Here is a 123,898-nt window from a genome sequence, read left to right as displayed (position 1 = left end):
CGTTCCGGCCCCCAGAGTCCAGTCTCCGCCCGTTCCGGCCCCCAGAGTCCAGTCTCCGCCCGTTCCGGCCCCCAGAGTCCAGTCTCCGCCCGTTCCGGCCCCCAGAGTCCAGTCTCCGCCCGTTCCGGCCCCCAGAGTCCAGTCTCCGCCCGTTCCGGCCCCCAGAGTCCAGTCTCCGCCCGTTCCGGCCCCCAGAGTCCAGTCTCCGCCCGTTCCGGCCCCCAGAGTCCAGTCTCCGCCCGTTCCGGCCCCCAGAGTCCAGTCTCCGCCCGTTCCGGCCCCCAGAGTCCAGTCTCCGCCCGTTCCGGCCCCCAGAGTCCAGTCTCCGCCCGTTCCGGCCCCCAGAGTCCAGTCTCCGCCCGTTCCGGCCCCCAGAGTCCAGTCTCCGCCCGTTCCGGCCCCCAGAGTCCAGTCTCCGCCCGTTCCGGCCCCCAGAGTCCAGTCTCCGCCCGTTCCGGCCCCCAGAGTCCAGTCTCCGCCCGTTCCGGCCCCCAGAGTCCAGTCTCCGCCCGTTCCGGCCCCCAGAGTCCAGTCTCCGCCCGTTCCGGCCCCCAGAGTCCAGTCTCCGCCCGTTCCGGCCCCCAGAGTCCAGTCTCCGCCCGTTCCGGCCCCCAGAGTCCAGTCTCCGCCCGTTCCGGCCCCCAGAGTCCAGTCTCCGCCCGTTCCGGCCCCCAGAGTCCAGTCTCCGCCCGTTCCGGCCCCCAGAGTCCAGTCTCCGCCCGTTCCGGCCCCCAGAGTCCAGTCTCCGCCCGTTCCGGCCCCCAGAGTCCAGTCTCCGCCCGTTCCGGCCCCCAGAGTCCAGTCTCCGCCCGTTCCGGCCCCCAGAGTCCAGTCTCCGCCCGTTCCGGCCCCCAGAGTCCAGTCTCCGCCCGTTCCGGCCCCCAGAGTCCAGTCTCCGCCCGTTCCGGCCCCCAGAGTCCAGTCTCCGCCCGTTCCGGCCCCCAGAGTCCAGTCTCCGCCCGTTCCGGCCCCCAGAGTCCAGTCTCCGCCCGTTCCGGCCCCCAGAGTCCAGTCTCCGCCCGTTCCGGCCCCCAGAGTCCAGTCTCCGCCCGTTCCGGCCCCCAGAGTCCAGTCTCCGCCCGTTCCGGCCCCCAGAGTCCAGTCTCCGCCCGTTCCGGCCCCCAGAGTCCAGTCTCCGGGCCCGTCCCCACGGCCCCTGATCGTGCCCCCTCCCTCCCATCCCTTGGTCCTCTCCCCCCCACCCCTGGGGGCCGTCTGGGATCCGGCCCTTGAGGGGGGGGTGGGGTCAGGGGTTGGGCCGCCGCACTGCTCGGCGCCCCCCGCCACGACGACGCCGGAGCCGCACTGCTCGGCGCCCCCCTCCACGACGACGCCGCAGCCGCACAGCTCGGCGCCCCCCGCCACGACGACGCCGCAGCCGCACTGCTCGGCGCCCCCCGCCACGACGACGCCGGAGCCGCACTGCTCGGCGCCCCCCGCCACGACGACGCCGGAGCCGCACTGCTCGGCGCCCCCCGCCACGACGACGCCGGAGCCGCACTGCTCGGCGCCCCCCGCCACGACGACGCCGCAGCCGCACAGCTCGGCGCCCCCCGCCACGACGACGCCGGAGCCGCACTGCTCGGCGCCCCCCGCCACGACGACGCCGGAGCCGCACTGCTCGGCGCCCCCCGCCACGACGACGCCGGAGCCGCACAGCTCGGCGCCCCACGCCACGACGACGCCGGAGCCGCACAGCTCGGCGCCCCACGCCACGACGACGCCGGAGCCGCACAGCTCGGCGCCCCACGCCACGACGACGCCGGAGCCGCACAGCTCGGCGCCCCAAGCCACGACGACGCCGGAGCCGCACTGCTCGGCGCCCCCCGCCACGACGCACGGCCGCCGACCCGGCAGACCCCCCGAGACCCCGAGGCCCGGCCGCCGGCCCGGCAGACCCCCCGAGACCCCGAGGCCCGGTCGCCGACCCGGCAGACCCCCTGAGCACCCCACGCCTGGCCGCCGCCCCGGCAGGCCGCCGGACCTTAGCTGTCGGGTCCCCACCCTCCCTCCCCTTGTCTGATTTTTTCCGGTTCTGCTCCCCTTTAGGACCGTCTGGAATTCGGTCCTTGAGGGGGGGGTTCTGTCACGGTTTGGCTTCGCTTCCGGTTTTAGTTTGAAGTTTCATGTCTCTTGTGGTCCTGGGTTAACTTCACTTCCTGCCTTGTCTTGTGATTGCGTGATTGATTCCACCTGTGTCCAATCACCTGCACCTCCCTTGTGTATTTAAGCCCTGTGTGCCAGTTGTCCTTTGTCGCGTCATTGTCCATGTCAGTCCTCGTTGGTGCACGTTCTGCTTGAGTTTTGTTTGAATAAATAGCACTTTGTCGGAAGACCCTGCGTCTGAGTCCTGCCTGCCTGCCTGCCTTCAACCTGCACCAGCCGTTCGTGACAGTTGCCACTGTTTATTTTAACAAAAAAGACGAGATAGCGTGATGCAGATGGATTTGGATTTTGATATGATATGATATAATACATGATATTGGTACATATATTATCCATTACTTATGCAGAGTTCTTATTGTAAGCCCAAACATGACATTTCATGAATGAAACTCTGAGTTTTTGTTTGAATTCACACATTTAACCAACTAAGCTTTAGTAGTTGGGACAAGAACATGGTCGCTTTTACAGCGTGCTACAGGGACAACCCCAAACTGGGGTCCCCACTGTGGTCCATACAATCTCCCAAAGGCAGCCCTGACAGAAAAAGTTTGGGAAAGTAGATTCTAAAAAGGCCAATAAAAAAACAATTTGGTATAAATATCCAACCATATTCTGCTAGATTTTTGGATTATGCCAGAAAGTAATCTCTTTGACGAACAATCGCTGATGAATACGAGAAATCCTCCCCACCAACGAACACCACTTTTGTGCTATTTGAAGCGTTAATACTATTTCCAGGAGTAGAAGGCTAACGTTAGTTTACACATCGTAGAACAAAGTCTTAACATCTTTTTTGCTTAAGTTAAGTGCAGACCTTCAAGCTCCTAAGAATCATCGGAGATGCTAACGTCAGGTATTTGACCAACAGAATGACTCTTAACTCTGCAGCGCTCTGTATCCATGCCGCTGTGTGCCACTGAGAGGGACATCTGTGTGTCTCTCTCTCACTTTGTGTCCCGAAACCAACCCCAACCCTCTTGAGTTGTTTATCAATCATCCCCGCTAATGCAAACCGCCCATCTGGTTTCAACAAAAAACCAGACAGACACACAGTCGTGTCCCACCCAAAAAAGAGGATCGCTGGGGATTCTAGGGGTGGGAAAATACACTCCAGATGTGAAACTAATTGTCTCTCCTACTAATTGCTATTGTTTTCCCTGATTTTGGATCGCTTTTTTGGGGGGGGTTAGGGGGCTTGTTTGAGCTTCAAGGCTCTATTGCGAGTCTGATGGCGTTGAGACGAGAGATGTGATCGGACTACTGTTGATCACTACACATGAACACCAGCAGATGTTTCTGCTAAGCTGCCTGATGAGGACTTCACTTAGAGGAGGCCATGAGAACCTCTGTCTTTCGCTCTTACCCTTGCCTCCAATCAGGGACTGATGAGGTGTGCGGTAGCACAGAGAGACAGGGCAGCGGCCTGCTATGGAGAACGCCACCGCTGATGGAATGGTGAGAGAGAGGGAGGGAGAGAGACTCTGTCAGGATGTATGACAACAAATTACCTGGAAATAACAGGCCGCACTTCCACAATGCCCCTTAAACAAACAAAATACTACCCCGCCCCCCCTCTGGGTTATCGCAAGTCGCTTCACTTACGCAGTCCATCTTTTGTTGTCCAAGTTCTTCTTGCTGTGTCCTTGGCAGAGGACAGTTGCAGAAGGGGTAGAAACAAAGCAAAGGTAGGCAGGATGCACAGATACCGACATCGGTATCAATGGCCCACATTGAGTTCACTTCTAGGTTCACATCTGGTTGGGCCTACATGAGCACATGCTAGGCCAGGCGCTGTGTATGGTAGGTCCTGTCATTAGTGTATGAATGGGTGTGAATGGGTGAGTGATGTCATGTAGTGTTAAAGCATTTAAAGTCAGAAGACTAGAAAAGCGCTGTACAAGTATAGTCCATTTACAATTTCAGGTCACAAATCCCAAAAAGTACTTAAAATCTACAAAGACGATATTTGACTTCATCAAAGACCTTTGAGTGCCTCTAACCAAATTTACCGGTGCACCATTTATTCACATGAAGAAGTCGTAACAAAACCTTCTTTTGGTACATGTTTCACATATTGTTCTGAAAAAAGCAGGTGTCGTAATGAAATACTCTTTGGATGGAACATAGTACATGCTGCTTTATAGTAAAAGTCATCTTATTATCGGGCTCACATAAAGCTTCACAGGCAACGTCTATGGGACCTTCCTTCCTGTACCACATGGCAGTTACTTTAAAGAATGAAAAAAAAACTTCACCAAACTGTCACACATCTGCCATCGTCTTTTTCTTGAAACACAATTTATTACAGGCAAAATAACCAGCTGTAAACAGTTCATTGATTTGCCTTTATAATGCCAAAGTTATGAGTTTACTTGTATAACTTGCCAGAGATGATTGGATTTTAAAAGAGAGCGAATCCCCCAATGATTATCTGCTTATTATTCTACAAAATGCAATGAAACAATAGAAGTCTTATTTTGCCTAAATATTAATGTCCCTTCCATTTATTGTCTTTGTATGATGGGATTTATTTAAATGTGCAATGATAGGATTAATTTTCTGAAATTGACAATTTACCTATTATTTTATATGATCTTATTTCTTTCTTTGCATTTATTTGAATGAATTGAATGAAAACACAAATAAATATATATATATATATATATTAATTTATTTCTATCTTATTTCTTATCTTCTTGTTTTTTCTCTAAGGTTAATTTTACATAAATGAGTCATTACTTATTATTAATTACATGTAACAACAATGTTGTTATTATTAATAGGATTACCTGCGAGCACACAATTACTTTTATGGTGGCTATAACAGCCGCAATTTGCTGTAGTTTTGGTTTCAGTTCAAAACTCAGTTATTGTCGTTTTTACCACTTTCAGAAAATAATGATTTGCCTGAAGATAAAACAGTGAAGTGACATTTTTCAAGCGCAATCGAAAGCCGAACGACATCCTGGTCTCACAGTGATATGTTGTGTTTATTTTCATAAATGCACATAAACATCTGCAGCGCGTAACAAGATCCAATGTGCACCTCTTCAGTTGAACAGAACGGATCACAAGGCCGATTCCGATCTAAAGAACCGCGTACGGACTCGGACAAAACATTAGCACGCTGCGGTGATGTGTATGGACCCCCCTGCCCCCCTCGAAACACTGGCACTTTCCACTCAGCTCCGCTGTTTTCAACACACCAAACGCCTCTCTTTTTGGTGCTTTCACGTTCGGTCGTAAAAGTCACAGCAAAACATTTACACTTATGGGGAAACATGGCAATAAATGAGTTGTCTGTGGTGCGCTGAAATCCAGAAGTAGTCTGACATGATCACATATTTGTTAAAAAGCAAATTAAGAAACAGCCATGACAGGGGCTCTCACCACCAACAGCATACACATAGGCAAGGTGGGCGGGGGGGGGGGTCTATAGGCAGTGAGCAGTAGGGGCAGCACTTGAAAGCAGCATTATTGAAGAGTCTCCCTTTCTCCCCCAGCCCCCCAACGCCCCCTCTCTCCCTGCGCGCAAACACGTCCACCCTGCGGTGCGGCGAATGGGAGCCAACGGACGGGCTGGGAAAGGGTGGTTTGGAGGGGGGGGGGGGTGGAGGAAACGAGTTAATGTGCCCTGGAAGTAATTCGTTAGCCCCCCTCCTAAAAAAAAACAAGCAAAACACACCACCAGTAGCCGCTGGTAGCCTCGAACACCCGGCTGGGTCCCGGTCGGTGTGCACACTGGTCACGGTGCACGGGTCAAAGTACACGGGGAACCGCGTGCTTTTTCAAGGGCGATAATTAAACGATTATGTTTGTCATATTCAATATTTGTATGTTTGTATATATATTTTTCGTTTAAAGGCAATACATATAAGAACACCTCACGGTTCAATTACAGTCATTATTGATATATATATATTTATATAATGGCATTGTATAGGATGGGACTGTTTTTTAACACAATTCTCTGTTCTTCATAATACTTTACTATGTATGTATTTTCTGTTTTTAATAATAGAACATAATTTCGTTCTTTTTGGGCTGTTTGAACTGTTTTATATATATAATATTAGGAAAAAAAGTATTGAGAAAATCAATGAATAATGGGATCATTATCATCAAGGTTTCTGGACGTGTGTGGGGGACGCAATGCAATTTCTTTAAAATCAAAAGATAGAAACATTTTTCAGAACAGTAAAACGCAAAAGTATAGACATTAAAATGAGCATCAAAAGAAACAGGTGTATAGACTGAATGCCGTAATAAGAATAACTGTATAAATAAGACGACAATTAGATTAGAAAATGCCAATATGAAAAGCCCTGGCTCCGCTAAGCGCAATAATTAATTAAAATAGTTTAAAGGTGTATTACATATGTCGATATAAACCGAATCTAAAGAAGGCATGAGTGGGACTGCAGGTGTATCATATGAATGAATCGCTTGTGATCTGGGGACACTAGTCTGAAAAAAAAGAAAAGCAGTGAGCTGTCCCTGGTTGAAAAAAAAAACTTTGTGAAAGTGCCCTGACGTCATACTCCCACAATGCTTACCGCCCCATAACTCCGCTGCAGCCTGAGGGGAGCCAGGCGCACTCGGGCCCCGAATATAACACAAATTATTCCGAGGGGGGTGGGGGGAGAAAAACATCGGGAAAAGAAGAAGTAACCGACGGATCGAAGCGGGCCGAAAGGGATCGGCGGCGTGGGGCTCTCCCGCGGTGAGTGTCTGCTGCGAGATGGAAGTTACCGGGGCTCCATGTGAAATTCACTAATGCGGTGCTGGAAACTTTTCCGGTGGGTACAAACTGCCCCCCCCCTCCCCTCCGTGTGTGTGTGTCTCTGCCGCTCGGTAACAGCTTCTGCTGTTTGCACGTGTCGCCTTAGGAAACAACTTGTTCTGCTTATTATTGAAGAACTTGGTTTTGGGGGATTACGTAGCAGGCTCGCGCTCGACTTGTTGTGACCGCGGTTGTTGGCCAACTATCGCGGTGTCGGACTGCGTGATCCTCGCGTACTTCGGCGGCAGCGTGGAAAAGGAACCTCTGGGTATTTCGCTGTTAAATACGCGATTTTAGGGAGGGGGGGTAATCATGTTGCAAAGCGAGCGGGAGATTGTAGCCGTGCACATTTAGACCCGCCCCCCCCAACTCTTGTCTCGTGTTCTGTGCGTCTTTTTGTTATTTTGTTTCGGAGCGATCTGGTAAGCTTGATGCACCCCCCCCCCCCGCTGAAATATTTATCAAAAGTTGGTGGCACGCTGTTGCAGGGAAGGGGGAGGAGTGTGTGTGTGTGGGGGGGGGGGGGGGTGCTGTATTTCTGCTATCCTACGTTTTACAAATGAGTGTTTTCTTATTAACCTAGATTGTGTCTTTCTGTGAGGCAGAGTGCCTAAATAACAACCAAGACAACGCTGCCCTCCTCCCTCCCGTCAAAGTGCGGGGGTTGGGGTCAGAATGGGGGGGGGGGGGTTCCCTTCATGCACTTGCTATTGATGGCTGACTTGCCTGCTTTTCCTTTTTTTCATTGGCTCAGCAGCGTGGCAATGGGCAAACACTGTCGTTGAAGTAACTTCCAGTGGTTGTTTCTCTCCCTTTGGGGGGGGGGGGGTTGTTATTTGATGTTGTTACATGTTGTTACATCAAATAACAACCCGTTACATCAGCTCCAGCATTGGTGATTGTCGGACCCAAGAAGATGCGGATCATGTTGGGTGGGGGGGGGGTCTTAAGTGAAGAATGTGATGACAATCAACTCTGCCTGGTTTCATGGGTGTTAATTAATACGGGGGCTTTACCATATTATGGTGACAATATATTTAGGAAAAAACTGCAAAATAGTTGGTGCACCCCCGCCCCCCAACCCCCCCTAAATAAAGCAACAATTGTCATATGCTCACAATATTGATTAAATACTTTTAAAAACATATATAACTATATACATCTCTTGAAAAGAGTAGCAGGGTTTCCTCCCTCCACTTGGAGAGTGGCGCCGCTTGTTGCATCAAGGCCCGCGGCTCCATAATAAGGAAATAGAAGTGGTTCTGTCACGAGACAATGGCTTTGTTGCTGCCAGTCGCCGTGCACGCCGAGTGTGTTGTGAGGTTCGCCCTCACCCGTCCTGGTTTTCATCAACACTTTAAAGAACCATAGTGTGGGTATTCTGGTGCACATGTTTATAATGTGTGTAATTGGTATTAACAGTGTTATAGAGATTTGTGTACATTGTTCAACCATAGTATAGTTCAATACACAGATAAATTACTTCTTTGTTTCATAAAAACATTTTTATTGCGTTCTTAAAGTATGAGAAGTCACAGGCCAAACAAAAACGAATAAATGCAGTTTTCCAGAAGATACTCCGCGAGAAAATCTGACTTTTCAATAAAAAATTATTCACCAATCCACAGTTCGTAACATTACAGTAGTTAACTGCTGTGTCCGGGTAGTACAAAAACACTGCTTCCCTATCTAAATTCATTCAATACGTTTAAACTAATACAGGGCATGAACTAAAATGGTAAGAACAAATATTAGGATGTGTGTAAAAACTGTAGAACTTAGTTAAATGAAAAAAAAGACTCAAGATATTAAAAATACAAATTTCCTATTAGGATGTAATGAACAGAACAAGCAGATAAGAGTTAAGTCGGATATCATTTCATTAAATTAATTCGACATCTAGTGTGTAACCTCAGATGTGCACTAACCCTGTGCTGAAGCCATATTCTTGTTAATATTGTTAAAAACATTGCATTGCAGTAAAGCAAGATTTAGCCATTCAGTCACAAATTAACCTAAAAAATTACTTTGAATATTTCGTCCCACCTGTCAGCATCTGTGTGCAGAAAATGAAATCCTGCTACTTGCTTTTGAGCTTCTTCTCATGAGCCGCCGTGCACGGCCATTACTTCCACGCCCCTTTAGTGGGAGGCAGGACCTTTCATGTTTTGCCCCTTTGTGATGGAGTGAATGTTTAGTGAGAGAGTGGGGGGGGGGGGGCAGAAGGAGAGACAGAGCGTTTTTCTAGCTGGACGGGAGGTCTCCTCCTCTAAAGCCCCCCCCCCCCCCCACAGTCCCTTGCGCCCCTGCGGGCAGCGGTTGGTAGTGGCGGCATCGACGGGCCACAGGCTGATTTCCATGAGAAAAGAGCATCGCTTGCATTTAATGGAAGGGACGGCCCCTCTGATGGGACAAGTGGTAGCTAATGACCAGGGAAGAATCGGAAAAGAGCTCTGATCCCTTCCTTTGTACTTCTTCACCTTTTGTGAGGCAGTGATGGGGGGGTCGGGGGGGGGGCACTGGGTTCACGCTGAATGGATGTTGTTCCACCGAGGAGATGCAATAAGATATGGGCTATTTATTTTTCTCTGAGAACATGGCAAAATAAGTGTGTTTATTTTGAGGGATGGTCACATGTATGTGTGTGTCCAGTGTCGTCGGTTTCAGACACTAGCTGCTGGTCGGGGGGGGGGGGGATATGCATGAGCGATTCTCAGCTTGCTTACTTATTGCGGGCTGATTTGAAGCATCACATTTACAGACTATTTAATTCAAGCAAAGCCCTTGGCCAGCTGTTTGTAAGCGTTTGAGAAATGAGGATTTCTTTGTTAAATGGAAAAAGGGGATATGTATGAGTTGTTGTCATATTCATATTTCTCCCTTCATTGGACTTGTAGCCTTCTCATTGTAGTTTAAAAGTATGATACTTAAACTGTATATGAAGTATTAATCGATAAACTAAAAATGTTTTAAATTCAAAGCGTGACTAACTCTTCACAGGGAAAAGTCAAGTTTGACAGCAAAGAAAGATGCCATTTTCCTTTTTGGTTCTTGTAAGACCAGTTGCTTACAGCTATTGGCTAACCCTAGCATGCTTTTCACAGATATAGCTAGTGCTCATTTTGGTGAAGCTAAATGCTGTAAACATAAGTATTGCCGGCGGATACTGCCATGTGGCCTGCTAGCGCGATGTGGTCGCTAATGGTAGCGACTGTCAGCCAACTTTTAATACACATTGCTCCAAGACACACACAATTACTGAGAGTCGTTTTCTAATAGCCTTCTATAGGACTAGAGAAGATGCCCCCTGCTGGTTGGTAGAGAAAGTAAAAGTTAGAGAGCCTTCAGCATTGGCTTTTCAGACCTGGAGGTTGCCTGCGTGCACTCAGTAAAACAAAAACAATCAAACGATCACTTTGCCGATTCGTAAAACACATCTTCACCCTGCTTTTTACATCGCTTAAAGTAAATACAGCACACAATACATTTACTGCATTTAGTTGACAGCCATGACAGAGAGTAGAATGATGCTTTTCTATGTAGGAGACTGATTCAAAGCAGATAGTTGTACAATGCGTACAACACATATGCATGAACACACACGCATGCACACAGCTATTTACTGGGCTAATTAAAGTCAAGAGTAAAAACCTTTTATTATGCAGAGGCACAGAGTTAATAATAGACGCAGCCACATGCTCACGCGCCTTCGGACCGGCGGGTCCTACAGCATGCCGGTCACAAATAGTAAGAGGATGCTAGATGCTTAAACCGCATAATGCCACTTTTACTCACTGATCTTTTTCTAGGAAGCGCAGGGCAGCTGTGGCTATTCAGAACCTAGATGCATCCGTCAACCATCACCCATGGTTTACACACACACACTGTTTTCCACCCTGGGAGCATTTCCTTCTTGTACCTTTCTTCATTTCTTTTTGTGCCCTCTTTCCCGTCCCTCCATTCCTCAGCGTTTGGCCCCTTCTCTCCCGGAGTTTACAGCCCCCGGGCCACTTCCGCCAAGCTGTCTGCAGCAGATTTATTAATAGGCTTTTCTCTCTCTGCAGTAAACACGGCGCTGGTTAAGGGGTCCTCACTCAGACACTGATAGACTTGTACTTAACCTTATGCACTGGATGACTCCAGAATAGAAGGAAGCCTGTTTCACTGATGATCCACTGCAGATGAAGTCACTGAGGGACATAAACAGGAGTAGTTAACAGAAGTAGCGTCCAGTAAGGCGCTTGGTGATATTTGAACAGGTCGAGTTTGTCATCTCAAGTCCTTTTACAACTCGGACACATTTTCGCTCCCGAACCGGAGATTTGCGCAGTTTGGTCGGCTGCCGTGCGCGGCAAACTGTGACGAGAGTCGTGAGGCGCCAGGTCCTCAGGGAGGATGTGTTCAACAAACCTACCAATCCTTGCATAAAAGATCTGAAGATATCTTAGGAACGTGTATTTCTCAATTGTCGTTTTCCGTTCAATCCAGCGACACCTGTCAAATTCAGCTTGTTGTATCTATGCGATATTCACAGGAAGCAATTCACTTAAATTTAAGCAACAAAAATATTTGGTTAGGTTAGAGATTCTTTTTTTAGCTCAAATAACCTCACTATGCCACTACTACATTATGCAAGTTTCTTTATTAAATAAACCAACGTTGACTTCTCAGAAAATACCAGATGATTCCTGAGGGTTAACTTTGAATAACAACTCTGTGTTTTTAGATCTAGCGAATACCAGACTTTCAACCATGAGTCTTTTTGAAATATATATGTCACCTTTTGACCTTTTGAGTATCTATGATTCATCCCACATTCTTCTATATATTGTTTCGTGTTGTATAAAATGCGCTCACCCATGAACTGCAAACCCAGAAGGGCCTGTAATCCGTTGGAAACGATCACTGAAGTATTTTATATAAAACAGCATTTTTCAGCAAATTCTTCTTACTTTTATGATTGTTTTAGTTACAGATTAATCTACAGATTTTCCTCTTGGTTAATTAATCAATGGTATAGTTTGTAAAATGTCAGAAAAATTAAAATGAAACTAATACTCTAATCAAGTTTCCAAAGTGAAAGTATATTCGGCCTACTAATGTAACATGTAGAAAGTCATATTAAAAGCTGCAATAAGGGAGTTTTGTCACTATTCCAATTATTATTTTCAATTTTTGATGGACAAAACCATAAATAAATAATTAATTGGAAAGAGTTTGTTAACAATCTGAGATATTAAATGACTTAGGGATGAAATAAACAATATCAAAACACAATAAACATGCTCATGAAATGAATAAATAAAGATGTAGAATAAAAATATCAGATGATTTAGTTCCCACCCTCTAAAATGTGAGTGTGTACCGTTCCAGACGTCGGCAAATTGAATACTTTTGAAAATGTTTGTCTTTTGAAAACGATTAAATTCGAAATCTGTCTTTTTATATATTGAAAAATCACTGGTGATATCACAAATATAGGTTGCAGTAAAAATAGCATCCTGCCGTGCAGGATAAGGCGATTCCTTTTGTTGAAATAAACCGATGTTCATGGCACTATGCACACTTTAACCCGAGTGGCTCATTCCTTTCCGTTTTATGTTTAATTTTCAGACTTATTTGGTCTGTGTCAATGTTCACATAGTGAGCTTCCATTGGAGCAGAAGTGGAAGTATCATGTGCCGTGACCGAGGAATGCACCAGGACCGGACAGTCTAGAAAGCATGCAGGGATTCAGCGCGCGTGTGTGTGTGTGAACATTAACATATAGTGAGTCAAAAATGCGATGGAACCTGATCCACTCTGAGAGGACGAGAGGAAGTGTGACTCCTGACTCACTACCCGCTGCTCCTCATTCATTCATCCTTAGAGAGCGAGTATGAGTGGGCCGCGGGGGGGGGGGGGTGCATGCACAGCGTCTGATGACACATCCCCTCCCTCCTTCCTTCGAAAGGGATTTATAATAACAGCCTCCGCCGCCCTGCCCTGCCCTGCTCAGCAAGCCCCCCCTTCGACTAAAGAATGGCTTTGAACAAACCGGGATGCATGTGTAAAAGATAGGGGGTGAGGATTTGAGTTACTGAGTTGAAATCAACCACTTGATGAATGTTTACTCTCTTGATTAAAAAGCTTCCGTCTGACACACACACACACACACAGACACACAGACTCTGACTCAGTTTAGAGTGAGACACTCATCGCAGAGAGATTCAAAGTGTTTCTCCAGTATATGCTCAGCGCTCTGGTTGTATCAAACGTTAGTGATGATGGACAGAGCTCGATCATAACAATAGGATAGTAAATTAAAGCCACTCAGCTAATTTTTTAGCTCAAAATATACTTTAAATATTTTGTAAACTTCTTGTGCTGCTGCACAGGAAAGAAACACTTGTTTAGATACATTAACAATATTCTTTTTAACAATGCTCAAACAGAACCAAAACTAGCACTTTAATTGTACTCATAATGGCTCTTATCTATAGCAAGTTTTAAATTGGCTTATTTGATGAAATTTAACTTTTTTGTCTTCAGGGTTTCTATCAATTTGGATTAAAGCGTCAGCTTAATGACATACATGTAATGTAATAAAAACAAAATATCGATAAGGAACCAAAGCAACTTGCAGGATCAAATTTAAGAGTACTAGTATGGAGCCAAATCCAGGTCAAAAGTTTTGTTCATTTGAAAAAAAAGTGAACCTGAAAGTTTAAGTTTTGTTGTTGAACATTAAAAAATACAACACTGTATTCAAAATAAAAATAAGTGAGTTTTGAATATAGTGTTTCCAAAACCAAGTGTATAATAATAATAAAAAATAGTCAAGAGTCAAAACTTTATTCACCCTGAAAATATTTATATTTTAATAATATATATATATATATATATATATATATATATATATATATATATATATTTTTTTTTTTTAATGTTCAACAACAACTTTTCAAATGAACAAAACATTTGACTTGGATTTGGCTCCATATACTAGTATCCGTAAAATAAAAACAATACCCATCCCTATTCATTAATCCAAAAGAATACAATGCAAAATAAAATCTATATTAGTAAAAAATGATAAATAAAAGTCCAAATATAAAGTGTAGAAGAAGTAACATTGTGTGTGATATTAATGTGAGAAAAGGGCCTTTTGGATGTGTAACAGGCAGCAGCCTACAAACCTGTTAAGTGTCTTAAAACTCCCATTCTCTCTCAGAAAGTAGGCTAATTGTATAGAAGTCTGTCAGAAAAGGACTCTAACTCTTATTCATCCCCTCAGTAGACATTGTAAACGTGAGTTTATGGTCTCAACTCTAGTTTTAAGTCGTCTTTGGTACACCATGACGTTCATTTTGTACATTATGGCCCATTTAGAGTCCAACAGAGCATACAGCAGGGTATGATCTAGCAAGGAGCTGGCCCTGACCTCCTATATATATGGTCTTTGGTGGCAGCTCCTGCAGCCTCCACCCCTTTGTGCTCTTTGTCCAATGATGGTCCAGTTCTGTGGTTCTGTAGGACATGGGACCTCGCTCAGCCAACCCGTGTCTGTTGTCCACACCTTGTCTCATGCCTGGCTCAAAGATGATGACGTTTGATGAGGCAATTTCTTTTCCTGTTATTTCCATTCTGGTATATCAGGTTCTTTTATCACTTGAACAGAATGTAAAGAATTTATCATTTTGGGCTGAAAAAAATGAAATTCATTGAATAAAATGAAATTAGTAACAAATTGGCTTTGTTTGTTTGCCTAAACGAGTATCTGCACCAACACAACATTTAAATACCACTAATGCAATAAGAATAAATAGTTCTTCACTTGGGGCAGGACATATTGAAATGGTCATTTGGTATTTCCTGGAGTGATGCTCTCCTCCTTGTTTATCAACCTGCACACCCCCTCACTGTACATTTCTCTATCTTCCGTCTTTCCTTAAGCGTACTTCTCCATCTAATTATTTCTTGCAAGTACACTCCTGTGTACCATTCTCCTGTTAGAGCTTTGATCCCCCCCCCCCCCGCCCCACTTTCTCCTTCTCCCCCCCCCATGCACTTACCAAATTAAAGCCCCCTCACCCCCTCGAACGCATTCCATCAGCTTCAGAAACACACACACACACACACACACACACACTTTGCACCAATCATGTAACGGCACTTCCTTGCATCTCTCTTCCTCTCCGTCCACCTTCATCCCCCTCTGCCTCTCCCTCTCTCCTTTCCCCTCAAAGTTTCAGTGGGGAACGACAACAAGTTGGAAAAAATGAAAGTGGGTTGACAACTGCGAGGTCCCCTCAATGCTTCCCCTCCAGGGCCAGTGTGAGGTTTTCAGTTTGATTGAAGGCCTCCTTTCTGTGGGGTGCAGTGTGAAAGCTGTCCTAATTGAATGATAAAGTGCCCTGAGATGGAGTGCAGTGAATAGCCAACAATGGCCAGCCTGTGTGTGGTAGAGGGATTTTGGTTCACATCCAGCCTCTGCCTCTCTACTCCGGGAGTGGAGCCTATTATAACGCTCTCTGCTGGACTCGGTCATGTGACGCCACCTCGCTCCCCGCTCCCCCCCTCTCTAGTCTCCCCCCACCCCACCTCCAGCGCGGCCTCGGCCAATCCAGACACACTGCCGGCCTCCTCTTTGCTCTGCAGCCTGTGGTTGGATGCTCACATTTTGCCAGCAAGTGACTTTCTGTGGCAACTATCTGTGTGTGTGTGTGTGTGTGTGTTTGTGTGTGTGTGTGTGTGTGTGTGCCTGCCTGTATTAGGTCATAGTGTGCACTGTCCACTGCTCCCTGGACACGGCACAGAAAAACTGACAGGGAACTTTTGACCCCTTTACCTATTATTCTCCAGCGTTTGAGGATTACCGCTTTGGGGCGGGCGGACAGACCCGCCAATGGGGGGTGGGGGGGTCAGGGGTGGATGGGGGAGGTGCAGACGGACACCGACGTTTACATTTTCCTCAGCGCGCTCACCTGTAGGAGCGCACGTGTAAAATAAAACTTTGAGAATTTCTTCGGAGGGCGGTACCGGTTGGGGGTTGAGCCGCTCTGCTATGAAAATGGTGAGGGAAACACTGTTCACCCGTGTACATGAGTGCTGAGTGTTTTTAGGATGGTCTGAAGGCCAAAAGACAAGAAAAAGAGAAAATCAATTCGGTGAAGCGATATTTATCCCGGACCGCCCTTTCATTGGGTTTGTGCTCCAGCTGTGGTTCTCAAGGGACTTCAATTTGAGATTGAGTGATGTTTTGCTTTTTACAAGCCATCCCCTGTGTGATGAATTATGTCTTTTCCCAGTTCTGAATCTCCACTCTTTAATGTAAAATATATACTGGTTCAAACACCTGCTGCTTTGGAATGTTGTGAAAGATCGACCTGTATTCTCAGCTAGATGGCAGCATGGCCACCAAGAACCCGTTTGATTAGTTTCTATCGACGTTTAATCTGAGAACTGGGTACTTTGGTTCCGCTGCATGGGTTTTTCTGCTCCTGGGGGTTGGGGTTGTGTGCAGGGCGGGTGTGGTGCAGGGCGGGTGCACGCTGTGGTATGGGATGCCGGACAATCTGTTAACTATTTTACACTTAGACTGAAACCTAAACCTTTTTCCCAGAGAGAAAAAACACACACACACATACACACTTCTAACAGAGCTCCTTACATTCCCCGTCACCCGCGCACACACACTCTTACACACATACTTACACATATAACGTGTTGGAGCGGTAGTGAGGTGGAAGACCACCTTCTGGCATCCCAGTCATTCAAATGAGTGTGTGTTTATACCTCTGACGGATGGAAGAAAGGAGGAGGAGGAGTGCTGTGTTAAAACTGGAGATTCAACTGATCACAAACCTCACGGAGGGGGTCATTTTTTGGATCAGCAAAGAAAAGGGGAGGAGTCAGATCTATCTTTGCTTTCCATGTATTTAGTAAATAATAAGGACCCTGCCCTGGTCCCGACGTTGTTCCCAGGTATAAAAACTGTGTGGGATGGTTGTGCTTTAGGTGAGACTTTAGGTTAGGTGTGTCTTTGCATTGCCACTGTTTCTAAACCAACTTGACATACCGGCTTGTCCACATGAATTGTGAGTCCTCCGCTCTCAACCCTGGAATACGTCAATATATTGACTATTGCGACTGTGTGTCAACCTTGTGTCCCTGAATTATATTACTAATATATAAATATACTGTATAAATAATAGTATAAAGGCATGCAAGAGTAATAAATAACCAACCCGAAAATACAAAAATGTACTTTTTACGGGTCTTTTATTCTCCCACACTCCTTCACTCCTTCACTGGTTACCAGTGGCTGCCCGCATCCAGTTCAAAATATTGGTTCTCACGTACCATGCTGTGAATGGATCGGGTCCAGCCTACATCCAGGACATGATGAAACCCTACATCCCAACCCGCACAGTCTGCTCTGCATCTGCCAAGCTGCTTGTTCCTCCATCTCTGAGAGAAAAGCAGAAAAGCTCAGCGAGATCACGACTCTTTGCTGTCCTTGTCGAAATGGTGGAATTAGGGAATCAGACTCCACTTCCACTAGGCTATGTAGTTATGATCAGAAAGGTCTTCGTGACGTCAAAAGAAGCGAGAATCTTAGATGCCTTCGTCCATGTGTTGTCACTGAGTCATGAACAACCAGTATCAAAGTATTACTTTATTAACAATGTTGCAATATGAATGAGTTATGCTAACGGTCATAATTGTTTGTTCATCCGCCAACAGGTAATTGGGAAACAGAATTATCTCTTTTCTAGGTAGGTAAGCATTGAAGCTCCTTTACTTTAGCATTAGATCATTCAAACAGCTCTTTTATGGCGGCCACTTACACTAATTCCGGGTCATTTCACTCAGTTAGGAACCTTCCTAAGAAAAAACTATTTGAATCCAGCCTAGATCTGGTCCAGGCTGCCTTTGTTTGCGTTATAGTTCAGACTACGGAACCTCCTCAATAAATAACTCGCCACCTTCTCACAATTTGGTTGGTTTTTGCCGTTATTCGCACTACTTAGAGCACATGTGTCAAACTCAAGGCCCGCAGGCCACATCCGGCCCGTGAATGAATTATCTTTGGCCCGCATGATCAAATCTATTTACTATTAGAGCTGGCCCGCCGGTATATCATACGCATCACCATAATACTACAAATCCCACAATGCACTCTCCATGTGTCCTCGCGGGCCTGCGGAATATAAAAACAGTTTTCAAGACGGGTGGGAGGCAGGTCCGTGTACCTTATCATTGTCCCTTTTACTGTAAAAACCTTACCGACAACTTTTTACTCCGTTAATTCTTTTTGTGGTTTTTCCCCATAAAATGAAAATACGAAGCGTAGCCGCTAAACCGGAAGTACGTCGATTTTCACAGTAAGAATCAACGCAACCGTCTGCAATGACGGCGGTTACCAGGGTAACAAGAGGAGAAAAGTTCACTAACGGATATAAATAAATAATCCTGGTCTGACGGGATGTGTTAGCAGCAGTAGGTGACTACACTCGCTGCTCTTGGCTCTGATATTTATTGTCCACAAATTGTGTTTCTTCAGTGAGCAGAGCAGAGCAGTTCATGGATATCGCAGAGTAAACGTGTTCGCATCATAAACGTGGTCACATATGTCGAACTCGACATATGTGACCTAGACAACTCAAAATTAGTTTGACACCCCTGACTTTGAGGGATCGGTGCTGGGAAATGCACTTCTTTTTTGATACCTAATATTACAGTTATGTGATAAACCAAATAGGATGCGCTTTATTTTTCTTACCGTTGACAAATTCCACACAACAACAAATGTTTTCACAGCCTGATTCCGCTATTCCATAGAGCAGTGATTCTCAACTGGTGGGCGACCCACTAGTGGACCCTTTTTTAGTGGGCCTTTGCATGGGAAAATAAAAATAAAAAAAATTCATCCTGTGATTTTAAAAAGGGAAAAGATAAGACTGGCGGCGCAAAGAAAAACCGCTAGCAGAGTGACGTTTGATGAAAACGACATTGACCATCTGATTCAGGGAACACAAGGTAAATATTCGTCTCTGGGCTGAGGCTGAGACCCAGGCATATTAAGTTTATAGAAGACTTATTGAACTAGATAGCATGTCTATTTTAAAAAAGTTTCACAACTCAACCTTTTGTTGTTAGCAGTTGTTGACAATTCACCACTACTCATAAACTAGGTTCTTCTTTTTGCATAACATAACTGTGAGTAGCTTTCAATACAAATGACTGAGTGTGAAATCTTCTACCCATTCTGGAAATAACAGTTAAACCCAGTGTTTAAATAACAACTTTGACATCAACGAAATGAATAATTGGGCGGCGAGAACCCTACTGAAACTGTAGAGTTTCTTCTTGTTATTATTTATCTGCCTCGCAGATGCATGCATCACCAGCGCCATGGAGGTCACGGATGTGGTACCTCTACCTGTTCTGGCAAACCATTATGCTAGGCCTTGTGAATGCATGGCTGATCTATCGTTGTAACTGCAAACTACTTGGTGTCAAGAAGCCAAATGGAGCAAATTTAAGAAGCTTCCAGGCAGAGGTCGCAACAAGCCTTATTCTCCTCAATTAACCAAGGGGGCGGCCATCACTCAACGCCACATCCCCTCCAGAGTTTGTGTTGGAATTCCAGATGGTGTTTGTGTGGACCTGGTGTTCCTGTGGCCTGTAAACGGTTCTGCACCAAACAGAAAGAGATTGTCAGGTCAAATCAGTTTCCACTTAGGAATACGTTTCCGGCCAATGGGACATATATGTAACATTTCAGTTATGGCGGATATTTTGAATACTATGTCAGAGATATGTTCTAAATAGAGCTGCAACTAACGATTATTTTAATAATCGATTCATCTGTCGATTGTTTGTTCGATTAATCGATGAATCGGATAAAAAAATAAAAAATGTAAAAACATTAATTTCCAACCCTTTATTGAAAAATAGAACTGACTGTGCACTTTCTATATATGTTTTGCACTAACAGATTGCTCCTTGAACATCCCTAAGTAAGCAAATAAAATGGACTAACACAAAAAACATACACACATCGCATGATGTATACTTTACAGCCGCCAAATTAAATATATTAGGCACAAAATCATGAATCATTGCCGTGGTGCTCCCGTGCCAGGCCATGTCGCTTTTGCATATCTTACAATCAGACCTGTCAACCCTCCCGAATTTCAAAGCCCCTCCCGAAAATATCCCGGACCGACCTTTATCCTGATTTCCACCCGGACAACAATATTGCTGCACCATCCGTCACTGGGCGCGCTGCTTCAGACCGAACAATAATAAAGGTTACACCTTGAAGTCGAGTGCGGCGATTAGAACGTAAAACTACTGGCGCTGCAAAGAAAACCGCAGCACCCCCCCCCGTTGCCCGCTAGGACCCGCACCCCCCATTTCAGTGTGAAATACCTGGGAGGATTTAGGTCGCATTGGTTTCTCTGCCTCCGCATGTTTCAGAACAGTATTACGGGTCTCTCCGATGGTCTTTCCTTTACCTCAGCTCTGCTCTTTTTTATTTATTTTTCTTAGCAACGCTCTGCTGGCCGGAGCTTTTTTTCTTCTGTTCTGCTGCGCGAGCGCTCAACTTTTTTTTTCTCAGCTCTGCGCGGCGCGCTCAACTTTCTTTTAATACTCAAACATAATAGTCGCGCGACACAACGAATCGATAATGAAATTCGTTGCCAACGCTTTTAATAATTGATTTTAATCGATTTCATCGATTCGTTGTTGCAGCCCTAGTTCTAAACGTTGAACGTACGTCGGAGTCCCGCCAGTAAGCCCGACTTGCAAGACTACGCAAGGGACCGTTCATTGCTGCTTACAGTCCTCCACCAGGCTCACATACTCCCCTCCCAAGACAAGACTCTGTATTGTAATAGAAGTCAGAAGTGTACAAGGTGAACAGAGCAGGAGAGAGCACAGTTCCTTGTGGTGCTCCGGCGCTGCAGACCACAGTGTCAGACAGGCAGTCCTTCAGTCTGACAAATTGTGGCCGCCCTGTCAGGTAGTTCGTAATCCATGATACGAGGCGATCATCCACGCCCATCTGCACAAGCTTGTCTCCCAGTCTGAGGGGTTAGATGGTGTTAAAAGCACTGGAGAAATCAAAGAACATGATTCTCACAGCACTTTCCCCTTTGTCCAGGTAAGTATGCGTCCTATGCAGCAGGTATGTGATCGCATCGTCCACTCCTATCTTCTCCTGGTATGCGAACTGTAGTGGGTCCAATGCGTGTCGTACCTGAGGTCTGAGTATGTGCAGTAGCAGTCTCTCCATGGTTTTCATTATATGCGACGTGAGGGCTACTGGGCAGAAGTCGTTGAGTTCAGTTGGGTGGGGCTTCTTGGGGACAGGCACAAGGCATGATGTCTTCCACAGTGTAGGAGCCCTTCCAAGACGGAGACTAAGGTCAAAGATGTACTGGAGCGGCTCGGTGCTGCTCTGCTTCCAGCAAAAAGACTCATCTGTGAGTTCTGACACTGGGGAGGAGCGATGCTTCCCCCCCCCCATCCGATAAAGTCTGGCCTCGGTGTGGTTGTATGTTTGCGAGCCGCGTTGCCGCTCCCTACCGGAACACCCCTGCGCCCGCTGCTGATTGGGAACGTTTACGTCCTCTGCCCAGCCCCTCACTGCTGCTTTCTCCGCTCTTTTCATCTCGTTCTGGTTCTGTTGTTAAGCCCCATCCCTCCTGCTCGCTTCTCACGCGGCTGTCATCCGCCTCCAATTCGTAGAACGTGATCGAGTTTCAGAAAGAAAAAAAAGAAAAAAAATTCAAGGAATGCAAGCTGCCCACTGCCCTGTTTATGCAAGAATGTTATTTTTACAAATAACATTCTACCTTTTAACACACCCTTCCTGCACGCCCCCCCCCCCCCCCACACACACACACACACAACTACTTTGCTCCTTCCAATACCCTGAGCATTGTTTAAAAATACACATGGCGGATAGAGAGGGAGACGAACGAGGATGAGGAACGAGGAACAAGTGGGAAAAGACAGTGGGAGCCATTGGAACAAAAGCCAGTGGGACCACGCTTGTTGTTTTAAGCTGAGCTGACGTTGCCAAACTTAGAAATTGTTTGTCGCTGACCCCGTCTGAATCAGAGAGAGCCAGTGGCACCCCGGGGAAACAAAAGTGCGGCTGGACGGGCTGTGCGCGCTGCTATCAGAGCGGCTAAATGATCACTGTGTGTGCTGCTCCTCCACAGGCCCACTGTTGTGAAACGCTAAGCTAATAACCTGTAGCGAAGGTTGTTAGCGTAGATCAAAGGCCTACAGACTCAGCATGAGATGCTGTAAACCTCTCATCACGTGAAACCAAGTCCAAGTTTCTTTATTCAGGTTTTTTTCGTTACTTAACTTAAGTCAAAATTGTTATTTTCAAAATCCTAACTTGTTGCCTAAACCAAACCATGTGAACCTAAAAACTAAGCAGAACCAAGTTTCTAAGTTTATTTTCAGAATCACTATGTCTCTTATGAACAATAAAAGTGAATTTGGACTTGGCATGATCCATTTGGAAAATGAGAAGACTACAACATGAAGATAAGTGCCACTGTCCGCTGAATCTAAAGGAACCATCATCTATGTCACTTGAGAAACTCCTTAAATGTTTAATTTTGATCTTTTGGGATGAACAATAGGTCATATGACAGTGGTGACAGGACCAAACAAAATGATCACCTCAATTTGAGTAGTCAAAGTCTCGGTTTTCTATTCAGTCTCATCGGCGCCATTTGGAGCAACTAGAAAGATGCACTGAGTGAAGCTGTGTGCCAGCTTTGACTTTAATGTTGGATTGCATTTATACAAACCACAGTTTCCCCCTTCTAGCCTGCAAGTATATCACATGTGTCTCCCCCCCCACCCCGCCCTCAGCTCACGCACCAGATACTCAATGTAGCCCCTGCAGGTGTCTCTGCAGCTAAACCGTACTTCTATGTGGAACTGCTTTAACGCTTCCTGTTGCAGTCATTTTGTGTGCCTTCTTCCGTTAACTGTTACCGCTGTATTATCTGCATTAGATATTAGCGTATCAGCGCTGCCAAGACTCACAGATGGACACAGCGATGCACATACGAACAAATACACAATGTCGGGACTGAGATAAACCTAGACTGTATAAACCTAATAAAGTCATGATATTATTATATCATCCAATTTAGTTACTTACACATTCATATAGTATGTACTATTGTATACAGTACTACTCTGGTAAATATATCAAATGTTCCTGAGAACAGCTGTTCACACATTGCCCTTGATATGGCATGTTAGTGTGCGTGTTTGAGAGAGAGAAAACAGAAGGGGGGGGGCTTGGCGTGACGCCCGCTGGCACAGTGCCCACATCTCCAGCTGCTGTGGAGCTTGTGTCACAGGCAGGACTCTCTGCCAGAAGGGCTTTCCCCAGAATGAACTCTGCGCGCGCACACACACACACACACACACACACACACACACAAACACACCTCAGTCATGCTGCCCATGTGTTTGGAGTCAACATTTTGATAAAGCTATGCCAAGCTAACAGTATGTTCTGGCTAACGGAGTTTTCTTTTTCACTGCTTACCAATAAAGTGCTCTTTAACGTGCGTTAATGTAAACCTCATGAATATCATCTGTTGTTTACCTGGAAATGCTGAAGGCCAATTCATTTAGGTACTTTATTTAAGTAGCCGGGACTTTCAATTTTACACTTATATCCCGCCAGGGCTCTACAGTAATGTTAATCCCCACTTTGCGCAAATGTCGTACAAGCAAAGTATTTTGATTGTAGCTTCAATGCTGCGTGTGACAGTGATCACTGATGATGCTCCGTTGTGAGCAACAGTCCTGTCCAAATCGAGTTAGTTCAAAAGATAACATAATAAAGATATCATCAAAGTAGAAGCATATTTAAAGGAAACAAAAGTTAACATGAAACTAGATTGTGATGGTTAAGAAATGAATTGGTAAATGCTGTACTGCTGTACTTTCTAACTCCTAATTGCTCAATCTCAAAAAGTGGGTCACTCTTCTGATTCTATAGAAGTCTATGAGAAAATAACTCTACTTTTCATTTGATTTATTCCCTCAGTAAACATTGTCAAGTTTATGGTCTCACGATCTTGATACAGCTTAATGTTATTAAATGTACTTATTAAGAATGTAATGGAGTTAGATTGACCATAAAGCTGAGTGTTTTATGGAAAGGCTTAAAATGAAAGTAGCTTTTGCGGCAAGATCCATACAAGGCGTCTCTATGGCACTCCTCCACATTCCAAATATGGTAACTCTTCATTGGTTGCAAGAAAAAACAAGATGGCAACGCCTGTAATCCAAGGTGGCAACGGCGATACTGATGCCCCAGAAGGGCAGCCCACAAACTCATGGATGAAGCCACGATGAGGATGCCCACATCCTAAAGAGGGGTTTACGTTTTTTATTGTGATCAAATAACATATTTTCCAGAGAATGCCAATGCTGTGTAGGTGACCGACAACCAGCCATCTGTTTCCTTTATAAATGAATGAATTAGTCTCCACTGAACCGCCAATCATCGGTAAAGGCGGGTGAGATGGGCCTCGCACAATTCGATAAAAGCAGCAGGAGGCCGGAAGAGACGCCGGCAAATGATTACGATACGGCTGAGAACATAGAGCGCCGTGGCTGTGGCGGTGATGATTCAATTTAGCGTCTCTATTGTGACGTGTCTGATGTGGGTTCATGTTGGCCAGCTTTTAAACACACATAAACCAAGTCCAAGCTTTCAAAATCAAACCGCTTGTTTTGATAGGTGCCCCCGATGAGCACGCGCCGTCTGCGGCGACCACAGCAGCAGAGCGAAGAAAAGGAAGTGGCAGGAGGAGGAGTAGTAGAAGAAGAAGTAGAGGGGGGAGATGAGGCTCTTGATGAGCGCGTGTTTGAGTTGGCATGTGTGACTCATACAAACCAATGCGAGATGAAAGAGTTGGTCCATCTGGGTAGTTGTCTCTCATTGTTATTAATTTTATGCGGTTTAGGCCACTTGTGAACAACGAGATGGAATGCTGTGTGATGAGACCAATTCATAATTCTTCTCACTTTGTTGTGCAGGAGGACAATAGCCGCGTTTCTGTTTGTTCAGCGCTAAGAGAGAAGGAGACTGGAAAGCCAAGGGGCAGGTGGACTAAACTAATCTGAGCACAAGGGAGCTCAGTTTGAACCCGCAGACTAAATCACAGAATGAGTAGTGAAATGTATTCAGGCTCAGCATTAGGGTTGGGTATCGAGAATCGAGAATCGATTGGAATCGGGAGTAGCTTTGCGATTTACCCGGTATCGTTCAAAAGTTTAAAATTCGATTCCTAGTTTCGATTCTCAGTCCACCGGCGCAGACCGGAAATAGAACCTGCGAACACCAACGAAGAAGCGTCCACCGGAAGTGTTAGCATAACAGCGTGATCGAACATGGGCCCTTTCTCAATACCTGAGACGGCGAGAACGGACTTGCGTTCCCGCGAGAATAGACTCGGGAGACAGACTCGGGAGTCCTGACTCGCAGGTTCGGGAGAACGGAGAACGGACATTTCCGCAATTGGAACAGCAGCTGGCTTGATGATGTCACCACGTCAGCTGGTCTTGCTAATACGTTTTAATTTAGTTTTTGACTTAAATATTTTACTATTAACAAGCTTTTGTCTCATTTTCATTCAAAATTAGAAATGGTATATATAATATTGAGCACCATATATATATATATATATATATATATATATATAATCCGTCATTAATCAATCATTATAAAATAATTAGCTTTATTATTTTAGGAGGAGGTTGGATACAGTAACAAAAAATAAACTATTATACTAAAATATTTGAATGCACACACACATACCGTTTGTCTTGTTACTCACACATCAAGAGGCTGATAATCAGTGTAGTGGTCCTCGTACAGCAAGCTGCTGACCACACATCAAAGATCTTACAGAGAACTATACAATAATTCATATTATTCATATATTTTTTTATTCATTATTATTATAATTCAGAGCTTCAGAGTTTCTTTGAAGCTGTTGGTGATCCTTATGTGCTGTGTTGGGCTTGAGAGGATGATGGAAGGCTCAGTCAGGTTGGTGGGGGTTGGGGGAGTGTGTAACACTGAGTCCACGCCGCCCATTGTATGACCCCCACACACAGAATGGACTTATTTACAGCCTTTGTTTCCGGTTTCCCGGTGGGTTTCCACCAGAACATCCCATAAAGTTGTTTTTCCCTTTTAATTATGGATTTTGGACTCAAAGAATTTGCATGGAATTTTATAAATCTAATAAATACAGAAAAATTCAAACATGATTTTGGGTCCTACATTTTGGTTAATTGAACATTTGTCTTACTATTAATGATGAATACCTTATAATCATTTACTCTAATACTGCCTGAAGACACCCTTTAAGACTCCCCACCCCAGAAAAAGCCCTGTCAGCTCTGATTGGCTCATGAGAAAAATAAGACCATGGATTGATACATTTTGTACGTGCTGTTGTTTTTGCTACTTCTTACCCAGTTGTTGTTAAGTTATTTAGTGCATTGTGTACATCCGGGTGGCCCGGCCCTCGTGGATCATTCAGGCACCACAAATACTTTACTGTAGTGAAACAATGCAAACAAATACCTTGTGTCTGCTCTAAATTCTGCCAAATGATCTGTGTCAAAACAATGTGCCGCAGGGTTGGTTTAGCCTCTTGGGCCGCACCCAAACCTCCCTATAACTATTGGACATTCTTGGTCCCTGCAGGATGAACCGTTCAGACTTTGGTGAGCCCCAGAAATGCTCCTTGAGATAGCATTATATAAAAAAGCTTAAATTTGTCCAAAACTGTAAACCTACTGAAAATTCCCATTAGCCTCGGCTGTACTTTGTGTGTGGGGCTAATGAGCAAACATTAGCTAAAAGGTGCTAATCGGATGCACAATCAAAGCCTTTTTCTCTTCATCGCTTTAAATCAGTGATTATCAACTGGTGGGTCGGTCGCGGACCCGTTTTTAGTGGGTCGCGGGCCTTTGCATGGGAAAATAAAAATGAGACAAAAAAAATAAATAAAAATTCATCCTGTGATTTTATTTTGAAGGGACTTTTTTAATGCAACGGAGTGTAGTTTTTTTGCTGGCTTGTCGTCCATGTTTTCAGCAGCGTGTGCCAGGTTGGGTCAAATCACTCTGATATGGGGGAGACATTGGGTTTTTAGGATAATTAAACATCCTGATATAAAAACGTAACTCTTTTGGGTCAATTCGGGCTTTGATGTCTTAGCGGTTCCTATCCCACAAACGCAGGCTCTGGCTCTAGAAATACTCCCGGCTGTTGAATCCCGACTCAGTGGGGAGTTTACCTTTTACATTGGACGAGAAATGGTCAGATGATCACCTCCCTTTTATAACGAGTGTAAAACCAGCAGCGCTCTTTTAACTCTCCATTACAGCGAGTGAAGTCGGGAGACTGAGGCAGTGCAGTAGTGAAGGTGTTCCGTGGTGACAGTTAGATGAGCCCCGCCCCCCCCCCCAACCTCGAGCTAGACCACAGCCTAGGCTATCTTTAGCCAGGAACACTGCTGGTTATCATGGCCACATCCCGGCTCAATGTGACCACGACTAACTGCCGGGATGGTTGAGGGTTTGACGTGTGTGTGTGTGTGTGTGTGTGTGTGTGGGGAAGAAGCTTTACTCTAGGTCACAAGCAGGAAAGGAACTGAAACCTGGGGGTGGAGGGAGGAAGGACAGTGAGAGAACATTGTTCTTTATCATTGAACTAGTTTGATGATAATTCCCCACCAAGTCCTTTACATTTGTTCATCCCTGTGCACATCGGTAAGAACTTGAGCTGCACGTGTGTTCCAAGACGACAATGTTTTAGCTCCACGTTTGTGGGTTCCATCCCGTAGGAACAAATAAGTTCCACTGCACTAAAATGTCTGTTGAATGACCTCCTAAGGATTGATCAATTTTCAATCTCTTTGCAGCGTATTAATAACAATAAGTAGCCAAATGAAAACGCTTGACCTTGCAGCAACAGCTACTTTCAAACCTTCATCATATTTTTTACTGTTTCATGTTAGATTTTTCGCTTCTTGGTTATTTGATGCACAAGAGCTTCCCCCTAAATTGTGGCTGGCCAGACAAAGAATGTCGATATGACAGATAATAGCAGTTATAATAATAATAATAATGCATAACTTAATTTGTACACCACCTTTAAAAAAAGGAAATATGCAAAGTGCTTAACTTGAGGGAAAGAAGCCATTATAATAGAAAATAAATAGAATCATTTAAATAGAATGTATGGAATAAGATAAAGACACAGTGGTCTATTTTATTTGCTGGCAATGGTTTCCAACATCACAATGAGCTGATGGCGGCCATGCTTGCCTTCATCCTCCCGGGCTTCAGGTTCCCGGTCAAAGCGCTTAGTAAAGCGTGACCTGTGCCCCCCCCCTCCCCCTCATCTGGCTCTGGAGTCACTTGACTGGTGCAAAGATCCCTGACTCTGCCGTTGTACCAGAATCCAGGTCTTCCCTCCATTTTTTTTTCTCCCTTTTGACCTCCTTCATCCCGTTAACGCGCTTCCGCCTCTGCGCCCGCCCTGAGCCCCCTAAATCAGAACCAGAGAGCTGTGACTTTAGAATTCTTTTTAAAAGATTCAATCTTAAAAATAACTAATTTCACCTTAGGACTGAGCGGTCTTAAACTTTGAGTATAACAATACGCCACGTTTGAAAAAGAAGAGCAAAGTCTGCTCGAACATTAAAGTGACCTGCTTGAAAGCACCCGCCATTTTTCTTCACAACAGCTCACACTTCTTTAAAAACATCCCTGCTGGTCACTCTACTTTTTGTAATTGAAATCGAGAGGCATTGTGTCATCAGAGCTCCTCTTATCTGTTTAAGATCAAATGTGGGCCTGCCCCGGTCCTCCCCACCTCCACACACACTCCCCCCCCCCCCCCCCCCCCCCCTCAGAGTCCTGCTCTGGACTGGGCCGTCTAAACTAACAACCAAGCTCAGCGTTGCTGGGTATTCCCGTGGCAGGCTGTGAAGGGGTTAATGGCAGTCACTCAGCATGCGGGAGCCGTGGCAGGCAGGCAGGCAGTGCGGGGGGCTGACCTCTGACCCCTCAGGAAAGGAATGTGGAAGCTCTTTCATCCAGGAAAGAAACCAAAGACAACCGGCCAGTTGGAAAGTGGCGGTTCAATCCCACCCCTCGCCTCTCTTTGACGAGGAGCCGTGTGCAGAGCTGCAGAGCGCTCGTTGCAGCCATTTTGGGATGGAGCTCGACCCCGAGGAAGTGGGGTTGTTGCTCTGTGATCGGCGCCGTGAGGCCAGAGTGGTTGGAAGCGGCTGCGGTCGGGCTGACGGACAACTTGGTTCTGAGGCCCTGTGTGCTCTCACCTCTGACCTACTACATGTGTGGTGTGTTTGAAGTTACGTAACAAACAACATGGTCATTATATGAATGACCATGTTGAATGAATTTTTTTTTTTGTCGATTGACAGGTGGACTGACATTACCTTTTCCATAATTAGAATATAACCTTCTGACTGATGAGTTGGTATTAGATGAGACAACATGAATTCCTTATTTGACATTAGTATAAGATATGGACGTGGTTACGTGACTTCCCACACTTCATGGACTAACGTTTTTAAGGCTTGATTCCAGCGTTATATCCATTGCCATCTGTGTTTTCCATCACACCACTGATATTATTTAATAGAATTGAGCAACACATCCGTGATACAATTAGCATTGTATTTGTCAGTCTGTCATTAGCATTCAATCACTATTCTTCCTCTATCCAAAGCTGTCAAGGACGTCCTTACTGGCGAGAAAGAGTTCATTTTTGCTTTGAAAAACGTACAAGCCCTTCTTGAAACTTGTCTGAAAAATACAAAGATGAACTTAACCGTTCTTAAAAGCAGATAGACGGCTGATAGAAGCTATGAAGCCATAAATGGCCCTTCAAACACAAATAGACAATTACATGATTCAGTTTAGCAAAGCTGCTTTGTTCGAGTTATATTTTTCTAACTCTTTAGTAATACGAATGCATAGAAGAAACCCTACCTCATTTATCAGCGCGTAGATGTGAAAGAGTTTGTTAGTTCACTTTTATCTTGAATGATACATCAGTATTTCATCAAAATGAAATTCAAGTAAAAGCCCAAAGATGAGATGGTCCCATTGACACCCTCAAACACCAACATAAGACAGGCTAACGTATCGTGTGTCCCGCGGGGCCTCGTTGTTTGATGCCGCATTGCTGATCAATATACTCAGTGACACAAGACAGAGGTTTTAATGTCACATTCAATTCAATTCACTTTGTATAGTTTATGATCACAAATAAACAATGAGCCTCAGAAGGCTTTACAATCTTTGTCCCTTTCACTGCCCCTTCTACTAACTTTATTTCTATAACTTGAGGGTGCGGCTCCACCTCTTTGTACTCTATCTGTGTACGCGGCTTTTCTTAGTGCCTTTAAGTATGCCGGCTTTTTGGGGGTTGGGAGTCACATGATGCTAAGTTTGGTGTGAACTCTGTGTGTGTTGGATGTGCCGCTGTGTGCGGAGGAGCTATGTAGCGAGACGCCGCATGGTTTCAGGCCGGTAATGTGCAATGTGGGTAGGCCGCACAATGGAGCCGGGCTCCCTGGGGGTGGCCATTGGGAGGGATGTCACCCCCCTACGACCCTCCCTGCTGGGTGATGACCACCACACAACGCCTCAGCTGTCAGCTCCTCTTAACCATCGCTGCGAACACAACGCTCTCGAGAGCAGGCACACATGTGCTCTGGGGAGACGTGCAGGGAACACATAGGCAACGCTGCTCACGCGTAGTGGCAATCACAAGAACGCGCACGCCACCCTCAACCGTGCACGTGTCAGCAGTCGACCTGTAAAGGCAGCACACACAGAAAAGAGTGCAAAAGCGCTCAGATTCCAACGTGTTTGTTGTGTCTTATTTAACTTATTGACCTCTCACACAGAAAGGATGCCATTACTTTTGGGTGTGTGTGTGTGGTTGCGTTTTCATGGGCTCAGGTGACAGACGCTCGGAGGCTAACATGGCGAGCAGCGTTGGTGTGTCCACTCAACCTGAACTCAGCTGGTGTGCTAGCAGGCAGGGGGTCACAGGGGTCACAGAGGTCAGTGAGGGTAAATAAGGGAACGCATGGAGGACAAACAACTGAGTGTCAATAGATGCAGTCCCCCCCCCTCCCTATACACGCTCCTCCCCCAAACTGTCTCTCTCTTCCCGGGGTGAGGAAAGGGGGGGGTTACACTTGTCGTTCAGCTCCCCCTAGTGAGCTCTAGTAACACTTCAGAGGTGGTTTGATATTCAGGTGTCAAGACATGTGAGGTCATGAGGTCTTGTGAATGGATGACCGATGGCGTGTGGTGTTGAATGCAATGAGTGGTTGGGAGATAAGGCCATTTATCCTTATTCCATCTGCACCTATGCGTTTTGATACCATTTTGTCAAAGGCTCGATTTCTAAATATTTCTCTCTCTCTCTCTCTCTAGATAAAAATGCAGAGCAGCCTTTCTCCCTCACCGCCAACCATAGCTGTTGGGACCGGGTGAGGACGAGAGACAAGGAGAGGAGCGACCCAGGCAGAAAGAAAGAGCTGTAAAGAGAAGCAGTGTTTCAACAGGTAATTGGTCTGCGGGGAAGAACTCTGAGCTTGATGTTGCCACCGACTTTGTAACCATTCCCTTCAGAGCATACACTGTCCGTCTCACCGCAGATTCCGGCGAACCTCGACGTCCCAGCCGGGTTCTAGACGCGTTGTGTGAGCTGTCTTATCCATCCCTCCCCGCCCTCCTCCCCACGCACCCAACGTCCCACGCTGAGCCCGCCGGGCAGGGGAGTCACGGGTGACCCTTCATGGCCGTGGTACTCTAGGGCTGCCATGGCAGCTGCTGCCGCCGATGCCTCACACCGTTTTACCGCACTGACGCCGGAGGAAGAGGGACGACGAGCCGCCGCCAAGCTGCCACGGATAGAGAGGGAGAGAGAGCGAGAGAGGGGGAAAGAGAGAGAGTGGGAGACGGCGGACGAAGGAGAGGGGGTCGGGAAAGTCACAGGGAACGAGTGTTTGGTGTGCGGGGCCCTGTTCGCCTCCCAGGAGAAGCTCCGGCTCCACGCCTCTGATCACACGGGAGAGAAACCCTTTCACTGCTCGCAGCCACACTGTCCCAAGGCCTTCAGCTCCAAATACAAACTCTTAAGGTACCCAGAGTACCTTTTAATACAATGTTATGCACAGCTTTCTGTAACTCTATCAATTTTTATTTAGTACATGCAGACTTGCTAACTGCCATTTTAGAAAGCAATATCTGACCCATGTGTATCTTCTCTATCAATATTTGTAGATCACATGCTTGTATGTGAAAGGCATCACTTGAAAGGCAACCCACAGTTTCCCTTAGCCTCATTCTTCTAAATATCAGGTAGTGGTTTCCAGTTAACCCTGGACCAAAAGAACACCAAACAGGCAGAAAAAAGTTAGCAACTGGCTGCTCCTAGTGAAGCACTAAGCAGCCAGAGAGCTAGATAAGTTTTTGGAGACCAAAGTAAGTGACTATTGGACCATTCATCAAGTAGCAAAGAACCAGACTCCAAAATAATGATAATGCTGCTTTTTAACTTCTGTTAAGCTGTTAGTTACATAAAGTGTTACCTTCTGTAATGGGTTGAAATATCAGTGCTGTGTTTATTGTTAACCACGTGGCTAAAACAATCAATCAATCAATGCCGGTTATGGGGACGTAAACAAAACAGCTTGTGGAAGATATTGGCAGTAGCTTGGCTATTTGAAGGACTCATTCATGTGAACGTGCACCCAAGATGTTGGACTGAGAAGAATTCATGCCTCGCTTTAGCTCCTGACTGACTGCATCATAAATGTGACATTAAGGCAAGGTTCGTCTAACGTCTGGTTTTCCCTGTGCTCCTCTGCAGGCATATGGCCACACACTCTCCACAGAAGACCCATCAGTGTTCGTTCTGTGAGAAAATGTTCCATCGCAAAGACCATCTAAAGAATCACCTGCAGACCCATGACCCAAACAAGGAAGCCTTTAAGTGTGAGGAGTGCGGGAAGCACTACAACACCAAGCTGGGATATAAGCGCCATGTGGCCATGCACTCTGCCACGTCAGGGGATCTCACCTGCAAAGTGTGCATGCAGAGCTACGAGAGCACGCCCGTGCTCCTGGAGCACCTCAAGACCCATTCCGGGAAGTCTTCGGGCGGCACCAAGGAGAAGAAGCACCCGTGTGACCACTGCGACCGCCGCTTCTACACGCGCAAGGACGTGAGACGGCACATGGTGGTCCACACGGGCCGAAAGGACTTCCTCTGCCAGTACTGTGCCCAGCGCTTTGGCAGGAAGGACCATCTGACACGCCACGTGAAGAAGAGCCACTCGCAGGAGCTGCTGAGGATCAAGACAGAGCCCTCGGATATGTTAGGTCTTTTAGCGTCCGGGTCACCGCCCTGCTCTGTGAAGGAGGAGCTTAGCCCAATGATGTGCGGTATGGGTCCCAACAAAGACCCAATGATGGGCAAACCCTTCCCCAGCGGGGCCCCTTTTCCGATGGGCATGTACAACCCCCACCATCTCCAGGCCATGTCAAACTCTGGGGTGGGTCACCCGCACCCGTCCCTCATGCCCGGTCCCTTGTCTGCAGCTATGGGTATGGGCTGCCACATGGAATCCCCCGGACCGCTGCACCCACGCTCCCACCACCATCACCATCACCACCACCATCACCACCACCACCATTCCCCTCCGCTCCCCTCACACCACCAGCCTCAGGCTCCCCAGCAGCAGCACCAGCCAGCCCACAAATACCAGCTGGGATCTACCTCATACCTGCTGGACAAGCCCTTGAAAGTGGAGATGGAGAGCTTCCTCATGGATCTGCAGAGTGGCTCTCCAGGCCCGGTTCCCTCTGCAGATCTAAATGCTGCTGCCTCACCCACTAAGGACGGACTGGAACCCACCTCGGGCCTGGTGGACGAGCTTTGTGGGGATCACCTCCTGTCCAAGAGCCCTGCGGTGATCGCCGAGTCTCTGTGTGCTGCTAACATGGACTTCTCCCACCTGCTGGGCTTCCTGCCCCTCAACCTACCTCCCTACAATGCGCCCATGGGCACAGGAGGGCTGGTGATGGGCTACACCTCATCTGTGACCCCCTCCTCTTCCTCCTCCTCCTCCTCCTCCTCATCTCTGCACGCCGCCGAGCCCCACGCCACGGCGGTCGCCATGGCAGCAGCTGCTGTCGCCACGGCACCTTTTACCTCTTTGCAACCGCAACCTCAGGAGCAGCAGTGCTCCAGCGGGGGCCTGGGTCTCGGACCCCTGCACCCCCACCCACCAGTGTTCAGCTCCAGCCTTAGCACCACCACGCTGCCTCGCTTCCACCAGGCCTTCCAGTGAGAGAGCCTCTCCTGGGCCTCAGCTCGGCTCGGTGTGGATTCTTGGGGGTCTTTGCAGGGCCCGCCGAAGACGTTTGGATTAGAATGAACAAAAAACACAAATGAACACGTAGAAGCCTTAAATGAAAGTACACAAAAGCTTTTGATTTAGCCTTAAAAGGAAGTTAAACCTCTTAGAACAACAATTGAAAAGGTGAGAAAGGAAGTTGGAGCAGCTTTTATTTGCCCCTCATCCTATACTTATAACAATGTATTAACCCACCAACCCTTTTTGATTTCCATTTACTCCCCCTTTCCATCCCATATTTAGTAGTATAGAGGGCAGGATCAGTAGGCCAAAAGGCGTGGTACTGTAATAATATATATAAAAAATTAAAAAAAATCAAAGATCATTTTTAGTGAAGATTATGTCTTGTGACCCAGAACAAAAAATAGTTTGAAGTGGATACTTTGTTTTACTTTATTTTTCTTTTCCATGTCTCATCTTTGAGTTTTGAACCAGCCACCCTAATGACCTGAAAGCACCATGGTTACCAGGGTCAACCTCTTTCTGTCAGTGAAGGAACAAAGAGAGATTGAGCCAGAGATTGAACCTCAGCTCTTCAAAACACTCCTCTTGACAAGAGAAAAAATAGCCCCTTCATATGACAAACAGACCCTAGTCATACGCATGGCCCCCCAGTTTTTGAGGAAAAGTGAGTGAAAGTGTGAAGGTTGGTTAAAGATTTTGAAATCCCACACCCGCTTTTTTTTTACCGTTCCTAAAGAGAAGCACTTTTTAAACTTTTTTTTTAGCAGATGGCAGTTGACCGTTGGAAACCTTTTGTCTCCTTCCTTGTGACTTCTGGAGGTTCTCAAAGACTTACTCCTGACTCTACTTCCTTCACCTGCCTCCCCCCCCCCCCGTCCCATCGCCCCACCCGTCTAACAGTTGTCTTTTAAAGTCCCAATGAAAATTGCATAATGATAATTGCTTCTTGGCAACATCTCACATCTTTAGGCAGTCTTTAAAAAAAAGATGAATCATCATGGTAATGATGAACCCTGACATATGTGAATGGCAAAAACAAAAGATTTCAGTGACAGATGAGTAAAATGTTATAAAGAATGTTATTGCTGTGTACGAAATATCTCAAAAATGAATATTATTGCTTTTTATCTCAGTAAGGTGTATTTTAGGTAGACGTATTAAAATTTAAGCGATGATGTTTTTTTATGTCTGGCAGGTTTACATTTGTGTGTATCTTGCATTTTTGATCAACAAACGGATGAAGTATTAGCTTTTTCCCCTCAAGCTCTTTTCTGTCCTCTCCCGTCTTTACCTTTACACGTGCTGGGGTTAGTATAGCGAATTACAACTGTGGATGGGAAGTGTCTCCAGAAGGCTGTTAGTGCCTTAGTAATCAACTTGGATTATGGACCCGGGCGGCGTACCGGTGGATTCCGGAACCTCTGTGCTGTGAGGAAAAGTCCATTCACAGCCAGACGATTTCAACCCTGAGCCCAAGTGAAACAGGTCTTGGTCCCCCGTCGGCATGGCTCCTTGTTTTGTGTGGGGACGTTGTCCCCATCGTAGAAGACGCGCTCTGAACATCGCCTTGGTAGAGCCGCCCCCCCCCCCCCCCCCCCCCCCAATCACCATTAAGTATTGAGTGAAAACAAAGAAGAAGAAATCGGAGCACATAAAAACAAAAGATATAACCCATGTTGCCGCTTTTAGCTGCGGTTGCTGATGGACGACAACTGTACACCACTAGAAAATGGCCTGAAAGATGGACAGCGAGCTGAAAACGTGCACAAACCGAAGCGACACAGTGCTCATCACCCCCCAGGCTCCATCACCTCTTCCTCCTTCTCTCTCAGCTGCTTCGTAGAGTCAAAGGTAAACGGGGTTGGATATCCGGGAGCCACCGAATTCCCCGGCTTTGACATTGAAGCCACTGAAGTGACTGAGTGCTCAACTCGAAGCTATCGCTCACACTCATATATTTGTTTTGTTTGTTCATTATGATATATTATTTTCTGTTTGTATGAAACAGGACCTCGAGAAACAACACAACACATCACCTCATTATTGTTTGTTATTATTTTTTTCTTACCAAAACCTGGGGAGAAGAAACTACATTTTTGCACAAATGCGTGTTATAAAAAAGCATTGCTGGATTTAGCAATGCAGTGGGATACGTAACTCTAGCCGCTGAGCAGCTGATGAAAATGACCCTTTGGCTGAGAATTCAGAAGCAGCAAGAAATTTCACCGCGGTCTGACTGTCAAAAAAAATGCAAAATTGTATCTTCCAAGTTCTAAACCAATTTGAAGCTCTTTTTTTATTAGCCTCCTCCCTGGAAAGTCATTATTTTGGTTACGTCTCTTGTAAAATGATTCCACTTTTCTTATTGATCCTGAACAAATTAGCTGTCAGCACCTTTCTGAAAACTAACATGATGTATTAAAAACATACCTGTATGTATGTATGTATGTATGTATGTACATATATACTTAAATATAGGTATATGGTTTTAAGAAAAACCCTCTTGGCTTAAGCCACATTTGCAGCAATCAAATTGAGCAATTTAGAAAAACAACGTGTAAAGAAATGTATTACGTTTATCCTCCCTGGGTTTCTGTGAGCTAATCTGAAATCTAGCACTTTCAACCATTAGAAAAAAATATATTTTTTCTTTTAAAATTTCAGCTTATATGTTCATATGTTTTGATTTTGTATTGATCCTGTACATGTATGTGCCATTAGTTTGACGTGTAGACTCTCTTCTCCAAAAGAATAACAGTATTTTTGATAGACTCTTCACTAATATCCTTCTAAATAGGAGCCCCCGCACCCCCCCCCCCTCCCCCCTCCTTTTTTTGTTTTGTTTCAGGTAAACAGCTTTTCCCTCACTCTCATAAATCGATCTAATGGAGGTCTACAGCCATGAGCCGAGAACAGCAGCAGCACGTCGCTGTCAGGCCGCGTCGAAGCCACAACGCCACCACAGCCATCGAAGCGCTGTCGTAGCATCTGCACGCTACATTTAGACAACACGTAACTGAAAGGAAAGAAATCAACTCAGCGGTGACCCCAAAACGTAGCACTTAAAGTGTCCGTCCCCTGAGCGGCTTTTGCCTCTCAAAGGGAGCAGGTTAATGCGCAGTACTAGAAGTTTAGTTTGTGTGTTCCATAGTAAAACGCTTAGTAATTGACATCACTTGTGGTAAAATGTAGTTGAAAAGTAGAATAACTTTTAGAGGTTTTAGCAAAGTGGAAACTATGGAGGCCATCCCTGTAGCTGTGAACCAGTACCAACAGACGCAAGCTCATATTGCTCATATCCGTCACTGGATTCGTACTGACCTGTTTCCACTAAGAAAACAAAAAGAAAATCATATACCCATAGTTAATTAAGAAAGTTACAAAGTTTTGCGTATACGTTAACATGAGACTACGTCCACACTGCACTGCTACATTTTGTTTCAAAACTCCTCACTTTAGCTTTGGAATAATATTATATAACAACATCATTTCAACATTGGTGATTTTCATTGGTCAGATACTCTGAAACTACTGACGCTTTGTCTAGAAAAACTTTGATAACAAAAACATAGTAAGGGGATGCTCTCAAAGTCAATACTATAATAGTTATGTATTAATATTGATTCTGACATCGGAGATTTAGCCTTAAGACTTTTAATCAGTATCGTAAGGGAAAATGTTGACCTTTTAATTTTTGAACTAATACTACTTAAACTACATCCTGAGCATAAACACAAAAAGATCAGGTGAGTCACACCCTCCACATGAGATGAGACGCTATCTGGTCCTTGGCTGTAGCTCCATTAGCTCGACCTGCACTTCTCACCTTTTCCTCTTTACTACTAGGTGCACAATACAAACTTCTAAGGGAATTTGTTCATCAGTGTAACTGATTTGATTTGAATAATGCTTGTTCTTCTTCCCCCTCAATCTCTTTTTATGCTTTTAGTAAAGAAACTGGGTAGAGCCTAATGCAGGCGCCATCCACTCGTAGGGTTATATATTTCTAGCTTAATGTTGGTGCATTCCAAACTCTTTGTGTATCTCGTTTAGGGACATAGCCCATCTTATTTTTATCACTTGCTATACAGCCACCTCTGGATTAAAAAGGGTGAACGAAAATATATTATTAGCACTCACTTACACTATTTCATATAGCATGGAGTTTGTCAACTACAGGGAGAATTATATAAACAATGTGCTTTGGAGAAAAATAAATGAGAAGACTTGCTTTTTTGTTACATATCTCACATGCGATCAGTTGCTGCAGTGTAGAAGTGACAGATTTGTATATTGGTTGATCCAAAGAGATGATGAACACAATAATAGAACTATTGACTTATTGTACAGTACAGTGTATCTTTGAGTTGTCATGTGTTATGTTGAAATAAATAAAAGACAAACCAGCGGTTTCATATCCTCTTTGCATCAATTTCTTTTTAAGGGTCTCTTCTTTTTTGTTTTTGAACTGTTTTGAATAATTTACAAAAGAATATAACAAAATTCATAACTAGTTACATTGAGGTGTGAGTTTTCCTACATTGTTTCCAGTGTGTGTGGATAAAGAATGAGGTTGTCATGTTTGAACCATTTAGTTAGTGCTTGCTACCTAGCTCGTTAGCTTAGCTTAGCTAGCTAGGTACCCTGATGTTATGCTACGGTAACAGAACATAAAAGGCTCCAGATGATAAACTGCTGGCCTAATAATATTTAGCTTGGCTTCACTGTTTTTGAAATAACGTTTCCTATAGACGTGTTAATTCAGCTTATGGATCTGTCTGGGTAATTAATAGCTAGTGTGAAAATCTCTCACTGATGAGTTTTTCACAAAATAAATGAATACCGGGGAACCACCCTGAGCTAACGACTAATGAATAAACTTTAAATCAATATTGACTTCTTAAGAGCAGAGGAGTGGATGGGTGTGCTGTCATGAGTGTAGAGCGTGAAAAGGGCAAGACTGGGCACACAGCCCTGCGGTGCTCCTGTGGAGGATGTGTGGTTTCCATTCTAACGGTTTGTGGTCTGTTTGTAAGAAAGTCCGCACAGTGGATAATCCAAGGTCATTGAGTTTGTCAACCAGTTTCTGGGTGGACCTGAAGCAAATAGCATCCTGCTGCTTTGCTGGTCAATCACCATCATAGTGGATCTCACCTTTTGGCGCTGTAGGACGAGTAGACGGTCCTGCCTCGGTAGTGATTTAGTTCACACTCTGCTAGTGTGGTTGTCAAAGCAGGAAAGTAACTGGTCCAAGACATCAGGAAGCATGGCGTCATGGGCAGTCTGGTGAGGTGCTGTTCTTGTTTTGGTTCGTGGTTCAGTAACACCCTGATGGTTTGGATGGTGAGACAGGCGGCCATGTAACCCAAAAAAGATTAACTCAATTCCCCCAGGTCCTTTCTTGTGCAAACAGTTGTTTATAATTCAACTCTTTATTTATTTACTCTCATTTAAAAATTGTATTTAAAATGAATTATTACCATTCGACCACCATTGGATTTTTCCTCTCGCTCACCCCTAGAGGCTGCTCATACCATACTTTGGGAACCACATGCGGTTCCTTTAACCCAGGGTAGATATGAGGTATGAAGGTAAAAGCTAACGAAAACAACCACTTAGTTTCTAGCGATTACATACCAACAAAGATTCAGTTCTGCATATTACATTCCAGTTATCGTTTGGTCCGAAACAAACTAAGGAAAATTGTAAAAAAAAAAAAAAAGTTACCTTTAATCACTTTATTGTTTTGTCATTGTACATTTTGTAATTGCACATTCTGTAAAAGAAACAGAGAAAAGTAACAATTTAGTTCCTCAGTGATCGTGAGCATCATGCTTTGGGCTAAGCGATGATGGGACCGTTACAGAGAGCGCCACACACAGCAAAACGGAACCTAAACACAGCTGCTTCCTTTTTTAATTTACATTTTAAACTCATAGACCAAGCATACAAACGCATGACCCCTGGGCTTTTTAAAAGTCCACGTGTAAAAAAAAGAAAAAAAAGAAAACAAATCCCCCGGCATGTGCACTCCCTGCAGCAGGAGATACGGGTCTGTCTGCATTTAGACAGCAGCCAGATGTGGGGGGGCTTGGAGGCGCTGTGACATAATGCAGGAGGAACAGCAGCAAATGCAAATAAATTGTTTCAATTTAAATGGAGAAAAGCTTCACAAGTTGTGGATACAAACTCGCTCTCTTCAAGAAGCTCAGTGTTTGGGTAGATCTGATTCCAACAAAGAAACCAGAGGACATAGGAGGAATAAAACGTCCTTCTGACCTTCTTTCTCCCCGAGAATAGGGGTTCATTCGAGCCCCTTGTGTCTTTACGTAAACCCCTTTGATTGTAGCCATGAAGACAATGATGGATGTCCTGTTTATGTGATTAGCATGTATCTTCTCATGCTTTAGGATACTCCCATGGGACTGTAATCAGGCCCGTAAGATCCCCCATCAGAATGAACTTTAATAAACTAGTGTTACCGATTAGAGGGCAGCAGGTCAGTGGTGATCAGAAGTGTAACTGGATTAGAATCGCGAGGATGAGAATATGAAGCTCCATCCAGCAGCTGGTCGAGTTTAGCCGTGTCCCCGTTTCTAGTGTCTGTGGGAAAGCTAAGCTGCTAGTTAGCATGAATCAAACAGACCGAACACGCGCAAGAAATATTGGGAGTCTTGGGGAACCCTATCACTCAAACTTCATTAGTATAAATGTTATTTTAAAAGTTTTTTAAGCTGATAAATGTGTTTAAAGGGAACTCAAAAATGTCAATTCAATAGGGGAAGAGTTGCAAATCAATACCTTTACAGATCTATTAAGAAAACTGGATTATAAGTCAATGCTTTGCACCCCATAACACCCAAGCACTGTCAGAATCATCTACCACATTGACCAAGTATCTGATATTACACACAAAAAACGTATCACACATGAGATTCAAACTTAAAATAAATGAGGCATCATTTGTAAATGAAATGGTCCTTTTAAATAACCTGTCCCAAACTTTCTACATTGTTCAGCAAACACCCTGCTCAGGCAACGCTGGCGGCGCGGCTAATAAGCAGAAACAAGTTTTTGTTTTGTTGAGTTTCTACTGGAAAAGCTGTAAAGACGTATTTGTGTTGTGGACTTTGAAGAACAAAACTAAAAAATGTTGTGCTCCGATTTGAGTGGCTGCTTTGGGGCCGCAGTGCATCCCTCAGAGCCAACGGAGCGATGTCGGGATCTTCTGAAGAGGGGGAGAAAATTTCTCCACCACGGTCAACACCACCACATGGGAACCAAGGGAACATTTAATCCATCCGGTCAGGTGTTACAAAGCAAAACGCCCAGGCATAATTTCCATTCATACGAGTTCAAAGTCAAAAACCATAACACCCCCACCCCCCTCCTCCAAAATGTCCAAGGTTGCTGAAACTGAACCAAAGCAACGTTTTAAAGCAAAGACAATGGAAAAACAATGAAATAGCTTTTCAGAAGATGATATAAAGAAGTTAGGTCATAAGTAAAACCTGCGGTACCAACCCCCCCCCTGGATAATTTAGACTGACCGCAAATGGAAAAGACAAAACTGGAATATGAAGAAACCCTTGTCTGACAAGCTTTGGCCCACTGTGTTGTGTGCGAGGTGGAACAGCAGGAGACATTTACTGTCCCCATTGGAGGACGATTCCCCCAAAGTCTCAGTCCGGGATGGAGTAAGGGGAGGAGGACAGCTGCTCTGCCACCATGCTGTTCTTCTCCACGAGGCCAGCGGAAGGGGCGCCATAAAAACCCCTCCTTCTTCCCTCAACACAGAATTCAGTGCTTGTTGGACATGAAGAATAAAAATATATACATAAAATAAAAAGGATGTGACCCAAAATAAAGAAGAAAAAAAAACACGTCCAGATGACTCAGTCTATCTTGACTGCAGCGTAGATTTTCCTGATGAACATGTATGCTGCGTAGAAGCCAATGGTGCCTGTGAGCAGCCAGAAGGACAGCACCATCAGGGCGGTGTAGCCAAAGTACAGGAGGGAGGGAATGAACTCCACGATGTCCAGCTGTGGAGAAGTTCAGACAGAGCAAGGCAGGTCAATATGCCATTTTTCAATGTTTGCTATTCACCTCCATGAAGTTGGACTTTGAGGAGGATGCTCTTTTTGAGCTGATGGACACTGGCTAGCAGTTAGCTGCTAACCTAGCTATGGTTCCAAAATATACCTGTCCAGTACTACATTGCTAACCGCAACGTGAATGAAGCTTTGTGTGTGTGTTTATTTTTCTCTGCATTAGTGGTCACTGCTGAGAACACTATAGAAGAAGTTCAGTTGGAGCTCTTTCATTCCTATTTGCGCTCATGCTCTACGTAAAGTACACTGCCACATCTTTTGATGGAAATAGAAATGTCAGTCTTCAGAGGGCTTCATTTTATACACACCACAAAGAGAGAAAAGATTATGTAGCAGGTTAGTCAATTTTGCCAACAATACAATTCTGCACTTCAAAATGTGGCCCCCACACAATATATATATTTGTGCGTCCCTCCATGGAAACGCCTTCCAAGACCATCACTGACCCAGCAGCAAACCGCTCATGCTGAACCACGTTGCAGGCAGCATAATCGTTCTCCTGGGCTTCTCTAGAACCTTTCACTTCTATTATGGGTGCTCAAGGGTTATTACAGGTTGTAAGTCCACAATTCAATATAATACCATCCAAATGCAAAGACCTTATGTATTACTACACCAATTCCAGTTTCAAAAGCCTTAAGCCTGACTCTCAGTGACGCAGATAACATCAAAGATATCAACTAGTTAGTCAATGAGTGTGTGTGTGTTTGAAGATAACTGGTGTTTATTAGAATCAAAGAGGATCTCCTTATGTGGCTTTTTACCTTGTTAATGAAGTAGAAGACGGCATAAATGAGGACGTAGAACGCCGAGCCTCCGGACACCAGGAAGGTTCTCCACCACCACCGGTAGTCCTGGAAGAGAATGAGAGTCTTTATACACGGTTCAACTCTAGACCACTCACACAGACACTTCTACTCTCTTGTAAAGACATCGGCTGTATATTTATTGGATAAAATATCCTGCTGAATTCCTCAGACAAGCAGGCTAACTTGTTGTGCTTAAACTGTGCAGGTCTAGTTCCCACATGCCCCCGAATAAACTCACCTCTGCACACAACTGGAAATAAACCATGACGATGCTGATCTGAGAGCAGGACACCACCAAGATAATGAAGACCAGAAACAGGAAGCCAAAGAGGTAGTAGAACTGATTCTCCCAGATGGCCTGTAGGTGGTGACACACACACACACACACACACACACACACACACACACACACACACACACACACACACACACACACACACACACACACACACACACACACACACACACACACACACACACACACACACACACACACACACACACACACACACACACAGTAACTCAGGACAAAAAGGAGATCTGGCTTTGAACTGATCAGAGCGAACGTCATGGTTCTCACACTAAAGATGAAGAAGAGCTCGATGAACATGGCACCAAATGGCAGGATCCCAGCCATCAGGATTCTAGAGGACAGAAAAGAAAAAACAGAAAGCTCCACTCAAACATGAGCCATGGCAGTTAAAAGCCGTTGATTAAAGGCAGAAGTTTTCATTGGTCGCACTCTCACCCAACAAACTTGTTCATGTACCAGCGCTGCTCAGGGACCTGCCGGGGGATCTGGTTGGTGCGCACAGGGTTATCGTACGGCTGTTTGCGGAAGCCAAAGTAGTAGCCCAGGTAAACCAGCGGCATGGAGATGCCGAACCACATGCACAGCAGGGCCAGCATCGTGGTGAAGGGGACCTGGAGCGATGGGAGACCAAGAGCAAGGATCGGGGTTTCTTACTCACACTCTATTCTGTCTGGGAAACGTATTCGTCTGCCACTTCTAGCCTAGAAGTTGGGTGTAAGAGCTATATCTAAACCTTTATATGTCTATACATACATATTAATAGTTACATTATATTTATAATAGTGACGTTATATAAAAGCATTTGCCCTTTATTTGACAGGGATTTTACCGTACTAATATTACGTCACTACTAGTTAGCGTGCATTCCTTTGAGTTCTCAGTCATGGTACTCACAGCCCCAGACGAGTGTTCTCCCCAGATAAAGCAGTTTAGGATGAAGCAGATTCCAAACACCACGGCCGGATACAAAGTGGCCGTCTACAGGGGCGAGGGGGAAAATAAGACACAACTTCAGCCTCCATGCTTGCAAACCTACGCAGCATTGTTTGTTATTGACTTACACAAAAGGCTCCTTTCCTCCACCGGTGTCCCTTCAGTGTGCGGTACAGCCTGCCGGCAAAGTAGCCACCGAATACGCTGTAGGAGAATCATCAACAGATGAAAGAGTAAAAAGGAAGCGCACCGCCTCCGACTTTTGGTGATTTTTTCAGAGGGATGAATATGGCTCATACCCCATGAACATGAAGAGAAAGCAAGCAGTGGTCATCAAGGCTCCTCTACTGGATGGAGACAGCATGCCCAACATGGCAACAACTATAACACACACACACACACACACACAGACAGAAGAGCAGTTCAAAGATAGAAAACAACGTCATATGGAGTCAAAATAATAACTAGATATGCTAGAGCTTTCCTCTTAGATAACACAGCTATTTTGTTCCATTTAAATGCCTGTTAGATATTGAAGACTACAGTTTGCATATTTCGGTTCTCCAGAAGAACACTACTTTGATCAAATTTCACCTCATGAATAATCAATAAGAAAAGACCCTTGTAGTCTGAGCAGAGGTTGTACACACCGTCAGGATCTCCAGGGGACAGATTATAGGGACTACAGACTCACATATGACAATGAGGATCATGCAAAAGAGCTGGATCCCTGAGCCCAGCAGAGAGCTGAGGATCATGGGATACTGAGGCGGCCGGAAGACGTCGCCATGGACATTCTTCCATCCTGACTCCTCCATAGTGTCCTCCTGGTCGCATAGTAGAAAGAAGCAGTCAAGTCAGTCTGACTTTTTCAAAGACATTATATGCATTACTTGCTGCAACACAAGCAAACTGTGAGTGTTCTTACTATGTCATCCTCTCTGTTGTAGTTGGCAATGTCCTTCCTCAGGGTCCTGATGATGATCATACTCAGAATACCTAGACAAAGGAAAGGCAGAGAACAACACTGAGTCAGTCATCTAGAGGGAGAGGGTGAATGTTAGTTACTGATGGGCAGGTGTCCGTGTGTGTGGTAGCTCCTGTCATTATGATATTAATAGGTGAATGATGACATGAAGTGTTCAAGAGCTGTGATTGGTCAGAAGACTAGAAGAGAGGGATAGAGATAAGTGCAGTTCATTTACCATTTAGCATGGCTAGTAGAGGCAATGTGTGCTCACGTTGAACCGTTTGGTACCAGGCATTCTCACTCAAACGTCCACAACTCGCGTGAATGCTTCAATGAACCTCCGTTTGTTGTCAAACTGAATGCCAATATTGGGAGTGTGTTTGTGGATACCCTTCGAACGTTTACCATACAACGGCGTCAACAGGTTTCAATTTGCAGAAGCAGTAATAAAAATGGAGTGGACAGTGAGTCCCTCCCCCGACTTACGCCGCAGAGTATCACTGTGTGAATGCCCGATCGTGAACATCATAGACCGAAAGTGGATGGTTATATACACTCACCGGCCACTTTATTAGGTACACCTGTCCAACTGCTCATTAACACTTAATTTCTAAGCAGCCAATCACATGGCGGCAACTCAGTGCATTTAGGCATGTAGACATTGTCAAGACAATCTCCTGCAGTTCAAACCGAGCATCAGTATGGGGAAGAAAGGTGATTTGAGTGACTTTGAACGTGGCATGATTGTTGGTGCCAGAAGGGCTGGTCTGATTATTTCAGAAACTGCTAATCTACTGGGATTTTCACGCACAACCATCTCTAGGGTTTACAGAGAATGGTCCGAAAAAGAAAAAACATCCAGTGAGCGGCAGTTCTGTGGGCGGAAATGCCTTGTTGATGCCAGAGGTCAGAGGAGAATGGCCAGACTGGTTCGAGCTGATAGAAGGGCAACAGTGACTCAAATAACCACCCGTTACAACCAAGGTGGGCATAAGAGCATCTCTGAACGCACAGTACGTCGAACTTTGAGGCAGATGGGCTACAGCAGCAGAAGACCACACCGGGTGCCACTCCTTTCAGCTAAGAACAGGAAACTGAGGCTACAATTTGCACAAGCTCATCGAAATTGGACAATAGAAGATTGGAAAAACGTTGCCTGGTCTGATGAGTCTCGATTTCTGCTGCGACATTCGGATGGTAGGGTCAGAATTTGGCGTCTACAACATGAAAGCATGGATCCATCCTGCCTTGTATCAACGGTTCAGGCTGGTGGTGGTGGTGTCATGGTGTGGGGAATATTTTCTTGGCACTCTTTGGGCCCCTTGGTACCAATTGAGCATCGTTGCAACGCCACAGCCTACCTGAGTATTGTTGCTGACCATGTCCATCCCTTTATGACCACAATGTACCCAACTTCTGATGGCTACTTTCAGCAGGATAAAGCGCCATGTCATAAAGCTGGAATCATCTCAGACTGGTTTCTTGAACATGACAATGAGTTCGCTGTACTCAAATGGCCTCCACAATCACCAGATCTCAATCCAATAGAGCATCTTTGGGATGTGGTGGAACGGGAGATTCGCATCATGGATGTGCAGCCGACAAATCTGCGGCAACTGTGTGATGCCATCATGTCAATATGGACCAAACTCCCTGAGGAATGCTTCCAGCACCTTGTTGAATCTATGCCACGAAGAATTGAGGCAGTTCTGAAGGCAAAAGGGGGTCCAACCCGTTACTAGCAGGGGGTACCTAATAAAGTGGCCGGTGAGTGTATGTGACCTCACAATGGCATTTAGTGAGTTTGTTGTGCCTGCAGTGGATTCAAACAAGCATACAATAGTGGAAATGGAGCAGAAGCCATTTCATGCCACTTAGTGTGAAAACTGCGACTTCAGTACTCCCAGTTAAAAGCAAGCGAAAGTTGTGCAGCGTGAGCTGCAGAGGGTTTGTCAGAAATACAACGTACCAGACAGGAAGAAGACCACCACCACGGAATTGACGATAGAGAACCAGTGAATTTGGACGTCGCTCATGGTCAGGTAGGTGTCCCATCGAGACGCCCACTTCACCTCACTCTCCTGCAGAGAGGAAAGAAGAGGATCAGCTAACCATCCTCAACATTTTTCAATCTTATTTAACCTCTCATCCTAGAAAACTGCTTAAAAAAAAACAAAACTGAGTTTCATGATGGGACCTAAATGCTTGGACATGTATGATATCTACGTTGCAGTGGTTTATATGAACGTGTTCTCTCTCCTAACAGAGCCCAGGCTATACTCACTGACCTCCCAGTGGACGGAGTAGGTAAAGAGGACCTCGTTCTCCTTGGTCGGGTCAATCTCCTGAGGGGCAGAGCCACTAGCCTCGGGCAGCGTACACGTCATCTCCTTTTCCACTGCCTTCAGGTCTGTAAATGAACAAACACTGGTGGTACAATCCATACCCCACTGAGCACATTACTCAGGCGTGTTGGACCTACCCTCTACTTTTACACTCTGGGGGATGACCTCAAATCGCACCACCCTGTAGTTGTGAACTTCCTGTTCCTCAAGCTTCTCTCTGTGGAAGTATAGGATCAAGGAGAGGTGGTTGTGCAGATAAAACTGTGGAGGACAGGAGAAGAAAAATCATTTCAGGACATGTGCACATAAACACATATACATAGGAATTGCGTTTGTTATTATTTCTTTTATGGATACAGATTCTTTTTTATTTTTATTAATTGTGCGAGAAAGCAAAGACAATAAAAAAAAAAGAATTCCCTTTCCTTTAACACATGTGTAACGACAAGAGCAGAACTGTTTTAATTACTCAATATTACCGTACTACAATAATTCAATTCCAACCAAGAAAATTTGCATAGGCAGGAGTATATTATTATATATTTGGAGTTAGTTATGGTGTGTTGGCTGGTTATTTTGAAGCTGATACCATCCCAATACCACCCAAGCATTAAAATAACTACACCAATAATTATACGAACACAGCAGCTCCACTTATTAATAAATACATATCAAATAACCCAATATACCCTGAGTTCATTAACTCTTGCAAAATATATATTTTTTATCATACAATGTGATGATAATATATATATATATATATCTATATGGGTGAGGATATATATGCGGCGAGAGGAAAGGAATGGAGGATGCACAAACTGGGAGCTCTACCTTGTTGCCATCGACGAAGCCTAGCCTGTAGCCATGTTCAAACTGGACGTCTTTGGCTGAGTCCTTCTTCTGCTGCTCCTCCTCCACGCCTGCCTCTCTGTTGGGGTAAAACTCCAACCTGGTGGCAACCGGAAGGTTGTCTGCAATACTGAAATTCATCGGAGAGGAGTTCAATTTGTTTTAGTTTGCATTTCATACAGAAAAAAACAAAGTTATCTTAAATATATCATTGAGAACAGAAAAAAGGATCTTTCCACTAGATTATGCTAGAAAGAACAAGACGAAGTTCATTGTTTTAGACTTCATGAGTCTTAGGCTTCTGAATCAGAACCATCGCATTATTTAAATAAAGTACCGTATTTTCGCGACTATAAGGCGCACTTAAAATCCTTGTAATCCGTGCGCCTTGTAATCCGGAGCGCCGTATATATGGCTCAATTGGTTGATCCATACTGGTTAACGAGGATCCATTGGAGGGAAAGTCTGGTGCCAGCAGCCGCGGTAATTCCAGCTCCAACAGCGTATTGTAACGGACTGTGTTTTCATGTTCTGGAGCGGCGTTGCACTTTACAGAGTTTTGGGATGTTCAGTGAAGGGCGCACAATGTGACGTCACTCATCTTAGTGCCACCTATGGGGACGCGGGAATTGTTGTTGTTTTGGAGAGCGATGGTGTGTTTTTGTTTCGGCGTAGGCTACGGCCGACAGTAGCCTGTTTCTCGACAATAAAACCAGAAGATAAGCACATTGTCCAGAGATTCATTAGCGAGAGTCGCTACAGTATATTAAAGCTGGTAGTTGGATGTCGGGATCGCGCTGACGGTCCGCCGCGAGGCGCCACCGTCTGTCCCAGCGCTGCCTCTCGGTGCAAGATGCACCAAAGCATTTGCCAAGAATGTTTTCATTAATCAAGAACGAAAGTTGGAGGTTCAGAGATATTGTTAATATCCACATTAACGTTTCAACAACGTTTCCATGGGAGTGAAGAGTTTTCAGAACGCTTAATAACGTTTGATTTAGCACAGCCCGATCTAGTGGATGCATAACGCAGCCCCAGTCAAACGTTTTACTGCAGTTACTTCTATGCGCCTTGTGATCCGGTGCGCTCTATATATGAAAATAGTTCTAAAATTGGCAATTTATTGAAGGTGCGCCTTGTAATTCAGTGCGCCGTATAGTCGCGAAAATACGGTAATGCATATTCCCCTTTGCAATCAATCAATAACAGCAGCATTCTGAGGGATTCCCGTGGAAGCAACAGGAAGGGATGCTTACAGGTGCACATAATACTCCTCCTGGACTCGCTCAGCCACCAGCTTGCTCTCTTCAATGCTGAGCTTTTTCTTGTTGCATACCATCTCACACTTCCTATCCTTGTTCATCTCGACATTGTAGAGAGTGTTCACAATACGGTCCCCACGTAGGACCTCACCTGTAATAATTATAAAAAAGAAGATATGAATGAAATAGTTGAGTGGATTTCTTTTAACAATCGCACACATGCCGCAGGTCCACTTACCCAGGTTCTCTCCTTTGTAAAAGACAGAGTCCGGCTTACAGAAAGGCAGCGAGTAGTATTCATAAGGAAGCTGCGTGCGAGAGCTGGTCAGCTTCACCGCCTGAAAAACAAATCACATAACTAACCAACAGCATCACACAAAACTGCATTCGCAGCAGCTCGTTCAGAGGCATCAGAAATGTACTTTGGTTGCGGTCTCTGCAGCCATGTCAAGCCAACACAATGCCACTGTTGAGTCCATCCTCTGCTTCTCCATCATTGTTTCTCCTAGGGTAAGACCTTCTCAGGGGAATGGGGAGCCAATTTTTTTTTTGCTGCTTGTATATTTATGTATCTCATCTGTTCATATTCCTCTTTTTGTTGCGTGTACATTTTATTTTATTGTATTTAATTCTTTCTTTCTTTTTTTGTCTGGTAATACAGCATCAATCAGCAGAACTAATGGTTCCTGTATCGCCTGTATTTGTAACATACGTGGTAATAAGTGGCTTCTGATTCTGATTCAAAGAAACAACAAAGAACTCAATACTAAGAATAGCAAATTACAAATTACAAAACTATAATTTAATCTACAGAACAGAAAATACCTGTGTTGATAATATATGAATTAGGGCTGTCAACAAATATTTTATATTCAAACATATATCCCAATAGTTGTTAAAAACAGATATTCAAATGTGAAAATGAATATCCGAACGTTAAAAAAAAACACACACACACCTGTTGACGGAAGGCTTGACTCAGCCCTGCGTGTCAGGTAGGGTTGGGGAAAAAAAGTGATTCTTAAAGGCTTCCTAATGCTCTCATGATCAATTATGGATTGATGAAGAAAATAATTAAACTTATTATCGTGTCTAAAAATTCTGTGACATCAGCAGTGGATTCACACCTTTATTTCGTCGAGGATTAGCGCTCCATGTCAGTCATTGAGCATGGACTCGGTGATACTTAAGCTAAAGGATAGAAGTGACACAAGGTATACAGGGTGTAAAATTCATACAGTGCAGAAATCTTTTATGTCCCGTTCATACCAGTGTTACGCTACAACAACTGCGGTTGCTCCTCGGCAGGCGGCAAAATTTGTTTTTACCCGTCATCACGTAGCGCCCAGCGGTCAGTGCTACTTGTCTTACGTGTGTTGAGATTGAATCATGGTTATAACAATCAGTAACCCACAATAAACACCCTTTAACAGGGTAAAACACCACGACACAACAGCTAGTGACTATTATGAAATTATGATTATGAAAATGAAATGATTGAATTTATTTAATATTTATGTATTTATTGCCTAATTTATTTATTTCACGATGTATTTCAAATGCATATTTCATTTGTTTATGTATTTATTATTTTTATTTAATTTTGAATAAAACGGCATTCCATAAGTGACACATAAACATATACACTAAAAATTGTACCCCACCGAACTGCATGCTGGGTACAGCTCACAACAACAAGAAGTAACTCTGTTGCTACATGAAAACAAGGAAAAGAGTTATACAAGAGGAACAATGAGAGACCAGAGATGCACCAATACAACTTGTGCCCAAGAGAGGCGCTGTGTATGTTTGGAGGGTTTTTGGTTTTGGAAAAGAAAAAGTTACGGTAGATCATGAAACGCAAAGTCTGTCGAGCCTCTGGTGGCAACACGAGCAGCCACGAGCTGATGGTGCGCTCACAACAAAAGCGAAGCGAATTCTCGCAACGCTTTACTCGCCCGACTAGTTGTAGTTACTTTGCTTCATCCGCTTCCCTTTTCTCTTCATTCGTGCCTGAAAGGGGGCGTGGCTTATCTCTGGATTTTTTTTCGTAGACAGCTATCGTTTCCGCTATCCACCGTGTAAATAAGTAACCACTATTTCTGCTCTTTTTTTCATTTGTTGTTTGAATTACACCAACGCCGGAACCGCAAAACGGTATTGTGTTCGGGTTCATGACATCAATCGTTGCCGCACATAGCTTGAATTTTCCAGACTCCTCCAGGAAGTGCGTCTGGATGGCTGCCGCTTCTAGCGCTGCCTTAGGCTGCCCAGCAGTTTGAGGCTAGCCTCATGTACCACTGGAAGCAACAGTCATCCAGACACAGTTCCTGTAGAAGTCAGTGAAATTTACCACGCTCTGCGCTGACGGATGCTATTTGGTACCAAAATACAACGTTGTTTGGTGCTCTGACGTGAGTAGGACTTCTACAACAATTAGAGATGGTTGTGTCTTTCATGGTGTTGCGCAGGAAAAATGGCTTCAAGTTTAACTGTTTTCAGGGTGATAAGCCAAGCCCCCAAGAAAATGATGTAATACATGCAAATTGACCAGAAATGGGAGTGCGCAGCTCGGTTAGAGCCGAGGCGAAACTATTGCGTTTGGTGTGAACACAGCATAAGACAATGGTGGTACAAACAGAACTAACATCCCAATGTTACGGCTTATCTGTGAAAATTAATGATAGTCAGCCTTACCTTCAGATCTACGGTGTCCCCCTCGTGGAAGTCCCGTGGAGCAACTCCAGGAACATAGAAGGTCCGGACGACAGGCAAAGAGGCCATCAGCAGCAAGGCCCACCACGTCTCCTGCAAAACAGGAAGTGAAGTTGGTGGAGGCTCTGTCTGTTTTTAACCTTCTTAAAAAGTACACACCCAACATATTCCTGAGCTCCACAAGCTACAACAAATTATGTCTAACTGTTTGTCATTTTCTCTCAACTAGTTAGGAATATGTTATTTGATTGACATTGACAGATATTAAGGAGTTCATATGGTGACTCTGAGGTAAAGATTACTGCTCTACAAACTAACCTTGGATTATTTTAAATATTATTTTCAAATCTGCTCCTAAATTCTTACAAAAACTGTGCTGATATAACAGAATTTACAGCAGTGTTTCCCACACGTAGACTAATCTGTGGCGTACAGCCTATTTGGTACAGAGAAGACGGCTGGGAAAAGTTTTTAAAAAAGGTTGGTATCTCATGAACACCCTCACACAACCACACAATACAAAGTACTATAAAAATACTATTTTCAATACAATGTTGTCAGTGTGTTAATGTTGCTCTGACAGAAGTTGCAGACATGTAGGCTGTAACAAGTAGTATAGGGTGTGAAATGTTTACTAGTGTCAATTGTGTATAGTTCTATGTATTGATGTGTTTTAATAGGTGTTTTGTATTTACTCCAATAAAGTTCTGCTGTTCTCTCAAATAAATATTGTAATTACCGTAATACCGTAATTTGTTTACTACAAGTGCAAAATTCATCGTTGTCCAACCTTGCTGATTTTCCTGCTATTCCTGCAGGCCTAGTTCTGAACAAATTAAAATGATATAAGTTTGTGGTGGGTAAACAGACGGTTATGAATTTGGTGTTGTAAGAGAAGAAGTACAGTTGCTGTTCACTTATAGCAGTGCAATATCAACAGAACGTCTTTAGGCTGGACAAAGCGGAACTGGAAGTCAAACAATTCCCTTCCATGATGCAACTGTGTACGCATAAATGGAAACAAAAGCTTAACTGTTACATAGAAAGGCATTATGAAGTATGGCAGTTAAGAATGCCTTGCCCTCTCTCACACTAAAACAAACATAACATTTCAGTGACTCAAGTTTACCCGGACAAATCCAGGATTTGGCATTATTGGGATGCCCTTTGCCTGGCCAAATGGATAAAGACATAGTCCAATATTTGTGTGATAATGCAAGAGGAATCACTTCAAGTCGATAAACTTCAGCTATCTTATCTAAAGAATGCAAATAAAATGACTACATCAAGTCAAGCAACATTCCAAAAAAATCAAAGACTTGAAAAGTCAGGGACAGATGTGTGGATGTTTCCAAGGCGCTGAATGCTATTTTTCCTTTAAGAAATGGAGATCAGTCATTGCCGTAACGTACTGGCTTAACCAATGGAAGCCCCTTGGGGTGCAGACACGGGAGGAGCAGGGTAGAGCGCTTAGTAGGGGACCCCCTCCTACCTGCTGAGACACCAGCCGCTTCGATTTGAGGCAGAACTGATGCAAGTAAAAAGCTACAGTGTATGGATGTACAAAGCTACAGATGTGCCTGTCCCATCCCGATGCACAGGACCTACTACGTGCCTACTGGTTTTTTAACCTACTGGTTTGCCTACGCGTGCGTGTTTGTGTTCTAACAGCGGCAGATGTTGTCTGCCTCCGTCACCTTATTCGTCACACATTCGCAAACATATTGCTGAAAATGTTCAAAATGCATCCCATATACAATGCAGCGATTACGATGGTATAAATGAGCACTACATCGCTTACACGTATGAAGAAATAAATAAAAGAACATACATTTATTAAAAGATCGCCACAACCTGGATTCGAACCCAGTCGAGCAAAACAGAAACACATTATCAGACGACGGCGCTACGCCATCGACCAACCGAGCTTTCAAGTGTCCCAGCTGATTTGAATACTTGTCATGAAATTGTACACCGTCGATGGCAAGAAAACCTTATGGTTCAGGGTAGACCAAGACAACTGGCTTGGTGGCGTATCCGTTAACACTTCCAAACATGTGTATCGATACTTTTTTCGCGAGGCTGCAGCCTGGAACCACCGAAACATTTGTATAAAAGGTGATATTCTGTCCGGACTGTCATACAGTGGCGTGCATCACATACACTAAGTGTAAGTAAAGAAAGTAATTTAGGAAACTATATTTAATGAAAGCCACAATCTGATCTCGAACCCTGTCGAGCAAAATTATAACACAAGTCAAGACGTCTGCGCTAAGCGGTCGGCCAGCCGAGTATGAATGAACACTTCGATATTTCTTTATTTAGTTACAAAATTGTACATTGTCAGTGGCTATGAAACCTGTTGGTTCAGAGTGAACCAAGACAACTGGTTTTTGGTTCATAAACCAGTAGGCACGTAACACCAGAAGCATCGCGAGTTATGACATTGTAGTGAAGTTAGCGAGCGTAGCTTCTGACACAAACAACATTTAACGTCACGTTATCAGACAGTGCCAACACGACACCAATCACGTTGTTAGTCCACGCAGTGTTGGTCTTTCGTAGCTCATCTGCTGCTGTCATTTTGACATCTTTCAGAAGTTTAAACTCCACGCTCAAATCGACGCTGCTCGGCGCAGTTGCTAACAGCTAATATTGAGCCGAAGTTACTCAGGGCTGTACGAGGAATGACAGTCTTACAACGGACTGCGTGGGAAGTTATACCCGCTCAGCAGTGTAGTATATTTTACAAATTATACAAATCTGTGTTTTTGAGCTCATCGATGGTCAATCTGGGCAACGTTAGAGATAAGCTAATGCTACCAAACGTTAGCTAACTCCAGCAAGCAGTTAACGTTAGCTAAAATGCCAACATCCAAACACCATCAAACTTCAGGAAGTCCGGCCCGAAATCAACGTAAAAACGTTCTTTAACGACCTAGGTAGACATTTAAGTTCCAACAATTGCAACGGTGCGTCCGAGCTTATATGGGGAGACAGTAGGAAAGAGGGGTAGTTAGAGGAAGACGAGTTCGTTTTTTCACTTACCATCGCCGCGGCCGCCATTTTGATACGTGTCACTGTGACGTAGCGGAAGTGCTCTTTGGCTCTTAGGCGAATACTTTTTACTTGAATACGCAAAGTTGACGCGAGTCATCTCTCACCCAACCGAATTAAGCCACTAACCTACTCATATCAACGAGTAGTAATTTCTTCATCAAAGCCGTTACACAATTTCATCCAATGCTAAATACTGTCTCCTCTGCTAAGCACCATACATAGTTACGCTTTTAAATAATTACGATTTGGCTACACCTTCATGAATGCAATCAATGCATTTGGCATAATGTGTATATACAAGTATGCAACAATGCAAGTATACACATGCTTTTATGTAAATGTACATGTGGGAGGATAATTGATTCTAAAAGTTTTTATTTGAAAATGGTCAATACAGTTACATTGAGACAAGCATCTAACAAACTATGCAAAGTACTTGAAAATGTACCTTAAAAAAAGCGTCTCTCAGTTTTTATATGGACAACCAAATCCTAAAATAACGTCTTAAATACTTCAAAATATTCCCTTTAAAATTGAAAGGATTTTGGTTCACAAAAATCATTGCTATTTCTAACAAATCAACATTCACATTATCTAAACAGTGCAGAAAAAAACAAAGAATTAAATATTTTTAATGAAAAAAATAAAAGGCAGTTTGGAAAGATCATTCGATTTAAGTTACACTAATATCCAGTACCATTTGCACAAATAAATTATTTTTTTAACACAGAAAGCAAGAAGGCCTATAATGTGGGAAATCTGTTTCTACTGCTTTTTTTCATTTGGTTCCAAAATACAGAACAAATGTTTACTGAGCAAAAAAGGATAAATAAGCATTATCTGTCATAATGACTTCAATATAAAACCTATTCCCAAATAATTGTATTTATTTATTTGCAAACCAGGCACGGCGAAAGGTTCATGCTTTCGGGGTTTGCCGAGTCCTTTGGTGAAATAATATTTTGTGTGCAAGACGTCATATCATGGACCCCTACTTTTACATGTTATGTAAAACACATTCAAACCTGTTCAAATGCTTTGGACTATGGGATGAAAGTTCACAAAAACATGGCTTTTTATTTATTTTTTGGTTTATGAAAATGTTTGAGCAGCCTGTCCATAATTTGTAAAGCGGCATTGTGTGCTTCAAGTAAAGTAAAAAAAATGTAATACAATAATCCAATGCTTTCTGTGTTGTCTTGCATAGATTTAATGATATATTTTCATCCCTAATTTATCTCCAATTTATAATCAAATAACAATGATTGCATTGTAATAGTGATACTCCGCATGCTAGCAGGGGTTGTAATGTATTATAACAGCTATTATCAGGCATTATAAAAATATTACAACGATGACCAACATGGCAATAATAATAGACATGGTCTTTGCTAAAAGCATTTCAGTGAGTGAACAGTAATTAGAAAGTATTATGATACCTGATATTATAGGTCATTATATAATACTTGTATTGCATTATGGTCCTTGTAATAAAGCCTTACAAATAGTTAAGTGTTAAGTTGAGCTTGCATGTTAATAAAGCATTTACTAGCATGTACATTAAATAAAAGGTTAACATTGCTTCAGTATTTTGCATTCCTTTCTCTTCTGCAGGGTTGTATCACTTAAAAATAATTCATTCAAAGTAAGGAGACAAAATGAAATATAAAACATGTTTGGATAAGTGATGCTTAGCTTCCTATAACATATAATTAATTTTGTGAAGACCTTTGTTACACAACATTACATTTGCGTGAATGAGATGGAGAGAGAGAGAGAGAGAGAGAGAGAGAGTATGTGTGGTCTGAAACTGGACGCGCTATTAAAGTATGAAAGGAACAGCATTATAAGAGTAAGACAGTGAATGTTCAGCCTCATGGCTGCGACTGGTACTGGCTCTCTGTGGCGGTGTAGAAATCCTCCAAGACACTCTGCAGGTAATCAAAGGTGGGACGGTCCTCGGGCTTGTTCTTCCAGCACTCCAGCATGATGTCATAGAGTTCGGTGGGACAGCTGTCCTGGCGCTGCATCCGGTAGCCCTTCTCCAGGGCACGGATCACCTCTGGGTTGGTCATCCCTGAAACAAGAGAACGTGGAGGGGTTAAGAGAGGCTGCAGAGGGTGGACCCATTCGACTTTTTTGTTCTGATGTTTCAGCTTAAAAGAGCTGCTAAACCGAGAAGAGACTATCACGCCGTTTCTTTCAAACCAAAGCCGATTGTATTTTTCCAATTGGATTATTACAGAAAATCCATTCTGAGGCAAACACACATTTATACTTACACATTTTGTTCAGCAATGATAACCTTCACAAATAAAATCAATTTTTTAATCAATCACTAGAATTAAACACACACACACTGCCCCATTGTCACATGACTGCACGTCACTGCCACTAGTCTCAAAGAGAAAAAGTGTTGTAGTGATATAGTTTTTTCTCTTATTGACACATAAAACTTCGAAAATTCACCAAAGGGGTATTTACTGATACTCATTGTATGTTGTAGAAGTAAAGGTTCAAATCTCTTTAGCTTGTGGACCATTTCAGGCTTCAAATCAAAAACACGTTGACTTTGAGTTGAAGGAACTCAAAATGCAAAAATGCTGACTCGTGTCCCGGTTTTAGGGGTCATTGCAGCAGCACTGTGTAGCTGCAGCCTTGTTACAGCTGCACTTTGCACATGGGCTAAACCTGTAGGTGAAAGACATGATAATCGAGGCGTTCAGTTCAGGCGTCTTTGTCAGAACTGAAAGCAGTGATCCACTGACCTGGGTATGGTGTACGTCCGTAGCTGATGATCTCAGTCAGCAAGACGCCAAAGGACCACACGTCAGATTTGATGGTGAAAGAGCCGTAATTGATGGCCTCAGGGGATGTCCATTTGATGGGGAATTTGGCTCCTGGGTTGACGGGCAAAAACCATTTGTTGACATAATTTGTTTCATGTCTCCCGATACGCTTACACCCTGTGGCTCACTCAGTAAGCCGCATGACACACTACCCTCTCTCTTCGGCCCTTTTCTATTTTTGCCGGCCATGTTGTAATCCCACATCTCGTTGACACAAAGTAATTCCCCCGAGAACTGATGAAACCGCTGCCTGCGCCTGTTTCATCAGTTCATAAGTTTCCCAGCTACATAAGGTGTATCGCGCCGTACCTTCCCTGGCCGTGTACTCGTTGTCCTCAATGATGCGAGCGAGGCCAAAGTCTGCGATTTTGCACACCAAAGCCTTGTTGACCAGGATATTGGCAGCTCTCAAGTCTCGGTGGATGTAATTCCTCTGCTCGATGTAGGCCATACCCTCTGCGATCTGGAGACAAATAAGTCAGGGGAAAATAATCCACAGTGGACAATAGCGACTCTGACATGCAATGACATTGTACAAAACCTCCTGGACGCTTCGACACCAGCGGCATATCCTTATCGAAAACCAATTTTCTCATAAACTTCTACACAATAAGACTACATTTTTACAACCAGACAATTTGTCCCCTAATGGCCGGGAGAGAGAATGTGAGTTTAAGGCACTTTGACATTTCCAACAATGTTTAGAAACAGAGAATTCAACTCCTCTACTCTCACTGGTGTAGACAGTCAGCAATGCAAGAGGAAAAATAACTATCAATTTTATTGAAAATCATCATTCATGCACAGCTTTGACAGAGTTATACTGTGTCAGTGACAGTGTTACATACGCGTTCATATTAAACAACTGTCATGCGTAGAGTGGAGGACTCTCACCTGGGCAGAGAAGTCGATGAGCTTTGGCAGCTGGAGGCGGTTGCCTTCATCGCTCTTCAGGAAGTCTAACAAACTACCTGTAGACACACACACACACACATTTGATACGAATATTCCAGCTCCCTCATGAAGTTGAAAGGTGTACTGCAGATGTTGAATAGACTGTGCTAGACACCAGAGGTGTGGACTCGAGTCATGTGACTTGGACTCGAGTCAGACTCGAGTCATGAATTTGATGACTTCAGACTCGACTCGACAAAACGTACAAAGACTTGCAACTCGACTTGGACTTTAACATCGATGACTCGTGACTTCACAAAACTGGGGGAAAACATTTTCACACCGCCGCGCCGCTCTGTTTATCTTCATCTGTCAAAAAAATGTGCGCCACCTGTATGCAGAGAGCGCGCGCTGCCTGCACGACATCCAATTACTGCAGTCCATTTTACCGTATCAACGAGACAGCTCGTTCATGCTTACAAAAATCTGGATTTTTGAACCCGGATTCAGACTCCGATGGAAATCCTCGCCAACATTATGTCAACGTCCGTTTTAAAGTACTATAACACAGTCACAGTCGATCCACCGTTACCCTTCCCTTCGTAGTCTAGGTCTGTGAGGCAGCGCACCATCACCCAGGGTTCCCCGTCCCCACTATAATAAGAGGACTTGAAATGACTCGAAACTAAAATGGTAAGACTTTGGACTCGACTTGAGACTTGTTGGCTTTGACTTTTGACTCGACTTGGGACTTGCCTCATCTTTGACTCGACTTGACTCGGGACTCGAGGGCAACGACTTGAGACTTACTTGTGACTTGCATAACAATGACTTTGTCCCACCTCTGCTAGACACATCTTCATTCTTGTATTTCTAACTGTGAGGACTCTCATTGACATAATGTCTCCCCACACACAACCATCACAACTAAACCTCAACTTCCCCCAACCCTAACATACAAGACATTCCAACCTGCACCTAAAAACCAAGTCTGAATCCTCAAAACAGGCTTTTGAAAGCCAAAATGTCTCCTATCACTCAAATCAGGCTTCGTAGAGATAGTTACAAGTACACACACACCTTTCTCCATGTACTCAGTGATGATATAGATGGGCTCCTCCTTGCTAACCACAGCATTGAGACGGACCAGTTTGTCGTGCTGCAGAGTCTTCATCAGGTTGGCCTCGCCCATGAAGGCTTCTACTGACATGGTGCCAGGCTTCATGGTCTTCACTGCCACTTTGGTGTGCTTGTTGTACGTAGCTTAGAAGCAAAAACAAATGTTCAGAATCAGAAGATGGAATTCCCGGCTTCACATCTCTGTCAGTACCTGGACTGTAAAACGACCGGGATCTATCTCACCCATCCAGACTTCTCCAAACTGGCCAGCACCCAGCTTCTTGTCCATTTTGAGTGAGGACCTAGGGATTTCCCAGGCGTCTTTCTCCCACGGCTTCTCTGGTTTGGGGCTCAAGCACGGGCTGGTGAGGTTTTGGCAGAGGCCATCTCCCTGCTCTGGAATAAAGACAATAAATATTTCATGATTTGATAAAAAAACAAAGATCTGCTTTATTATATATTAGGTAAAATAGAGATCAGCGCAATTATGTTCTTATTAATAAAACATTTTTCAATACGTTTATACAACACACTTTTACAAACAACTACGCACAGTTATGTTCATTAGACTCTAGTTAGATTACAGTACAATACTGTAACTATGATCATGCCGGCTGCGAGGAGGAGTGAACTCACTCTTGTAATGGCTGACCAGCTCCTGCAGGGTGGTGAAGGTGTTGCGCGGAGAGATGTAGAATCCTCCGTTGTCCAGCGTACGGATCTTGTAATGCTTGACCGTGTCCCCGGACTGGGAGTCGCCGTCCCTCACAGACAAGGAGTAGCTGCCTATAACAGAAAGACGACACCAGTAATTATCGGACCTACAGGGGATGGATTTTTTTAATGCTGATACCAATATTGTTTGTGTGACTTCCTGCTATGTAACACATACAGGGGAACTACAGTAATGTTGTAGTGTATTTTTGGAGAAATTTGACAAAGAACAGATTTTAAAAAGAACAATAGAAGTGAACAGTGCGGAATGCTCATCAATAGCTACATCTACACTATTCTTTCTATTTGGTTTTCCACTGAAGTTCCATCCCACTGGATGTGGACGTGGTAGCAACACCAGGTTAATCTGCTAGGACTCCATTTTGCCCTTCATGAACATCCAAACAGAGCATCATCAGCACTCAGTTTGATGTACTGTTGTTTTGCAGGCTCCCATTTAAAAAAAATAACTTTTTAAAGTCATTACTATGTTAACCAAGTTTATGTGTTTATCTGTTAAAAACAGTAACTACGAAGATCATATTGCTTGATTTGTCATTTTGTTATAACTTTTTCATTATGACTTTTTAGGCTGAAACACTACAGGACAAATAAGCATTTAACTCGCCCTTGGTGGTCTCGCTGTCTCGGATCATGTAGGATCCCGCTCTGTTCCCCGGGGCCAGCAGCTGCCTCTCCGCATCTTTCCTGCTCACGCCCTTGAAGAACCACCTCAACAACAGGAAACAGATCGGTTAGCACAGAAACCCACTCAATAACAAACTACGAAAAAGGCCATCTAAATATGGAAGATTACCCTACCGAGCAGATACTCAAAATGCATATGAATGGGATAATAATGGGTGCACTTACTCCTCAGCCTCCAGAGTGTCTTTGGCCACATAATTACTGGGGATGAAGCCCTCTTGACCCGAACTAATTAACTTAGCTTTCCACCACTCCCCTGACCTGCAGAGAGGGAATAGGACAGATTGTAAAAACGTTGTATCCCCGCTCCTCCTCATATCCAAAGCAGACGGCTGCTACTTACTCCTCGAGGATTCGGAGCTTATCGCCCTTCTTGAAGCCGAGGTCGCCTTCGTGGATGGCTTCGTAGTCGTACAGCGCCATGGCAACGCTCTCTCCTACGGTGCCTTGGCCCGGAAACACAGTGAGAGAAGTTGAACGCTTTGCGTCGGTACGCAGCCGTATTGGCGTGGAGTGTATTAATATTTATCTACTCTCTGAAGAACTGCCTGGGGAAAAACATGTTTATGCTTGTACACACTGGATAAACTTAAACTATGGAGTTCGGATCGTGAAAAGTCGGCATTTGGAATAACATTTTTAGCAAGAGTCTGTTTTTTTTGCTTGTTTATTACAGATTTACTACATTTAAGCCTAAGCCACATTTATCTTGCTTAGACTTAGTAACTGACTTCCTTGCTTCCCTGTTGATAATAGCAGCAGCTCCCTTTTCTTCAAATGCTGTGCTCTCTATTGGTGTTTAAGAGGGTGGTCAGTTAAAAGCAAACCTGCCATTGGGTGGCCTCAGTGGTTAAATAGTGGCTGGACATTGGGAGCAGATACAGAAGCAATGTGCAGGTGGAGCTGCAGTGGGTAAATGAAGATTGTGACTCACCACTGGAAGAGTTTGTACTGGACCCCATTTTTTTCTGTTGATAAAAAACATGAGCTGGTATAAGGCAAGTAGACCCATCAAATGCCCCCCCCCCCCCCCACTTTCAACAAAAATAGTTTTCAATTTCACTTCTTGATTAATACTAAAACAGGAAACTAGTTTCTTGTCTTGGACCAGGCCAAAGCTGCTGAAGGTTAGATTCCATTTAGTCTTAAAAACCACAGAAAACAACCATTTGAATGGGAAGGACTTTTTACTTCTTATTATTTAACATAATGCCACGCTACAAAGGTACTAGCTCAGCTGGGTAGAGATGCATAAAGACACATTTAGACGTGAAAGAGATACGGCAACTCAAGTCCTGTCTCCTGAACGAGTTGTGTGCTTCTGTCACTTCCTCTTCCTTTAATGGGGGGTGTGGGAGATGTTACATTCAGCGCACAGGAAGCAGTAGCCAGAGGAACCACACTTGAGCACGGCTGCTAGTCTACCAGTGGAACTGAAGTCTGGCCAAAATGCCAACAAGCCACAGCAACGTGTTCACTACTAATGTAACACACTTCCCTCATTACGCGTTCAATGCTACTGCAATTTACATGATTCATTTCCTGATTCTTGTTTAAAAATATAGGGCACTTCAGCAGGTGTACACATCTGTGAAGCTAGAGAAGTCAAATCCTCCAGTATCACCCCCAAAAGAAAAGATTAGAGAAGGTGTCCCAACGGGTAAAACTTTAAGTAAGTCATTTAAAATCCACTGTTCATGCTTCTATTTAATTTCACTATAAAAAAAATCTTCTTCAGTTTCACTGAATTTTTTTTACATGTAAGGAGGTATTTGTACATAGCTGGAACTTTGCAGGGTCTGAATCAACAGTTAGTTTGGGAAATTGCGTAAGAAATGGGGAATTCTTTGAGCTTGCTTCTTCCAGTGACTTGTATCTGCCACCACTGCTTACAGCTTTGCTTCCTGAGTTTCCCGCGGTGGGGTCTTTGACGTAGTGGGTAGTCAGGGCGCTGCTCTGCTGGTCGCTGTCGCCCGTCTCTTTCCCCAGAGGCTGCTGCTCCTTCTTCGAGCCCACACATCCCATGGTTGCTTCTAAAGCAGGACAACGGAGCACAAACGAGAGCATATGCTTATTCTTCATAGCCAGAAAAGTTGCACTCACACCTATTCAATGAAGAACAAATACTCAGTGAGCAGATGTTGAGGAAGTGGTTGTCGTGCTGTTAATACATGAACAAATAATGTGTTACGTGACCTATGCTGGTCAAACATTATTAGAACAAACACTACTCGGTGAAAATACAAAACTACTTCCTTTATTACTGTAAATCTGGGGAATGTGGGATTGGCCTTTTCTAACAATCCATTCTGGTGTTTGCCGATATAATATGGAGGTATTGAAGGTATCTTACATAGCTTTGCTTAAAAGACAGAATGATTTGTGTTACAAAATAAAATATTGTGTGTTCTGTGTTTTACTTGCTACAAAAAAGGTGTGTCAATGGTAATGTTTCAAGGTTCTTTTAAGTAATCTGATTGGTTCACAGCTGTGGCGCAATACCCTCATCTTCCCTCTGTTTCCGCCAAATGACATGCAGTGCTATTTAGAGAGGAGGCTCCACAATATTTCCCAGAATGGATACCACTGTGATGCGCTTAATAGAATAACATCCTAGCCTCGAGCACCACAACTCAGAAACTCTCTGATGGATCTCGGTGACATGGAGATCATATCCACATGGCTTTTAGTGCATGTTAGTGCATGTCAGAGGGCCCCACTGGCCGGCTCATATCGCACGCACCCTCCAGTTCCCTCTCAGGTGGAAACCTTGAGGGACGCGCACACGCCAATCATTACATGGTCCTCCAGGCGGATAACAATGAAAGTGGGGAGTAAGGTCATTTCTCATTGACTACATGTTACACTTCTTTGTTTGAGGCCCTTATTTCACTTTTTAGGCTCAGAGGTTTCCTTGAGTTGGACAAACATTTTGTGGACGGTGAAAACAAGTTCTGTTTCGTATCTTGGTAAACTTTTGTCGACTGGTGAAACGCTCTCTCAGTGAAGACGAAAGTAGAATAAAAAAAAAGCAACGTTGGCCAATCGTGGAAATGATACAACAGAAATGAACAGTCAAACTCTATCTATCTAAGGTATAGATTTCAATATCTAAGGTAGTTGGAAAGACTTTTCCAACTACCTTAGATATTGAAATACGTCCACTTATAGACACCTATTCATCAGTAACGTCTAGAGGATACTTTGTTTTCTTTTTTCACATGGAATCTGACTGTGTGTATCCTCATGTAAATGTCAATGCGGTTATGTGGAAAAAGGTTTTGGAGAAGCGAGAACAAAGAGGGAGTCTTTGACAGTTGATAGAAGTTGTGTTTTATGGCACACACACACACATGTAAACCATGTCTCTCCAGCTCATAGGAGCAGATGGTAATGTTTATCATAAACAGCAAAGTCATTTTACCATGTTACAGAAGTCCTTTGCTTACAGACTCACATGTCACTGAAGAATAACCAGAAGCGCACCAAAGACCCACAACATCCTTAGTCGGTGCGTTTCAAATAATTTGAAACGTTCCTACAAGCATGTCTACAGTCGGAAGCCCAATCATTGACCTACTGCTCTGCTGACACGCACCACTATAGCAGTGGAACATTTCATTTGAAAATTCACACCCAGGAAGATCTGATGTTCTAGAGGTCAAAATTAACGCATTTACTTCCCTTTTTTTCTTTCCATTTCTTGTTCCTCTTTAGATGTCTAAAAGCAGGGGGCTGATGTTAGCGAGTATTGAACAATTGCGTCTCCATGTCATCGTTTCACTGATGCAAAACAGAGTTCAGAATTAGGCTGCATGGTGCTAATGCATTGCCCTAGTTTGGCTCTAAAACAAATGGAGCTGCCATTGATTAATCTCAGTCGGTGAGTGATGCATCAATGTCAAATTTCACATATCCTGAATATGTTGGAATCATCTCACATTGCAGCTACTAGTGAATGCAAACTGTCAGACTTTCAGAGTCACACAGGGTGATCTATTGTGTTTCAATAATGGAGACAAAACATCTTTTCCATTGTAATGCTGTGAGCAGTTTATTGCGTCCAATTGCTTCACTTAGTTGACAGAAGTTAAAATTCCACAGTGTGGCCACTGTGTCCAATTAGTTTTGCAACCAACAGCCACACAGACAGCGCTAGTCTCCATACAACACTTGATGTTAATAGTTACATAATGTCATTTAGTTCAATAGTCAGACAAAGTCAGACGAGGTTCAGACAAATCAACTGGGTCGATATATATCAGCTCATTGCATTCATATATATTAGCATCTCTGTATGTGTCATTTAGTATCATTTAGTATCAATCGTTTTTCTTGATTTAATCCCCCAAATGTTGATATAATTATTTGCCTTAAAAGTTGACTATTGGTGGGACAGAGTGCTCAGACAGAGAGATTGTACTTGTGGCCTGTGACTTTTTGGATATAAAACTGAAAATTAATCTATCAAAATGTGTGTTACTGTTTCTCTTCCTCGTTGTGGCTGTTGAAAATAGACCTTTGATCTAGACACAACCTTCATGAAGAACATTTTTAATAAAGTGCTCTCAACATGTGTTTTGTGTTTTTGTTGCATACCATGTGGGATCAGCTCTGTAGTTCGACAAGAATTTCTACGAAAGATCATTTCTAATGCTGAAAATCCCTAATTTATGCACCAATCATCACCAATTTACCCTACTCTAGGTAATACAAGGCGACAACACAGTTTACCTTAGTTAAGCACAAGTCTGGTAACATTGCTGTGTGCAAAGACTCCCAAACTCTACAGCTCACAATTTAACAACATCTTTCTGTTTGTGTAATCTGTAAAAATCTGGTTTCGTGGCAGATTATGTGTGGGATTATTTCTCAGAGAGCAGCAGTGACTTGTTGGACTCCGTGATGTTAGCCTGGCCTCCTTACTTGAAAAGATGTGTATACCCATCACACACGGGAGCCACTGTTTAATTGGTCCCTTCTTGGGACAACACGGCGTGGGATGTGGACTACAGACCGTATGTTAGGAGTGGATATAGTCACGTGACGTCGCCCATTGGTTCGTGGACTGCCATTAGCCACCATGAGCTAATTCCATTTGAAAGAGAAAGACTGTGCTCTTTAAAAGAGAGCACTGCTCAATTATTGCTGTATGTAATGGTTTCTGAACATCTTTCCAATGGATTCATGCTGATTCATGACTTTCTCTGTGTGCTGTTATATTACTTATTAGGGGATCTTAAAGGTACATTTATATGTTGAGTTATATATAAGATCGTTTCTATACAAAACAAAAAATGTTGCTGACCCTACCATCTCACTGTATTTAGGGCCAGGGTCATCATTACCCCACAATATCATACCATGTAAATAAAAGCCACAGCAAACATCATCACAGCCCTAAATCTGCTATCAGACAGGCGGCCCCATTCAGCCAACCTTTCAGGAAGTGTGGATAGCACAACGACCAGCACAACAAGAAACATTATAGATTTGCATGGGCCATTTCTAGGCTGGCTAGCTCAACCCTGAATCCATCGTTCCCCAATGGCTGTCCAAGCAGCGAGCCGGTAGTTCACCTCCGGAAGAACACCTCAACTGAATGTCGCCATTACAATCGAATGCATGAAGGAGTGATATTGGATTTTAGGTGGTCTCCCCACCAACCCTTATGTCCATGCAGCCACACAGAAACTAACTAGCTTCATGTTTAATTCCCCGATCAAACTACACGCTATTCTGAGGCCAAACCAGAAAAGAGAACCCATACAATAGTTCACATACTTACGTTGTTGTAGGCTCTTATAAAACCACATAAAAAAATAGAAATTAGTAAATAAATTGGAACAGTAGTAACAGTTATCTATATATAACAGTTATCTATAAAAATAAAAATCTTGGGGGCCGGCTCTGAAGCGTTTTATCCTACCGGAAAACACATGACTGCCAAGACTCTCAACAGATGGGTGTAATTCATGTATTGCATAACATGTAGTCTGTTATAAATTTTGTTAAGCAGATTGTTAAGGCAGAAGCTCTTGCATGCCTTTTGTTTATTTACTTTTTTGTGATCTACACACACTTTTTGATTGACAATTTGTTTTCTCTCAATTGCAAAAATGATTAAGCCATGAAATGGCCAAGATTCTCCAAAAAGTAGAAATTCTGCTTGTGTTTCAAAGCAAGACGAATTCAAGACAGCCATCCTAAGTGTCATTGCAACATTTGGAGTTGCGATAGCTACTACGTCGCTGCTTTGCACCATGCGTGTGTGCGTGTGTGTGTGTGTGTGTGTGTGTGTGTGTGTGTCGTTGGGTGGGGGGATTTATCAACCAGTATGATGCAACCCCGGCATTTCTGCAATGTACACTTATGTTTCATGCACCAAGTGTGTACAGTCATCCTGGAGGGATGCGCTCCCTCAGCGCACCTCCCCGTACAAACACCGTATGTCTCTCACTGTGCGTGGTGTCAAACCCACTGGACATCTAAATGAAAGTTAATGCGCTGACAATATCGGTAACGGAACAGAAACTAGTCTAGTTGCTGCTTTTGGGTTTGGTCTAGATGGACAATCTAAAAATAAACGCACGCACATTAGACCACTCACTTCACTAAATGCGCAGTGGAGGATTGCGCTGTAATTAAAGCTTATCTTTACTTCAGTGGACTTTGATATTTCCGCTATGTATCATTTGCGGACGGTGACGTCCGCAGGCGGTGTTTTTTTTAAACTCAAGACACATTCAAGTTCCTCTTTTTTTACGTCTCCTTTTTCGCATCATTATTGTAAGAACGGCATATCAATGAAACGCGTTACATTCCCTAGACATTTACTTCGTGATGTACACATAAGTAGCGGTGTCTTTCGTTCAACCTCCGGACACTTACCGGGTTTCAACACGCTTCCACGGCTACTTCTACGCTCGGATAGACGCTCTTCTCGACTTTTCTGACCGTAAAAAAGGATAATCCTCACTCCTTCTCCGTGGGCTCCATTGTCTCGCAGAAGTTGTCACTCTGTCGGCTTGTGGCTGAAGATGCGGACGCGGCGCAGCGCACTGGACTGGTACGAGGAAGTTTGAGCCGTGCACATATCAGTGCGCGCTCCAGAAGAGGAACCAAGTCACTCACGGTTTCACTGCCTTAAACTGTCTGCCCCTCACCCCCCTCACCCCTCTCACTCGGCTAAAGGAACACAGCTCTGCGTCAAAACGCAGAATATAAATATATATAAAATATAATATACTATCTTATAATTCTCCCCCTATCCCCGAATGCCTCAACGTGTGACAATGAGGCCACATTGCTATATATGTTGTAACTCGTATTACTGCAGAGTATGGCTTGTGAGAGAAAAATGAATTACGGTTGCCATTATTGGGTGGAAAGAAGTGAGGGACACGCTTTGCATATGTGCGGCTCCAACGTGTATTCAAATATGGCAGCCATCGCGCAGCCAGCAGCCCCCCCCGCGCACCGCAACAGCAGCTCGGCAATAACGCATGAGAGAGAGATAGAGAGAGAGAGAGAGAGCTGCCAGCTCTTCACATTTAATCCTTAATCAACATTTAGGATTAGAAATTGAGTTCACTCAGCAACCCAGGCCACAGTGACGGAGAGAAGGAGGGCAGTACACACGGAGATGAGGATAAGATAGAAATTAGAAAAAGAAATAGGAATGCGTTTTAAAAAATGATGGAGGATAATGGAAGATACATAAAATCCCTGTATGGGGGATAGAGAGGGAGACTTCAGCAGCAGCTCAAAGCAGTTGCTGTGGGTGAAGGTGGGATCTGAACCTGGGATCAAGGAATGCTACTTTTGCCCCTGAGGCGAGAAGTCAAAAAGAGTCAACTGGCTCAAGTTAAAAAAAATTATTACGAATGTAATACTTAATAGAAGCAATACAATTGAAAAGTGAAACACGGTATATGAAGAGTATAATGATTTCTGGAATAGTCCCCTGGTGCAGTCTTTGGCTGCACATTCAAACGCAGCCCCTCCCACGTTGTCCTCTGCATTTCCCCCTGCTCCAAGGCATTCCATGCCTCTCTCCCCTCGCCACACCTAATAGTCGAATCTGAAGTCCCTCACTGACTACATTCAATGAGCATACATTTGGCTTAAAGCTTCTTTGTATAAGAGTACCATAGCATGCATAATATTGGTCTCATCTAATAGCTGATAGACTGTAAAAATAATTCATCTTAAATCATCACAGTTCATCACATTTTAACCATACTGTTTAACTCTCTTTATATGGTCCAAAACAACATTTGCCTCTCAGGGCTGTCCTTGGACAGGAAAAAAACCCTCTTAGGGGACTAAACTGGAAGAAATCCACCACGGAAGGAATATGCATCCTTCCCCAGGCTGCAGGGTGTAATGTGTACAGTAATTAAATGACTTGTATAACTATAAATTGTGTTTGATTAATATTGCAGTTATTAAACCTTTGATGCTTTCCATTGGTTTCTACATCCCTGCTCATCACATTGCAACCCCCCCCCCCCTTTTGCATAATGTCCCGAACCAACCATCAAATGTGATGTTACTTATATTTGCCAAAGCAGTCATCATTGTTCACTGGGGATAATCAGCTTTCACTACATATAAAGCGGTTGTGTGGTAAACCTGTTATGTTAGGACAAATTGAAGCTGCTTCATAGGGAGCTACAGAAGCAAAATTCAAAAAGGGAAGTTTATTCATTATTTCAGCATTAGAAGTAGTGCATTCAGACAAAAGTTTCAATGAATATATTTTGTATCATTAGTAAAAACAGTCACAACATTACTGTTGAGGCCGAACAACGGCACAGCGTTTAGCTTGATGTAGTAGTACTTCAAATAGTACTTTAATACAACCATCTCATTTGAATTCACTGACATACAAACGGCAGGGGAAGGCTCTCCTGCCCCCTTACTGCGCTTAATGGGCTCGAATGGCTTTAGATAGACATGGTAGAATGATCAAAAGTCAATATGACAGCATTACAGCTGTACAGGTCTTCACACACAGGATAATATCAAGGGCACATCTTCCTTTGAGTGAAAAAAATATTTGCTGGTTCTGCCTATTCATTTACTCAAAAATTACACGTTGACCTAACAGTAAAGAATCACAAAATCATCTGCCATTTTTATCGCTTCCATGCACCCGGGTTACCGCACACAGCTGTGAACGGAAAGTTAATGCTTGCAAAATATGTGCATTCTGAAAATGAAAAAGAGGAAGAGGAACATGTTCTTTCTTGGGTAGTCACTTAAGGAGGGGAGAGGAAAGTGGAGGTTCTGTGGCAAAAATAGCCATGCGCTGACAGTAATGTCGGTTAGAAGTGTACCTTACGGGCAGTTACGTGTTACAAAATGTGTGTTTTGTGCACCATCGTTCTCCACCAAACAACCATAGGCTGCTCAACAGGAGGCTAATGTGTGCTGACATGCACATTTACAATTTCAATAAAATAATTGATTCAGAGGGAGAGACTTTATCATTACCTCATATACACATTTGTACCCTTGTATTGTGGATGTTGTGACTTCATGGAAATCGAATTTGTTTTGCTAAAAAATCCCAATAATCAATAGAATATACTTTGGAATATCCACAGCAGCAAATTTAAATTCAAATGTTACATGAAGAAAGTAATTCCAGAGTTATTACACTTTTCGGATCAGAGGCCAAAAAAGACGCTAGTCTGCTAAAGCTTCAACGCCAAGTGGACAAAAACAAAACTCCAAGTGAATGCAAATTTGCTGTGTGTCTTCTGAATGCAACACTATCTCCTACAAAACCAGCTAAACAGTGCTCTTGACCTTTGAATGCCAAATTCCAGTCACTTTATTGTGGAGTACAGAAGACTTCTTGATTAAAGTCCTTTGTTTTAAGGGATGTGTGTACTGCTCATTGCAGTGCCCCCAGGTGGCAAAATCAATCGATGCAGGTTTACATGAGATCACTGTCAATGTCACGTCCTGCTCTTCAACAAGTGCTCTTCTCCTCATTTCTCACAGTGATCTTGATGTTCCTCTCCCACTCGATATCTTTAAGGAAGAAAGAAAAGGAATTGGTGAGGGTTGGATTTAAAATATTCTACATTTTCAATAAAAACACCTTGTCCATTGGAATTCTGTTCGATTGTAAACCTTTGTGCTTCTCAGTGGACCATATTTGTACGAAATTTTAGGGATGTTGAACTACCTCTAAGATATACATTTGTTGTATGTTGTATTGTAGTGACATTCAATACTTTTCCAAAATGCAACTTTCACACAGTGATCTGTAACTTGTCTGTAAATCTGTAAATGTTCTATCAATACCTTTTTAATCAGTTCGACGCCAAGCATTTATCGTTCAAACCAATGTTCCTGACACTTAAGTGCATTTAGTAACAGTGTAGAGTACAATTTTGGAAAAAAGTAGAAACAGTTTTCATGGCTGGTCTCCACTCCCTTTCTTTCCTTTGTTCTTCTGGCATATGGACTGAAAGCACTACTCCCGACCATGAAAAGCAAGCAGGCTGATACCATGTCCCTCTATTGATTTCCGCTTTATCTACATGATTTGGTTCACAATACGGAAAGCTTGACCAATCCAATTCTTTTAAAGTCATTTCTGAACGGAAAAATGTTTCCTTGTGAGAAATACAGAAGGATTTTAAATGTGAACCAATGCTTACGGCCGTTTTCCGTGTCCTGATTTTCAATCTCCACAGGAGCCCTCTTTCTCTTGGCGCCGTGGTTCCTCTCTTGCACCGACGCGCTCACTTGCTCGCCCTGCTCCTCCGAGCTTCTTCCTGGCTCAGTAAGTGTTGACGATGACTGTGATGAAGCAGAGGAACCACATGCACTTACAAAAAAGGGAGCCTCCGTTTCAAGCGAAAATGAACTAGAGCCAGCGAAAATTCTTACATGGAAACTGTTACATTAAGTCGAAAATATCAGCCAACACTGCTTCAATGTATCTGCTCTGGTGGCTTAAATTAACTCACCTTGCCATTTGATGATAAGGATTCTTGCAGAGCGGAATTAAGGTTCTCCAGCACCACTACTGTTAGATACATAAAGCAAGCAAGTATTATTCCCCTGTGTACAGTAAATACATGCCTGAACACACACACAGAGGCACATGATTCAAAGGTCTTCACCTGGACGTAATGATATAGTGAGGATGGGCACCTTCTTCCCGTTGCATTGGTCTGTCTTTTCGTTCACCTCCTCTTTATTTTTCTGCTCTTTGACTACCTGCTGTGACAATCCATCATATCATGAATCTTGTTTATCCCATCTTTACCACAAAGATTCTTTTTTTTTATTTGATTGCCAAAACAAAGTACCTTGTGTTCATGGTCAGTGGTAGATTCTTCCTCTTCATGTTTCACTGGTGGACTTTGAGTCGATGAGCACAAGGGAGGATCTTCAGATGGTGATGATACTGTTGCAGGTGATGGCGGATTGGCCATCCCATCCTTGTCAGGGCTTGTCTGTACTCTCTCTCCAGCATGTAAGGATAAGAGGGAATCCTCTCTTTCCATTTGGCTGGATTTGGAATTTCCTCGATCCGATAGGTCAAGAGGACAGTCATCGGCCTCTCTTGTACCTTCTGCAGATAACTTCTCAGTTTTGGAAGGTGTGACTTCCTTTTTCTCTTGGGGCTTGGTTTTACTCTCAACATGCTCTGGAACACTTCTCAACCTGAACACAACAGTGGGCTCTTTGGCATTGGCCTGAGGGGCGCTCTTCTTTTGCCAAGGAGACTCAAAAACCTGCCTCAGAGGGCTGGCATGTTGACTAGTTGGAATCAGGTTGGGAAAGCGTGGCAGGTTTGGCTGAGGAGAAGGTTGGACAAGACTAGTCCCTGGAGAAGCTGCGGTAAGCCAGTCTGAGGGTTCAGATATGGGCCAGGGGAAACTGACAGGGCTGCTCTTGATGGGCTTAGGACGGCAGGGGACTGGAGCATGGAGCACATGTCTGGTGGGGTTGACTTCTCTACTGGACCAGGAAGAAAAGCTTTTAAGACGGAGAGCTTTAGGAAGGATAGCCAAATATTTTTAGGTTAAAATCTCTATGCAGGCAGTATTGCTTTACTTTGTATTGGTAATATGATAATTAGGGCCGGGACTTTAGCGCGTTAATTGCGATTAATTAATTACAATATGAATTAAGATGAATTAATTACACATAAAAATAACGCATTACACATTTTTTACGCATTTTTACACTTTTTTTTGCACCGCGGAACGTTTCTCACTGGATGAGTTTCGGGGGGACCGATTATACTGGAGCACCAACCAGCGTTCATGACTTCAGACAACAACAAACCACAGTGAACATGAACGAAGAAGCTGACGAGACCGTGTCGGGTGGCCCCGTGAATGGGAAATCTTATTATAATAAACACACGGATGGAAGCGCAGATAAGAGCATGGTTGTGTGCAAGCTACGCAACAAGGAATTCACATCGAGCCTCAAGTATCACCTCAACGCAAAACAATTAGCAGCTAGCGTGGACGTTAGCCCCACTCCGGGTACAAGGACCCACACCCAACCCACACTGCACCAGATGACTGGTTTAAGGACCAGGGTAACTAAGACCACGTCTGAAAAAATAACCAATGTTCTGAATGTACTTGAAAGTATTGGTCTACTTAAAAAAACATAGTTTACAGAAGGTCTACTTACCTATAGGCTACTTGAATTTCTGAAAGTACTATATTTCTAAATATGCTATTGCTACACTGGAATTGGTTGAATAAAAATAAAAATCCATATGAAAAAAATGACTTCTCACTGTTCTCAGGTCATATATTTGTATGTATAATATATGCGATTAATTTCGATTAATTAATTACAAAGCCTCTAATTAATTAGATTAATATTTTTAATCGAGTCCCGGCCCTAATGATAATATGAATATAATTTCGCACAACTAGATTTATACCTTAAATTTAGGCTGACTGTTATTTTTGTTTTCAAAACAACTCTTTTTTTTTTTTAGCACACCCAATCACTGATTTGTCCCATTCACGGATCCACACTGTATCTCTATTGTTCACAAACAGCCATTTCATTTGTTATTTCCCCTTTCCAACCGTCCCACCTTTTTTCTCTAAGATGGGTTACACCATGTTCTGTCCTCCAGGAGAGAGGCTTGTAGAACTCCTGTGAGAGTGGGGAAGGGCAGGAGGTAAAAACTATGAGCATATTTTGGTGTATTCTCAATCATAATAATAAAGTAATAGTCATAGACATTGAGAACACAACAACAACAAAAATATGTTCTCATAAGTTTAATAAGATGATTGATACCACTCATGCATATGCTAAATATGGAGCTAAAGCCAGGAGACATATAAGTTAGCTTACGATAATGACCACAAACAAGGGCCAAAGAATCCCAGACTCTCTACAAAAGAATTTCATTTGTTTTTATAGTCAAGGATTAAATAAAAAGGGGAAACCGATGGTTAATTAATGAGCTTTAGACATGCAGTTTCCACCCGTCACTGTTCAGCTAACAATCTCCGGACAGCTATGAAAGGCGTTTTTTGAGCTTACTGAGAATTTAGAAACTTACAGAGTAGCTTTTGTTCATCTCTCTCAATCGCCTGTGTTCACTTTCTGTTATAAATCACAAACAAGAACTTCATGTAAAAATGAGAGCTTCATGATCAACAATAGCTCCTCCCAATCTTTTTCCATGTCCTCCTCACCTTCGGCTCTTTGGATCATCTCAGTTTTCATTGCAAAGCTGCCATCTGCTGGCTGGTTTCTTTCCCTGCTGGTTGCCTTAGTGATGAGGGCCACAGGTGCAGATGAAGTTGAAAGGTCAGGGTTTGTTTTGACCCCTGTGGTGTTGCTGTTGCTATTGGAGGAGTGATCGCTGGGACCTTTGCTACACAAACAGTGTTGGATGTGTTATGTGAGAAACCATTTTTAGGTAGTCCACAATTAACCAATGGGAGATCATTTTTAAATGGTTATTGGTATGATATTGGTCATGCAAGAAAATGAAAAATGAGTGCATTATACATCTCTATGGATCTAAAAATGTGGTTCTTTGATGCTGTCTTTCTATTTTGATACTCACTTGAGTGCTGCTTTGATACTTCTAAGCTCCTCTATAAGTTGTTTGTTCTCCCTTTTCAGGTTGTTCATCTCTCCCGCTACAATACAAAATTGACATGATAAGGGAAGTTGTATTTTTTAGCAGGATAGGAAGAAACATTAATGGAAGGTTGAAATAGAAGTTGTGCCAAATGCCAGAAGCCAACTGGAAGCCAACTGAAAGCCTTTAGAGGAAAGAATGGACAAAAAGTGGATTTTGAAAGACAGATGTGGCAAGAATACCCAGTAGAGTGATGTGCTGGATTCTCTGTATCTGTGAAGACTCAAATTCCTGCTGCCTTCTCTTGGCTACCTCCTGAGTCACTGTGCATCTGTCACACAGCCCCGCCCTCAGCCTACACAGGACGCACAAAAACACAGCACCACAAACGCAAATGGCTGAGTTCCACAACAATATCTTAATGTTCAGGTATGGGGCGAAGTTGAATACACATCAGACTGTCCACGTAAGCCACGATGCCAAAGGAAATGAAAATGAAATGTGGAATTTGTATTCTTTGGCACACCCTCATCTGATCCAATATAACCATGACTGGTGGTGGCTAATGAGACCTAACTGTACCTGTTTTCTAGTGTCTTGATGTTCTCGGTGAGCACTCTCTGCTGTTCTTTCATCTGCTGGTTTTTTGAAAAAAGATCCTCCATTCGCTTTGTGTCACTGTTTACATGAACGCAGAAACACACACAGACAAAACAAGAACAGAGGATTGTTGAAAGGGGATGCTGATCAGATTTCACATCTTCTCATCATCGAGATAATGGTGGACTTTAGAACCCCCCCCCCCCAACCCCCCCTCGACACTGCCCCCTCATCACTCACAGAATCACTGCGTCTGGGATCCACATCTCCAAGAACTTAAAGTGGGACTACAGTCTAGAAGCCTCGAGTCAGGCATTTGTGTCCTTACCATCTTGATTTTTGTTTATTAGCATATCAATATTGTTTAGTTGCTTTCTTTTTCTTCTTGGCCATCTTGAATCTTGTACAGATATCTGAATTTTGTATGCAATCAAAATGATACAAATAAAGTAAAAACACACGCATTTTGTAAAAGTGTTATATCGGGGATGGCAAGATATTTCACTCTTGAATGCTTGTGTCTTATTTAAGAAACATTGTTTACTGTTTTGAAAGAAGTGTGTGCCAGAATTGCAAATACAAGTGCATAGGTTTTGAGGTTTTTGTCAGTACTCAGGTTTAGTGTGTGAAGTATCACAAAAAACATTGTATCTAGAAACACAGAAAAATAACTCTATAGTATATAAAGCTGTTAGGCACAAGTTCCAGCTGAAAACAAGGAGAAAAGTATGGAAGTAAATCTGTGCCATCGGGGGTTGAAATAAAAAGGTGATTGAATCCCTAGCACTGAATATTTATGCATTGAAATGATGTACCTGAATGTTTTTCAACATTAAAACACCGCAAAAAAATTCAACCTAAAAAAAAAAACTGTTGAAATATTCAGCCGCAAAAGAAATGACGGTTACAATATTCAACCCCAAAAATGTCAACCTTGAGACACCAACATCCAGGACACTAAGGAAGAGCAATCAATTCTAGATTCAAGATCAGGAGCATGCGCAAGCTAAAGGAGCGAGCACCCAAAACACCTTGGGCTTCGGATTGTAGCCATGTCCAATAATAACGGGGCTTTAACTCTTCTTTATGCCATCAGTATGGGAACGTATGAAGAAACACATAAAAGAACATACAATGTTCACCCTGAACCAAAATGTTTGCTTGCCACTGACGATATACAACTTTATTACAACTATACAAATCAGTTGGAATACTGTAAGCTTGGTTGGCTGAGTGTGTACCACAGCTGCTCTGTGGCACAATGTTATTTTGCGTGACACGGTTCGAATCCCGGTTGTGGCGGACTTTTAATAAATGTTCTTTTATGTATTTCTTATATATGTGGCAGAGACGTAGTGCTCACTTATACAATCGTAATCGCTGCAATGGATATGGGATGCATTTTTGAACATTTTCAGCACAATATGTTTGCAAAAGTGTGACGACTCAAGTGACGGAGGCAGACAACACCTGCCTGCCGTGGGAAAACAAACACGCACCCGTAGCCAAACCAGTAGTTCAAAAACCAGTAGGCACGTAACACCGTCACTGAAAAATGGGTTCTCGTTTCAGACTTTATGAGCAAATACAGTATCCCTTTGAGATAAATTCTAAAGCCTCGCATTAAGACGTACATCCCTTTATGTAAGACTCTGCGCTACTTGCAGGTCGCTCTGTTGTGCCAGATCCTCAATAAAGTTTACCCATGGTCATGAAGACTCATTTAACGTTACGTGGACTTTGAATGCCGCTAAATACACAACTGAGATCGGCTTGTGCCGCTCAGAAAAAGGATCCTTCCACCGACCACTTTTCGCACTCGGCGCTACTGCGGTTATTCCTGCATGTCCTGTCGGGTTTATGCGTCTGCACGCTCCATTAAAGCCGCTGCCCCCCCACTACGATACAGCGGCTCATGTGCTTCTTCAAGCGCGATCCTGGATTCAAAACTCCGCCAATCACTCCTAACAGCTTGTCGAAGGATCTCATCATTAAATGAATTCAAAACTAGAAGAAGAGGCTAATTCTGAGTGGCTGTACGCTCTCGTTTAACTTCCGCTTAGTTCATGTCCAATACAGTCTGTTAATGTGCAAATGTCAGCTGTCTATTACGGAATCTTATAGACACAAACCACACTGATGGCATGAAGAAGAGTTAAAGCCCCGTTATTATTGGACATGGCTACAATCCGAAGCCCAAGGTGTTTTGGGTGCTCGCACCTTTAGCTTGACGCACGCTCCTGATCTTGAATCTAGAATCGATTGCTCTTCCTTAGTGTCCCGGATGTTGGTGTCTCAAGGTTGACATTTTTGGGGTTTAATATTGTAACCGTCATTTCTTTTGCGGCTGAATATTTCAACAGTTTTTTTTTTTAGGTTGAATTTTTTTGCGGTGTCTTAATGTTGAAAAACATTCAGGTACATCATTTCAATGCATAAATATTCAGTGCTAGGAATTCAATCACCTTTTTATTTCAACCCCCGATGGCACAGATTTACTTCCATAGAACTGGAAGTAATAGTCAAATTTGAAACTGCCCTGACAATAGAAAGAAAAAACTCCTAGTTCACAGTATAACCTCTAAAAGTGCTTGTTGAAACTGAAAACATGTCGGACACTTTTAGACTAATCGGTGTGTTCTAGTTTTTAAACAGTGTAGTTTAGATTTCCTGTTGTGGCCAACATTTATATACCACTTATGTTTTGGATTATTTGTCTATGTTAAAGGTGTAAAGTTTTCTTCACAAAGTCAATGTAGCAAGGGGTAAGCAATTGATATAAAATGATAATTAGGGCTGTCAAATGATTAAAAATTTTAATCAAATTAATCAGAATTTTCAGTGGATTAATCAGGATTAATCACTATTTGCAATTACACCTTAATCCTAACCATTTTATCTTTCTGAAATGCATACCGAAGAGAAATAACAGGACACAGATACATAATTATCATTATTATTTTTTACATAAATACATGTTATTGATATTTGACTTGGTTTAATTCATTCCAGAAAATAATCAAAGCAATGTTATTTGATAAGTTACAGACTGATTTCCCTGCATGGCTCTAGAAGGGTCTCGAGCCTGCAGTTTATCCCACTCTGCTGCGGTCGGCAAAACAAGTTTGGGCTCCTGATGGTCCAGTGCTGCGATGACCAGACATGTCAACCCTCACATTTCCGGGAGACTACCGAATTTCAAAGCCCCTCCCGAAAATCTCCCGGACCGACCTTTCTCCCGAATTTCTCCCGATTTCCACCGGACAATAATAAAAGTTACACCTTGAAGTCGTGCGGCAATTAGAACGGAAAAAGATGAGACTGGCGCAGCAAGAAAAACCGCTAGCACCCCCCCCCGTCGATCGCCAGCACCCCCCACGTGGACCACGTTGACCGCACCCCCCCGGTCCTTTTGAATTGGCAAGTATGGCGATGACAGCCTCTTTATTTCTGCTCACGCGCTTGACCATTCGAATTCCAACGTGTTGGAACATTTTGCTATTGTGTTGGTCAAATGATCTGAGAATGATTTTGTTAATGGCCTGCGAACATTCAGCGTGGACTGGCGCAAACGACTTGCTGAACCTGACGGCCTGACATATGCCTACAGGTGGCAGTAATGTGTTGTATAGGGTGAAGTGCATTCCCTAGAGGAAGAGGTACTTTCCTGACCTGAATAATTTGTCACACTGCGCATACGTGAAATGTGTTAAAAAAATTGACATAATTAACAACAAACAACTAATTATTGTCGTTAACACGCTATTTTTGACAGCCCTAATGATAATTTTGTGGTATTGCTTTAATAATGAAAATCACTATTGTACCAGGAATCAGGAATAGTAGTGCAGGAATAAGATAAAAATATAATAAAAGATATGCTATGGGTTAGTAAGTTAAGAAATAAAGATAAAATAAAAAATAAAAATAAAGATAAAGTGCACCAGCTAACAGAAAGTGATGAGTATGTACATGTATGTGCATGTAGAGAGTGAGAGTCAGTCAGGGGGGGACCCAGGCTCTGTTGATGAGCCCCACTGTAAAATTACATGGGGTGAATTTACCGAGCACTTTTGTTTCTTAGCAGACCAAATGCCAAGTGATTGTATGCGAAAAAGGCCAACGTTAAGAGATAGCTACGTATTCATGTAATTTGATCAGCAAAATAAAAAAAAACAAGAGATTTTTAAATGAAGAAAAGCCATGCATTCCTGAGAGAGCTAGAGGGCATACCAATTACAGTACAGTTTGGAGTTTGATTATTATCTCCAGAGATATATCTCAGTGATAAACAGACCCGGGTCCTACCCCCTACGCTCTTCCTATGGAATGAGCTCTATATTCTCCTGGTTTAGTCTTTTTGGCACTTGTGGTTTTTAGCAGCATTCTATGCTTCAGCCACAACTGGTTTGAGTTTTCAAGCCAGCAGTGCCACGTTGGGTCAAACCATCCAGGTATGGGTGAGACGTTGGGTTTTTAGGATAATGCTAACATTTTTGAATGGATGCAAATATATTTAATTAAAATCTCACAACCCCTGGAGTGCCTTCATGCGGGGTTACTCGTACCCTCCATACACTTCTGTACGTCTCCACTCCAATGCGAGTAACTATGCATGGCATTCAGGTTGTCATGTGTTTTAACAGATTTATAATGCAGCCGGGCGACAGCAAATAAAGTTTACAAGACAATGACTCCACTTTTCTCTTGACCTATTACGTCTGTAAACAATGTATTTTTCAGTACATTATCATGCACTGCATGATTTAGTATTTATACTTCATTTAGAATCAAATAGACCATAAAGCATGTTCAATTTTAGGGCCAGCTTAATGTGGTTTGCAAGTTGCTACCACTACTGTAACTGCATTTGGAGTTTCCACTTCACTGCTTGCTATTTCTAACATGTTACTTTCCGTTCGCTGAAAAAAAGTCATGATATCGCCGGCCAAATTGCCTAACTTGAGGCTTCAGAACTACAGTCCACAAAACCACTGGCTACGTCCACTTTGGATATACAGCTGCCAAACTTGACCAATTGGCAAATTGTTTAGTAATTCACGTTGACATATATACATGGGAAGATAAGTTCCCAGAAGTTAAAATGTAGCATAATAATCCACCCCTTGTAAGATTAATAAAGAAATCTATAGAGGTTTGAAAAAGAGACTGGTTATAACAGTAATCTAAAATAGTCCTCCTCCTTTGCCACTTTTATTTTTCTATGAATGTTTAATTTAATGATTCTTTACCAGACTGAGCGACTTGTTGCAACATGAGCTCCCTACCGAGCTCAACACGACAGAGACAAACCACAAGTGGCCAGGTGCAGCATGGGACCAGCACGACCACCAAAGAGACTTCAGTGATTGAATCTGTGCACATCTAAACCTGGATATCTTGTTGGTGTCGTATTAACAGGATGGTGCACAGATCTTAGCGAGCTCAGCGATTCACTCACCAGCCTTTCTTGTTGGAGAGCTCTTGGATTTTCCCCTGCCAACCTGGAAACCAGTAAACACACCAGCTTATAATTCTTGGTAATTATTTTATACGTTACAGCTTTTTTCTTTCCCAATTTTACGACTTTCTCTTACCCTCCACTTCTCGCTCGTGGACTTCCTGCAGTTTGAGGAGTAGGCTGTTGAAGCACTCCATTGCAATTAGACTTTCAGTCTGACTGTAGGACAGGAAAAGGGAGAGAATGAATAGATTTCAAGTTTTGATGGACTGATTGAAATTTTACTGAATATTGTTCAAGTGAGACACACTGTAAAAACAGATTTTTTGTGAAAACATCCACAATGCTCATTGATAATCTGTAGTCCGTATCCTAAATTCACAACTCTCAGTTAGCCTGAGATGATGCCTCATTTGCATACATACACACAACCTTTCAGGCAATTTGTCATGGAAAAAAGGATTTTCTTAATGTAATTAACTAGCAGGAACATTGGCCTGTATTAATTTCCCTTTCATCCAATTTACCTGTATGCCTCTCATAATTTGTGTTACCTTACTAAACATATCCTTAAAGTTTGTGTTCTCAAAATTCTTTCTAGTTTCATTGCTCGTTAGATTGTTAAGGGTTTTACTACGTTTGTTGCCTTCACAAAAACCTTTAACTCAACATATCAACAAAATGAAACAAGAATTTTGAATTCCACTTCATCAAATGTTCCCAATTCTATTCTGGATGTGCATGAACATTATCACATATAAGATAATGCATTTGTTAATTTAACTATTGATTTTGGGATAAAGTGTAATACAAAAAGTCTCTGATAAATCAACAAGGGAAGTGTCTTGGTGATCTCCGTTTGTTTGCCCATTAACCTCTAGTGTTTCCTCTTCAACAACACGTTTTACACACCATACATTTATAGAAATCCTTCACTTTCCCCCAAATATTACAGTCTCAAACTACTTATGGTGTGAGAACACAATAAATAAATGTGCAAATGACGCCCAAGGATTGCTGGGTGTTTGGGCCGCGTCGCCCATTTGCTGTCAAAAGCCAACACTGCTACACAAATGTGTTATTTAGGGAAGATTATAGACTGGCTGGACTGGTCGAGTGAGGAGTTAATCTCTTAGCATGTGTTCCAAGTACACAAAAGACTGCTTTGACACTCTTTGTGAAATGTATAGGTGCATCGACTGTGTTTTCGCAAAGTAACATTGTTGGTTGTTTTGTGCGTGCCAATGCTGATCTCACCCACGCTATTATCCCCTACATGCACGAAATGTTATCAATCTGATCAGTGGGGATCCGGTGCTCCCAACGTGTCAGGATATGTCGGTTGTTCACATCAGCAGAGCAAGAAAATACCTGCCCGCCCTTCTGTTTCTAGATCAGTCTTTCTCGCTCTGCCAAATAACGTCTCTCGTCAGTTACAGCCAGGACAGCCAGAAAGGAGTTTAGCTAAAAGTAAATGATGCACACAGTCTAATTGGTAGAGGTAGTTACAGAATCTGTACTACTTAACGATTGTTACATGTGTTAGGTTTACTTGAGGCTAATGAAAGGGACTATTGCTGTTGTTGGGCTATGTTAACACCAAGCTAGCTAGCTACCTATTTTGTTAAAATCTGTCTCTAGTAAACAAGAGTGCGAACGAGTAAATTCAAAATACAAGAAATAACTATAGACATCTCCCTATTTGTTTCATTGATATATCTTTCTAGTGTTTCGAAAACAACATGGTCAATCCATATAGAATGTTGTTGTTTATAATTAGGTAATACTAGTGAAAACTAAATGTCATACAGTGTCCCTTATAATGCTATTGTACTATCCAATTCATTAACAAGATGGATTCAAGGAGATTCATTAGGAGTATGAGATGAGAGTGAGAAGCAGGAGACTGACAGGGCTGATGGAGCCGGTATGATGGAGCCCAGTGTGGTAAAAATATATAGGCATTTGTTATCTCCAAGGAATAGCCTAAACTACATTATTCCGTGATATTTTATGTCAAGTTAAAGTTCATATTTTGTTTGTAAAATTTCACCTTGATCCTGAAATGCTATTATTTGTGTTATCCCATTCTGAATTCAATCAAAACTACAGAGGAATCACTCACTCTTTGAACTGTCGGAATCTTTATTTGAATCCTAGAAACGCCCTATGCTTCCGTGTATTTGAGGCCATAAAACCCATTGCACAATGGCGAATTGTGCTGTTATATTATAATAAAACATGTGGCGTCTGTTAGTTTGTGCCACTAAATGTTTTTCTTTTTATCGGATCAAACTCTTCAAGGCCAAGGTCCTTTCTCATACCCACGCGGCCTCGAAAGCAATCGGTACTATGCAGCTCCAGTAGATGGAGAGTCAGGCCGGTCTGCTGGGATCAGACCCCTGGATAATTGCAATGACAAGCTAACTGCTAAGTGGGGCATAGCTACAAGCGACCATCTCACATGCTCTGCTCCCTGCAAAGCGGTATAAATTAAGGAAGAACCCTCTACTTCTTTGTTTCCTCATCTTGGACGGAGATCCGACCGGATGCGGCATACTCACTATTGCCTATCCAGGTTCAAGGTGGTATTACAACTCGCTGGTTAGACATGAAGTCAACCCTGTGAACTCTTCAAATCGCCTGTTAACATCATTTTTGGAATTTTTTCTTAACAAAATGTTGACACTTTTTAATAAGGCATTACCACATAATGTGAATGTCCTGGATAAAATACACCTAGAGACGACTGAGAAGGAAACAACTTGATATATCTCACCACTAACACTTTATTGTAAGCCCTTATCAAACAAACAAAAATTTGGCCGTGAGCAGAAGTTTTGGACTCAGTCGTGTGTGGACAGAATATGTCTTTTATGCAAATAACAATAAATAACGAAGGACAGTCTGTTAGACTTTTATGAGCCCAACCCTACTAACACACACACACTCTCTATGCACATTGTGTCTCTAATGTCCTCAATATGATCCTTGAGCATACGGGTATGGGGTTTCAGAGTGATTTTATTGTACATCTGCTTATTTAAATGCCTTGGATTATCAAAAAACGTCTCTATTTCTATTTACATAGACTTCTGTACAATTTTATAACATTTTAAAACTTTCACAATGAGCATGCAGAGCCTGACATGGCCATGATCATTGCTGAGTTCCAGCTCAGGTCCTTGACCTCTCTCACAGCTGCACATACGTGCACCACCTCTCCCGGTCAGCCAGCCTGTCTATCCTGGCCCTCGAGGCAATAACGCAGATGTTACTCAATAGAAACTCACCTTACAAAGCCGAGGAATCCTTCAGCCGGGCGGCTCACTCTGGCTCCAGAGATGGGTAGACTGGTACAAGCTTGACAGAGCACAATAATGAAGAGGAAGAGAGGTTGAAGAGGTGAGGGTGAACGCACCACACCCTGCCCTGCTCACATCTCCACCCCAGGGAACCGGTCGGAGCTGTCGTCCCCTTAAGGAACACAAACACTGCGGCCCGGGCAAGTTCTCCCTTGAATTTCCTGTTCCAGCTGAAATCCCATATAACCGGTTAAACCGCCTCCATAATGCACTGTGGGGATAGAGGAACAAAGCCGATTGGGAAACACAAGCACACACTGTGCAGAAGCCTGCTGTTGTTTTTATCACAAGTTAGAGAGGTAGAGGTATCTTTTTCATTATTGTGCTATCATTACTTTTAATTAGGGCCTCAGCCGACTGAAAGTCGGGCAAAGCCTTATTTTGTTTTGAAGAATTCTTCTCATTCTTCATCTCATTCTTTTTTTGGCCACTTTAATCGCACTTTTGAGGCCTTTATCATATTCAAAAACTATTTTTTGCATGCGCATCAGAAGTGCGAAACATGTAGATTGGGGATAAAAAAAATAGCTCACTAGCGCCTCCTGTAAGTGCTCCCTCTGGTGAAATTTTTTCCCAGTTTCACCGATTGACTTGAAATTTTGCACACAGGTGCTCTTGGATGTGCCCTACAAAAAAGTAAATCATGGTATGCAAAAGCGCCTACCGAATTTTGTCCGCCATTTAGAATTTTGTGAAAAACACATTTTTGCAATTTCCTCCAAGACGCTCGGTCAGATTCTTACGAAATTCTCAAGGAATGGTCATTGGCTCAATGCCATCTAAATAAAACATTGTTGATATCTCATTTTTTAATCAAAGTTATGGACCAATGAAGTTTGTAAGGGGTGTGGCCTAATAGTTAAAGGCTTATAACTTCAAAAGTATTTGGCCATTGACATTGGGACATTGTCCCTGATCCTTCCAAAATATTGGTGGACGCTAGTCATTCTCTCTATTTTTGCTTGTTTTTTTGCAATTTCCATCTTATTTTGGATTTACAAACAAACAAACCCCTCCCAGAGTCAATTTCAACTTCAGGCAAATTGATCCTCACACATGTAGGGTCAAAAGTTTTCGTAAAACTACCTGGGCGTGGGCTTGCGTCCATTTTGGTCGATTTTTGACAATTTTCTTGAAAATGTAAAATGTTATAACTCCAAGGAACATTGATAATTCTGTACAGAAATGTTTGTTTAATGATGCTAGTGTAGACCTTTAAGTATTCCCATGCAGTGGTTTTCGAACAAATACAGGAATGGTAATTTTTGAACAAGCGCTTTACTTTGACAAACCACTCTTTACTAAACTTGGAAAACACATTTCCAGTTAAAGATGTAGTTACCTCATGATTTTAATGCTTCCTAATGGTATTTTGCCCCCCCCTACATGTTTTCATGAACCAGTAACTGCTCTAAACTTATTCAAAAAGCACCCCCACCAACTGCACTGATCCAGGTGCGCTCATTTGGAGGCCAAAGTTTGATACGACTGCATATTCTTCCTGCATATCAGCAGAATAGGCATGAAAATAATACATCAAGTTGGTCAAATGTCCCACTGTGACTGACATGACAGGCCCTCTGTCCACGTCGTCACTGGAGAGTAATTATCCACTTGAGAAAAGCAGAGATCTGTTAAGCAGACGTGTGGACTCGAGTCATGTGACTTGGACTCGAGTCAGACTCGAGTCATGAATTTGATGACTTGAGACTCGACTCGACAAAACGTACAAAGACTTGCAACTCGACTTGGACTTGAACACCGATGACTCGTGACTTGACTTGGACTCGAGCCTTTTGACTCGAGAAGACTTGCTACTTCCCATGAAAACTGGGGGAAAACATTTTCACACCACCGCGCCGCTTTGTTTATCTGCATCGGTCAAAAAAATGTGCGCCACCTGTATGCAGAGAGCGCGCGCTGCCTGCACGACATCCAATCACTGCAGTCCATTTGACCGTATCAACGAGACAGCTCGTTCATGGTTACAAAAATCGGGATTTTTGAACCCGGATTCAGACTCCGATGGAAATCCTCGCCAACATTATGTCAACGTCCGTTTTAAAGTAGTGTAATGAGCTGAGTTAAAGTTATTAGTTAATCAGTTATGCAGATGTTGCATGTGTTCACGTTATGCGCTGTTACCAGCTGTAGTTACGCGAGACAACCCGAGTTTTGGGGGTCCGTGTATGCGGAAGTGTTCGTTCGGCGTGGTGACGGCCAACAGTGACCGAAGTTGAGTTGTTTTATATAAATAAATGCAGCGGAGTTGCAAGCCAGTCATCGCCTCCTTATTTACGCTGCAGCATTGGGGTGAGCGTTACAGTACTATAACACAGTCACAGTCGATCCACCATTACCCTTCCCTTCGTAGTCTAGGTCTGTGAGGCAGCGCACCATCACCCAGGGGTCACCGTCCCCACTATAATAAAAGGACTTGAAATGACTCGAAATTAAAACGGTACGACTTGTGACTCGACTTGAGACTTGTTGGCTGTGACTTGTGACTCGACTTGGGACTTGCTTCGTCTTTGACTCGACTTGACTCGGGACTCGAGGGCAATGACTTGAGACTTGCTTGTGACTTGCTTAACAGTGACTTGATCCCACCTCTGCTGTTAAGTCACTTGACTACAGCTCTCTTCAGGAAGAAATCCATATTGTCATACAGCTGTGTAGAAATTGTTACTCTTTTCTATCTTCACCAACCTCCTCAAACGCCCCAGTCCTCCTCCCCCCTCCCCCCTTCTTCCGGGAGGCTTTACCACAAAAACAGCTGAGATACAGTCCTCTTTCTCTAACCTACCTCCTTCCAACTGTATCCCACCGAACACCTCTATCGCCCTCGCTTCCATCTTTCACACCCCTGTCTCCTAACCAAGTTCTTACCTTAGTAACCTCTGCCCGACCCACCACTTGCCCTCTCGACCCCATTCCATCCCACATTCTATCGCTCCTGACCTTCTTCCTTTTCTCACCTGTCGCATTAACAATGCTTTGTTATCTGGCTGTTTCCCAACTCTCTTAAGGAGGTAAGAGTTAACCCACTCCTGAAGAAACCCACCATCAACCCCAACAACCACAGACCGGTATCTCTTCTTCCCTTTCTGTCCAAAACTATTGAACATGCTATCTTTAACGAACTCTCCTCCTATCTCCACCAACAACCTCCTTGACCACCACAGCTATGCCGATGACATAGCTGATGACATCTAATTCTCTCCTTCCCTCACTCGGACACTCAGGTGGCGGCACGGATCTCTGCCTGTCTGACTGACATCTCGCAGTGGATGTCCGCTCACCACCTGAAGATCAACCCCGACAAGACTGAACTACTGCTCTTCCCCAGAAAAGACTCTCCCACCCAGGACCTGACTGTTAACTTCGGCAACTCAGTGTTAACGCCCACTCTGACTGCTAGGAACCTCGGTGTGACACTTGACAGCCAACTCTTCCCAACATCACAGCGACGACACGATTCTATAGGTACCCGCTCTACAACATCAGGAGAATACGACCCCTTCTCACTCAGTAGGCGCCGCAGGTACTGATCCAGGATCTTGTCATCTCCTGCCTTGACTATTGTAACTCTCTCTTGGCAGGTCTCCCTGCTAGCGCCATTTGACCACTGCAGCTCATCCAGAATGCAGCAGCTCGACTGGTCTTCAACCTTCCGAAATTCTCCCACACTACACCACTTCTCCAGTCTCTTCACTGGTTGCCAGTGGCATCCAGTTCAAAACATTGGTTCTCGGGTCCACTCTACATCCAGGACATGGTGAAACCCTACATGAAACACATCTGTTTGATCCTCCCTCTCAGAGAGAAAAGCCCTCGGCGAGATCGCAACTCTTTGGTATCCAGGCTCCCAGATGGTGCAATGAGCTCTTCGCCGAAAACTCAAGACACACCTCTTTAGACTATACCTTAACTAAAACACTAACAAAGTGTAGCACTAACAAATCATAGCACTTAAATTGTACTTATAATGCCCCCTATCTATAACATGTTTTGAAACTGCTTATTTGATGAAATTGGACTCTTATTTCCTCTTCTTCTTTGTACCCCAATATGGTTGAAATATTATTGTAAGTCGCTCTGGAAAAAAGCGTCAGCTAAATGACATGTAATGTAATATAATGTGAACAGCAATGCAAGTAGCCCAGTAGTAAGGTGTTCTGGTTACAAAGTCAGCAACTGTGGCTCCATTCTTTTTTTGTAATTACCTGAGTATCTTCATCATTCTTTGTGGCAGCAGGCTAATGGTTTGAGCAAACTCTAGGCACAGTGTTCCTTTGCTTTGTTTTTGATCACAGTAATTGCCGAGAGAGGGAGTCCTCACTTAAATATCTGGATACAAAGGGGTGTAACTGATGCAGTTTGCTCTCCCAGATGAGGGTGCTCCTGCTGTCCACGTCCTTACTGAATAAAAATGATCCCCTTGATAAAAGCAGCTGTCTGTGAAGTCATTTGATCACAGCTCTGCTCTCTTCAGTAAGCCACCTGCATTGTCTTAAGAGGTGTAAATGCTGGTGACTTTGTCCTGCAGAGAAACACTCTGTGTGTTCAGTGCGCAAAATATATATGCAAGACCTCTACTCAATCAGAAAGGTATGTACACAAAGTTGTGTGATTATTTCCTGTAGTGGCCATTTGTCCTCGTAACCAATAAACTATTATTCTTAATAACATGTAAGAATAAATAACTAAATAATAACTGCAAACGAATACCTTGACTGAATGGAAGTGATCCAACATATTTTAGTATCCACATGTCCATCTGATACAAGAAACAAAGGGCAGTAACTGATGCAGTTTTGATCGGCTGTGGACTCAGGTTTGATTCCTGGGTGAGGCACTTACTGTTTCTTTTTCTTTTTTTGACCACGTGTCTGCCCCCCCGACATGCAAGGGGCGGAGAAGGCCCATTTAACGGTAATAGCAACTTTAATTTGTATTATAATTTCACATACTGATTCATATGAAAGTCCCTTTATGTTGTACTGTTTTTGAAAAACATTTATATTGGGCCAGGAATGGAAAATAAATAAATAAATAAAGCCTGAAGAACAGAAAGTCCAAAAAACCTTGGAATGTGGATCTTTAATAAGTACTACAAAAGACCATGTTGTAAACTTTAACTTCCCCGATTGGTAGTTGTGATCACGCAACAGAAGTGTTATAATAATCTATAGCATACCTCCTACATCATACACAATTCAAACTAATCCTATCTTGAGTTCTGACATTGCTTTTAGGCAGCTGGGTGTGTGAAACAATCCAAACATAAGTGACAGGGTGTGTTGGACTGGCTATGGTACTGGTAATTCCACAGGAAACCAACAATAGACAATAGAAATGACAAAATTGTAGTCTGTGTAGTTCAACTTGATGCATTTTCCATTACAAGGACACCATTTCCTGATTCTTGAACTAGATTCCTCAAAACCGGCCTGACGGGATGAGGCGCCGTGTCCATCTCTATCTTCATCCTCTTCATTTGAACCGAAACTCACGCTGTTGTCACATGTATCCCAAATATCTATCACATGCTCGAAGGCAGTTTGTTCCTCTGCTTTTATTGTCGGCATTCATTAACAAACACGAAAAAAGACATATGAATAACAGGCAAAGAGTTCAAGAAACGTAGTTATTGCTGAACACACACACCTCCCTTAAGAACCCTATTCTCAATGACGAAGAAAAGAAGGATAGAGATGGAGATACGGATTTATTTGCTAGGAAGCCTAAGGAAGAGAGAAAGGTCCCAGGTGAGCCAATGTACACACAGAGAGAACGCAGGATGAGAAAAAAGAGAGCTATCTATCAAGAAATATGAAACTACTCCAAAAAGATCCAAAGCAGTGACAAAGGTACCGGAAACCACCACAATAACAGAAATTGAGATGCAGACAACTACTTTAAAGAGATGCAAAAGCAAAAAGATACAAGACAACAGCATTCAAGACAACGTCACAGAGGAAGGAAAGTCAACATGACCACAAAAAGATGCCAAATGACCACAAAGTGGGGAAAAATATTTCAAGAAGATGCAAAACCACGACAAAGCATCTTTCTCAGACAATAGCACTGAAGCAGAGAGGGAGTCAGGTCATGCCCACTTATAACAGGTCTATAGTCTCATCTGCTTTGGGAAGGTTACCAACAAATGGAACCTACGGTTGGTGTGCTCACATATTACAGGTTTTAAAATAACAAACTTTTCTTTTACTATGGCAATGAAGTTGGCTACTATTGAAGGCCTCACCTAAATGTGAAATATTTATTTTCATCCACAAGAGGGCCCAGTTAGACCTCCGAGTGGAAAAACGCTCCACATGGGTGTGGAGAAGGCAGATTATTTTGGAGGCGGATCAGTGTATGACGACCGGTCGCTTTCCCATCGAAACGCCACTAAAGCAGTGCTCGGAATGTGTGTGAGGGGTTAACCGGGAGGTGGAGGGTCAAGCCCGCAGCATGTGCACAGCTGTAGGTTGGTGTAATGGTGTAATGTTTTCAGGCAATTTTTGTGCAAACTGAAGCTGGGAGGGGTGGGGGGGGATGCATGGCAGCACAGCCAATGGAGGGAGCAGCATGAATACCATGAACAAACAGAAAGCTGCAGCTACACAATCCTATCAGAATTTGTGTGTATTTTATAGGGTGAGTCTGTCTCAAGAGCTTTCTAGTACAATAACACAGAGAATGGTGAAGTCTGTGAGAGGGTAAATGTGGGTGTGAGGGTGTGAGGGTGTGCGAGTGTGTTTGCTCGCTCGTCTGGGTTGTTACGTTCACTTGAATCGGTTCATGCATAACTTTGAATTTACTGCAATTTAGACATTCTACAAACTTTACCTGCACAGTTTAATAAAAATACTCATACTTGGATTGAAATAAGCGGTGAGGTTTTTAAGTTCTCTAGTTGCTAACAGAAGTTTCTCAGCATTATATAATAAGTGCTATTTGGTTTCTGGATTCCCATCCCTACACTCCTCACCTTTTTCTCCTGTAAAGTTGAACTTTTGGGGTTTAAGTGAAATAATTCCACAGCTAAACAATGAATTAATACAGATATTCATGGTCCCCAGAAGATGGACTTCAATTACTTTGATGACCCACTGACTCAAGTTTCCATTCATCCATTGAAATGTCACAAAATAAAACAGATCGTTGCAGACATTCATGTTCCCTCTCAGGGAACTCGAGCTGCGTAAAAACGTGGAGGACGGCTCGATGAGTTGCGCACCCCGCGGCTCTGGTCCAGCTCGTGCTGAGGCAGAGCGCCGGATGTCTTCGTGGGGATCGCAAATGGATCTCACAGAGGATTCCGGGACAGCTGAGGCTTTTTCCCGGCCCTTCACCGCGGGACCCAGGTGGTCGTTTACCCCGTCGGAGGCACGCTCGGCGGCTTCCTCCACCCCGGACGAGACGCCGCTCTCACGTTCCTCCAGCTGGAGCTGGACGTGGTGAGCGTAGAGGCAGCGGAAGCCGACGTCGAGGCGCCTCATTCCCCTGCTTCCGCCCAAGAACTGCTGGAGGTCCTCACCCGAGCCGCTGACAGGTTTCACATCAGCTGGCCGGTGGGTAAACAGCAGCCTGCTACTTCCGGTAAGCTGCAAGAGCGGTTTTTGCCTTCCCGGAGAGACCTTGCGCTGAGGGCCACGAAGGAGACGGCGAAGTCCGTCGTCCGCTCCATGGGAGCCCTGGTGGCTACGGAGTGGCACCTTTGGCTGAGCCACTCTAGCCTCAAGGAGAAGGACAAGACCTTCCTCCTTGATGCCCCTCTTTCCCCGGCAACCCTCTTCGGAGGCGCCATTGGGCCCGTCGCGGATAAAGTCCACGCGGAGAGGTGGCGGAGAGGTGGCGCTCGACTCCTTTCTTACCAGACGACGCCACGTCCGCGGGGCTGCTCGAGGGTTCCGGCTCTACTACACCAGCGCTTCCCTGCCAGTACGCTGTTACAGGGCGCTGTGTCTGTAGACCCGAGACTTCCAGAGACCCCGAAGGGCCGGTGCCCCAGAGAGACTTTTTGGGTGAGTGGCGAGCCCTCCCCGATGTATCTCAATGGGTCCTGCCCACAATAGACGAAGGCTACGCCATCCATTTCAGGTGGCGGCCGCCTCGATTTCGGAGCCTGCTGGGGGTCTACCACAGTGGGTAGCACCCCAGCAGGCTCTGGCATTGGAGCGAGAAGTACAGACCCTGCTGCGGAAGGGAGCCATAGAACGAGTTCTCCCCCCAGACAGAGAGTCGGGCTATTACAGCTGCTACTTCATCGTTCCAAAGAAGGATGGGGGTTTGCGTCCGATACTAGATCTTGATGCGAAGTTGAGCTTCAAGATGCTCACTCTCAAACAGATCGTGGCACAGATCAGGTCCGAGGACTGGTTTGTCACGGTGGATCTTCAGGACGCTTACTTTCATATCCCCATCCTCCCACTACACAGGAAGTTCCTGAGGTTCGCTTTTGGGGACAAAGCTTACCAATACAAGGTTCTTCCATTCGGCCTAGCCCTCTCACCCCGTACGTTCACCAAATGCGTGGATGCTGCTCTGGCGCCATTGCGTCTCCAGGGCATCTGCATTTTGAACTACATAGACGACTGGTTGATTTTAGCGCCATCTGAGCGGCTGGTGGCCAAACATCGAGATGGTGTGCTTGCCCATATTAACCGTCTGGGGCTGAGACTCAGCGGCAGGAAAAGCGCGCTGTCCCCAGTACGTGGGACCACCTTCCTGGGCGTTATTTGGGATTCTACCACGATGCGGGCACATCTGTCTCCCGCTCGAGTAGTTTCGATCCTCTCTGAAGTTATGCAGGCCAGGCTAGGCCAGCCACTTACTTCGAAACAGTTTCAGAGACTTAGGAGAGTTAGGTCTCCTGGCAGCAGCATACAATGTGATCCCTTGCAACCTGTTACACTTGAGACCGTTGCAGTGGTAGCTCAGCCAAGGGTTCTCCACGAGGGGAAACCAGCGCCGTCTGATTAAGGTCACTCGGCGCTGCCTGAGGGCCCTGGTCATATGGAGGGACCCTTGGTTCTTATCCCAAGGGCCTGTTTTAGGAGCGATCTATCGTCGGGTTACTCTCACGACAGACGCTTCCCTCACGGGCTGGGGTGCGATCATGAGTGGTCACCCAGCCTCGGGGCTGTGGCAGCATCATATCCAGTCCTGGCACATAAACCAGCTGGAGATGTTGGCGGTGTTTCAGGAGCTGAAACACTTCTGCCCAGCCCTGACGGACCAGCATGTGCTTGTCCGGTCAGACAACACGACGGTGGTCTCGTACATCAACCATCAGGGGGGCCGCACTCATGGCCGCTGTACAAGCTAGCCCGCCAGATCGTCCTTAGGGAAACTCCGCTCGTTAAGAGCGGTTTATATCCCGGGGTACTTAAACTAGGGGGCAGACACCCTGTCGAGGCAGGGGCCGAGACCCGGGGACTGGAGACCCCATCCAGAGGTGGTGGAGCTCCTTTGGAGACATTTCAGCCGCTGTCTCAGGCGTCGGGGTCCATCATTCACCCCCGCCCCGAGCTATGGAAACTATGGGCGTGGCCGTTGAGGGGACCCGCCTCTTAATCTCCGCTCTCTCGACCGAGGTCGTGGAGACCATCTTCCACTCCAGAGCCCCCGCTACAAGGAAGGCGTATGCCTGTAGATAGTGCCACTTGGTGTGGGGAACGACAGCTGGACCCAGTTAACTGCCCGGTCGGTTCAGTACTGGAGTTCTTGCAGGAATGTTTCTCCACAGGTTTATCCCCGTCTGCTATCAAGGTATCTCGCTTCCTTCGTGGCACCCTGTCCTCCCCCGTTCCTGACGTCGGACCAGGCGAAGCCCACAAGTGGGTGGTTGAGGCCATCACACTTGCTTATGAATCGGCCGGCCAGCCCGCACCTTTGGCTGTCCGGGCCCATTCTACCAGGGCTATGGCGGCATCTAAAGCCCTTCTGTCGGGGACCTTAACCCTGCACCTTGAGCTCTCGTCTCGTCTCTCGTCTCGGGAACTTCACACCACGGTCACTTGCTTATATGGTGGAGTGGGTATTGGGTTCCCACAGCGTTTTCACGCAGCTCAAGTTCCCTGAGAGGGAATGTCTCCGGTTACGAACGTAACCGTAGTTCCCTGAAGGGAACGAGACGCTACGTAAACTTTGCCATACTCCCGGCTTGCCCGTGGCACTTGATTCGGCCTTTCAGAGATGAACGGTCCTGCCTTTCGGGTCCCTTTATAGCGTCGTGGTCCTGGCGTCGTCCGCCTATGACGTACCAGCTCGCCATTGGTTAGATTTCACACGTGCTTCATGACGCGGTCACGCAGAGGCGTCCCACAGCGTATTTACGCAGCATCTCGTTCCATTCAGGGAACTACGGTTACATTCGTAACCGGAGACGATCTGGAGAGACTGGTTCCCATTCACTTTTCCTCTCTCACCCTCAACTTTCAGCTTGTCTAATATATTGGTGTTTCACTAAAAACACAATGATATTCTAACTAAATCTAAACTAAATTTCCAAACTTTTTATGACACACTATATAACTATCACCCAACACTGCAGTTATTTCCCCTCACAATGCAGAACTATTTTGTCTTTTAATCTGACGAATATTGTGATGTTTTAGTAAAATGTATTTTAAAACCTTGACTTCTTTGTTATTGTTCAGTGTAAAGTTATTGTACATTTACATGCTAACATTATCTCTGTCAACTAAACAATAGTTGCACTTGGCACAGGGGCGTCCATGCTGTGCATTAGGGTATGCCATCGTTCCATTTAAGTTCTCAAAAAGACAAACTCATCGGTATCATGATTTTCTTAAAATGTAAGTGTAAGTATCTAAAGATGTGCAAAACTTCGAGGTCTAACAGCTCTGCATACGGATGGACCATGTGAACTGTTCCTACACTGGTTATTCTGTTCATCCACCAGCTCTCAGTATGAAGTTCATCTGCCCTGTTCTCTCGCTTGACACACACGCACACACACACACACACACACACTTAACTCTCCTTCTCTATTTTCCTGCACCTCTTATTTATGATCATTACCTTGACCTGCACCAGCCATCACTAAAACACTCACAGGCCAGTAAATCACTGCTCTCTCTCTCTCTCTCTCTCTGAGTGGAAGGAGTGCGGAGTGAGCGGAGCGTGAGGTGAATTGTTTGATTGTGACCGTTTGAGCTGGAATTTCGTTTATTTACGAGTTTTTATGGTGTGATTGTGTGTGTGTGATTTTTGCTTTCTGTCGGTCTTAGTTTGTGCGTGCTTGTGGCCGATCGGCGTGCAGCACGCACAGATGAACCTCGCGGGGCTAACGCGGAAGCACGGCTTGAAGCTCGCGCCGTGCTTCGCGTGTTCCGTGGAGGACTGTGGCTTGGCCGTGGGGGGGTTGGTGGGTCACGGGAGCGTGAAGTCCGCTGCACGGATGAACCACGCGGTGGTCATTTTCGTGGACAGCATAGAGAAGGCGCGCAAGGTGGTGGCGAGCGGCGTGGTGGTGCGCGGCACCCTCGTTCCCGTGCTGCCTCTCGCCGAGCCGGCGGTCAGAGTCACGGTGTCGAACGTTCCGCCGTTCGTACCGGACGATGCGCTGCTCGGCGAGTTGGTGAAGCACGGGACGGTGGTGTCCCAAATGAGGAAGGTGTCCTCAGGTTGCAGGTCTCCTCTGCTGAGACATGTGGTGTCTCACAGGAGACAGCTCCACATGGTCCTCACCAAGACCCAGGCTCTCAACCTGGTGATCAAGGTGAGGATCGAGGGGTTCGACTATGTGATGTTCGCCACATCGGACGATGAGAGGTGTTTCCGGTGTGGTGGAGAGGGACACCTGGCGAGGTCTTGCCCAGTGAAGACTCCCTCCTCTCAGAACCAGAACCGGGAGGGTGCCGGGGGTGCTAGGGAGGAAGGGGGGGCTGGTGAGGCCCAGCAGGTCGGTGAGGAGTCAGGTGAAGGGGTGAGTGGGACTCAGAAGGTCGGTGGGGAGTCAGGTGAAGGGGTGAGTGGGACTCAGAAGGTCGGTGGGGAGTCAGGTGAAGGGGTGAGTGGGACTCAGAAGGTAGGTGGGGAGTCAGGTGAAGGGGTGAGTGGGGCTCAGAAGGCCGGCGGGGAGTCAGGTGAAGGGGTGAGTGGGGCCCAACCGGTCAGTCAGGTGGGGGAGGGGATGGGCGAAGCCCAGCTGATCGATCACGGGAGGGAGGGGGTGAATGTAGGTGTGAATGGGGAGGTGAATGCAGCCCAGTGGGCGAGTCTCGTGTGTGACCGTATGAAAGAGGGGACGAGTGGGGTGAGTCGGGAGAACCATGGTGAAGGAGTTCGGGGGTCGCCCGTTCGTGAGAGGGGGGTCTCCGACAGCGAGGAGGAGATGGAAGAGGGGGGGGTGGGCTTTAAGGTCCCCCACCTGAAAAGGAAAACCAGAGGCTGTAGAGGTGGCTCTCAGGCAAAGAGGGGAGGGGCGTCGAGCAGAGGGGAGGCGGGGGGTGGGGAGTCCGACTCCTCTTCGGAGTGGGGCTCTGCCATCAGTGTCTCCTCAGGTGGGACGGTCTCCAGGAGGTACGGGGTGGGGCAGGTGAAGGAGTTCCTGCATCTCACCAAGAACGAGAGGGGAGTGAAGCTGGAGGAGTACTTCTCCGATCTGGAGAAGTTTGCTCGCTCCGCCCGACACGGCAGTACAAAGAAGGGCGCAGGAGACTTCACCCAACAGGAGGTCTTCAGGCTGAGGAAGCTCCTCCTCAAGCTCAACAGAGAAGGGGGGAGCACAACCGGGACAGAGTGAGGCGTCAGCCTGGCTGAGGAGGATCGTTTGCGGGGCGACCCGCGGACAAATAGATGCTGGAGGAGTGCGGCGGAGTCCAGATCGTCCAAACTGATTACTAGATAAATTTTATATTATATACCTGTCTAGTTTGTATACATATTGCTATTAGTTAATGTAAAAATAAAGGTTTTTTCAAAAATCAAAAAAATCTCTCTCTCTCTCTCTCTCTGAGTGGAAGGAGTGCGGAGTGAGCGGAGCGTGAGGTGAATTGTTTGATTGTGACCGTTTGAGCTGGAATTTCGTTTATTTACGAGTTTTTATGGTGTGATTGTCACATAATATAATTAAGTGAGCAGGTGATTGAGTGTAGTTTATTTTGTATAGTTACTTATTGTTTGCTGTGGTCTCTATATATTGTTTGCTGTGATTTTCTTAGTTGTTGCTGTGGTTTTGCGTTATTGAATATAGCTGTCAATTTGTATTTCTTTCCCTCTCACGATTAATTGACACACCTGCACCTAATTAGCTCGGATTGGCCAGCTGGAAGATCCCTCCCAATAAAAGGAGGTGAGATCTCTTTCCAGGGAAAACGGATAGGCGTGCTGCACGAGAAGCAGCGGCTCGGACGGCTGGACGTGTGTCCCCCGGAGTCACTGGCTGGATCCCCTGTGCCCTGCTGGAGCCGTTTCCTGGAATCCCCAAGGGCAACGTCCGCAACTCCCTAATGGAAGGTGCCCGGTCCGGCAGCTGACGGCGGAACAATATTGGGGAGACGCGTAGTGAAGGAGCAGAGTGGCGCCCCGGAAACCCTGGTCCCCGGACTCCTTCATGTAGAACGGACTCATTGAAATCACGTGAGAGTGATCCATTCGGTGCCTGGGACTGAGGAAAACCCGGATCAAATCACACTCTGGACTGAACCTTAACAGGTTCTTTTACGCTGGATCGAATCATCCCTCGGGTTTTATCGTCTCCTGGCTCTTTACTTGATGTGTTTTAAAATTCTTAAACTTATCTTAAATAGAAATAAATTATTGTTTTGATACGTATATAATCTGTCTGGTCGTTTTCTCGCTGTGTTGGTGTGGCCCGGGAATCGAGTTCTATTTAAAAGTAGCCCGCTTCTTTACGGACAAAGAAGAGAAAAGGGGGGGGTTACATTAGTGGCGTTGTCGGCAGGATTCCCTTCCCACACCATGCAGCGTGGAATGGCAGACGAAAATGAAGGGCAGCCTGACGGTCCAGGGTGTAGTGTGTCACAGGGAATTGGGGCCAGATCAGAGAGTGTTCCGCCTAGTCCGCCTGTGATAAATGCAATGATGATGCCTTGGTTTATGGGAGTCCCCTGGATCCCAAGATTTAATGGGGACTCTAGTAAAATGAGTTTTGCTGAATGGAGTGGGCAGGTGCAGGCAATGCTGAGGGCACAAGGGTTAAATGAGGAACAGAAAGTTGATTTTATATATGGGGCACTTGAGGGTGACGCAAAGAGAGAGATGAGGCTACTGAACCCAGGAAGATGCTCCACAAGCGTCGACATGCTGCAGGAGCTAAAGAGGCTGTATGGGCATGTAACCCCAGTAGCCCAACTCCGGGCACGTTTTTTTAAATGTCTCCAACAGGAAGAGGAAACTGTTGCTGCTTTTATTCTTCGTCTCCGGGAGTTATTCTCTGCATGGAAGGAGCAGGAACCAGCGGGGTCTGCCCAGGACCAGATGACTATTAGAGACCAGCTTGTCCTGGGTTTGAGGCCTGGTGTGGTACAACAAGAACTCCAAAGGCAGGTGCGTAGAATGCCTACACTGACCTTTACCGAAGTGTGTAGTGAAGTGAAAGCATTAGAAGCTGAGCTCAAGATGGAGCCTGTCCGTGCCTCACGTATCTCTGTGCCACAGCCAAACCCATCCATGGTCGCACCTAGCCTAGAGGAGTGGAGGGAGACAGTAAGAGCCGAACTTAGACAAGAATTTTTAGACCAATTTTCTGTCCTTAAAGAAACCCTAACTGCTGAGATTAAACACCAATTCTCTTCTCAGACTATGGTGCGTAGAGACCCGCCCTTAACCTCTAGGGGGGCTGTTCGGGAAGGCCACTATACTACCTCCCCTAGGCGCCATCACACTCTGGAATGGGACGACCGGGGCAAACCAATCTGCAGAGGCTGTGGGAAAGCTGGTCACATCCAGAGGTACTGTCAACAGGGGAGGAGGCATTTAAACTAGCTGCCCCGACCACTGAGAGCCAGGTGGTTGGGGAGGTGGACCAAACGGACAAACCATCCCTGGTGGGGATGTGTCCAGGAGTTGAAGTTGTTGTTGCAGGAGTGAAATTGCCCTGCTTGCTTGATACAGGCTCACAAGTTACGCTGTTCAGTGAAACTTTCTTCCAGAAATGGCTGAGTGGAGAGCAGAAGCGAAGCCCACAAGATCTGCTCTGGCTTTCTCTAAAAGCAGCTAATGGACTACAGATCCCATATACTGGCTACGCCATCTTGGATTTTTCTGTGGGAGGAGTCACAGTGCCAAGTAAAGGTGTTATCATTGTAAAGGATGAGTGCCTGAGTGCTGAAAGGGGAATCCTAGGGATGAATGTCATTTCACACTGCTGGAAGGAGCTGTTTCAGGGAGTCCACCCTGGCCTGACTGTCTTTGGTGCAACTATGTCGCGTGAAGCAAAGGGGGAATGGCAGCGTGCTTTTGCTGTTTGTCAGAAAGTGTCACAGGATGAATCATCTGATGGACTGATTGGAGTGGCCAGGTTAACCCGCCAAGATCCAGTCTATTTGCCTCCTAACAGTGAGATGGTGCTGTGGACACACCTCTATGGTGCGAAAACCAGGTCGGATTTTTGTGCTTTGGTGGAAGGCCCAGAACGAGATGATGAGTGGCAGGTGGCCCGGACTGTTACCACTGTGGTGAAAGGACGCCTCTCTATAAGGGTACGTAACTTAAATCCTTACCCTGTATTGATACCTCAACGGCGCCCCCTTGCTAATGTCTTCCAGGTTGACCCAAAGCAAATTCGAGGGGAAAAGGACCTTGTCTTGAGGACTGTAGATCCAGGTGTGGTGGAAGTGGCTGTGCAAACCAATCACATCAGCACAAAAGAACAGCATCCAGTCGAATTACTGAAAGGTGATGGCTTAACAGTAGACCAACAACAGCAGATGGACTCACTGCTACAGCGATGGAGAGACATCTTTGCAGCGGGTGACGAGGACTTTGGCCAGACCAGTGCAGTCCTCCACTCAATACCTACAGGTTCTGCACCACCCAGCAGGGAGCGCTACAGGCCAGTTCCACCAAGCCTTTATCCTGAATTGAGAGAACTTCTGCAAAACATGCTGGACAATGATGTCATAAAGGAAAGCTCCAGCCCTTGGGCAGCACCAATTGTCCTTGTGAAGAAGAAGGATGGATCCTGGCGTTTCTGCGTGGACTACAGGAAGCTCAACGCCCTAACCCACAAAGATGCCTACCCCTTGCCAAGGATAGAAGAATCCCTCACCAGTCTCAAGCAAGCTGCTTGGTATTCTACCCTGGACCTGGCCAGTGGATATTGGCAAGTAGATGTGGACCCGAGGGATCGAGAGAAGACTGCATTCACCACACCCCTGGGCTTGTATGAGTTCCAAAGGATGCCCTTTGGCCTTTGTAATGCACCTGCAACGTTTCAACGTCTGATGCAGCGGTGCCTGGGCGGGCAGGTCCATGACTCTCTCCTGATATACTTGGATGATGTTGTTGTATACTCCCCGGACTTTGACACTCACATCCACCATCTGGAGCAGGTTTTCGAGAAGTTGGCATCCCATGGCTTAAAGTTGCAACCCCACAAATGCAGCCTGTTCCAGAAGAAAGTCACGTACCTTGGCCATGTCATCTCCGGTGAGGGGATATCCACAGATCCTGAAAAGACGGCTGTCGTTGAGAACTGGCCCATCCCCTCTACCATTAAGCAGGTACGATCATTTCTCGGGTTTGTGGGGTACTACAGAAGGTTTGTGAAGGGGTTTTCCAAAACGGCAGCACCCCTGAATGCTCTCCTAGTAGGTTCTGCTAGTATGCGGAGAGGAAATACTGCCATCAATTGGACTTCAGACTGCCAGATGGCATTTGACTCTTTGAAGACTGCTCTGGTGAGTGCCCCAATCTTAGCATATGCTGACTTCTCAAAACCCTTCCATCTTTATACTGACGCCAGCCTGGGGGGGTTGGGGGCTGTGTTGGCACAGCTACAGGATGGTAGAGAGAGAGTTATAGCTTACGCCAGCAGGAGCCTTAATCCCAACGAAAGGAACGATCAAAACTACAGTTCTTTTAAACTGGAGTTTCTAGCCCTTAAATGGGCGGTGACTGAAAAGTTTAAAGACTATTTGTGGGGGAATAAATTCCTGGCCTTTACGGATAATAACCCTCTCGTCCACCTAAATACAGCACACTTGGGAGCTACAGAACAACGGTGGGCTGCACAACTGGCGAATTTTGATTTTGAACTTAAGTATCGCCCTGGTGCTTCCAATCGTAATGCTGATGTTTTGTCTAGGTTACCTCAGGAAATGGAGCCTGACAAACAGGCCCAGGTGGGGACAGCCATGGTGGAGTCAGAGGCCAGCACAAAAGCCAAAGACAATTGGAAGGATTGGCAGGAGGAAGACCCGACGGTGGCCCAAATGAAGAATTGGGTGGATGGAAATCACTTCCCAGGAGCCGAGGAGAGGAAAGCGTGTTTGCCTGCAACAAAACGCCTCCTAAAGGAATGGAACCGACTACACATCCAGGAGGGTGTGTTAAAGCGGAAGGCCCAAGAACATCATACAGGGTTGAGCCTCCACCAGATCGTGGTTCCCATGGACAAGACCCAGAAGTTGTGGGAGAAGTATCACAACGCCTCAGGCCATATGGGGATAGCAAAGATTGAGGGCTTGCTAAGAAAAACCTTCTATTGGCCCAGGATGGGTGCTGACTTGAAAGAATGGGCATCTAAATGTTTAACTTGCACTCAACAGAAAAGAGGACCAGAGTACGGATGGGCTGTCCCTACAAAGGACCAGACAGCAGCCACTACGACACGTGCTCTTTGGCGACACCTAATCCAGCCATGGGGATGTCCAGAACGAATCCTTTCAGATCAAGGAGCAGCCTTTGAGTCAACCATGATGGCACAGCTGTGCAGTCTGTATGGGTGTACCAAAATCCGAACTACACCATACAGGCCCCAAGGAAATGGGGCCTGTGAAAGGTTTAACAAGACTGTTCTTTCTCTGTTAGGAGCATTGAGCCCAGAAGACCAAGTACGGTGGCCAGATCACTTGCCAACACTCCTGCAGATGTATAACAACACCCCTCACGAGACCATAGGATTGACCCCTCACTTTGTCATGTTTGGCCGACACGCTCGCCTGCCAGTGGAAACGGTTGTCAGTGCACCTCCATTGACCCAAAGACAAGACTTGGAGGGTTGGGTTTATCAACACAATCAGACCCTACAGAGAGTCTACAGACAGGTGGCAGTAAAAACCAGAGAGAGCAGAATGCGGGACAAGGCCAGGTATGATCAGAAAACAAGGAACCTCCCCTTGTTGCCCGGAGAGAGAGTGCTCTTGCGCAACTTCCGTCGCAGAGAGCAAGGGAAGTTGGCACCTCACTGGCAACCCCAACTTTATGTGGTTATTGACCAACTACGCCCAGGCCTGCCAGTTTTTCAGATAAAGCCTGAAGGAAAGGAGGGCCCCATCAGGACAATCCATCGGAATCACCTGAGGCCTTGTCTTTTCGAACCCCCTGAGGAGCCTCAACAAGCGCCTGAGACTGAAACGGTGAACCCTAATATTGCAAATGACTTGTATCCTGGGCCCTTGTTGTTCCCTCTGACCCTGGTGCCCATAGCATGCGACCCCCCTGCAGTTTTAGTGGACGATGACCCAGTAGTCCCTATGGCGGGACTTGAGCCAGGAGATGGATCACCCCTGCGTAGGTCCCAGAGACAAAATAGGGGTAGGCCTCCAGACAGGTATGGACACTAGGACTTTGTCGGGACGACAATGGTTAAAGGGGGGAGGAGTGTCACATAATATAATTAAGTGAGCAGGTGATTGAGTGTAGTTTATTTTGTATAGTTACTTATTGTTTGCTGTGGTCTCTATATATTGTTTGCTGTGATTTTCTTAGTTGTTGCTGTGGTTTTGCGTTATTGAATATAGCTGTCAATTTGTATTTCTTTCCCTCTCACGATTAATTGACACACCTGCACCTAATTAGCTCGGATTGGCCAGCTGGAAGATCCCTCCCAATAAAAGGAGGTGAGATCTCTTTCCAGGGAAAACGGATAGGCGTGCTGCACGAGAAGCAGCGGCTCGGACGGCTGGACGTGTGTCCCCCGGAGTCACTGGCTGGATCCCCTGTGCCCTGCTGGAGCCGTTTCCTGGAATCCCCAAGGGCAACGTCCGCAACTCCCTAATGGAAGGTGCCCGGTCCGGCAGCTGACGGCGGAACAATATTGGGGAGACGCGTAGTGAAGGAGCAGAGTGGCGCCCCGGAAACCCTGGTCCCCGGACTCCTTCATGTAGAACGGACTCATTGAAATCACGTGAGAGTGATCCATTCGGTGCCTGGGACTGAGGAAAACCCGGATCAAATCACACTCTGGACTGAACCTTAACAGGTTCTTTTACGCTGGATCGAATCATCCCTCGGGTTTTATCGTCTCCTGGCTCTTTACTTGATGTGTTTTAAAATTCTTAAACTTATCTTAAATAGAAATAAATTATTGTTTTGATACGTATATAATCTGTCTGGTCGTTTTCTCGCTGTGTTGGTGTGGCCCGGGAATCGAGTTCTATTTAAAAGTAGCCCGCTTCTTTACGGACAAAGAAGAGAAAAGGGGGGGGTTACATGATTGTGTGTGTGTGATTTTTGTTTTCTGTCGGTCTTAGTTTGTGCGTGCTTGTGGCCGATCTGCGTGCAGCACGCACAGATGAACCTCGCGGGGCTAACGCGGAAGCACGGCGTGAAGCTCGCGCCGTGCTTCGCGTGTTCCGTGGAGGACTGTGGCTTGGCCGTGGGGGGGTTGGTGGGTCACGGGAGCGTGAAGTCCGCTGCACGGATGAACCACGCGGTGGTCATTTTCGTGGACAGCATAGAGAAGGCGCGCAAGGTGGTGGCGAGCGGCGTGGTGGTGCGCGGCACCCTCGTTCACGTGCTGCCTCTCGCCGAGCCGGCGGTCAGAGTCACGGTGTCGAACGTTCCGCCGTTCGTACCGGACGATGCGCTGCTCGGCGAGTTGGTGAAGCACGGGACGGTGGTGTCCCAAATGAGGAAGGTGTCCTCAGGTTGCAGGTCTCCTCTGCTGAGACATGTGGTGTCTCACAGGAGACAGCTCCACATGGTCCTCACCAAGACCCAGGCTCTCAACCTGGTGATCAAGGTGAGGATCGAGGGGTTTGACTATGTCATGTTCGCCACATCGGACGATGGGAGGTGTTTCCGGTGTGGTGGAGAGGGACACCTGGCGAGGTCTTGCCCAGTGAAGACTCCCTCCTCTCAGAACCAGAACCGGGAGGGTGCCGGGGGTGCCAGGGAGGAAGGGGGGGCTGGCGAGGCCCAGCAGGTCGGTGAGGAGTCGGGCGAAGGGGCGAGTGGGGCTCAGAAGGTCGGTGGGGAGTCAGGTGAAGGGGTGAGTGGGACTCAGAAGGTCGGTGGGGAGTCAGGTGAAGGGGTGAGTGGGACTCAGAAGGTCGGTGGGGAGTCAGGTGAAGGGGTGAGTGGGACTCAGAAGGTCGGTGGGGAGTCAGGTGAAGGGGTGAGTGGGGCTCAGAAGGCCGGCGGGGAGTCAGGTGAAAGGGTGAGTGGGGCCCAACCGGTCAGTCAGGTGGGGGAGGGGATGGGCGAAGCCCAGCTGATCGATCACGGGAGGGAGGGGGTGAATGTAGGTGTGAATGGGGAGGTGAATGCAGCCCAGTGGGCGAGTCTCGTGTGTGACCGTATGAAAGAGGGGACGAGTGGGGTGAGTCGGGAGAACCATGGTGAAGGAGTTCGGGGGTCGCCCGTTCGTGAGAGGGGGGTCTCCGACAGCGAGGAGGAGATGGAAGAGGGGGGGGTGGGCTTTAAGGTCCCCCACCTGAAAAGGAAAACCAGAGGCTGTAGAGGTGGCTCTCAGGCAAAGAGGGGAGGGGCGTCGAGCAGAGGGGAGGCGGGGGGTGGGGAGTCCGACTCCTCTTCGGGGTGGGGCTCTGCCATCAGTGTCTCCTCAGGTGGGACGGTCTCCAGGAGGTACGGGGTGGGGCAGGTGAAGGAGTTCCTGCATCTCACCAAGAACGAGAGGGGAGTGAAGCTGGAGGAGTACTTCTCCGATCTGGAGAAGTTTGCTCGCTCCGCCCGACACGGCAGTACAAAGAAAGGCGCAGGAGACTTCACCCAACAGGAGGTCTTCAGGCTGAGGAAGCTCCTCCTCAAGCTCAACAGAGAAGGGGGGAGCACAACCGGGACAGAGTGAGGCGTCAACCTGGCTGAGGAGGATCGTGTGCGGGGCGACCCGCGGACAAATAGATGCTGGAGGAGTGCGGCGGAGTCCAGATCGTCCAAACTGATTACTAGATACATTTTATATTATATACCTGTCTAATTTGTATACATATTGTTATTAGTTAATGTAAAAATAAAGGTTTTTTCAAAATCAAAAAAATCTCTCTCTCTCTCTCTCTCGTGTGTTGAGGAGGCAATAGGCTTGAGGGGCACCAATCAGACAGACATTGTCACAACTGTGACAATGTTTGAGATGTTTGGTTGGTTTGGTTTCTATTATCTCATTTACTTTATTTTACACCTGGAAGGGAAGAGACTGTAAAAGCAGCAGTGGGAAACATTACCCAAAGGGGCTATGTTCTCAGTAAAAAAGACATGTGACATGCAGGGCAGCTTCTTGAATAACTGTCAAGAGGTTAGTGATACAGTCTTTTGTTTAAGGGCACACCAAAAGGTGCATTACAATTGATGGACACATTGTCTACTATGATGATTCTGAGTGATAACTATCTATCTCTGTAAATCAACTGGATTAGTTAACTTTAAAGAGTGATGATTTGCCATGTAAGAATTCTTCAAACAACATATAGTAGTTAGCCATTTTAAATATAGAGCAAGGTTTACAGGCGTACATACGCTAAAACAATGTCGGACACCGTAGTTTTCTCTGGCCCCCTCCCAAACTTGATCAGTGACGACATGTACAGTATAGCCGCATGTCGTCATTCCGCCGCTGGTTGTCGAGGTGGTGCCCAGTAAATAATGCGGGCTTTGTTGATCACTGGAAGATGTTTTGGGGAGTGCCTGGTCTGATTAGGAGGGACGGAATCCATCCAACTTTGGATGGAGCTCAACTCATTTCTAAGAACCTGACCCAGTTTCTTAATGGACTTAATCCATGACCCAGAGTTCAGACTAGGAAGCAGAGTCGCAGTCTTACACACTTCTCTGCGCTTCCTTCCGAGCAGTCACTCAGCGTAATTAACACTATAGAAACTGTTTCTGCCCCACGGACACCGTTATTTAAGTTAAAGTTAAACAACCGAGGAGTTATATTTAATAACCAAGTTAAAAGTTAAAAGTAATAATACAACAGAGCAACAAACTAGAAGAATTAAAGGGGGACTTTTGAATATTAGATCTCTGTGCTCTAAAGCTGTTTTAGTAAATGAACTAATATCTGACATCCATGTTGATATTTTCTGTCTTACTGAAACATGGCTATCGAATGGGGAGTACTTTAGCTTAAACGAAGCGACTCCTCCAAGTCATGTTAATACTAGGGCTGTCAAATAATTAAAAAATGTAATCAAATTAATCAGAATTTTCAGTGGATTAATCAGGATTAATCACTATTTGCAATTACACCTGAATCCCAACCATTTTTTCTTTCTGAAATGCATACCAAAGATAAATAACAGGACACAGATACATAATTATCATTATTATTATCATCATTATTATTTTTTAAATAAATACATCTTATTGATATTTGACTTGGTTTAATTCATTCCAGAAAATAATCAAAGCAATGTTATTTGATAAGTTACAGACTGATTTCCCTGCATGGCTCTAGAAGGGTCTCGAGCCTGCAGTTTATCCCACTCTGCTGCGGTCGGCAAAATGAGTTTGTGCTCCTGATGGTCCAGGGCTGCGATGAGCAGACATGTCAACCCTCCCGATATTTCCGGGAGACTACCGAATTTCAAAGCCCCTCCCGAAAATCTCCCGGACCGCCCTTACCCCGAATTTCTCCCGATTTCCAATCAAACCGATGTCTGCCAAACAATATTGCTCCACCATCCGTCACTGGGCGTAACGTTTCAGACCAAACAATAATAAAGATTACACCTTGAAGTCGAGCGCGGCAATTGGAACCGACAAAGATGAGGCTGGCGCTGCAAAGAAAACCGCTAGCATACACCCCCCCCCCGCCCCGTTGACCGCTAGCACCCGCACCCCGGCCTTTTTGAAGTGTCAAGTATGGCAATGACGGCCTCTTTATTTCTGCTCACGCGCTTGACCATTTCCAGCGTCGAATTCTAACGTGTTGGAACATTTTGCTATTGTGTTGGTCAAATGATCTGAGGTTGATTTTGTTAATGGCCTGCGAACATTCAGCGTGGACTGGCGCAAACGACTTGCTGAACCTGACGGCCTGACATATGCCTACAGGTGGCAGTAAGGTGTTGTTTAGGATGAAGTGCATTCCTTAGAGGAAGAGGTACTTTCCTGACCTGAATAATTTGTCACACTGCGCATGCATGAAATGTGTTAAAAAAATTGACGTAATTAACAACAAACAACTAATTAACGTCGTTAACGCGCTATTTTTGACAGCCCTAGTTAATATTTATATCCCCCGAGGCACAGGCCGAGGCCCCAGGTTCTTATTCTGAATTTTTATGTGAATTTTCACAGTTCTTAATGAGTTTGGTCCTTAAAACGGACAAGGTAATTATAGTGGGTGATTTTAACATTAATGTGGATGTCGATAACGACAGCCTTGGTACTTCATTTCTCTCTTTGCTGGAATCAATTGGTTTGGGAGTGTAAATAAACTAACTCATTGTTTTAACCACACGGTCGACTTTGTTCTTGTGTATGGAACCCTCTCGTGTCGGACCAATGTCTGATGACCTTTGAATTTCTACTGCCAGAATCTCCTCCTCCTGCCAAAGGATTCTACAGTCGATGTTTATCGGATACCGCTTTAGCCTCATTTAAAGAAGCCATTCCCTCTGCTCTAAGTTCAGTGTCTTGTCTCAAGATATCAGAAGACTCCTGTGAAAACTTCAGTCCGTCACAAATCGACCATCTTGTCGATACTGCCACAGGCTCTTTGAGAATGGCACTGGACGGTAATGCTCCCCTCAAAAGAACAATGGCAACAAGATGGAAGTTCGCCCCTTGGTTTAACTCTCAAACCCGGAACTTAAAGCAACTTAAAGCTTTTTTAATCTACGTAATATATCGAAAATCAGGAACTTCCTGTCTCAAAGTGATGCAGAAAAACTAGTTCATGCATTTGTTACTTCTAGACTGGATTACTGTAATTCTTTGTTATCAGGCTGCTCTTGTAAATCGCTTAAACCTCTCCGGTTGATTCAGAATGCTGCAGCACGTGTATTAACAAGAACTAAAAAATGGGATCATATAACTCCTGTATTAACTTCTCTGCACTGGCTTCCTGTTAAATCAAGAATATAATTTGAAGTACTTCTCCTCACCTACAAGGCACTTGCTGGTGAGGCCCTGTCTTATCTTAAAGAGCTTGTTACACCGTATTGCCCTACAAGGCATCTGCGCTCCGTAGATGCTGGGCTACTTGTGGTTCCTAGAGTTTTAAAAAGTAGGATGGGGGCCAGAGCCTTCAGTTATCAAGCTCCTCTTTTGTGGAACCAGCTTCCACTTTCAGTCCGGGGGGCAGACTCGGTCAGTTCGTTTAAGATAAAGCTTAAAACGTTCCTCTTTGATATTGCTTATAGTTAGGGCTGGCTCAGGTTAGCCTGGACCAGCCCTTAGTTAAGCTGCTCGAGGCTTAAACTGCCGGGGGACTTCTTAGGACACACCGAGCCCGTCTCTCACGCTCACACTCTCACTCTCTCCTTCCACAATCATCCATGTATTATTAATGTACATCACTAATTAAGCTTCTTTCCGGGAGTTCTTTGTGCTTTCTCGCCTAGCAGGTCTCCGTGGATCATAGTTTCGGGCGGACCCCGGTTCTGACTCCTGGCAGGGCTCTGCTGACACCTGCTGCTGCCATCATCATTACTTTAAATTAGAGCCGGGACTTTAGCACGTTAATTGCGATTAATTAATTACAATATGAATTAAGATGAATTAATTACACATAAAAATAACGCATTACACATTTTTTACGCATTTTACACTTTTTTTTGCACTGCGGAACGTTTCTCACTGGATGAGTTTCAGGGGGACCGATTATACTGAAGCACTAACTAGCGTTCATGACTTCAGACAACAACAAACCACAGTGAACATGAACGAAGAAGCTGACGAGACCGTGTCGGGTGGCCCCGTGAATGGGAAATCGTATTATAATAAACACACGGATGGAAGCGTCGATAAGAGCGTGGTTGTGTGCAAGCTACGCAAAAAGGAATTCACATCGAGCCTCAAGTATCACCTCAACACAAAACAATTAGCAGCTAGCGTGGACGTTAGCCCCACTCCGGGTACAAGGACCCACACCCAACCCACACTGCACCAGATGACTGGTTTAAGGACCAGGGTAACTAAGACCACGTCTGAAAAAATAACCAATGTTCTGAATGTACTTGAAAGTATTGGTCTACTTAAAAAAACATAGTTTACAGAAGGTCTACTTACCTATAGGCTACCTGAATTTCTGAAAGTACTATATTTCTAAATATGCTATTGCTACACTGGAATTGGTTGAATAAAAATAAAAATCCATGTGAAAAAAATGACTTCTCACTGTTCTCAGGTCATATATTTGTATGTATAATATATGCGATTAATTTCGATTAATTAATTACAAAGCCTCTAATTAATTAGATTAATATTTTTAATTGAGTCCCGGCCCTACTTTAAATATGATTCATAACACTGTTATCATAAACCAACATATTTCTGCTCTCCCTCCCCACAGAAGCCTCTCTGGATGGTGGTTCGACCTGATGGTGTGAGGGTTTCGGGACAGAGGGACAGAGGATGTTGCATGTGTACAGACTGTAAAGCCCTCTGAGGCAAATTTGTAATTTGCGATTTTGGGCTATACAAAATAAAATAAAATGAATTGAATTGAATTGATGGTGGTTGTCCCTGCAGTGGTCCTGCCGTACACTTGTTCTGCTAATTGCAATTACTTGTATCATTTCTGTTAGAGAAACGTAATGTATTGTACATCTTTTACATTGTTGATTCTGTACACATGACATCCATTGCAGTCTGTCCATCCCGGGAGAGGGATCCCTCCTCTGACCTTCTCCCTAAGGTTTCTTCCCTTTTTTCCCCATTGAAGGGTTTTTTCATATTTTGGGGAGTTTTTCCTGTGCCGATGTGAGGGTTTCGGGACAGAGGATGTTGCATGTGTACAGACTGTAAAGGCCTCTGAGGCAAATTTGTAATTTGCGATTTTGGGCTATACAAAATAAAAAGAATTGAATTGAAAAGTTTGTTTCCCTTAACAAGATATTAAAAAGATAGATATTTTTGTTGAAGTAATTACATAAATATACTGTAGCTAGTAGGATTTATTTTTTGCAGAGTAAATAATAGTTAGACACACTCACAGACACACACACACACACATACACACAGATAAGACATCAAAGCACTTTTACAAGACTCCGCAGATTTACAAGACTCCGTAGAGGGCCTTTAAAAAATACTGCTGCATAAATGTTTATGCAGCCCTCTCCATGCCAGGCACTAGGGGGAGGCGAGCACGGCGGGACAGCCCCAGACCGGACACCTCGCAAAATTAACGGCCGCCCATGAATCTGAGCAGCCGTTTGCATTTCAGCGAGGGAAGGCGTTGTAATGGCTCTAAATGTTTGATGGAGTAATTTCGGCCCACTCAGAGAGGGCCGTGAGGCTTTGACAGGTGCACTCTGGAAATCTTTGACTGTGGTCTGGAGAGGTAGTGGTGCACAAGGCTTGTATGGGCCATACCGTTAAAAAAGTGAAAGAAAAAGGAGGGAGGAGATAGGGGGGGGAACCAGGCCAAGTAAGAGAGACTCCCATTTCATAGTGACTGTTAAGGAAGCTCATTCGCAGTCACTCAAGAAGAACCACAACAAATTGCGGGAGTTTTTTTTCAGGTTGGTCGACATGGCAGAGTCCAAAATAATGTCTAGAAGCACTAGAAAAGTGGAATTTTCATAATGTGTCTCCTTTAAGCAATGGTTGGAGTTACTTCAATGGGGGAGGAGCATATATTCTATAAGCCTGTATATATTTTTTTCATCTCAGCTGCCTTTCCAAATGTATGTTTGTAGATATTTCTGCCTCACTATATGTAGAGTATGCCACTTGCAGCATTGGCACTTACTAGTAGTCGAATAAATTCTTTGCACAACACAAATATCTGGCCTCCTGTTGCATTGCACGCTGAACAATCAAAAGTTTGGATGTAGACGCATATTAATGTGACTGAGAATAATAGTGTCCTCTCTATAGCCTAGTCGGAGAGCATCCACATTTGGCAGTGCAGCCCGGGCCACCCAGAGCGATGAATAAACTAGCGACTTAAAACAAGCAGAGAGGTAGGATAAATATTTCAAACCCAAGCAAGACGAAGGAGAAGGGAGACCGAACAGGCTGAGGCGAGGGGCAAAGTGTACGATAATAAGACACAAAAAGACTGGGGCCAATGTGTATCTGTATCTACACAGGTGTGTGTGTGTGTGTGTGTGTGTTCATATGGTGAGTCTGTCTGCCAAGGTTTTATGATACTAGACCACAGATCTCGAGATGCATGTTTGTGTGTGCGAGGGTGATATTTGTTCTCATATGTGGTTATCAATCGAGTCAGTGTATACAATAATAACATAGGAAAGAACCGGACAGTTTGAGGATAGCTCAAGGTCCTTCCTTGTTATGCCTGTGTTGAAAACACACACACACACACGGATAATGCACAAAAGTGCCCACACACTTGTACAAGCACTATGAAGGATGGCGTTTTTTTTCTCTTTGCATAATTAATTTCACAAATGTCAGAAACTCGAACTACTGCTACAAATTTGTATTTGAAGAATATAAACCGATTTATTTTGGACTGAGTGGCCTGCCTTGCAGCTCCTCTATCTCCAGTCTTATGTTCATATTAAAGGTGACAGAAAACAAACCAAACAGATAAGCGTGGTCATGCTCGTTGGCTTAGTCATGTCAAAGCACTGGGAACAATACCTTTTTAGAGGTTGACTAACATCTCACTGAGGTTGTGACGGTTTTATAAAGGTTTAAAGATGAACAGAAATCAGTCAAAGTGAGCTCAAGTAGACAAGTTTTTGAATATCACTTTCTAAGACCAGTAACATTACAAACATTCAGAAACTGGACTTTTGTTTTAGAGAGCCAGGAGTAAGCAAAATTGAGCTAAAAGAGAACGATGTGTGGTGATATTCAGCTTCTGTAGTTTGGACAATTCTCTAATATCTTAAGTTACAGTTAAATTTGTCAAACCGTGGTGAAGTTGTTGGGTTTGTTTTGGTCCTTTTGTCTTGTCATTTCCTGTTTTACTTTTATCACTTTTACTTTTTACGAAATAATAACTCTCCCCTCGTTTCAGGTCACTTGCCCTTCCTCATGTGCCACCAGTCTGATTCCTGATTGTGTCCACCTGTTCCCTTTCATGTGTACTGATAGTCTGCCTCTCCCTTTGTCCTGTGCCAGTGGGCTCGTTTCTGCCCTTGTGTTCGTGCATTCACTCTAGCTGCGCCATAGTTACCAAGCCTGGGAAACCAGAGAGTGATTTGGATTTCATAAGGTTTTGTATTGTAGGTTTTGTGTCCTCTGTAAGGAGTGATTTTTGTTTTCATAATCTTTCATAGTGCCTCCAGTTTAAAAGAGGGTTTGATGTTGCCTCCGTCAAAAGAGTGCGTAGCCGTTATTTAGATAGTTAAGTTAAAAGCCTTTTTGTTTTCCTCCTGAGTGGAGGGACTTGTTTGAGAAATTTTGTAGCCACACTTCCTCCTAAACTATTTATTGGAAGAAGTATGTTCTAGATAATGTTGCGTTGTGTAAAGGGTTAGGGTCAAATCCCTTTAAAACAATTTCCTGTTTTCTGCCGGGTCGTGACAAAATTAGCTTGTATATGCAAGAAAATAATAAGTCTGTGCATATGATTGATTAAATGATTGATTTCCTTTGCCTTAAAATTGCAATATTTCCTTCAGGTAAAAGTTTATGGCTTAACTATTGATGGCTTAAAAATGACCGGAAAATGTTCTTCTCTCAGCCTGGAATGTATCATTCTCTGCAAGTGCAACATATCTTACTAAACAAAATGAAAACAAGATTACCTTCTCTATCTGCATTTTATAAATTTTTCAGGTTATAAGGCTTTTACTGTCAAGCCCAGCGGGTTGCTAGGCAGGTTGCTAGCGGAGGAGGAAAAGCTAATGATGCAAACAAGAAGTCACCTCTGTAAGCCGGACCGTCCCATTTTAGGGGGCGCTTGGTTCAGCCTATGCGGTTGTTGAAGGACCCAGTCCAAGTTGCGAAGGCTGGGTCTTCCATCTTGAGAATGCAGCCCACCAAATGAGAAACAGATTATACTGTATCTTCACACTGGCTCAGGAACATCATCGGATCCCACAGTAAGAGCTGCCACATGTGGCCCCGTAAAGAAAAGTTTGGGTCTCTGCTGGAACTGCGAAGTGCGACTCAACCCCAGATAAGCAGATAAAGATGAGATGCTTGAAGACAGGCTTACTGTGATTGACAAGTCATTGCTAACAGTGACACTACGTCACTTCCATACATTGATTGGAAGAAAGCCAACATAGTGATGCCCCATTTTCCCAGAAGTTGATGGAAATCACAAAACTTGGGGCTTCACAAACCAAAGGCTGACATTGGGATGTCTACGTTCACTTCTTATACACAGCCTATAACAAAAGCTTTGTTCACTATAATCATTTCTAAATGGATTTCTTGCCAAATTCATGATTCTGAAAACCAAACGCCATTGCCTGACACAAAGTAAAATCTTTATAGAGTTGAATTGTTGTCCTTCAAAATAAAGAGATATGCTGTTCTGGTTAAATATTCAGGTCTCATGTCCTACTTCACTTCTCTAGGAAGACACACTCTTCCTCCGCACTACAGTCACCAGGCCTGCTATCTTTGATTGTGTACTCACATGCTGACAGACGTCTCTGAGTTGATTTGTTTGTTTGTGTATCAGTGGTTTACAATAAGACGCCGTTGTTGCGGGGGACCGTGCAAGCCCCGTTGCTGTGTTGCCGCCGGCTTCCTGTCTGTACTGGCCTGTTTCCTGTGTGCGCTTTGCCCCCATGACAGGACGCCTGCAGACTTCCTCCCCCAGATTAGTGTGTGTGGCTGTGCTGATAAAAAGCGTACTGCTTTTTTCCCTCTTTATTTCAGTGTTATTGATTCACATTTTCGCCTGTTCCATCCGTATCTGACTCCGTTTTTAGTTTTGCACAGTCGCCACGCCATCACCGCTGGAACCGTTTAAACATTTACAATGATGACATCAGTCTTCATTAGAGGTAATGGAGATGGACAAAAACTCAAAGACACCAGGTCACATGTTTTTTTTTTTATACCAGCCAGACGAATGGGCCACACAGACCGTGAAAGGAGGGGTAAGGGTTAATTTTGGGATGACCAATAGTAGGCATTCTTCTCTTCCTCCTTATATCGCAACTCCTCACAAAGCCTCAGCAAACAGATTGCTTGGCCTTGGATGGAGTGAGTGTGCGCGAGTGGAGGGAGCGTTTGGAGGAGCAAGATATAGAGGCTTTGCCCTGATTTATGCCCTGTTTCTAGGCCACAGCCTTCACAGAACACCCCGCAACCTCCAACCCCCCCCCCCCCCCCCCTTGTCTTATGTAGAGTTCAAGGAGTAAAGGGCCCTAAAACACAAAACTCTTGTGGTTGAGTGAGCCAGATGCATACAAACAGCTCAAACCATTGCTGCTGTCATCACTTTTTAACCCAATCTATTGTTAGATTACAGTGGTGAACACTTTTCGGTCTCCTGGGAAACAAAACTGGAAGCATTACTTGGAATTCCCAACAAAGAGTAGCCCCGCCTGTCCCTAACGCCTGAAAAATATGCTGTTTACTCTTTCAACCCCTTCTCACCCCGCCGTGGCCTCATTGGCTGTCAGCGTGGCCATTCATCCTGGCAGGAGCCAATAAACGATAGCCCCTGACGCGGAGCTGAGCCAATCGCGTCGCACAAGATTGTGACATTGAGGGAGATGCTGGGAATAGCCGCCTCATGTTTATGGGCTCCTGCCTGCATGACGGAAAGCAGAACCCTGTGACGGAAGAGAGAAAGAAAAAGCAATTAGGCAATTACACCATCTATTCCTATCAGGATCCCACATCACACTGTTTTCTTAGACTCGTCAGGGGCCGATAAGGGACAGCCGCCCACTGAATAATGAAAGACCTGTGGAGGATGGCAGGGAAGAGGAATGGGAAAAAAAGCAGGAGGAATGGGGGCTGTATGGGGGATTGGGATCAGAAGGGGAATGAGAGGGAAGAGGTATGATGAGCAGGGGAAAGAGGGATAGAGAGGGATGGATGAAGGATGTTCAGGATTGATGAGTAAAATGAGTAAATACAGTACTGATTTCAACACCTGAATGACTGGCTCGTCTCATGTAAATCGTAGCTACAAAGTAGCCAATCACCATACCAGGTTGATCTGATGCTGGTGTAAACTTGGATTGCTCCACCACACATGCAACTTTATTTTTACCTGGTGTTGTACAGCTTCATTGTCATCCCCTTTACGTTTTCAGCTTTCACTGCACCTTTAAGGGCGGCACAACTAAGACATTGATCATCTTTAAGGGTACATGTACCAGGGCTCCACCTGGCTTAAACCAGGGCAGAGTTGGAAAAAGTGAAAACACCTATGTGGGTGTGCTGGGTTTACCTCAAATGTCTTGCTTAAATTATGACTACTGGAAATAGTAGATATGTATGGTTAGAATAATCATGTATATTAATGTAGTCTTCTGCTGTATTAAGTCAATACTACTATAAACAGGCATTTTCACTTACATTTCTAAAAATATATTGTACAGGGGGAGTTCTCCATCCAGCGCAGCACTGATCACATTCACACTTCTCTGACCTTTATTCTACCAGGGCCAGGTGGTGGATGTAATAGTAATGGGCGCAATATACACAACAACAGTGTCTGCTGTTAATCAGGAAAAGAAAGAGAGAGATGTTTTGTGTTAACCTTTTTGCCATAATGGTGTTAATTACTGGGAGAAAGAAGTTTAAAAAATAATTTGTATCAATGATAATATATCCAGATATTTTAGGTGAACCACAAGTGAGGTATTTGACACATCTTGTTCCTTTTATCCCTTAAAGGAGCTGTGCATTTTGGGCCAGCAGGGTATACAAAGGTGTAATTGTTCAAATAAATTATGGCTCCATTCTATTGATTGAGTCACAGTCATTCCAGTGAGTCAGCATGCACAGTATCAGGGCCCTGACCCACCTAAGTGGAGAATGTCTATAGTTCCTGTTATTAATAACACCTGTGTAACAACAAGTGTGCCCAACTGTTTTTAAATCTCCTTGCTTTATGTTTGGATGTGTTTAATGCAATATAAATAAAACGTTTCATTTCATTTTTCATTTAGTGGTATTCAAAGACAGCACATGCTTATCAGGCAAAAAGAGTAACACTGAAATCTAAGTGTGTCACGAATGTGGCTTGAATACACAGGGGAGGTGCAGGTGATTGGACACAGGTGGAAACAATCATCGACACTGCAGACAATCACAGGGGAAGACAGGACAAGGCAGGAAGGGAAGTTACCCCAGGGACACGAGAGACATTAAACTACAAAATAAAACAAGACATGAACCCAAACCATGACAAAGTGGTACTTTTTGTATTCATTCCGGCTTAGTGTTTACCCAAAAGGGAAATGATAAAAGCGGAATGATCAGGAACTGGGCTTGAATGAAGCAACTTAAGTATGAGCTCGTTCCAGCTGAACTCCATAAACAACGTTTTGTAGCATGCTTTTAGGGACAGTTTTTTGGTTTTCAGAGATGAGATGCACATGCTGGATTCAACCACAAGGACACAATGGAGATGTTGACCATCTGATCGTAGAGTCATGGCGGTGTGGATGCCAAGTCACAGGATTTATCCTGAAGCTGGCAGTGGACCCACTAGAAACTGATCCATCTTTCTGCAGTGGGGAGCAGGACACCTGGGTGGTCCAGCATCGCTCTTGCCCATTCTCTCTCCTTGTATGTCTTTCTTTTTTCTCATCATTTTCTCTTTCACATGGCTTTCTCTTCTTTCTCTTGCTCTCCGTGATTAATACTTCACCATTTATTTTCTTGTCCAAATAGCAAACTGTATCATAAGATAAAATTCCAAAAGAATGTTCAGCAGTGCTTCTTAAAATTTGTTTTTCCTTTTCTCTGCTTCCCCTCGTTGGACTTTCTCTTTGTTTCAGAGCCAGTTATTCTCTCTTTAAGTATGCCATTGAGAGACACGTAAGGTCCTCTAAGACCATTTCAAAACCAATAAACAATTGTCAAGTGAGAGGGAAAGCAGAAAGAGCGCGGCCACTTTAAAAGCACATCAAAGAGCGGAGGGAGAAGAGCCATGGGGTTAGAAATAGTGGATGGACACACACACAGTCCTCTTTCTCCACTGTGGATCAGTCATTCTTAAAGGTTGGATATAGACTCAATGGTGGGTTGTAGGAGATTCTATTTAGGTGCCTGGACAAATTGATACAAGACCTGATCTTGTTTTTGATACTGTTGGAAACAAATATTTACCTATTCAATATATTATATATCTAGAAATAACATCATATACAATATTTACCTGGGTTCAGATTGCCATTTGAAGCACAAGGGATGTGACCCGGGTCACTTTCAGTACCTTCATTCTTCAGCTGTTTACAGCAATTTTTTCGTTACTGCTCATTTCAGCCCACCATTTTCTACTCGAATTTACATTAAAAGCTTTTAATGTGGGGTCGAGGATGATACCAAGGTTGCGGAGCAGGCTGGAGGGGGTGACAGAGGGGGTGAGAGAAAGTCTGGTCTGGAGTGCATGAGAGTGGTAGGGCCGATGATGAGTATCAGATTTATTGCCAGTTGAGTTTGAGAAAGTTCTGTTGCATCCAGGATGTTATGTCAGTGAGAAAGGCAATACGAGTGGAGTGGGTGACTGTGGTGATGCTCTTGGAGGAGAAGTAGAGTTGGGCGTCATCGGTGTAGCAGTGGAAGTTGAGGCCATGACGACGGATGATTTGTCCAAGGCGAAGGATGTAAATGATGAAGAGGTGGGGACCAAGCACAGAACCTTGGTGGACACCACGGGTGGAGTGTCTTTAGTGCTAACAAAACAGACTAAACTGACATGTTTTAAGGTAAATACTGTGAATTCTGGGCTGTAAGCCACTACTTTTTTCCCACGCTTTGAACTCTGCGGCTAATACAACGGTGCGGCTAATGTATCATTTTTTATGGGCTAATGCGCGAGAGCCAGACAGACGGTGCAAGTTACGGGCAAAAAATCTGTCTGTCAGAGAAGGAAACAGAGCGGCTGCACGTAAACCTGCCATTAATGAGTCAATGGTGAGGAGTTGGAGACGGCAATGTGAAAAACATTGGCACGGACGACTGTGCGTTAGCAGTTGTTTTTCTTGCGGCTTATAGACCGGTGCGGCTTGTATGTGTACACATCTTTTTTCCTTTTAAATGTAGGTGGTGCGGCTTATATTCAGGTGCGCTCTATAGTCCGGAATTTAGTGTAGTTAGATTTCACGCTGGTGTACACTACCACAGCTTTCACATGTAGTGGAATAGACTTTAGTAATACCCAGAATTAAAGGACAGGTGGATGACTGGCAAAAAATCTACCCCTCACACCTCCACTCTCTGACACCTTCCCCCACCCAAATCTCTCCTCCCTGCTCCTGCTTGGCGGAGCCAGGCTGGCTGAGATAGAGGGAGCCAACCCATCTGTAAGGCGGTAGGGAGATGGAGGAGGGGAAAGGGAGAGAACTGGGAGAGGAGGGAGATAAGTCAACTTCACAGCACGTGATATAAATCATATTTAGACATGACAGCAGGACATTGACCAGAACTGCTGATAAAGCCCAACAGGGAGGGAGAGCTAGGGAGAGACGGACAGAGAGGAGAGTTGGAGAGAGAGGAGGAGGAGAGGTCCTTTTAGCTTATTATTACCCCTACAAACTCCCAATCTTCAGCGATCAGTGGTCACTAATGAGCGAGTCTGTAGAGGTTCCAGAGTGAGTTGATGACCAAGGTGATTGTCTGCATCTGCGGCCTTCCACTGTTACAATGAGCCTGGTCTTGTTATGGTGGTAGAGTTGGGGGGGCTCATGAGTCTGTGAAGAAAGATTACCCGTGAGGTGATTAGATGGTCTGGGGATAAAATAGGTGTCAATTGATCCAAATTATGTGTGTTATTGGATCGCACAATTGGGGCCACTTTTTCAGCAATGTTTTGACAATAGTCTATAGAATATTGTCTGCCATTATTCAAGAGCGAGCCTCCAACTTCTGTGTTCATTTCAAAACGATCTAAAATAAAACACCTTGTTCTGTCAAAGATTTGTTGAGCGTTGTCTTTACAATATTGGATTTCCCAGTAGCTACAGAAAATGTTAGAAATAACTAGGGACAAATACATTTTTTTCAGATGTCATTAAATTGTGAAGGTCTGTCTCAGGTAAGGTAAACTGTATGTTTTAATGCCAAAGAGCCTTGTTCAGATTTTAAAAAGCCCTACGTTTATTATAACATTATTCATTTTGTTAAGAATGGGTATAGAGGACCATCGTTAATTTTATTTTGAAATTCATTCTTTTCTTATGACTCTGGCAAGTTTATATGTTACTCAAATTTACACAAATACTATTAATTATTTACAAACTGAAGTCTGAAGGCGCTATGGACAGCTCCTTGTTCTGTGCTCTTTGCATATGAGGAGCTTTTCAGCTTCTGTTTCTGTCACTCTGTGGGCAAAGAGAAAGAATTAGGGTTTGTAAACTGTAAACTGACAGATTTGTGCTGCTTTGCTTTTTACTCAAACAGCTAATTTTTCCGCTAAAAAAGACTGATAATGCAACTGTAATGTAACAGTTTTTGACTCTGTTGTCCTATAAATATAGAAGTGTGAAACAGAAGGGATACAGCAACGCTGTCGCTGAAAACGTATTATACTGACAGCAGGCAACAATCCTAGGTCACAATAAGACTATGTAGACATGTCTCCAACTGGCTCATCAAAGACATCAAAGGTGAAGAATTCATAGTCCTCTACTAGTCTCTAAGCCCATGGTCCCCTTGCAGACCTTATCAGGGGGCTGTGACGTAAGCCTGAGCTCTCTCAACATTAACACCCCCACCAGTGGACAGAATTTAGTATGCTGTTCTTGCCAGACTTGCTGCTGGAGACGGAAACCAACTGGCTTCGCAATCCAGTAGCCAAGAAGAATGTTGGCATTTGTTCCTTTCTGCCAGAAGATTGGTTGAATAATTCTGAATCAGAAATGTGCATCTCAAATAGCTTTTTTATCAGCCTCCTATAAAACATGCAAAAGGACGAAATGATATGTGGTTAACGTATTAAAAGAATTGGTTGGGTTTCAAGCAACAAAACTTCATGGTAATGTTATAAAATATGGGTTGCATTCCAAACCTTAAAAACGCCACTTCCTTAGATGAAATGCAATTGCTGTTCGAAATAAACTTTCTTACATAAAGTTACGTACCAAGCATACCAAAAGTAACATCAGTAAATAAATACCAACTGCCATTTAATATAACTTTAGATAACATCTGCAAAACAAATGTCTAATTTAGTTCCACACGAAACAGCGGTCTGGTTAGAAGTTTTATTTCTCCCAACCTGTTTCAACCAACAGTTACTGTACCTTCACAGTATTTTACGGTGTAATTACTTACAATAACGGCCTGCTCAAAAGGCAAAAATGTGGACTTTCAACTAACCTTTGACTTGCAGAATTCTTCAAATGACAATAGTTTTTACCAATCACTTGGTTGGTCTTCTAGCTCTCCAACACTTCACCAAGTTCAAACCTGCAACCGTTGGCTCATAACGTGCTGCACGTCACTACAAACACTCACTGGGTGATTTACTGGGTGGGGAGACAATGCTAATCCCGGGGTTCAACTGTAAATGTGGGTCTTGAAGAGAGAAAGACAGAAGGAGGGATAGATGATTCTTTTAAAGAATATTTGTCTTTGTGTGAATGTACTTACAGTGAGTGTGCGCGTGAGTGTGTCTTTGTGTCTGCGTGTTTGGGTCTGGGTCCCCCTCAGCAGTGGGGCCTGCTGCCTGTCATGGAGAGTGGCCTTATCTTCCCCAAACATTTACTTAACCCTTTGTCTTACAGGACTCAGGACAATGAGAAAGGCATGAAGAATCCCCGCACGCACACGCACACGCACACACACACACACACACGTTATTTGATACCATGTCTCCACCCCACCAGGCACACGTTTTGTCATGCTTCACCCATTATAGACATTGATTGCATAAATGAATCACCATGCACTGGATTTTAAGGTTGATATCATTTGTTGCCTCTAAAACATTCAGGACATGCTCAACTTCAGTCAAATTAACTCAAAATAAAATGTGTATGATACTAGTTGTCTTTGGGATTATTTTGTGAAGATGAACTAACAATTTGGCTTGACTAGATTTTGATTTCATGATTCTCGTTAAAGTAAAAAAAATTGGAGTTACGCAGAGTTCTCAACCATCGTCATCGAAACACTGAGGGAAGAACATTGCCGCTGTGCTGATAAATTGTGTTTTACTTTGTTTTACTTGTTTTGCATGTAATTCACAACCCTTGTGTCATACTTCTATTTGAAGCCAGATGCAGCCGACTTAACCGTTTGACATGATTGGGCTATTCCTTTTGATTGCCCCGTCTCTTGTTCTGGCTGAGCTGGCTGCAACTATTTATTTCTTCTTTGCATTTAAACCGCTTGTCTCGGCTGCTGTAAAGACAGTTATCTGTACGTTTAGCTGATGTGTGAGAAGAATGCAGCAATCAGCCTTTGTTTCTGTCAGCATAAAGGAGGTTGGACACCAGCCAAGTGTGTGTCTTGACATATATCCATCTGCATTTGTATATTTCTTTGTTAAAAGATATTTTGTGTATATAAACATATAAGAAGAAGGGGGACACATGTCGGAAATGA

At 44.4% G+C, this 123,898-nt stretch overlaps 4 protein-coding genes across 5 annotated transcripts; 1 reads left to right on the top strand and 3 right to left on the bottom strand.

Moving 5' to 3' along the window:
* Positions 1-6,721: 6,721 nt before the first annotated feature.
* plagl2 (pleiomorphic adenoma gene-like 2) lies at positions 6,722-36,039 on the top strand. 2 transcript variants are annotated; one of them, XM_062563113.1, is made up of 4 exons: positions 6,722-6,889; positions 31,505-31,635; positions 31,729-32,213; positions 32,946-36,039. In XM_062563113.1, exons 3-4 carry the CDS (start codon positions 31,894-31,896, stop codon positions 34,426-34,428), a joined length of 1,803 nt encoding a protein of 600 aa, XP_062419097.1. In that variant the 5' UTR covers positions 6,722-6,889; positions 31,505-31,635; positions 31,729-31,893; the 3' UTR covers positions 34,429-36,039. The 2 variants fall into 2 exon arrangements, with proteins under 2 accessions (XP_062419097.1, XP_062419096.1); XM_062563112.1 differs by having other exon boundaries at positions 6,722-6,965.
* A 4,142-nt stretch (positions 36,040-40,181) lies between these two features.
* tm9sf4 (transmembrane 9 superfamily protein member 4) lies at positions 40,182-55,900 on the bottom strand. The gene is made up of 18 exons (XM_037456992.2): positions 55,817-55,900; positions 52,751-52,861; positions 50,292-50,391; positions 50,048-50,204; positions 48,774-48,921; positions 48,080-48,203; positions 47,886-48,007; positions 47,567-47,678; positions 45,556-45,626; positions 45,322-45,454; positions 44,927-45,008; positions 44,756-44,831; positions 44,589-44,672; positions 44,130-44,305; positions 43,962-44,025; positions 43,620-43,739; positions 43,337-43,426; positions 40,182-42,503 (listed from the first exon to the last, which is right to left on the bottom strand). The coding sequence occupies exons 1-18, from the start codon at positions 55,832-55,834 to the stop codon at positions 42,354-42,356; spliced, it is 1,938 nt and encodes a 645-aa protein (XP_037312889.1). The 5' UTR covers positions 55,835-55,900; the 3' UTR covers positions 40,182-42,353.
* A 301-nt stretch (positions 55,901-56,201) lies between these two features.
* hck (HCK proto-oncogene, Src family tyrosine kinase) lies at positions 56,202-69,232 on the bottom strand. The gene is made up of 13 exons (XM_062563073.1): positions 69,004-69,232; positions 64,006-64,145; positions 63,047-63,080; positions 62,456-62,558; positions 62,278-62,373; positions 62,029-62,136; positions 61,327-61,472; positions 60,934-61,086; positions 60,652-60,834; positions 59,572-59,648; positions 58,987-59,140; positions 58,597-58,728; positions 56,202-57,905 (listed from the first exon to the last, which is right to left on the bottom strand). Exons 2-13 carry the CDS (start codon positions 64,135-64,137, stop codon positions 57,703-57,705), a joined length of 1,521 nt encoding a protein of 506 aa, XP_062419057.1. The 5' UTR covers positions 64,138-64,145; positions 69,004-69,232; the 3' UTR covers positions 56,202-57,702.
* Positions 69,233-70,816: 1,584 nt separating this feature from the next.
* Positions 70,817-88,503, bottom strand: rbbp8l (retinoblastoma binding protein 8-like). The gene is made up of 15 exons (XM_062566376.1): positions 88,455-88,503; positions 85,577-85,715; positions 82,420-82,502; positions 82,284-82,326; positions 76,805-76,900; positions 76,465-76,577; positions 76,205-76,280; positions 75,828-76,009; positions 75,692-75,735; positions 75,215-75,276; positions 73,452-74,106; positions 73,263-73,362; positions 73,107-73,165; positions 72,795-72,936; positions 70,817-72,159 (listed from the first exon to the last, which is right to left on the bottom strand). The coding sequence occupies exons 1-15, from the start codon at positions 88,501-88,503 to the stop codon at positions 72,098-72,100; spliced, it is 1,905 nt and encodes a 634-aa protein (XP_062422360.1). The 3' UTR covers positions 70,817-72,097.
* Between the last annotated feature and the right edge of the window lie 35,395 nt (positions 88,504-123,898).

This window comes from Pungitius pungitius, chromosome 1 (genome assembly GCF_949316345.1).
Source record: "Pungitius pungitius chromosome 1, fPunPun2.1, whole genome shotgun sequence".
In the NCBI taxonomy this organism is placed as follows: domain Eukaryota; kingdom Metazoa; phylum Chordata; class Actinopteri; order Perciformes; family Gasterosteidae; genus Pungitius; species Pungitius pungitius.
This window is presented reverse-complemented; position numbering and strand designations above follow the sequence as displayed.

Excerpts from the sequence above, each read along its gene's own strand:
- plagl2 (XM_062563113.1), top strand. The coding sequence starts at position 31,894 with ATGGCAGCTGCTGCCGCCGATGCCTCACACCGTTTTACCGCACTGACG. Across the intron at positions 32,214-32,945 it reads TCCAAATACAAACTCTTAAG|GCATATGGCCACACACTCTC; the intron begins GTACCCAGAGTA and ends GCTCCTCTGCAG.
- tm9sf4 (XM_037456992.2), bottom strand. Across the intron at positions 48,922-50,047 it reads GAGGAGTATTATGTGCACCT|TATTGCAGACAACCTTCCGG; the intron begins GTAAGCATCCCT and ends GATGAATTTCAG. Across the intron at positions 43,427-43,619 it reads ATTTCCAGTTGTGTGCAGAG|GACTACCGGTGGTGGTGGAG; the intron begins GTGAGTTTATTC and ends ATTCTCTTCCAG.
- hck (XM_062563073.1), bottom strand. The coding sequence starts at position 64,137 with ATGGGATGTGTGGGCTCGAAGAAGGAGCAGCAGCCTCTGGGGAAAGAG. Across the intron at positions 59,141-59,571 it reads TCATCGACTTCTCTGCCCAG|ATCGCAGAGGGTATGGCCTA; the intron begins GTGAGAGTCCTC and ends ATTTGTCTCCAG. Across the intron at positions 57,906-58,596 it reads CGGACGTACACCATACCCAG|GGATGACCAACCCAGAGGTG; the intron begins GTCAGTGGATCA and ends CTCTTGTTTCAG.
- rbbp8l (XM_062566376.1), bottom strand. The coding sequence starts at position 88,503 with ATGGAAGCGAGGGCGATAGAGGTGTTCGGTGGGATACAGTTGGAAGGA. Across the intron at positions 82,327-82,419 it reads CCACGAGCGAGAAGTGGAGG|GTTGGCAGGGGAAAATCCAA; the intron begins GTAAGAGAAAGT and ends ACTGGTTTCCAG. Across the intron at positions 75,277-75,691 it reads AGATGAACAAAAGCTACTCT|GAGTTCTACAAGCCTCTCTC; the intron begins GTAAGTTTCTAA and ends CCACTCTCACAG.